At 42.8% G+C, this 144,179-nt stretch overlaps 1 protein-coding gene across 2 annotated transcripts; it reads left to right on the forward strand.

Annotated features, from left to right (window-relative positions):
- The first annotated feature begins 3,429 nt into the window (after positions 1-3,429).
- Positions 3,430-119,674, forward strand: DOT1L (DOT1 like histone lysine methyltransferase). Of its 2 annotated transcripts, XM_073686397.1 has the most exons (28): positions 3,430-3,965; positions 53,734-53,777; positions 55,359-55,433; positions 62,872-62,935; positions 66,907-67,135; positions 68,719-68,813; positions 71,085-71,147; positions 72,615-72,670; positions 76,670-76,749; positions 81,989-82,057; positions 84,155-84,261; positions 84,392-84,433; positions 84,932-85,015; positions 85,132-85,366; positions 87,502-87,615; positions 90,415-90,506; positions 90,726-90,827; positions 91,498-91,635; positions 93,972-94,097; positions 96,738-97,180; positions 97,333-97,465; positions 97,569-97,712; positions 101,576-101,687; positions 104,156-104,682; positions 106,649-106,854; positions 109,125-109,195; positions 109,318-109,941; positions 118,816-119,674. In XM_073686397.1, exons 1-28 carry the CDS (start codon positions 3,885-3,887, stop codon positions 118,821-118,823), a joined length of 4,164 nt encoding a protein of 1,387 aa, XP_073542498.1. In that variant the 5' UTR covers positions 3,430-3,884; the 3' UTR covers positions 118,824-119,674. The 2 variants fall into 2 exon arrangements, with proteins under 2 accessions (XP_073542498.1, XP_073542499.1); XM_073686398.1 differs by lacking the exon at positions 109,318-109,941 and having other exon boundaries at positions 3,438-3,965.
- Positions 119,675-144,179: the final 24,505 nt, after the last annotated feature.

Raw genomic sequence — 144,179 nt, forward strand, 5'->3', positions numbered from 1 at the left:
AGTAGAGTCAGAGTGTGTGTGATTAGATAAGGTCTAATGTATGTCCTTTTGTGTGGGTGGCTGACGAGGACGACGGAATATGTCCAAAAGATGAAGTAAGTGACAGGAGTTTGAAGGCTGCTGACTGGTGGGTGTCAATGGGGATGTTGAAGTCACCCATGATGATGGTAGGAATGTCAGCAGAGAGAAAGTGAAGAAGCCAGGTGGAGAATTGGTCAATAAATGCAGTGACCGGGCCCAGAGGTCGGTATATGATGGCAACTTGGAGGTTGGAGGGAGAGTAGATGTGGACAGAGTGGGCTTCAAAAGAAGGGAGAATAATGGAGGGTATAGGTGGGATTGGGTTAAAGGTGCAGTTGTTAGAAAGGAGAAAGACCCACTACTCCACCATGTCTGTTGCCAGGGCAAGGAGAGTGGGTGAAGTGAAAGCCACTGTAGCACAGCGCAGCAGGGGAGGCAGTGTCAGAGGGTGTCAGCCATGTTTTGGTGAGGCCCAGGAAGGAGAAATTGCAGGAGGTAAAGATGTCATGAATCGCATAGAGCTTATTACAGACAGAGCGGGCATTCCAGAGTGCTCCAGAGAAAGGGAGCAGGTGGTTGGGCATCGGGGGGCCAGGTTTTAGGTAGCAGAGGTTGCGGTAGGTAACTTTTAGTTTGGAGTGATAGGATGGAGAATAAGTGGGAAGCGGCAGCTGTGCGGGTCCAGGATTGGGAGATATGTCACCAGCAATGAGGAGAAGCAGAGAGAGGGAGAGGAGGTGAGAGAAGGCGAGTGACTGACTTGTTTTATGTTTTAGTAGGATAGATCTGAGGTTGAGGAGCAGATCAGCAGATGGGGTCAGGTGGGGAGGTAAGAGGGAAGGAGAGATGAATTTTTGTTTAGAGGGTGCTGGGGATAGCTAAGGAGAGTGAGGATTAGTGGACCAAAAGCTGTAACAGCATATGTAAGCATGGTGAAAGGATAGGAGTAGGATCAAAGAAAAGCTGGGAAATGTGATAAGCTGTGCTTACTGTTCCCTTCTGGTTTATTCCTGGTATATTCCTAAAATACACTTATTGCCGATACACTTGCTGCAGATACACAGACCACGGTCAGCAGACCTATTTGTGCTCATTTATACATCTATGATTAGACCAGGTGTGAGCAGAGGGGAAGAGCCAGAGATCCGAGAATCACAGCAGGGGTTAATTAAGACAGAGGAGCTAATATGGGAGTATTACTTGCTATACAACAAGGACTGCAGACAGGCCAAAATGGATAGACAGTGAGGTGTGAATGGGGATCAAAGGATTACAGGAAATTACAACTAGGAAAATATACTAGGAGACACAGATACACAGGTGTGAATTCAGTGCTATGATTATGAAGGATGTTACAAGAATTAGCAGACATACCCAGGACAGACAGATTGATAAAAGCAGGGATCAATGAATATGGCAGATATTGGAATCAGCAGACATACCTGTGGATGAAACAGATGAATTGTCAGATTAGAATTGGAGGTAATCGTGAATAGTATATACCATGGAATTACACTTCTGCCATTCCTGGTATATTCCTAAAAATATATTGCAGCGCAGGTAATCTGCCAGCTCCCTGCACTGCACTCCAATTTGTGGCCTGCAGCTGACCTCTTCGTGCCCACAACTGGGGGCAGTGACATCATGCGCGATGGTGGGGACACCGAAGTCAGCTGGCAGCTCCGGGTCAGCTTGGTCGCCATAAAAGGAGAGGGGGCCCAAACACATTTCTTGCACAGGGGCCCAAGCTGTCCGTGTCCACCCCTAGCTGTGAGACTATCAAACGTTTTGTTGTGGGGGCATCATACTACAGTGGTGTGAAAAAGTGTTTGCCCCCTTCCTGATTTCTTATTCTTTTGCATGTTTGTCACAATTAAATGTTTCAGATCACAAAACAAATTTAAATATTTTTAAATATTAGACAAGGATAACACAAGTAAACACAAAATGCAGTTTTTAAATGAAGGTCTTTATTAATAAAGGAAAAATAAATCCAAACCTACAGGGTCCTGTGTGAAAAAGTGATTGCCCCCTCAACCTAATAGCAGGTTGGGCCACCCGTAGCAGCAACAACAGCAATCAAGCGTTTGTGATAACTGGCAATGAGTCTTTTACAACGCTCTGGAGGAATTCTGTCCCACTCATCTTTGACAGATTGTTGTACATTGGAGGGTTTCCGAGCATGAACCTTTTTAAGGTCATACAACAGCATCTCAATCGGATTAAAGTAAGGACTTTGACTAGGCCACTCCAAAGTCTTAATTTTGTTTTTCTTAAGCCACTCAGTGGTGGACTTGCTGGTGTGTTTTGGATCATTATCCTGCTGCATAACCTAAGTGCGCTTCAGCTTGAGGTCACAAACAGATGGCAGGACATTCTCCTGCAGGATTTTTGAATAGACAGCAGAATTCATGGTTCCATTTACCACAGCAAGTCTTCCAAGTCCTGAAGTAGCAAAACAGCTCCAGACCATCACACTACCACCATATTTTACTGTTGGTATGATGTTCCTTTTCTGAAATCATCACTGGTGTCACCCTGACCTAATAGTGAGTAATGTGCAACACTTGCTGACAAGACAATTTCACCAGAGGTGGACATCTCCTTAATCCTGCAATTTATTACTCTGTGTTCTCTTATGAATCCCATGATGAATCAGTTTATTACATGACCAGATACAGTCAGTATCTTCTCTGCTTGCTAATAGAACACCATGATCATCCTTCCCCCTTTAATCCCCTAAACAAACGAATATAAGTATACAATCATGGATGTTATCTCCTACATTATAATTGTGTGACAGGAGCTGTGCATTCATCATCATAACCTGTGATACCATTTTTTCCCCTCCCCCCCTGGTAACTTAGATAGTGACCCCCTGAAGAGAACATAAAGCCATGTAAAGCCAGGGGGGAGCACCATGAGATCACATGACCTCATCAAAGCGGTTACCATAAGGCAGCACTCACACATCAATATGAAATGTCTGAGCAGATAGATTTATTATTTGGGCAGTGCACTGGGTAGGATGGATGTGCTCAGACTAGAATGGTGGATCCAAGAATGAGGTCTGTGAGACTCGGCGCATTTTCTTTAATAGGTTTGGTCTTCTCTGATGGCGTAAAGGGCTTTTTTGGGGCTCTTAGGCTCCAGGTGCCCCTTCGCCCACCATAGTTACGCCCTGACTGGTATTATGGCTCCACGTCCTGACAGATTCTGCTCACAAGGCATGAGATCCGTCAGCAGTGACCAGGGACTTGTGTGTGGCACAACAATGGCTGTGTCCGGATTGTTGGCAGCCAATATCCAGTGTAGCCAGGAGGCAGCCATTCATGTGCTGGGAGCCTGAGGGAGCGCTCCATCTCGCTCCACAGACGAGTACACCCCTGCTTGGCGACTTGGAGCAGTCCACAGGCAGCCAGCACGTAGGGTGACCCGTCAGCCAGAGGACTGACCAGGGCTGAGCGCTACACCCGCTGGGTGTGCTCATTAGCATGGAGCGAGCGGGGGCGCCCCGTCCTGCTGGAGTCAGGCTGGCCTAGCCCTTCCTTCCCGCCCGTCGCCCTCTCATTTGAGGCTAAGGGGCCATATGAGGACACCCCACCGGATTACTCCGTTCCCTATCGCTAGGCGTATACCGTGCACGCCCCCTCCCCCCGCCCAGCACACGGTGGTTTGGCCCGGCCTTCTGCTCATTGTTGCTTGGCGCCGGGTCCAAGATGGCGTTGTGAGGCCAGCGAGTGTGAAGAGAAGTGAGCCCTGGACCGGCGGGGAGAGAGCCTAGTGACCGTGCTGGGAGTGACCGTGCTGGCTGCCCCCTCCTGTCCACAGCCGGCGGATTGGGATTAGTATGCTCTCAGGACATGGGCGAGAAGCTGGAACTCAGGCTCAAGTCGCCGGTGGGAGCCGAGCCTGCCATCTATCCGTGGCCGCTGCCTGTTTACGTGAGTCCGGGGATTGTCCTGTGGGGAAGGCCGCGATGTAGGTGGCAGCCGGGAGCGTGTGTGCGTGGCTTTGTCCTCTAGCTGCAGGTCCACGTGTGTTTCCCCGGGCAGGACGCGTTATTCCGTGCGGGGCTGAGGCTTTCCCGTGTGACATGCATTGTGTGTGGTGTGGAAACCCCTACTAGCCTGAGCGGTGTGGGGCTGCAACCTGCGTGACCTTTGCTCTGTGTGATGAGTGTCAGCCGTGGCTGCAGCTGGTTGTGGATCCTGTGTGATGAGTGTCAGCCGTGGCTGCAGCTGGTTGTGGATCCTGTGTGATGAGTGTCAGCCGTGGCTGCAGCTGGTTGTGGATCCTGTGTGATGAGTGTCAGCCGTGGCTGCAGCTGGTTGTGGATCCTGTGTGATTAGTGTCAGCTGTGTGGCTGCTGGTTGTAGATCCTGTGTGATTAGTGTCAGCTGTGTGGCTGCTGGTTGTGGATCCTGTGTGATTAGTGTCAGCTGTGTGGCTGCTGGTTGTGGATCCTGTGTGATTAGTGTCAGCTGTGTGGCTGCTGGTTGTGGATCCTGTGACTGATGTGTGAGCACAGGTCACATGTATGGCCGCCCTGCCTATGGTTGCCTGCAGGGCGTCGATGCACCTATACACCTGTCACTGTGGCCTCCCCTGGCTCACGCTGTGTGGAGGGCCAGGTGAATGGGAAATATGTTGCTTTGTAAGTTTGACAAGTGCAGTCTCATTCTAGACATCATTTCTACGCCTCCTGTCACTGGTAACTCTGGGGCTTCCAAGAAGCCAGCTCTATTTTTATCCATTCCCGCCTCCGGCTGGCGAAGGGTTAATAATGGCATGGCTCCCTATTGGCTGGGGTGAAACCTAGCGTTTACCCGCTCGATAGCAACAGTTGCTCCCCCTTCTAATCCACAACCTTCCCACAGGCCCAGCGCGGTAATGTTTTAAAGGGCCAGTGAAGAAACTGCTGCAAACCAGGAATTTATCAATTTCAATTTGACATGTGGCATATTAATACAGATCCTTGCGCTGTCATAGCGTCAGGTAAAATGTCCTAGAAATGTCGCGTTTCTGTAACCGTCAGCTGTTTACTGTGCAGATTGTACACCTGAGGGTGTTATATGTTCACATCTGCACTGGAGACTCCGCGAAAAGCCTCTGTCAGAGATCCTGGCAAATTTGTCTGGAGTATTAGTGCAGCATGCAGTACTGTTTTTTTTTTTTTGTCTAAATGATTGACACTCTGACAGAATGATCATGTGACATCTGGTCTGATGCCGGCTGACTAGAGCCTAACACTATGGCTGTTGTGGCTCTAATGTTCTGGGTTCTGAGATGGTCTGGTCCATATCTTGTTGCAGTTTTTATCACATTTCTAGCCTTTTAACTGCCACACATTCTTTACATTGTGGCTGTTAAAGGGTTATTCTGAAGTTATCTCGATCAGCTCCGAACTCTGCAGTTTCTTTACTTTCGGGCTCTCCTCCTTGTGTGACAGCTCTTGTGAGTAGCAGAGGTATAGTATTAGAACTATAATGCTCACCACAAGTTCTTATAACACATTCAGCTTTTGTGGTTTCTTCTGGAGCGTACGTTGGTATCACTATACTTGCATATATGGATAACACTGCATAGACAGTGAGAGCTATGATGTCGGGTGAGGGGTGGTATTGTGATTACACAGCACTGATGAGAGGAGGATAGAGGGTGAACAGCTAACTGCTGTATAGAAATCGATAGACTGGAGTGAGGTGGCTGATATCTGAGAAGTTAAATAAGTTGTCCACTACTTTTACATTGATTTTCCATTCGTAGGATAGGGCATCAATGTCTGATCGGCCGGGGTCCTGCACTCAGCACGCCCACCGATCAGCTGTTATCATTGCCCATTGTCGGCGGACACCGGCCGGAAGTGCTTACTCGTGGAGCTTGGCCGTCTAGCTGTAGTGGCCGCTGCGGTTATCTGCACATCCACCTCCTGTTGATTTGAATAGGAGGCGGTTGTGCAGTACCCCGCAGTGGCCACTACAGCTAGACAGCCAAGCTCCATGAGTAAGCACTTCCGGCCCGTGGCCGGCACCGATAACAGCTGATCGGCGGGGGTTCTGGGTGCGGGACCCCGGCCTATCCCACTGATGGGTTATCAATGTAAAAGTAGTGGACAACTTCTTTAACTTTTCCCCTGGAATGTAGCTACTTTACACACTCAGCCAGGGTCTGCTGGTCGATCTTAGAAACAAGCTGAACACTATGTCAGATAAAAGCTCACTGCAGGAAAATGACAGTAAATAGAAAAAGTAAGTGAATTGCAAACCTGTTTATTTTTATGCTAACTAAAACAATTTTAATAACTTGAGAACACCCTGTTAATTTAATATGGTTTAATAGAGGCCCTTTTCTTTGCAGAATAACAGTTCTGCCGCATGTCCCTGACAGCTGGGCACCCATTGGAGCATTCAATGCAGTATATACATTAGAGTAAGCAACAATGTCTGATTATTGATCCCCGAGATCATGTGATTGCAGGGACACCTTCACTCTTGCTAAACTCCCAGCACCCTACCAATACTTTGGTATAAATTTTGGCAGCCGGATATAAGCACAGAGCTGCAATACGAAGTTCCAATCCGTTTGTATCGGCCGCTGCTAGATACTGCAGAACAGCTCTTATTCAAGAGACGAATACTCCATTTGATGTGTATACAACTGGCTACTGACAGAGCTTATGACAGCTCATTAATTGGGGTGCTGGGTGGAAGGAATTAGCGAAGTTGCTCCCTCCGGCCTCTCGGCTCATTCCCAGTTGCTGTGTCTGTGCTTGCAGCCGGGAGTGAGCAGGGTGAGAGGTAAGGAATTGAGAAGAGAACACGTTTATGTACTAAATGGAAAGTGGCAAGTTCCATGATGGGATGGGAAGAGGTTAAACAATTGCTCTAAAGTTCTGTCTTCATGAGCACATTGCTCTTGGCCCTCAGCCAGCCATGGTGTGCTCATGAAGATTGACAGTTTGGATCAGTGGCATGGTCGCACCTCTGGTTCAAATTTGTGTGCTTTCTCAAACTGTTAGCACAGGCAGCTTTGCCTCTACAGTCTGGGAGAAGCGCAGAGGGACTTAATCTAGTTGTATCTGGCTAGCTTCAGAGTGATGCGACCAAGCTCTAAAGAATAGAGCCTGCAAGTGGTGCAGGCTCCTTACTGGCGATCCCAGTCACTTCTACAGTAGTCAAATCAATCACTGATGTCACTGCTGTAGAAGACAACACTCTGTACACTGACAGGAGTGTAAAATCACTCCTGGCAGTGTACATTGCTGCTACAGGAGTGAGGTCACTTGGGTTCATCAGCCGAAGATCAGCTGATCAGCCCCGGTGACCTCATACCTCATCAGTGATGCGTGGAAACATTCTCAGTACCGGTGCCGTGAACTCAGTCCAGGTAGCAGCGATGTACACTGCCGGGAGCGAGCGCGCTCCTGTCAGTGTACCCCTGGCCGCCGGGCTGATCACATCGCCTGGGGACATCGCGAGGACGCAGGACAGGTGAGAATATATATATATTTTTTTTAAATCTCACAGGCGCCGGCTCAGCTGAGGAGACTACTTATCCCCTCAGGAGCGCCGATGTTGCTGTTATCAGCGGGACCGACGGTCAGATGATGGGAGAAGTAGTCTTCCCTAGCCGACCTGGGTACCATTCTATGTGTGTTTTTGCAGCGAATTTGACCCATTGACTAGTCAAATCCGCAGATATATTTATACCTGCGGATTTGCTGCAGTTCAATTAAAGTCAATGGGCGGAAAACGCTGCAGAAACGCTGCATAGAATGGCCGTTCTGCGTATTTAAACTCCAAGACAATGCTGAGCGGAAAACTCCACATCATGTGCATAGCACATCAGGATTGTCATTGCATTAGCTGGCACAAGGATTACATAACTTTTTTGATGCATTTCTGAGCGGAAAAAGCATCAAAAATGCTATATGTGCACTTTACCTGATTGTAACTAACACTTTTTTAGCTTCCACCTCACAGCCAGCCCGTGTGGGGAAAGTGAGTACAGCAAAACTTGAAGGTGTATCTCCTGTGCATTGGTAGTAGAGGTTTGTTTTCACTCCCACCACATAATGGCTTTATACAGACATAATACGTCGTTATACTGTATTTCTCTAATTGTTTGAGGAGTTATGATTTTTTTTTCTGTTTGATTCACTATGAATCTGACAGGGAGAACAAAGTTTTTTTTTTTTTTTCCCATCTCCTGCAGTAATATGGAGGTTTTTTCACATTGGGAGCATTACTTTGGCCTAATACAAAGGTAACTTGCATTAGTGAGAACAGGAGAAACTTCATAGAGCTGCTCTCAGATCTGGTTTGTAAAGGGGAATTTCTCTTCAAGGTGTGTATCCAATAAGTCATATGGACTGAAGTTGTCTTCAGGAGACGGCCCCTTTAAAAATCATCACATGGGGAACTTGGAGTCCCTCCCCATTTTCAATAAAAGGTTAAAGGGTTGTTCCACTACAATGCCATTAATGATCTGTCTTTTAGGATTATCGATTATCAATGTCAGAACTTTGGGGGGGTCCACCTTCTGGCATACCCACCGATCAGCTGTTCTCAGCACAGCCGTTGGCTGCCTCCAAGTAGTTGCGGAGCTGAATAGCATGGCTCCCTCAACTGTTTAGTGGCTGTAGCCATGTACTTTAGATCATCCCCCTATCTAATTGACTGGTCATCAGTATCATTGTAGTGGAACAACCCTTTACAGGGGGATCTGTTCTTTCCAGGCTTATGATATTAATGGTCTCTCCTTAGGCTAGGTCATCAATATCAGATTGTTGGGGTACCGGTATTCCCATGATCAGCATTTTAAAAGGACTCTGTTGGCACAGGATGAGATAACTGTTCAAACTAAATCCCACCACTCAGTGCTTCACGGCAGGCCAAATCATTCATATACATTTTCCCACCTGCTTGTTTTCCCTCTATTTTCTCTCCCCTACTTCTTTGACAGCTCTGGCCTCATAGAGCCAGACAAGGGCAGAGATAGATGGAAACCAAGCAGGTGGGAAGGTGTATTTACAGTATTGGCCCCACCGTGGATCAACTGTCGGTTGAACACAGTAAATTAGAGCATTTCACTACTCTGGTGGCCATTCTCAGGTACTGCAGCTCAGCTTCTGTTTGTACGTCCACTATGCAGTGAACGGAGCTGTGATTTTCTGGCTATGTATATTGGTTATGTTAGGTCTGCGCTGAAGCAGAAAAAAAGTTTATCTGTGGGGTGCTGAGTGTTAGAACCCCAGTGATCTGATATTGATGACCTATCCTAATGGTAGGTCATTAATACCATAAAGTTGGGAAATCCCTTTTGAATTTTGACTTCAAAAAATGTTCTTAGAACAGCGATTCCTGTCAAAGTGACTCAGAATCACGCATCAGGGAGAAGTGCTAACATGAGTAATACCGGCGTGTGGGTGCTTTCAACCAAAAGCTACTGCTAAGATAAAGTTCTTTATAACAGACACAACTTTTACTACTTCAGTTGTTGAGATGGAGGGGGTGGGGGCATAATTGCAAAGCCATCATGCCACCTTGCACACCCACATAAAACCACACCCTACTATGGTATCTTGCATAGAAAGCATTCACAAACTAAGCTTTAAAATCAAGCCGTCACAAACCTCATACTTCCTGTATCACAAAAACATTTTATTCAGCATAATGCTAAAACATTACTTTAATGGGAAACTCTTAACCAGCAGTTTTTCATTGTATAAAAAAGTAAAGATGCAATCTATTGTTCATTGGTTTTCCGTTCTTAACTATATTCATGGTCTGTCGGAGGGATAGCCAAGTATTAGCTTCATCTTTATTAAAGAAGTTGTCCACTACTTGGACAGCTCCTTCTCACAAAAGCTTATACTCCCCTCCCATGCTAACGCCTTTCCAGCGGTGTTGGCACTCGCTGTACTGGGGCTCCTGTGCGGTTGTAGTGACAAGTGAGCCTGGCGCCCAATCAGCGCTGGCATCACTGTCTTCGCCTTCTGTCGAATTGAACATGAATAGGACCCCCGAGATCAGCCGCAACCCGGACTTCCTCTTCATGTTCAATTCAACAGTAAGCTGGGACTGTGACGCCAGCGCTGATTGGGCGCCGGGCTCGCGTGTCCCAACAACCGCGTGAGAGCCCCGGACCGCTGGAATGGTGCTGGCACAGGAGGGCAGTATAAGGTGTTTTATTTTATCGGGGCCAAACATTTAGCTCAAGAAGGGGGTGTCCTAGTAGTGGACAAGCCCTTTAAAGTCTGCTTCACCCCCACCCCAAAATGCATATTTAACTAGCTGTGCCCCTGTAAAAAATCATACTAATACGGTATATTTTAGTGCTACTTTGCCAGAGAAAATTACTTATATTTTCAATTTTAATGAGGGGGGACCTTCAGTGCACCCAATTAGTGTTTTGGGATTCCACCTCTTTCTTCCTTCTGATTGATACCGAACGTTTGTCCATTCCGAGAGCTGCCTGCGCTCCCCTGCATGGGTGCATGCTGACACTGTACACATGGCCTGGCCCACTCTGTATAAGGGGATGGGGAAAGTGCACAATGTGGGGGCAGAACAGTGCACTGAAGCCACTTCATTAGCATCGGAAATAATTATCTCAGACCCTGAACCACTAGAATGTACAGTGCTACTATGATCCTCATTAGGGCTGAGCTTTACCAACATACAGCTAGTTTAATATGGATTTTTGGGGTGAGAATCCTTTTAATAGGGCTGTTCTTGGCGTGAGGTTAATTTTAGCATTTAGTAGATCACTGAGAGAAGCAGATGAGACTTTAGTTGGCACATGTCCACCAGTATGCCAATCGCATACTGTCCATCACTTGACTGCCTCAAAAAATTGGCAGCCAGTGTGCAAAATGCTGTGATGGGGTAGCAAATCTACAGTCAGTGAATGCACAAATTTACCCCAACCCAGAAAACTGCCTTTAATTTCAGTGACCATAATTATTCCCTGTATGTTTATATAGATGTAGGCTTCAATAAAATAAAGTTATGGAGAATCTGGCAACATGTTAGCCTACGGGGATGCCGACCAATCTCCTAGCATACCTTCCATGTTCAACATAGGGTAAAAACATGATAGAAATGGGTCATCTTCTGATAAACGCATACACGTGGACTTCTCCTAATGTGCATGTCCTATGAAAGCCTGTGATGCCATACAGTGCCTTCTGTCACCTAGAAGATGCTGCCAAAATGTACACTGCACCGTAAATATTTAGTATTACTGGAACTCATTGTATGGAGGAGTGCAGATTATTGCGCTGTTCTATACAGGAAAAACCAACCTTGAAGTCCTATATATCCCCCTGGTAAATGGGAGCCTGCGGACTCATCTGACGGGAGCTTACCTCAGGCATACAATGGTGCTTTGTCAAGGCATAGTAGGACAGTCTGATGCATATGTTGCTACAATATATTAGTGTCAGGTCTTGTCTGTTACTGATTTAGCTCAGTGGATTTTACCAATTTCTCTGCAGGGGAAATGTGCTGAATGGCGAAGTCCATATCTTACAAACATGGCTGTAGTCAGCAATTATTTTAGCTCTTGATGTTGCCCTCTACAATGCTTGTAAGCCATACAGTGGTTGTCTCTATGGGACAACCTTTTTAACGGAAACATGTCACTCAATTCATGATGTTTGAACCATGGGCATCATGAATCAGAGCCTAATTATGTGATTGCAGCCAGGTATGTGTTACTCAGAAACCCTGCTGTTTAGAGAGCCTAGTTTGAGAAGTCAGCTGGGCTCCACTATAGGGACAGACATGACTAATCTGGAGCCGACGCAGGCCAGCTTCTCCCCACAATGCTGTAAGTGATTGACAGGTCTCACCCTTGTGTGTACATACAAATCTGTCAGTCAACTGGGTCGGAGAGAAGCTGGCCAGGGGCTTTTCAAACTATATTTTCTCTTAAACATGGCAGCATTTCACAGTAGAACATGCCTAATTATGATTGTGCAGCCAGTGTCTGATGCATATTGCCCATAACAGCTTGAATCTGCTGACTGGTTCCCTTTTAGAAGGGATCTCCTCACCATTATTGTATCACAATCATTGGATAGGTCATAAAGAAGGAGTAAAGTACTCTAGTTGCATACTGTTAAAATAATCCAGTGAACAGTTCTGCCATTTCCTTATTCAGCATGGCCGCACCTTTCTTTTATAGTGTGTACCAATGTGCCTGTCCACATAATAAGCCGTAGGCTGCTGGTGACACTTGTTCCGTTCTCTACATAGTGTCCTACAGCACAGATTAGCAGCACCAACAAAGGGGACATGTGGAAGCAAACAGTTAAAAAATTGTATGTTTAAAACAGCGGTTACTAGACTTTTAGGGCTTAGTATGGACATGTCTCATGAGATAACCACTTCCTTGAAGTTTATAGAAATGCATAGCATAAAGTCAAGGTGAAAGGTGTTCCAAATTACCTATGTTTAGAACCCAGCCCTAGTTTTGTCTATATCCCCCTAAGCTGGGTTATCATGTGACCACAGCAATTTAACAAAACCATGGCATAAACCGCACCAAAGCTGCAACATGTGCATTCTTCAAGCTACATTCACATTTAAAAGAGAAATTGGTGACCTAACTCTAGGATCGGGTCATCATTATCAGATTGATGGTGGTCTGATATTCGCTATGGGACTGCTGGTGATAACAAAGTGTTGTACATTTCCTGGAAAAAAAAAAAGTTATTTCCGTACTTAATCAATGCATGCTTGTTTTCATCATAGTGAGTGCCATACTGCTGACCCCCAGAGAACATCCCAAAAATTGTGAAATAGGATGGGCACCTCCAAATAAAATCTTCAAGCTTAATTTAATTTACAAAAGAATAAAAATTCCACTTGATGGTAAAACGCACACTGGCGCGTTTCTGGCATCCTCTACGCCTTTGGTAATAGAGTTATACACTATGACCAAGGGCGCAGTTGACAAGAGAAACGCGCCAGTGTGTTTTCCCATCCAGTGGAATTTTTATCCTTTATTAAATTAAAGGGGTTGTCCACTACTCTCATATTGATGCCGCACCCAGCGCCACCCACCCCCGCTGAACAGCTGTTATTGGTGCCGCCGGCAGGAAGTGCTTACCTGCTCTGCTTGATCTATCTGTAGTGACCGGCGCTTGTTATTGTACATCCACCTCCTATTCAATTAAATCGGAGGTGGATGTGTAGGAACCCGCGGCAGCCACTACAGATGGACGACCAAGCACAGCAGGTAAGGACTTCCGGCTGGCACCGATAACAGCTGATCGGCGGTGCTGGGTTGGGTGCGGGACCCTGGCTGATCATATACAGTACAGTACAGACCAAAAGTTTGGACACACCTTCTCATTTAAAGATTTTTCTGTATTTTCATGACTATGAAAATTGTACATTCACACTGAAGGCATCAAAACTATGAATTAACACATGTGGAATTATATACTTAACAAAAAAGTGTGAAACAACTGAAAATATGTCTTATATTCTAGGTTCTTCAAAGTAGCCACCTTTTGCTTTGATGACTGCTTTGCACGCTGTTGGCAATCTCTTGATGAACTTCAAGAGGTAGTCACCGGAAATAGTTTTCACTTCACAGGTGTGCCCTGTCAGGGTTAATAAGTGGGATTTCTTGCCTTATAAATGGAGTTGGGACCATCAGTTGTGTTGTGCTGAAGTCTGGTGGATACACAGCTAATAGTCCTACTGAATAGACTGTTAGAATTTGTATTAAGGCAAGTAAAAAGCAGCTAAGTAAAGAAAAACGAGTGGCCATCATTACTTTAAGAAATGAAGGTCAGTCAGTCCGAAAAATTCGTAAACTTTGAAAGTGTCCCCAAGTGCAGTTGCAAAAACCATCAAGCGCTACAAAGAAACTGGCTCACATGAGGACCGCCCCAGGAAAGGAAGACCAAGAGTCACCTCTGCTTCTAAGGACAAGTTTATCCAAGTCACCAGCCTCAGAAATCGCAGGTTAACAGCAGCTCAGATTAGAGACCGGGTCAATGCCACACAGAGTTCTAGCAGCAGACACATCTCTACAACAACTGTTAAGAGGAGACTTTGTGCAGCAGGCCTTCATGGTAAAATAGCTGCTAGGAAACCACTCCTAAGGACAGGCAACAAGCAGAAGAGACTTGTTTGGGCTAAAGAACACAAGGAATGGACATTAGACCAGTGGAAATCTGTGCTTTGGTCTGATGAGTCCAAATTTGAGATCTTTGGTTTCAACTACCGTGTCTTTGTGAGACGCAGAAAAGGTGAACGGATGGACTCTACATGCCTGGTTCCCACCATGAAGCATGGAGGCGGAGGTGTGATGGTGTGGGGGTGCTTTGCTGGTGACTCTGTTTGGGATTTATTCAAAATTGAAGGCATGCTGAACCAGCATGGCTACCACAGCATCTTGCAGCGGCATGCTATTCCATCCGGTTTGCGTTTATTTGGACCATCATTTATTTTTCAACAGGACAATGACCTCAAACACACCTCCAGGCTGTGTAAGGGCTATTTGACCAAGGAGGAGAGTGATGGGGTGCTACGCCAGATGACCTGGCCTCCACAGTCACCAGACCTGAATGATATCGAGATGGTTTGGGGTGAGCTGGACCGCAGAGTGAAGGCAAAAGGGCCAACAAGTGCTAAGCATCTCTGGGAACTCCTTCAAGATTGTTGGAAGACCATTTCCGGTGACTACCTTTTGAAGCTCATCAAGAGAATGCCAAGAGTGTGCAAAGCAGTCATCAAAGCAAAAGGTGGCTACTTTGAAGAACCCAGAATATAAGACATATTTTCAGTTGTTTCACACTTTTTTGTTAAGTGTATAATTCCACATGTGTTAATTCATAGTTTTGATGCCTTCAGCGTGAATGTACAATCTTCATAGTCATGAAAATACAGAAAAATCTTTAAATGAGAAGGTGTGTCCAAACTTTTGGTCTGTACTGTACATTGATGCCCTATCCTAAGGATAGGGCATCAATGTGAAAGTAGTAGACAACTTCTTTAAGCTTGAAGATTTTATTTGGAGGTGCCCATTGTGTTTCACAACTTTTTTTGGATGTTGCACACTTCCCTGCTGATATGCTGAGGATCATTTCTGTCATTGGGGCTTAGCAGTGTACCTTACGAAATGCTGCACTACTTTCTCTATTTCAGGCCAGATTAGCGACTGGCTTTCAAGTCCCAAATGCAGATATGAACCCAGACAATGGAATGGGTAAAATAATGTAGTCACCTGCATGCAATATACCCAATATAAGAGCAAATTAGACTTGGCTTAGCATTGTGCATCAGTGATGAAGCACCCAATATGTGCGCTGGTAGCTAGATCCCTGCTGTATAATCTAGGCAAATGTCTGGCTTCAGTTTCTCGTTGGTGACCAGAGAATACTGTGAAACAGCAACAGATGTGACAAATTATAGGGGTCTCATCACTTTTACATGATCATTGCCTTGCTTGTACCAGTTCTACATTGAGGAACATAATGGAATTTTGGTGGTGGTAGCTTACCCGTTGTAGTGGTCCCTGGTGCCTCTCTTTGTGCCCATGCCGTTAAGGCTAGTGTTTTTTTTTTTTTTTACATTAATGTGGTAAATTTTCATTTAGAATCGACCGTCTCAGGATTCACTTGTACAACACGCTTTCCAATGAAATACAGTTATTGTGTTGGTTATTCTTGTAATTGCCTCCATGTTTCAGGTCTTTTCTTGTGGAATTACATGACTAACATTTTGTAGCTCTGGATACTAATGAAACATTGTTCTGCTTCACACAATATTGCTGATATGTTGATATTGTACATCCATATGATCTGAGCATGTACGGCAATAAAGATGATTTCTGGAACTCTTATATTGATGGCCTATTCTCTGATGATTAGTTTAATGTGGTTGGTGGTCCGACTTCGAGCTTCCCCCACCGATTAGCTGATTGAAGGGGTTGTAGTGAGCGTGGTCTCCATTATTTACCAGGCACGTCTCTGTACATTGGTAGAACCTTGCCGAGTAAACGATAAGAGCGGTGCGGTTTATTGGAGAGCTAGAGACGGACCCATCCCCAGCAATCTAATATTGATATCCCAGAGAACCGCTTAGGCCGTGTTGACATGTTCAGTATTTCACATCAGTATCTGTAAGCCAAAACCAGGAGTGGGTGATAAATACAGAAGTGGTGACGTGTTTCTATTATACTTTACATCTGATTGTTCCACTCCTGGTTTTGGCCAAAAAGTAACTCATTTAATGCCAGTATTAGACCAATGTATATTAAACTCATTGTGTGTGTACACTAGGGTTTTCCAGTGATCATGAATAGGTTAATGTGCTTACTATTGCGCCAGCATTCTTGGTAAACTTGTTTAGGCACTGCTGCTGCTTTAGTGTTGGCATAAGTTGGGCACACCCAGCTCAACTAATTTTACACATGACGCCCTGTACACTCACCCTGCACACTATCACTACCCTGTTGTGGGGTGCCCAGTTATTAGAGGGGGAAGTAAAGGAGCTGAGAAGGTATATTGATGGTGTCTGCGGGGCTGACAGATGACCTGCCTCCCTTAAAACGTTCCTTTTGTTTTATTACTGGAATCCCTTTCTAGTGGAAATGTATTAGAATATTAGTTACAATAGGAAAATCTTACATGTTTATATGACTTAAGATATAAATGACTTACATTTTCTGTTTCTGGCAGCTCACTGGGATCGCACCTCTTATTGCCTATTAATTTTACTGTAAAGTTTCTGAACTTCATTTTAGAAAAATAATTTTTAATAAAAGCTCAGACATTGTCTGTGATGCATGTACCCACTTGAATAAAACTAATTATTAAGGATAACATGATTACGTAGTAGGTTAGTCAGCCACATCATAAACGCCTCGTGAGTCATCTGTCATTGATACAGGGCTTCCAGCGTCACCTGCTGAGTGTGCCTGGCTGCTGTCAGCCGTGAGACATCTGCCTGCATTTGTTCCTTTCCACTCCTGTGGAAAACTCTTACTGGAACACGAAACTTGTCCAGTCTTGGGAGAACGTCTACTCTTGCTCTGGGACTTCTGAATTTTGACAATTAGTGCCAATTAGATTGATCTGTCTTCTCTCAATTCACTTCTATTGTGAGAATCCAAATGCAAATCCCATACATGCATTCATGTGACTGTCTGTTCTCACCAGCAATGATAAGGAATCATGACTTGATTGACTGCAGACTTTTGTCCCAAGGCTGAACCATTCCTTTAAGGCTATGTGCCCACGATCAGGAATACCTGCATTCTTTAAAACGCATATGTTATTAGGTAACCATGCGGGTTTACCCCATCTAATGACTGGCTATTTGGGAAATTACGCAGCGGAGACTAGCATGTCCACTGCAGACATTCACCTGCTGCAGCTCGTAAACCCGTGCCATCGGCGAGTTTATGCAGTTTTAAATAGAAGCACAGTGGGTATGGGATTCTATAAATCCACATGCTTGTAATGTAGAACGCAGCGTTTTGGACGCAGCGAAAATACGTTGTATCCAAAACGCTTCTATTCCTGATCATGGGCACACAACTTTAAGGCAATCGGTCAGTAAAATCAGTCATCCCCCTCATCTCAGTGTTCAGAGTTTTTTTTTTTTATGCTGAGGTTTTAAGCAGAATCTCTATATAAAAACAAAAACAAAAAAACACTGGTTTCTCCTGTAAAAATTCATCAAAAAAATTTGTTAACCGCCCCTTAGCTTTATTCTTAACTCATTATCTATGAGACAGCAGGTGCCAGGCAAGGAAATGGGGCATTGAGCTATCAATTAAAGGGATTGTTTGCTCTAAGGGCAGGTGCAGACGAGCATATATTCTCTTATTCAAAAGAATTTGGTCAATTATTCTGATCACACTCTGATCACACTCTGATCACACTCTGATCACACTCTGATCACACTCTGATCACACTCTGATCACACTCTGATCACACTCTGATCACACTCTGATCACACTCTGATCACACTCTGATCACACTCTGATCAGATTCTCTCGAATGAGGAGAAGATAGAGAAAAAGAATTTCTTCATCTTCTCCATTTTGACAGTCTGTGGAAATCGAACCGCACTCAGATGTCATCCAGATGCAGTCCGATGTTTTTCATTGACTTGCATGGCAGAGTGCGATCCGTCATCCATGTAGTGCTTGAAGTCTCGCGCCTGTGCTGTGGAATCTGAGAGCTTCGCAGGTGCGCTTCACTGTACCCTATTGAACAGCCAGTGATTCCACTTCACAGGCGCGAGACTTCGGGCACCACGTGGATGACAGACACGTCATTCACTTATATGCAGTTAAAGAGGTGGCGTTTAACCCCTTCCCGACAGGAGCAGTATATGTACAGTGCTGCGGGAGCTGCGTTCCCACAAACCGCCATACATATAATTCTTCATGATCGCGCGGGCTCACACTGAGCGTCGCTGCGATCGAGTGCGGGTGTCATCTCTATGTGAGAACTGACACAGCAGCAAGGCCCACGATCGGTGCCAGCACTGATCAAGATCGCTAAACCCCAATGATGCTGCTGTCAAGAGACAGCGACATCATGGAGCATCGCAGCGCCATCATCAGAACAAAGCGATGGCGATCACGTTGTGCTGATGGTCTCCATGGTGACCCCAGGCCGAAAGATGGCTGCGGGGTCTCCCAGGGGTGGTGGCCTGCAAGCTCCTGCTCAGAGCAGGAGCTGACACGCCTCGTCCTTGTGTGAGAGATGCTGATCTAATATCCTGCAATGCCGTAGCATTGCAGAGTATTACAGTAGATCAGTGATCAGTCCGTGTTGATGTCCCATAGTAGGACAAAATAAAAGTTGTTTAAAAATTGTAAAAAAAAACAAAAAAAATCAAATAATTACATTTATTAATGTAAAAAAATAAAAATCGTACATACAAATGCATCTCACTAAATTAGAATATCATGAAAAAGTTAATTTATTTCAGTTCAATTCAAAAAGTGAAACTCATATTATATAGTCATTACAAACAGTGATCTATTTCAAGTGTTTATTTCTGTTAATGTTGATGATTATGGCTTACAGCCAATGAAAACACAAAAGTCATTATCTCAGTAAGTTAAAATAATTAAAAAAAATACCTGCAATGGCTTCCTAAGCATTTAAAAAGGTCTCTTAGTCTGTTTCAGTAGGCTCCACAATCATGGGGAAGACTGCTGACCTGACAGATGTCCAGAAGGCAGTCATTGACACACTCCACAAGGTCCCAGAGTCTGGAGGAAGAGTGGAGAGGCCACAATCCAAGCTGCTTGAGAACTAGTGTGAAGTTTCCACAATCAGTGATGGTTTGGGGAGCCATGTCATCTGCTGGTGTAGGTCCACTGTGTTTTATCAAGACCAAAGTCAGCGCAGCCGTCTACCAGGACATTTTAGAGCACTTTATGCTTCCCTCTGCCGACAAGCTTTTTGGAGATGGAAATTTCATTCTCCAGCAGGACTTGGCACCTGTCCACACTGACAAAAGTACCAATACCTGGTTTACACACAACAGTATCACTGTGCTTGATTGGCCAGCAAACTCGCCTAACCTTAACCCTGTAGAGAATCTATGGGGTATTGTCGAGGAAGATGAGAGACACCAGACCCAACAATGCAGACGAGCTGAAGGCTGCCATCAAAGCAACCTGGTCTTCCATAACACCTCAGCAGTGCCACAGGCTGATCGCCTCCATGCCACGCCACATTGATGCAGTAATTGATGCAAAAGGAGCCCCGACCAACTATTGAGTGCATTTACTGAACATACATTTCAGTAGGGCAACATTTCGGATTTTAAAAACATTTTTCAAGCTGTTGTTATAAAGTATGCTAATTTACTGAGATAATGACTTTTGTGTTTTCATTGACTGTAAGCCATAATCATCAACATTAACAGAAATAAACACTTGAAATAGATCACTCTGTTTGTAATGACTCTATATAATGAGTTTCACTTTTTGTATTGAAGAACTGAAATAAATTAACTTTTTGATATTCTAATTTAGTAAGATGCACCTGTAGTTAGTATTGCCGCGTCCGTAACGACCTGACCTATAAAACTGTCCCGCTAATTAACCCCTTCAGTGAACACCGTAAAAAAAAGCAAAGCAAAAACCTATGCTTTATTATTATACCACCAAACAAAAAATGGAATAAAACTTGATCAAAAAGACAAATGTAAATAAAAATGGTATCACTGAAAACATTATCTTGTCCTTCAAAAAACAAGTCGTACAGCTCCATCAGCGGAAAAATAAAAAGATTATACCTCTCAGAATAAAGCAATGCAAAAATAATTATTTTTTTTCTATAAAATTATTTTTTGTGTAAAAGCACCAAAACACAAAGACTAAAATGTGGTATCGCTATAATTGTGCTTACCCGGAGAATGAAGCTGCCTTATTATCAATCACACGCCAAACGGCATAAAAAAAAACAATTCCTGAATTGCTCTTTTTTGTTTATTCTGCCTCCCAAAAATCAAAATAGAAAGCCATCAAAAATGTTATGTTCCTGAAAATCGAACCAATAAAAGTCAACTCTTTACGGAAAAACAAGCTCTCACGTGACGGTCAGCCGAAATCTGGAAAAATTATAGCTCTCAAAATACTGGGATGGAAAAACTTGTTTTTACAATAAAAAGTGTTTTTTAGTTTGTGATAGCAGCCAAACATAAAAACCCAATATTAATCTGGTATCACTGTAATCGCACCGACCCGAATAATAAAGTCGTCTAATCACTTATACCGCACGAGGAATGTTGTAAAAAATAAATACCAATTCTTAACCTGCTGTTAATTCTCAGGTATCCTGCGCTTTGCACTGAGCTGAAATTTTTGTTTCAGATGGAACCCCGACGGAAGATTCACTGTAATGAGGCCGGTGGAGGCTCTGTGGACGCCATCAGCCTGTGATCCGACGGTGTCAGAGGCCAGACTGGGTCCAGAGTAACACTGGTGCCTCTTTATAGTGAAAGGATCCCTCGGTGGTTTCATCCAAATTACATTCAGAGATTTTGATGGAAACCACGATATAAGTGCTCAGCGTAGAGCGCAGGATAAATGTGATCCAATTTATTATGTAAAATGTTCGCAATAAAAGCTTCAACTCAATCCACGAAAAAAGCAAGTCCCCACTCAGGTTCGTCATCTGTTAACTGAAGTATAGGGGGCTTCCACGTTACTGGTAGTACAAAGGCTCTGGAAAAGCGTGATGGCTCCTAGCCCCCCACAAGAAATCCAGCGAATTCTGCGCTCCCATATCCAAATACCCCCCTCCCTTCTGAGCCCCAGTGTGCCTAAATCACAGTTGGCGTCCACATGTTTGGCATTTCTGTAGCAATGAGAGCCTGCCTAATTTACGGGTTCATGTCGCCAGAAAGTACTGGTCACTACAACGGCGGTTTTCAATTTTCACTCGGCAACATCCACTGCTGCTTGTTTCAGGAAAATACTCATAGAGTTAAAATCGTCACTACACCTGTAAATAAATTCCCAAAGGGGTATAATTTCCAAAATGGGGTACCTTGAAGGGGTTATTCTGTTTTTCGAGCACTTGGGGGCTCTGTATATGGAGTCTGCATACTATTCTAGGAAAATCTGCGCTCCAGGAGGCAAATAGCTCTCCATCCCTCCCGAATATCGCCGTGTGGCTAAGTAGTACTGTACAGCCATATATGGGGTATTTCTACATTAAGCAGAAATTGTGCCAAATTTTGGTACCATTTTTACCCATTTCCCAGTGTGAAAATGTAAAATATGGGGCTAATACAAAATTTTGGTGGTAAAAATGTAATTTATTTTTTTTCTTCACTGCCCAATGGTATAAAATGCTGTGACATACCCGTGATGTCAATATGATCGCTGCACGCCTAGATGAATTCGTTGAGAGATGTAGTTTGTAAAATGAGGTCACTTATGGGGGTTCTGCTGTTCTTGCACCTCAGGGGCTCTGCCAATGTGACATGGCACACTAGTCCAGCAAAATCTGAATTCCCAATAGGGCATTTCTTCCCTTCTGCGCTTTGCACTCTGCCTCAAAAGTATTTTTCGACCACATATGGGGCATCGGCGTACTCAGGAGAAATTGCACAACAAATTTTGGGGTCCATTTTCTCCTGCTTCCTTGTGAAAATGAGAATTTGGGGCTAAAACAATATTTTTGTGGGAAAAATATTTTTTTTCCTTTTTCACAGATCAATTTAAAATTCTGTGCAGCACCTGTGGGATCAAAGTGCTCAACACACATCTAGATAAATTCCTTGAGGGGTCTAGTTTCCAAAATGGGGTCACTTGTGGGGTATTTCCACTGTTTAGGCACATCAGGGACTCTGCAAATGCGACATTATTCCAGGCAAATTTTGCATTCAAAAAGTTAAATGGTGCCCAAACAGTAGCTTTCCCCACATATGGAGTATCGGCGTGCTCAGGAGAAAATGCATAACTAATTTTGGGGTCCATTTTCTCCTGTTACCCTTGTGAAAATTAAAAAAATTGGATCCAAAGCAACATTTTTGTGAAAAAATTAAATGTTTTTTTTTTTTTCCTTCCACATTCCATTAATTCCTGTGTAGCCCCTGAAGGGTTAATAAACTTCTTGAATGTGGTTTTGAGCACCTTGAGGGGTGCAGTTTTTAGAATGGTGTCACTTTTGGGTATTTCTGTCATCTAGACCTCTCAAAATAACTTCAAATGTGATGTGGTCTAATAATAATAATAGTTTTGTGAAAATGATAATTCACTGGTCAACTTTTAACCCTTCTAACTTCCTAAGGAAAAAAATTGTTCTGATGTAAAGTAGACATGTGGGAAATGTTATTTATTAACTATTTTATGTGACATCTCTCTGATGAGATATATAACAAAGTTGCTTATTTTGATATGTACTATTGGTTTATAAAATGAAAATGACGTTTACTCTTTAACCCATTTCTGACGTGAGATGTATCCATACATCCCTATGCCCTAATACTTATTGACCAGGGACGTATGGACACGTCTCGGCGATTTTGCGGGCTCAGAGGCTGTGCGCGCGCAGTTGCCACCAGGTGTCAGCTGATTCTGACAGCTTACACCTGGCACTCAGTCCCGCACTGCTCCCTGCACTTAGCCCGCTAAATGCTGCGATCGCAGCATGTAGCGAGCGAGCAGAGGGACAGCCTCCGGGCCCTGCGACGTCATCGCGTAGTCCTGATCATTGGCATGGTGATCTGATGTCACCAGGCACTTGTAAGGTAGTTAGAGCATGCGCAGTGCATGATCTAACTAACTTGAGTCTGCAGCACTGACAGGTTATAAGGTGTAGGAGTGATCTTGCACTGCTATACCTTATAACTACAATCAGACTGCAGAAAGTGAAAGTCCCATAATGGGACAAAGTAAAAGAAAAAATTATAAAGTTTTAAAAAAATATATATATATACATAGTACCCATAAATAAATATTATAGAAAAAAAGTACACATTTGGTATGACCTGTGAACCCACGGTGTCCATCTTTTTATTAGGCGTGCATAAAAGTGCTGTCTGCCGCAGTTTTGTGAACCTCTGAATAAAAGGACACCACTTAACAGAGGCTAGATGGAGTCGAGAGTAACTCTGCTGCCTCATTATAGTGAATGGATTCCTCGGGGGTTTCATTTGAATTGTCACTCGGCGATTTTAAAGGGAAACCCCGATATCAGTGTTCAGTGTAGAGCACAGAATAAATGGCAACATTTTACATAACATTTTGGATCACAATAAAGGCTTCGACTCAATCCACAGAAAATCAAGTCCCCACTCAGGTCTGTCATCTGTTAACAGAAATAGAGAGCTTCCACATTACTAGTAGCACAAAGGCCTTGGAAAAGCGAGATGGCCCTTGCCCCCCACCCCCCACCCCCTCCCCACCTAAAAGAAATTCAGCAAATTCTGTGCTCCCAAATACAAATGCCCACCTCCCCTTTGAGCCCCACAGTGTACCTAAACCGCAGTTAGCATTCACATGTTTGGCATTTCTGTCGAGATGAGAGCCCGGGTGCATTTACGGGTGCATGTCACCAGAAGCATGAGTTGGGCATAACGTACTGATCACTACAACACAGTTTGCACTTTTCACTCTGCAACATCCACTGCTGCTTGTTTCTGGAAAACACCCATGGAGTCAAAATCGTCACTACACCTGTATAGAAATTCCCAAAAGGGTATAATTTCCAAAATGAGGTCACTTGAGGTGGGGATTCTGCTCTTTTAGCACTTAGGGGCTCTGTGTATGGAATCTGCATACTATTCTAGGAAAATCTGCGCTCCAGGAGGCAAATAGCGCTCTGTCCTTCCCGAGTGTCGCCGTGTGGCTAAGCAGTACTGTACAGCCATATTATGGGGTATTTCTACTTTCAGTAAAAATTGTGACGAATTTTGGTGCCATATTTACCCATTTCCCAGTGTGATGATGTAAAATCTAGGGCTAAAACTAAACTTTGGTGGTAAAAATTTAATTTATTCTTTGTTCATCACCCAATGGTGTAAAATTCTGTGAGGCACATGGCGTCGTCAAACCAGCGTAGCAAAATATGAACTCCAATATGGCGCTTCTTCCCTTCTGAGCTTTGCACTGTGCTCAGAAGTAGTTTTTGACCACATATGGGGGTATTGGCATACTCAGGAGAAATTGCACAACAAATTTTGGGGTCCATTTTCTCCTGTTATCCTTGTGAAAATGAAAATCTTGGGGGCTAAAACAAAATTTTTGTGGGGGAATATATATTTTTGCAATTTTATAGATCCACGTTGTAAAATTCAAGGTGTTCACCACACATCTAAATAAATTCCTTGAGGGGTCTAGTTTCCAAAATGGTGTCACTTGTGGGGGGTTTCCACTGTTTAGGCGCATCAGGGGCTCCTGAAACGCAACCTGGCGTCCTCTAATTATCAATCAAATTTTACATTCAGAAAGTCAAATGGCGCTCTGACCCTTCCGATCCCAGCAATGTGCCCAAACAGTGGTATTCCCCCCACATAGGGGGTATCGGCGTGCTTGGGAGAAATTGTACTTTAAATTTTGGGGTCATTTTTTTCTTTTACTCTTGGAAGAAAAAAAAAATTCAAAGTAAAATTAAGCACCTTGAGGGGTACAGTCTTTAGAATGGTGTCACTTTTTGGTATATTCTTTCATATGGACCCCTCAAAGTCACTTCAAATATGATGTGGTCCCTAAAAAATGGTTTTGTAAATTTTGTTGGAAAAATTAGAAATCGCTGGTCAACTTTTAACCCTTAACGTCCTAACCAAAAAAAATAGTTTAAAAAATTGTGCTGATGTAACGTAGAGATGTGGGAAATGTTATTTATTAACTATCTTGTGTGACATCTCTCTGATTTAAGGGCATAAGAATTAAAAATGGCAAAATTTTCAAGGTTTTTGCCAAATTTCCATTTTTTTCACAAGTAAACGCAAGTGATATCGAAGAAATTTTACCATTATCATGAATTACAATATGTCATGAAAAAACAATCTCAGAATCAGGGGGATCTGTCATCAAGTACATAATTGGCTCCATCCTTTAAGGCAGAGGTCCCCAACCTTTTTTGCACCAGGGACCAGCTTTAAGCAAGACCAGTTTTCCATGGCCCGGTGGGGGTGGGGGCGGGGCTTTGGTCATATGGGGGTGGGGTTATGGAGGGGTGGAGCTGTATGGGGAGGATGCTGGCGGGACCTCGGTGTACAGCGCTGCTAAATAGCAGCATTGTACATTGAGCGTCAGTGTATACAGCGCTGCTGCTTAGCAGCGCTACACACTGAACACCGGTACCGGGAGCCGCGTCACTGAAGCCAGTCTGCTGCCCCAGCACGCCCCACATAACATGTTCTGCCGGGGGCGTGTCAGTGAGGAGAGCCTGCCGCCCCACCCCGTCAGGAACACACCATGCTGTGCAGGAGGGCCGCGTCACTAAGACCCGCCCCGTGACGTACAACAGGTACCATGCTGTGCTGTGGAGGGCTGCGTCACTAAGACCCACCCGACGCCCCACCCCGTCCTGCATAATGTTCTCTGCCGGGAGCTGCGAGCTGTCACGGCTATGGCAGAAAACATTATAAATCCACACAGAGCGAGCTCTGACCAGGCGCAGGGCCGCGGAGCTAGCTGTCAGCGGCGGTTGGGGACCTCTGCTTTAAGGGGTTAAATCTCTCTCTCAATCCCTGCAAAGTTTCTTTTCTTCACTGGTGGGGCGAGACTAGTGGCAATCACTGGGAGCATATTGGCGTTAGTGGGATGTAGCTCTCCTAGGTTGGGAGACTATTGAGCATGTCTCCAATCTAAAGTAAACCGCTGTTTTTGTTTTTAATATGCTGTACTATCGGACTCGCTGTGGTTGGGTTTGACGAGAATAAACTTTACAAGTAGGTGGAGAGACTTCACCGTGAGTAAAAGAGTTCTATGAATAGAAATGTAATTACATGCTGCAGATTGAATCCATCTGCCTTACATGTGTGATAGTGGGCACCAGACAGAAACGGGGGAGTAGTCCTTCATGGTGATGACTAGTCCATTTTTTTTTTTTTTTTTTTTTTCCTTTATATCATGAAACAGCATTACGGTTTAACCCCTTCACTACTTATGACGTGTATATATACATCTTTCCTGGCAGATGATGGCTTATGTGCCTTCAGCATGTTGAACGTTGCTGTCTGTCTGACAGCGGCATTCAACACACTCCGGCAGTGGGGCGCATCATTCCACTCCATTCCATTGGCGCTCCCATGACTTAATTGCAGGGCGCCCATGGGTTGCCATAACAGCTGGAGGTCTGCTGAAGACCTCTGTTTGTCATGACGATTCTCCTGTGAAAGCTAGCCTGTACCTGGCCTGGCATTCATAGAAGAAAGTGATTTAATCTATACATAGCAGTGCCCAAGCCGTCAGGTGATTACAGCTACAAGTCCCTTAAGAGGAGTATTAAATACAGAAAAAAAAAAAGAGGGGAAAAGAAAAAAAAAGTTCAAATAACCTTTTTGTCCCATAAAAAAATAAAAATACACATTTGGTATTGCTACTTTTGGAAAAGTCCGATCTATCAAAATTAAGTAAATTAATCTGGTCGGTAAGCTGCGTAACAAGAAAAAAATTCAAACTCCTGAATTACACTTTTTTGGTCGCCTCAACATTGCAATAAAATACAAGGTGATCAAAACATCATATCTACCCTAAAATGATATCCGTAAAAACGTCAGCTGGGGGTGCAAAAAAAAAAGCCAACACACAGCACTATATACTGTAAATTTTAAAGCAATATGGGTCTCGAAAAATGTCACCAAAGGTAAACTTTTTAATTTCACCAGTTAAATAAAAGAAAAAACTGTTTTTGTATCTGCATACTCCCCTGGAGAATCATATTGCCAGGTCAGTTTTACCGTATAGTGACAATTATAATGTGAAATTGCACTTTTCTGCTATTTTAATGCACTTGAAATCCCCCTCCACCCCCCCGATTTTCCAGTGCATCATATGATAAAATGAATGATGTTATTCAAAAGTACAACTTGTCTCTCAAAAGCCATGCCCTCATACTGCTATGTGGACAGATGAGTACAAATAAGTTATGCCTCTTGGAAGAAGGGGAGGAAAAAACTAAAACAAAGTGACTGGAATATCGCCCAGGGATGAAAGGGTTAAAGGGTCCCATTTCCAGTAGGTAGTGGAAAACTATTTTACCTATAGTTATTATTTACTATTTGAAAGTAGTGTGCCATGTACATACAGTACAACAAAATTCTCTAGTGGTGTGAATTCTGTGGTAGCATATTCAGCATGAATTTCTACCATGTCCAGAACAAGAGCAAATGATCCTGCATCATGATCCACTGCTTAGTTACTGTTAAAGGGAATCTGTCATCCGGATTTCACCCTCCAAGCTTATACGTGCATGTAGCCTCTTCAAAAGATAAGTCCAGCAATATCTTTACATGGTCAGACAGTTCCTCTGTTAGTGATAAACCAGTGTTTGTATTGATATGTACATGACTATGGTAGATGTGAATCCTCTGTCACTCCAGCTCTGTTCCCTGCCCAGCACCACCACCTCCTGCTTGACTGACAGCTTTTATGAGGTGACTTCAGGCAAGGAAAGCAGGAATAGGCAGCGCTGGGAGGAGTATAGAGCTGGATTGACTGTGATCTTCCGCCTCATTAATATATCAATACAAACGCTGATTTCTCAGTAATGGAGGGACGACTGGCCATGTAAAGGTATTGCTGGATTTGTCTTTAAAAGACCTACTTGTGTATATATAATTAAATTTGGGGGTGAAATCCTGCTAACAGATAACTTTTAAAGGCTTTTGCTATGGAATCTGAGAGCTGCATGATGTAGGGGCAAAGACCCTGATTACAACGATGTCACTGGACTGCTTGGTGTAGTCTTGATAAAATCCCTGTTTTGTCAATACGCCTTCCACGACAGCTTTGGAGGATGTTGTCCACGCCCTATCGGGGTACAGGAACACAGAGAGGTTAAAAGCCCCTCCCCAACATCAATCCCCAGTGTTTTCCTGTCCCCCTTGGGGCATGGAGAGGTCCTGCAGTGCTGTCGGTCCAGCAGGCAGCATTGTATTGAATATACTTGCCGGGCAGTGGTCGGTTGGGGCGCTCCCTCCTCCCTCCATGCAGCTCCTATTGGGACCATCCTGGCTTCCTGCGCCCCGTAGAGGGTAAAGCAAGCCGGGTTGTTTTCATGCCGGGGGCCTGCTTCAGCTCCCCGGCATCTCCTCCTTCCTCCGGCGTTCTGGACGCGCGCACCGGAATTGACGTCATCGCAGGTCCTGTCTCTTCCGGCCTGTGCTTTCCACGCTGGGACGCACAGTATGGGCGCTCCCAGAGTCGCCAGGAGCGGTCTGGGCGCGCGCGCGCACCAGGGTGACGTCACCGCAGGTCCTGCTTCCAGCCTGTGTGCTCCACGCCGGGACGCTGGTGTTTGAGCGCGCCCAGGGCCGGCAAGGCCCATATCGATCCGGATTGGCCCTCAAGTGACTGGAAGGGGGCGGGAACTGAGGTTCCTTGCTGGGAGGCACGTTTTTTTTTTCTATAAAAACCCGCCTGAAGACTCAAAAGGTAAGGGCATCTCCAGAACCCAGCATGCCCTCTTCTACAGTGAGTAGTACCTGGGTGGTCACTAAGGGGTTATCTTAGCCTCTCTTTTAGATGACACTAGATCTCCCATCCTTCTAGTTACATGGGTCCCCTTCTCTTCCCCTTTCTTAGAAGTGGGGGCCTTGTCTTCCTAAGAAGGATAAAGACCAGCCCCGTAGATGTGGCATCTGTGCTAAAAAATTGTCCTCATCCTATAAAAAGTTGTGCCAACCCTGTACAGATAAAAAAGAAAACCCCTCTCTAATTTAGGAGCTTAGATCTCTTGTTAAACAGGAGGCCCAGGTAGTTAGACAGGAAGTCCAAGCTTCTTTTGCTGCGCTGCCTGTCTACTCCTCCTCCAGGCCCTCTCCTCCTAAGAAGAGGAAGATCCAAGAGTTAGACTCAGATGTGGTCTCTATTGACGTTAGTATCTCTGCCTCTGATGATCTGGATGAAATAGCATCCTTAGGGCCTGCCAAAAAAGTTGAAACCGGAAGATATTTTTTTTCCTCGGACAACTTAGAAGAATGACTGGACGCTGTTAGAGGCCCTATGGGGCTGGAGGAAGTCGAGGTCCCCTGTTCTGTTCAAGATGAAATGTTTAGGTGCCTTAGATCAAAAAACCAGACTGGGTTTCCTTTTCATGAGGTCATTACAGATCTCATCCGACAGGAATGGGAATCCCCTGAAAACCGTCTCACCACCCCTTCGGAATTAAAGCATAGATTCCCGTTGGAAGGTGAAGAATTTGAGTGGGACGTCCCTAAGGTGGACATCCAGGTGGCAAGGGTAGTGAGGAACACCTCACTTCCCTTTGAGGATTCATCCCAATTGAAGGATCCATTAGACGGCAAAATGGAAAGCGTCCTTAAAAAATAATGGGAAACCTCTTCTGCGCCTCTCAAAGCGAATATTTCATCGACTTGTGTGGCCAGATCCCTCTTCAAGTGGCTGGCCCAACTATAGGAACATCTGTCTCTGGGCACCTCCAGGGCAGACCTGCTAGACTCCATCCCTCTCCTTCAAAAAGCCACGGGCTTCTTAGCGGACGCCTCGGCTGAGTCAGTCCGGATCGCGGCTAGGGCAGCTGTACTATCCAATACTGCTCGCCGTGCACTGTGGCTCAAAACATGGAGTGGGGGTGTCACCTCTAAGGTTAAACTGTGTTCCATTCCATTTCAAGGGAATTATGTATTCGGGGCAGCACTGGATGATATCCTGGAGAAGGCCTCGGACAGGAAGAAAACCCTTCCTGAACAGAAACAAACTAAAAAAAACTCCCTTTCGACCTTCCCAGAGTCACCCCTCACAATATAGGGGAAAGGGAAAGTCTGGGCGCTGGAGCTATCCTAAGGGCAGCAAAGGTCGTAACATCCTTTGTTCCCCAGTAGCAACACCAGCAGCAGGACAAGTAATGACTTGGGCCGTATAGGGGTGCATCTCTCGGTTTTCTTTCCCCAGTGGCAGGCAATATCTTCCTGCCAGTGGATCCTCCATACCATCAAGAGGGGTCTCCTATTGGAATTCGAGAGTCGCCCCCCCTCCGGTCCTGGTGGTGACGTCCCTTCCCTTTCGGGGGGCTTGGGAACTTCTATTGGTTGGTCTACAAAACCTGCTGAAGTCTGGAGTGGTGTCTCCGGTCCCCCCTGGCCAGGAGGGTACGGGTCACTACTCAAAAATTTCCCTAAGATTGAAACCGTCAGGGACCCCACGCATCATAATCGACCTGAAATCCCTAAACCATCACATCCAATACAGTCGATTCAAGATGGAGTCCATAAGATCAACTATTCCCTTAATAGGGAATGATTACTTCATGGCAACCATAGACCTAAAAGATGCATACTACCACTTGCCGATTCATCCGACCCACAGGAAGTTCCTGCGCTTTGTGATTTTCAGGGACAACATAACAGAACACTAGCTGTACAACGTACTGTCCTTCGGCATCTCTTCAGCACCTCGGGTATTTATGAAGATTATGGCAGAAGTCATTGCACTTAACCAAAAACAAGGTGTCTGCATAATTCCATACCTGGACGACATGCTGATTGTTGCCCCTTCGGTGGGGACTCTCAATCTTCATGTTTCTATAACCTTAAAAACTCTTCGCTCGTTAGGTTGGATTCCGAACCTAAAAAAAGTCAGAACTCCTTCCTTCGTCTAGGAGGAAATTCCTTGGTGTCTTGCTGGACTCCCAACAGACAAATGTCCTTTCTTCCGTTGGAGCATCAAACAGCTCTCAGAACCAAGATCTCAAATTTCAGACACCAGGAGATTCCAACATTGAGAACGACAATGCCTGTATCCAGTCGGTATCATGGGCTCAGGCCCACTCAAGGTCCCTCCAGGATCATATCCTAAAATCATGGGACAGACAAAGGGACTCGCTAAACAAACGGACCAGGACCCCCGGTCAGGTAAAAGCTTCCCTTTCTTGGTGGCTAAGCATCCACAATTTTCGGAGGGGGATTTCTTGGACCCTGGACCCTCTAATTACAGTGACTACCGACGCCAGTATACGAGGCTGGGGAGCCATGGTGGCCCAGACTCATTTTCAAGGCAGATGGAGTCCTGAGATCAGTGGCAGATCCTCCAACTTCAGGGAGCTGAAGGCAGTAGAAAAAACGCTCAGGGCGGCAGTCAACCTAATCCAGGGTACTCACATCAAGATACTCTCGGGCAATGTGACTACAGTTGCCTTCCTTCGTCATCCTTCGTCATCAGGTAGACTGCCTGAAACAAATTGCAGCTCGAATATTTTCCTGGGCAGAACAACATCTCCTGTCACTTTCGGCAATTCACCTGAAAGGCTCAAACAACATTCAAGCTCACTTTCTAAGCAGGGAAGACATTCAGCCAGGATAATGGAGCCTGAATCCTCAAATATTCCAGTCACTGGTAGCAAAATGGGGTCTCCCCGAAGTAGATCCACTGATAGCAAGAACTATCCAGAAAGTCATGTTAGAGAGAGTGGCAACAATTCTAGTGGCCCCTCTGTGACCCAAAAGTCCTTGGTTCAGCGCCATCACAGAACTTTGCCTGGATGGTCCTGTGATACTTCCACCGGTCAACAACCTTCTCTCACAAGGTCCCCTATTTTACCCAAATCCTCAGTGGCTAAACCTTGCTGCCTGCTTACTAAAGCCGAGATCTTAAAATCCAAAGGTCTCTCTGAAGAAGTTATAAGAACTCTTCAACAAAGGAGGAAACCAGTAACCAATGCTATATATGGCAAAATATGGAAAAAATTCCCATCATGGTATGCCCCAGATATTCCTGACACCTCACACCCCAACATTGCTCGGATCCTTGTGTTTTTTTTTTTTTTTTTTTTTTTTTTTACAGAATGGATTGGAGTTGGGTCTCGACCAAGATTTGGCCTCTCACTGATGGATCAAAAGATTCATAACTTTGGCACTCAGACTTGACCCAAAAATTCAGTCTCATGTCCCATCCTGGGATCTTAACGTGGTGCTCCGAGGTCTAAGCCTCTCTCCTCCAGCACATTACAGACTCTCTCTCATAAGACTGCCTTTTTAGTAGCCATCACTTCAGCACGGAGAGTAGGAGAACTGCAGGCTCTCTCCATCAGAGAACTTTACATGACTGTGACTGAAGATAGAATTACTCTTCGTTTAGACCCTTCCTTTCTCCCAAAGGTGGTTACGGATTTCCATCGTTCCCAGGAAGTCATCCTTTCCTCCTTCTGCCAGAAACCTTCTAACTCCAAAGAAGCAGAGTTCCATCTCTTAGATGTCTACAGAGTTGTTCTTTATTATCTTCAACACACTGAGTCTTGGATATTGGATGAAAATCTATTCATACAACACTCAGGAAGGCAGCTAAATCCACTATAGCAAACTGGATTAAAAAGGCAATTGAGGAAGCCTACATCAACCAACAGATGGATCCACTGGTCACCTTAAAAGCTCACTCTACCAGATCCACATCAACTTCTTGGGCCAATAGAGCGGGCGCTCGTACGGAGCAGATTTGCAGGGCTGCTACTTGCTCTTCCCTTCATACATTTTCCAAACCTTATAGATTAGACACATCATCCATTAGGGATTTAGCCTTTGGTATGAAAGTCCTACAAGCTATTGTACCTCCCCAATAAAATAACGTAGTTATTCCTCCAATGCTGTCATGGAAGGCGTTTTGAGAAAATAGAATTAGTCCTTACCGGTAATTTGGTTTCTAGAAGCCTTCCACGACAGCACGAATTTCCCTCCCTATGGATTCCATATAACTGTCAGGTAACCATTTTTCCAGGTGATCTTGGCATATTTTAACCCCTTCACACCATGGGCTATTTTCCGGCTCCCTTTTCTCTACCCTTTTCTTCCAAGAGCCATAACTTTTTTTTTTTTTCCCCCATCAATATGGCCATGTGAGGTCTTATCTTTTGCGGGACGAGTTGTACTTTTGAATGACACCATTGATTTTTCCATATCGTGTACTGGAAAGCTGGTGAATTCCAGGTGCGGTGAAAGTGCAAAAACTGCGCAGTTCCACACGTTTGTATTTTTTGTTTACCTCGTACTGACCTGGGGAATCATATTGCCAGGTCAGTTTTACCATATAGTAATCAGATGCCAAACATGTATAGTTTATTTTTTATTTAAGTGGTGAAAAAAATTCCGAAATTTGTATGAAAAAGTTTTTGTTGTCGCCATTTTTCGAGAACCATAGGGTTTCCATTTTTCAGCATCTGGGGCTTTGTGAAGGCTTATTTTTAGTGCCTTGAGTTCACATTTTTCTAGATGCCATTTTGGGGTAGATACGATGTTGCGGCGGCCAAAAAAAAGTAATTTTGGCTTTTTTTTTTCTCGTTACGCCATTTACCAATTTGGATTAACTTATGTTATATTTTGAACGGGCATTTCTGTACATAGCGATACCAATAATATATTTTGTTTTAATTGTTTTCTTTTCAATGGAGTAAAAAGGGGGTCATTTGAACTATGTTTTTTTTATGTTTTAAAAACTTTCTTTCACTCTAACCCTCTCATGACATATGACGTCCTGAGCCCGCATGTTTCCAGGCATATGACAGCTGATCTGATGAGCTGTCATGTGCCCCTAACAGCCACGGGTGGAATCGCGATTCACCCGCTGCTGTTAACATGTTAAATGCCGCTGTCAATCTCCAACAGCGTTATCTAACATGGCCGTGCCGGAAGCACGTGATAAGTACCGCCCGTCACATGATCGTGGGGCGCCGATGGGTTGATCTGCAGGAGACCTCTGCGGTTGTTATAGGCCATCAGATGAGCATTTTTGTTACACATAGCTCTGATATTTGTAACACAAGCGATCAGAATATTGCAGCTTCAAATCTCATAAGGAGACTATTGCAGCAAGTAAAAAGTGTAAAAGAAAAAAAAATGCTATTTAAAAAATATAAGTTCAAGTTACGCCCCCTTTTGCCCCATTCCAAAAAAAAATAATAATAAATAAAAAGAACCCCATAAAACAAAGATACACATATTTGGTATCGCCAGGTTCATAATCGGCGGATCTATCAAAATATAAAAATTACTCCGATCTGTAAACGAGTTGACATTTTTATTTGTGCCATTTTCGGGAACATGACCTTTTTTGATCGCTGTCTATTCCTATTTTTGAGAGGCAGAAGAAACAAAAGCCAGCAATTCGGGAATTGCAGGAATTGGGTATGTGGTTGTTTTATTTTATATGCCGTTCACTGTATGGTAAAATTGATAAGCTGCTTTATTCTAAGGGTCAGTTCGATTACAGCGATACCACTTTTTTTTATTATTTTTTAACGCTTTTACACAATAAAAACCATTTTAAAGAAAACGTTTTTGTGTCTCTTTATTCTGAGAGCTATAACTTTTTTTTTTTTTGTGTGTTGATGAAGCTGTATGCCGGCTTATTTTTTTTGTGGGACAAGATGACGTTCTCAGCAGTACCATTTTTATTTACTTTATTTGATTGCATTTTTTGTTAGGCGGTATGATGAAAAAGCATTGTTTTTTTTGTTTGTTTTTTTTACGGTTTTCACTGAAGGGGTTAACTAATGGGGCTGTTTTAAGGGTCAGGTCGTTCCGGACACGGCAATACCAAATTTGCATACTTTTTGTTTAGTTTTGTTTTTACATAAATGTATTTCTTGCATTAATATATAAATTTTTCCCTTTTTGTTATGTAATATTTTTAATTTTTTTTTTTAATACACTTTTCCTGCCCTGATCGCTGATCTAACACTCTGGTGTGTCAGCTCCTGCTCTGTTACAGGCACATGACAGTTGCTTTAAATTGGCCATCAAGTGTGGGTTAAGATACGGGCTCAGCGTGTGAGCCCACATCAAAGGCAGGGACACAACATAAGACGTAAATATACATCATTTGCCGTGAAGGGGTTAAAGCCGTGTTCATTAGTGCAGGTGCCCTTTTTTTTGTCTGTTTTTTGATGTTTTTCACCTATTTTCTGAACACCTTTGTGACCGAGTTAATGTTGACCTTAACCCCTTGACAGCCTGTGCCGTATTAGTACCCACAGGCTGTAATCCCCCAGTTCAGTGAGGGCTCCGGCGCTGAGCCCGCACTGAACCGGGCACATGTCAGCTGATTATTACAGCTGACATGTGCCCGCAACAGCCGCGGGTGGAATCACGATCCACCCGCGGCTGTTAACATGTTAAATGCCGCTGTCAATCTCTGACAGCGGCATTTAACAGCGCCGCACCGGAAGCACGTCACTTACCCCACCCATCGGTGACTCCGCCTCGTGATCACGGGTCACCGATGGGTGGGCATGACAACCCTGGGTCTGCAGCAGGCTCCTGTGGTTGTCATGAGCTGGTCACTATGAGCGCCACCCAGTGGTCGGCGCTCATAGCACAGGACCATTTCTCCTACATAGAGGTGATCTGCTGATCATCTGTATGTAGCAGAGGCGATCAGACAAGTGCTGCTTCTAGTCTCCTATGAAGACTATAGAAGCAAGCAAAAAGTGAAAAAAAAGTTTTTAAAAATATTTAAAAAATATAAAAGTTTAAATCGCCCCATTCAAAATTAAAATACTTTTTAAAAAAACCACATACACATATTTGGTATCGCCGCGTTCAGAGTCGCCCAATCTATCAAAACAAAAAAAGAATTAATCCGATAGGTAAACGGCGTAACGAGAAAAAAAATTCTAAACACCAGAATTACGTTTTTTGGTTGCCGCAACATTGCAATAAAATGCAATAACGGGCGATCAAAGCATTGGATCTACCCCAAAATGAAGCTTCAGCTTGGCGCACAAAAAATAAGCCCTTACCCAGCCCCAGATTCCGAAAAATGGTGACGCTACGGGTCTTGGAAAATGGCGCCCTTTTTTTTTTTTTACTAAACTTTGGAATTTTTTTTCACCACTTAAATAAAAAAGAACCTATACATGTTTTGTGTCTACGAACTCGTAATGACCTGGAGAATAATAATGGCAGGTTAGTTTTAGCATTCAGTGAACGTGGTAAAAAAAAAAATTTTAAAAAATCTGTGGTATTGCACTTTTTTTTTGCAATTTCACTGCACTTGGAATTTTTTTCCCGTACACGATATGGTAAAATTAGTAACGGCGTTGAAAAGTACAACTTGTCCTGCAAAAAATAAGCCCTCACACGGCCATATTGTCCAAAAAATAAAAACGCTATGGCTCTGGGAACAAGGGGAGCAAAAAACGAAAATGCAAAAAATGAAAAACCCAGGATTGCGAAGGGGTTAATGATCAGGCCAAATTTTAGAAATCTGACAAATGTCACTTTGTAGTCATAACTCTGGAATGCTTCAACGGCGGGTGCCAGTGACCCTTCCGGTACTATATAGGAATTAATGCAAAATGGAATAAAGAAAAATAAATTAAAATTTGACTTCTAAAATCTTGCTAAGCTCCAATTTTTCTCTTTTGCAAGAGTTAACACCAAAAAGTGGACCCCAGAGTTTGTTACCCACTTTCTTACAAGTGCAGTGACACCCCACATGTAGTCAAAAAGTTCTGTTTGGACATACAGCAAAGCTAGGAGCGGAAGGAGTAATATTTGAATTTTGTAACACAAATTTGGCCGAGAGATTGCATGCGACCTGTCACATTAGTAGGGCCCCTAGAGTGCCTAAACAGCAGAAGTACCCCCACAACTGACCTCATTTTGGAAACTATACCCCTCAAGGATTTTATTCAGGGGTAGAGCAAGCATTTTGAACCCACAGGTACTACACAGAATTTTAAAAACATTAGGTCGTCATAATTAATGTCATTTTTAAAATTTTTTTTTTTTATAGCTTTTGAAAAAAATGCGAAGCCTAACCGCAGAGAATGAAAGTAATAATTTAAAAAAATTTAATCTAAGGAGATGAGATGGAGGATGGTCAAGGGGAGGCTCAGTTTAAGTGCTGTCCTAATTACTAATTATTGGGCTTTTGATCACTGTGATTGGGTCTATCACAGTGATCAAAAGTCAGGAACCAATTGGAAAACTCCCTGCTGCCGGGTGCCGGCAATCACGTGATCGAGGACTGGAAAAACGGGCCCTTATTGTGTTCTCCACGATCTCAGCTACCTCTTACCCCCGGTAGCTGAAACCCTGGAGATTTTCCGACTCCGGGAGCGCTATTACCTTATGAGGGAATGAAGTCTTTTAGCGGCTACCATTTTTATGCGTGTCAGCAGTCATTAAGGGGTTAATATGCCCCTTCTATTTTTGTTTACTACTAATTTGTGGCTGATTCATCAGTTGCAACTTTTGAAATTGTCACAATTTTTTGTGCAATATCAATTTTTTTGCACTATTTTAAAAAATTTGGCTTAAAAACCATCAACTAATACCACAAGACAGTGACTGAAACCCCGAAATGATGAGTCGGGCCCATAGAGCTTAAGGAGGCAAGCATACCTGTGCTCAGGACATGTCCTTTAGTAAGCACTTACTGCGGCCATCCATATGACACACTTTCTGGCTGCGAGGATGGCTTCTCCCTGCCCTGATCTGAACTTTTCCTCTGTCCAGAGATGAGCCTCACGGCTCTGCTATTCCAGCAATGTGTGACGCTCTGAGCTGTTTATACATTCTTGACTCAAGGGAGCCATGGTTCAAGAACACTGCACACGTAATAAATGTCACTGGCTGGCAGCCGCTTACTATTTCCTCTTCTGGAGTATTGTGGTTTTAAAAATAAACCTATGTTTCATGCCTTATAAGGGGCTTATGGCAACATTTGTGCTAGAAACATGTACTCTCTATTTTTTATCTAGGAAAAAATTACTAGCTATGCAGAACTATGAATAACTAAGAGCAGCTTTCATAGCGGGAAGAAGTACTGTCAATACTACGGACCCAGTTCATCATTTGCTGCTTCCTTTTAAGTCTTTTATCTTGTTAAATTTGTTTTTGTGCAAACTTCAGCAAACTGTCTCGCATGGGTTGAATGTTTTTTTCTCTCCTACCCTTTTGCACTATTTTGACCTTAACCACAGTTTTTCAAAATGGACGTGTCACTTGGAATGCTTCTACATATCCCAGTGATGTTTGGATTGTATTATATTTTTTCTTTGTTCTTGACACATTGTACTTTGTTAGTGGTACATTTAAGTCCAAATGCTGGTTGTGTTTATGAAAAAAAAAATCTGAATTTTGCCGAAAATTTGCAATTTTTTACCTTTTGCATTTTAATGCCCTACTTAAACCCAGGGTCGTGGAGTCGATATAAAATGGACCGACTCTTGCTCCTAAAATATATAATAAATTGGGTGCAGTAGTTCAATGTAGTTTGTGGGGAATATTTTTTCATAAGATCTTGGGAAAGTTATGAAATGTCCTATAAATGTCTGTCCTATTCCTGATCTAAGGGTCTATATAGACTTTTAGCTGAGATGAATCTGTGCTACAGTAAATTTATCACTTAAACATGAGCCATGTATGAGAGAGTCGGAGTCATGGAAATTGAGGAGTTTGAGTCGGTCCACAGCCCTGCTTAAACCAGATGGCCATACCAAACAAAAAAAGATTTCCATTTATCTAATTTAACATTTTTCAAATGTCCTTTGAACTTTTTTTAGGATGTTAGAAGGCTTTAAATGTTTAGCAGCAATTTTTATTTTCAAGGGAAATTCCAAAACCTATTCACTTTTTTTTTAATTTATTTATTTTTTATAGGGACCTATTTAGTGACTTTTTGGGGCGTAGAGTGCCAGACTTTATGCTATTTTCATATAGGGAATTTTGTAAGCTAAAACAACTGAAAAGGGGTGGTTCTTACTTTTCAGTGGCACTACAGGAGTTGGACTTTTAACGCTGCTCACTGTTGTACAACAGTGCCATACCACTGTATTTGTGTATTACAACTGTAAGTTTGAGGCTAAACACTGCGAAAACGCTTAATAGGTCTGCCATGCATAGCAATGCAAATCCGGATGTGCTGTGCACATGATGCAAAAATTTCCGCTCCGGATTTGCGTTGCGTTAAACGCAGCAGGACCATTGTTAGGCCGTTTCCGCCACGAATTCGCGCCCATTGACCTGAATTGAAACGCAGCAAAGCCGCAGGTAACCTGTGGATTTGCTGCGTTTCAATGAAGGGCAATGGACGCGAATTTGCGCCAGAAACGCGCTGCGGGTGGTACCTGGGTCGGGAGAGGAGGCTACTATTTCTCTCATCCGACCGTCGCTCCGGCTGATAATAGTGAAAGCCGTGTGGATGGGAGGAGCAGTAGTCTGCTGTGCCCGCAGTAGAAAAAAAGGGGGGAAAAAAAGCGAAAATAATAATAAAAATTCCTCCTACTCTCTTGTCCAGCTTCCCCCGGTGTCCTCCTGGTCCCCAGCCGGCAGTAAACTGAGCTGCCAGGACCTGCAGTCACGTGGGGGGGATCAGCTGATCAGTCATGTCACTTCACCGTGGGAACCTTCAGAAGAAGGTTCCCATGGTGGTGAGCTCTCTGGGACTGATCAGCTGATCTTCAGCTGATGAACCCCAGTGACCTCCTACCACATGTATACGGATAGGGGTGATTTTAAACCCCTGTCAGTATACAGTGCTGTATTTTACAGCTGTGACATCAGTTATTTCTGATGTCACAGCTGTAGAAGTGACCCATATCGTAGTGGGACTCTCGTTGGTGTTATGTGGACTGCGTCTTTGACGGCTGATACGTGAGGAATATGGTTGGTTGTTTTACGGGGTTTTTTTCAGGAGATCGAGGGCTTGGCGGAGGCGTGCAATAACATTTTTTTTTTTTAAAAAAAAGTGTTTTATTTCATTTTAATAAAAACACGGCCAGAATAAAGTTTTTTAAAGGCGGCGACCATTTTACTATGCGGTTAGTAATGGGGGCGTCTTCCATTACTAACCTAGGCGTCGCGTCACCCGCCAATACAAGGCTGACGTGAACCCCACCTCCCACCGCTACAGGGCAGTGGGAAGAGCGAGGCTAAGCACCAGATCTGGCACATCTTATGGCTGCGCCATTTCGAAGACTGCTGAGGGGTGATATTAATAGCCGCGGAGGGAGCTAGTATCCATGGCCCTTTCCCTGGCTATTAATATCAGCCCGCAGTGATCTAGTTTAGCCTTTGCTGGTTAGATTTTATAGGGGGACCCCATCTCAATTTTTTTTCTGGGGTCCCCCTGTAATCTAGCCAGTAAAGGCTAAACAAACAGCTGTGGGCTGATATTAATAGCCAGGGAATATTGTTGGCTAATGGCCCCTTCCGTGGCTACTAATATCAGCCCCCAGCGGTCGGTTTTCCCTCTACTGGTTATAAAAATGACGTGGGAGCGCCTTTTTTTTTTTTTTTTTTTTTTTTTTTTTTTTTTTTTAAGTCTTTGTGCCCATAATTCAGACGTAGCAGCGCTTTGGACGCGATTTTTTTTTTCTGGGTCCTAAACATTGCATTCTATTAAGCGCAGTCAATGCTTTCTAGTGGTCAAATTTTTGTTGCTGTTGTCCTGCAAGACGCACCGCATGTCAGTGTCCATGGGTGGTTCGCAACCTCAGATGAACGCATAGTGGATGTGGGATTTCTAGATATCCCATCCACTATGCTGTACCATCTTGACGCTGCTGGTTTGACGCTGTATATCGTGGCCACATACCCAAACTCGCCCGCTGCATGTCAATTTCTGTAGCGGACACGCCAGTCTCCGCTGCAGATTTTGACCGATTGAAGTGTCATTATATGCAGTGGATTCACATTTACCGACCACAAAAGTGCGGCATTAGAACACCGCGTTTTGGACGCAGCAAAAATATGTTGTCCAAAGCGCTGCTGAGTCTGGGGGGACATAGCTGCTAAAGAACCAGCTGTGAGATGTTAATTATGGCCGGGGATAATATTTGCATAATGACACCTTCCCAGGCTAAAAATAGCTGCTCACAGCAGTTGCATAAATTACATGAATAGAAATGCTAATGAGATTGGGTGAATGGGATTAGCTGACACCTAGCTCTTTTACTTGGTGATAACAAGGTGTCAATCAGACCTTTTCATGACCATACTTAATTAAAGTAAAGTAAAGCGTTGAGTAAACACAAGGACACAGAGTAAACGCTTTATTTGAAATACAACAGACACATTACACTATGTGCAGAATTATTAGACAAGTTGTACTATAGAGGATATTTTTTATTATTGATCAACAACTATGTTCTCAATCAACCCTAAAGACTCATAAATATCCAAGCTTAATATTTTTGGAAGTTGGAGTTGGGTTTTTTTAGATTTGGCTCTTAGGAGGATATCTGTTTGTGCAGGTAACTATTACTGTGCAGAATTATTAGGCAACTTAATAAAAACCAAATATAATCCGATCTCACTTGTTTATTTTCACCAGGTAAACCAATATCAGTGCACAAAATTTAGAAATAAACATTTCTGACATACAAAAAACAAAGAGTGCTCAATATAGCCACCTTTTTTTATGATGACACTCAACAGCCTTCCATCCATAGATTCTGTCAGTTGCTTGATCTGTTTTCAATCAACATTGCGTGCAGCAGCAACCACAGCCTCCCAGACACTGTTCCGAGAGGTGTACTGTTTTCCCTCCCTGTAGATCTCACATTTTATGATGGACCACAGGTTCTCTATGGGGTTCAGATCAGGTGAACAAGGGGGCCATGTCATTATTTTTTCTTCTTTTAGACCTTTACTGGCCAGCCACGCTGTGGAGTAGTTGGATGCATGTCATGGATTGTCCTGCATGAAAATCATGTTTTTCTTGAATGATTCCAACTTCTTCCTGTACCACTGCTTGAAGAAGTTGTCTTCCAGAAACTGGCAGTAGGTCTGGGAGTTGAGCTCCACTCCATCCTCAACCCGAAAAAGTCCTACAAGTTCATCTTTGATTAAACCAGCCCATACCAGTACCCCACCTCCACCTTGCTGTCGTCTGAGTCGGAGTGGAGCTCTCTGCCCTTTACTAATCCAACCTCTGGCCCATCCATCTGGCCCATCAAGAGTCAATCTCATTTCATCAGTCCATAAAACCTTTGAAAAATCAGTCTTAAGATATTTCTTGGCCCATTCTTGACGTTTTATCTTATGTTTCTTGTTCATAGGTGGTTGTTTTTCAGCCTTCCTTACCTTGGACATGTCCCTGAGTATCGCACACCTTGTGCTTTTTGATACTCCAGTAACGTTGCAGCTCTGAAATATGGCAAAACTGGTGGCGAATGGCATCTTGGCAGCTTCACGCTTGATTTTCCTCAATTCATGGGCAGTTATTTTGCGCCTTTTTTGGCCAACATGCTTCTTGCGACCCGATTGGCTATTTGCCATGAAACGCTTGATTGTTCGGTGATCACGCTTCAAAAGTTTGGAAATTTCAAGACTGCTGCATCCCTCTGCAAGACATCTCACAATTGTGGACTTTTCAGAGCCCGTCAAATCTCTCTTCTGACCCATTTTGCCAAAGGAAAGGAAGTTGCCTAATAAATAAGCACACCTTATATAGGGTGTTGATGTCATTAGTCAACACCCCTCCTCATTACAGAGATGCACATCACCAGATTTACTTAATTGGTAGTTGGCTTTCAAGCCTATGCAGCTTGGAGTAGGACAACATGTATAAAAAGTATCATGTGAGCAAAATACTCATTTGCCTAATAATTCTGCACACAGTGTATTTAATCATTTAAATGAACCAATATACTCACCTCAGTTCTGATGGTAATCCAAGGTTTAAGCAATGTCCCACCAAATAACTTAATTTACCTCCCAAAAGCGTTCATTGATGTACAAAAACGCATGTAAAATCCGCTTCGTTTTTTCTGCCAAGGAGATGCAGAAATGCTCAGGAAATTTCTGCTACAAATACGCATCATACGCACATAGCCTAAAGGGAATCTATTGTGTAAAAAAAAATGTTATTAAAGAAACAGTCCCACTAACTTTTTGATTAATTTAAATGTGTTTACATACATGAATGTTATGTAGCGTATGTATAGAGAGGGAGTGAGTGAGTGTATGTATATATTATACTCTCCTAGCGCTGCTTTCTCTGGTGTCCATCACAGTTTCTCTGCTTCTCTGATGTCACCGCTCTGCAGACTGGCCAGATCGTGCTGTGCTCTGAGTTAACTCTTAAGTACCTTTTACAATATTAGCCTATTGAGCATCAGTACCAAACTCAATAGGCTTTCATTGTAAAAGACTTGCATGTACACACACATTTAATGAAAAATAAAGTTAGAAGTGCTTCTTTAACCTCTTTCCGACGTGCCGTACTCATGTCGGAAAGAGGTTAAAGAAGCACTCCACACATCGTATCTACCCCAAAATGGTATCAATAAAAACTTCAGCCCAGTGTGCAAAAAAATAAGCCCTCACCCAGCCCCGAAAAATGGAGACTACGGGTCTCAAAATATGGCAACTTTTTTTTTTTTTTTTTTTTTTTTAACTCGTGTGTTTTTTTTCACCACTTATATAAAAAAGAACATATACATGGTTGGTATCTACGAACTCGTAATGACCTGGAGAATAAGAATGGCAGTTTTACCATATATTGTACATGGTAAAAAAATAACAAACAAAAAAACCCCCCCAAAAACCAACTGGATTTGCACTTTTTTTGCAGGTTCACTGCACTTGGATTTTTTTTTCCCGTTTTCCAGTAAACAGTATGGTAAAACCAATGGTGTCGTTCAAAAGTAAAACTTGTCCCGCAAAAAAAAAGCCCTCACTTGGCCATATTGCCTGGAAAATAAGAAAAAGTTATGGCTCTGGGAACAAGCGGAGTAAAAAATAAAAACTGAAAATGGCCCGAGGGTTAACCTGCAGGTTAGTAGTGTTTTGAAGCGTGTGTTTGCTACACAAAAAGCCCAGCTGCTGGGAGGAAATTAACTTAATTTCTCCCGGCAGATTTGGACCTTCAGTCAGAGGTGCTGTTTCAGTTACTGCTCAGTACATGGTGAGCTACAGCTGTATCTACCTCCGGCACTGACTGACAGCTGGCTCAGCACTAATGTACCTCATATGTGTAGGTTAATAGCATTCTGATCCTGCACTGTGCCTGCACTGAATGCCTGGCTGCTTGGAGGGAATTAACTTTATTCCTCCCAGTAGCCTCCGGCTTTCAGTCAGGGTTTTAGAGGTGCTGCTGGCGCAGGTTCAGTCAACACTCAGTATATAGCAAGTGGCAGCTATAATCACACCCTGGCACTGACTGACAGCCAGCTCTGCAGTGTGTGAGCACAGAGCCCACTGTCAGGCGCATTTCAGACATCAGTGTTTTGAGTACATGTGGTGTCCGTTTCCACACATAAAAGAGACACTGACACACGTAGACCTATTCAAATGAATGTGTCTGTGCATATGTCAGTGTGTTTCCACGGACTATGTGTCCGTGGGCAAAACACGTTGACATGTCTATATTTTTTTTTCTCGCAGCACTAGCCGCAAAACGTCACGCACACGTGCACAGTGATGACTCACTTATGTGTGGGAGTAAGTGTACAGTTAGCACTGTTGCCAAGCGCCGGGTGCTGAAAGCTGCCCTCATCGCTGTCCCCTGCCGGCGCTACGATCAGCTCCAGCAAGGGACAATGATGAGAGTAGTAGTCTTCTCCCTCTGTTTCCTGGTGTAAAAATAAGAATAAAATAAAAAAATCTTTATGCTCACCTGTCCCCAAGTTGTTCCCCGCTGTAATCTACCAGACTGCTCACGCCAGGGAGAATGACTTGCCTCCAGAGAGCTGTCCCCGGAGCTGTTCTCATTGAGTGTCCGGACACTGCTCACTGAGCTCAACAGAGGTCAGAGGCCCGCTTGCTGGAGCAAGTCATTCTCCCTGGCTCCTCGGTGTGATCAGTCATGTGGATTACAGTGGGGGCCAGTTGAGTTTAAGGATTTTTTTTTTTTATTCTTATTTTTACACCAGGATACAGCTGGAGCTGAATACTACTCTCATCATTGTCCCTTGCTAGTGCTTATCACAGCCGGTAGGGAACAATGATGAAAGCAATGTTCAGCACCCGGCGCTTGAAAACAACTCTAACTGTACTACTGATTCCCAGGCGCCAGAACGTGTGATATTACTGATGTGGCATATGGTTGCCACATGTATCACACACATGGACACTGATATCTTGGGTACTGGTTTAAATGACCGTTTCCCCCCACTGATACGCAAGCTATTAGACCTTGCTGGTAGCACAGGGTCTATGAAATTAGATGGTAGACCCCGAAGGTAATTGTTTGACCTATAGCTGCCATGGCAACAATCAGCACCCTATGATCTTGTTGCAGGGGTGCTGTTTTGTCCCCCCTCACTGTTAACTATCTAGATACAGTTGTCAAAGGCATAAGAGGTTAAATGACCTTGAACAGTGTTCCCACAGATTTATCTTGGCTGCCACAGCAGTGTGTCAGCTGTAATAGACATCTGACATCTGCTGCACGGTTTCTGCTCTCACTGACACAAGCTGGAGGGGAGCGAGTGCCGGGAATCTGCGAGTGCCATGGTTGGTTCTGGTCCCTGTACACAAGCAGCTTGAGTCAGGTCCTGGAGACACTGTAGTGGACCAGACCGCTGGTGAAACACCCACTGAAAATGTACTGTAACATCTGGGCAGCCAAAACGACGCCTATAGAATAAAATAGCTGGAGCTGAAGGGGTTGTCCAGATTTTATACAAAAGTCTGCAGTCAGTCTGTGCTATACAACGCAATAAAAGTGAATCAAGCGAGGCAGTGTACGTCTAGTCGGAATGTGGCCAGGAGTGTGCATATCGCCACTGGCCCCGGAGAATCCTCACTGTGCGCACTCTCAAACCTGCAGTCTGTGTTTGCAGACTGGTGATAAACCTGGACAACCCCTTTACATAATAAGGAGCAACTAAAGTCACTATTTGTGCCTTTTTCTGGAGAAAAATGGTTCTTAATGAATTGGTGCCTTTATGTTTGAGCATGTGAGATTGTGAGTCATTTCTGTTGTTCTACGAGACTTCACACGCTTAGGACTTTCTTGTGTATTATGTAAGGTCTACCTTGCTAACCATCACTGAAGATTTCTACTTAATGGAGATCTGTGCACTCTCCTGAAATGTCTGCTTTAGTTGAAGCCCTCCATCTTTGGCTTTCTTCTGAATTCCCTGCTTTGATTTATGTAATGGATACTATTTGCAGCCCTGTCTCTTTGCAGGGAAAATGCATGTGTTTTTGATGCGCCTTTTCTTTTTAAGTTTTTTTTTTTTCCCCCTTTCATCAGAAAATGTGAAAAATGCTGCAAAAACACTGAAGGAATTGATGCGCTGCAGTTTTGAAACTGCTTCAAATCCACAAGGATAAAATAAGCACGTGAATGAGACTTGAGAAATATCATTCACTTTACTGATACAGGTAAACGTTGCATTTTTTAGTGATATAAATTCAACGTGTGAACAAGCCCTAGTGCAGCAAATAAAATGCAAATATGAAATGGATAGGTGTCGTTTTTTTCTCAGACAGAATAACGTAGTGAACTATGACTATTCACTATTTTGCCATAAAAAAGCTGGACACTGATGGCAAGAGGGCCAAAGTTTCAGATTTTAGACTATTTGCTTCCTTGACGTCAATGGCTCTGTCGGAGAATCTCATAATTTTTAGGTATTTGGCCCTTAAAGGAGTATTGAATGGGGCCAAGGCGTGGTTTACCTGCCATACATTCTTGGAATCTCTGTGAACTTAAAAAAACAAAACAAAAGAAAAACCTAATTTTTAGAACTTTGTGGCCTTTCAGCAGACAGATGGCAAGTATTTCTTTTTATGTGATCTCTGCGGCTGGCATATGTTTGTGTGTATCTGACTGCGTTCCCCCATGGAGATGCATCCTGCAAACACCCTACACCACCGAGGCTCTCACGCCGTGTGCACTAGCTGATTGGCCCGGTTAGCCCATTGTCCTTGTATCCATATGTTTCCCATAGATAGAAGTGGAATGGCTTTATGTAGAATTGTTACCTGCTCCAGCAATATCACGTTTTTATATAAAAGATGTCTTGAAAGCTAATGCTTCTTTAAAGGGACAGCACAGAAGCTCTTACACGTTAAAATCCAATGTGGAAGGAAGCAACAGATCTGTTGGTTTTTTTTTTTTTTTCCCCATGTGCTATGGTCTTTTTTTCCCCCAAACATCCAAGCTCCTTAAACCCCTTATGCCTCCTGGCATAACTTTACACCTGTTTTGAGTAACTCTGTACACCTCAGCGTTAATTTACGGCACTGCTTCCAGCAGTCACAACAGATGTCTGGGATAGGTAATCTTGTCACAATGAGATTTTTTTAGTGACATGTGAGGGGCAAATAGCAGTGCCCCTTATGCTGTTCGATGTGTTTAGTAAATCTGGAAAGACTTCATTGATTTTTTAATATAAATCCAAATACAAGCCCAATCTTTTTCAAATTGATGCCTACTATACCCCTGTGGGCCTGAATGTACATGTAAATGTATTTTTTGTTGTTTAACTGCTTACAAAGTAAAAGCAACAAAATAACTTTCTCTGTCATATTTCCCTCCTAAGGCTGTGTGCCCACGATGCGTTTTTTAAGCTTTTCCGCAGCGGCAATTCCACTGCAGAAACGCTTAAACACATGGTAGAAGGCATGCCATGTTCCCCAATGATAATCCGCATGTGCTGTGCACATGCTGTGGAAATTTCCGCTGCGGATTATCATTGCGGAAAAAAACGCAGCACTACCAATTATTTAGCGGAAGTGCTGCGTTTTCGCCGCCATTGACTTGCATTGGAATGCTTGGATTACGCATCCCGGCATCTGTACATGCGGAATCCATGCTTTTCAATGTGCGGATGGTACACGGGTGTGGAGGACAAGAGACTCTCCTCCGGACCTGGGTACCATAGAACCTGTAAAAAAAAGAATAAAATAAATATTTACCTTCTGATGGCCCCCGGTCTCCTTGTCTTCCCTTGCTGGCAGATCGCAATGGACTGAAGGGACCTGCGCTGATGTCATTTAGTCATGTGACTGCAGGTCCTTTAGTCTACCGCGAGCTGCCGGCAAGCCAGGACGGATCGAATAAAGACTCCGGGGGCCATCGGAAGGTAAGTATATATTTATTTTTTACCATTCTTTCGGTCACACTATATAAATCCATGCCGGTTGCATGGATTTTTATAGTGTGACCAAGTTGTCAAGCACTTTCCAAGTGATGCTAAAATCACTTGGAAAGTGCTTGTCAACCCGCATGCGGAAATGCATGTGAAGAACGCTCCATTTCCGCATGTCCCTGGCAGGAAAAACACATGTACAATCCGCATGTACAATCCGCATGCGTTTTTTTCTGCCAGGGAGATGCAGAAATGCTCAGGAAAAATCCGGAGCATTTCTGCATCGTGGGCACATAGCCTTAAGCTCTGTTCCCATGTTGCGTTTTGGCTGTGTATTTTTAATCCAAATTTTAAGCTGTGTTTTGCAGTACCAGCAAAGTCTAAGATTTCAGAAATCTCATGCACACACAATGGGGTTTTTACCTGACTGATTTGGAAAACTGCTGCAGTTTTACAAACTGCATCATGTCACTTCTTTGTTTTTTCACCCATAGAAAGCAGTGGTTAAGGGTATGTTCACACGTTGCGTTTTTGCTTCGTTTTTTTTTTCTGCAGACAAAACTTGCTCTCTTGGCGATAAAAAAAGCTTACAAAAAGTGGGTTTTAATAACATATGTACTCAAATAGAAATCTCAATGAATTGTAGGGTCCTAAACTCAAACTCTATATCAATATCAACAAACGGGCCTGAAAAAAAGCACAGACAACCAGAGTATTTTTCGACCAGAATATTTTATTATACACATATAATAAAACCATTTTAAAACAACATAGTGCTCCTATAAAGAGGATAAGCACTCCACATGATAGTCCAATAATTATTAACTACCACTCTATTGCCTAAATATGATTACATAATCATTCAATGAATGTTAATTACCAGTATATTGTCCTGAATACCCTTTGTCAGGGGGCTTCCATACTTTAGGTATTTACATGGATATATTGAGTAGTATACACCTACATAACTCCTTACCTTGCACGTGTCACTTTATAAACAGTCTGGTCTCAAAATCAATTTGGAGTATTCTAATCTAAATCTTTCTAATTTAAGTTACTTGTACTTTATTTATTCTTGTTTGCAAATTCAAGACAATATACTGGTAATTAACATTCATTGAGTTATTGTGTAATCATGTTTAGGCAATAGTGGTAGTTAATAATTATTGGACTAACATGTGGAGTGCTTATCCTCTTTATAGGATTTCTATATTGTTTTATATATGTCTATAATAACATATTCTGGTTGAAAAATACTCTGATCCTTCAGGCCCGTTTGTTGATATTGATAAAAAGCAGGTTTTGCTGTTTTTTTTTATTGTGCTGCATATTTCAGGATCCCAAAGTTCAGCTTTGCTCCCACCACAAAAGCATGAACACAGGTTACCAATGCAAGACATGTGTTCATGAAAAAATACACATTACAAATGTAAAACAGTGGGAATTGGGCAGAAATAGTTTGCCTAAGACTGTGGCAGAGCATTGAGTTTGTAGGACACTGTTCACTTTCACACTTTGGTGGGCCATTGAGTAGCTCAGGCAATTGTTCAATTGCACACCTTGGTCCACCAATGTTTACTTTGTACGCATCACTAATTTAATTAAACTGTACTAATCCTAACTGCAGTCTTAAGTGACAATACCCAGACATTATGGTTTAAACTTGGGAAAATCACTAAAATAAATGGGTTTCATAAACTGCTGTCCATGCGTTTTTCACTATATAAACTCAACAAAACCTGTTACCTGCATTTTTGCACTTAGTGCTTTTTATGATTTGAAAAAACCGCTGAAAGAAGTGACATGCTGCAGTTTGCAAAAACGCAGAAGTTTAACAAATCAGTCAGGAAATAAACCAATGTGTGTGCATAAGATTTCCGAAATCTCATAGCTTTTGCTGGTACTGTAAAAGCAGCTTTTTAATTTACATAATTTGCATTAAAAAAGCAGCAATAAAATGCAGCGTGTGAACATACCTGCGTTTTTTGCGCTTAGGCTATCAGTCTTTTTTTGTCCAGGATTCTTTCAGCCTGGCTTTAGGATCTTTTCATAGCTTGGTATCCCATTAAATCTTGACGTTAGACTCTCCAATACCATTTAGGGGAGTTAACTACATTTTGTGGGTTCTGTCTGCTATACCTCATATATTTTGTATGTTGCTTGTATTTGTGAGCAGTTTATGTAGTGACACCCTTTGGTATCTCTTTTTATGCATTTGCACTTTTTTGCTTTCTTTGCATATGCTCAAGCTACCGGGTTCTTAGGGCTGGCCACCTAATTGTCCAGCTGGATGTGGGTTTATACAATGTTGTGTTACATTACTTGTGGGCTCCTTGCTTTCTAGCATTGTTCTCATTACTGCATCTACATGGTGGAGGAGTGAATCTTTGCCTATACTTTGGGCAGTTTCCAATGCACTTTGTGAGGGGGGGCAGGGGTTATTTGTTTTTAAATGTTTGTGCTTTTTGTCTTAATCATGTGTCAATAAAATATTAGTATTTTGCTGTGAGACTGCTGTTTTGTTGCATAGCTTTCTCTTGTTGTTCATAGTGTTTTTCATGCAGTGGGTTGATCTCCGGACAATATTGAGTGGTGCCCACTTTTACTTATTGTTGTAGGCTATCAGGTTTTGCTGTGTTTTTAGTGATAAACTGTGAGTGTGAAACACATTTATTTTTGTGATTTCTTTTTTTTTTTTTCTCCAGCCACCCTCCCAAGTTTAAACCATAATGTCTAGGTGTTCATTGCAGTTAGGCTGTGTGCCCATGATGTGTTTTTTAAGCGTTTCTGCAGCGGCAATTCCGCTGCAGAAACGCTTAAAAAACGCTTGGTAGAAGGCCTGCCATGTTCCCCAATGATAATCCGCATGTGCTGTGCACATGCTGCAGAAATTTCCGCTGCCGATTATCATTGCTGAAAAAAACGCAGCACTAGCAATTATTTTGCGGAAGTGCAGCGTTTTCGCCGCCATTGACTTGCATTGGAACGCATGGATTCCGCATCACTGTATATGTAGATGCGCATTCCATGCGTTCCAATGTACGGATGGTACCCAGGTCTAGAGAAGAGGAGACTCTCCTCCGAATCCGGGTACCATAGAACCTGTAAAAAAAAAAAAAAAAAAAAAAAAATTTTATATTTACCTTCTGGCGGCCCCCGGTGCGCTCGTCCTCCCATGCCGGCAGATCGCAATGGACTGAAGGACCTGCGCTGACGTCATAGTCATGTGACGGGTCACGCGATGCTGACTTTGGCAGGTCCTTAAGTGTACCGCGATCTGCCAGCAGCCAGGACGGAGTGAAGCAAGACTGCGGGGGCCATCGGAAGGTAAGTATAGATTTATTTTTTTATTTTGTTTACATTCTTTTACGGTCACACTATATAAATCCATGCCGGTTGCATGGATTTATATAGTGTGACCAAGTTAACAAGCACTTTCCAAGTGATGCTAAAATCGCTTGGAAATTTCTTGTCAACCCGCATGCGGAAATGCATGTGAAGAACGCTTCACATCCGCATGTCCCTGGCAGGAAAAACGCATGTACAATCCGCATGCGTTTTTTTCTGCCAGGGGAGATGCAGAAACGCTCAGGAAAAATCCAGAGCATTTCTGCATCGTGGGCACATAGCCTTAGAATTAGTACACTTAATTAGTGATGTATGCAAAAGTAAACATTGGCTTACGAAGATGTGAAATTGAAGAATACGTTCACACATTGGTGGGCGACAGGCAAACAGTGTCCTACAAACTCAATTCTCTGTCAATGTCTTAGGTAAACTATTCCCGACCAATTCACTTACCCCCACAGTTACATTAATTACATTAATTGTGTATTTTTTCCATGAACTGATAAACTTTTTTGTTCAGAATAGTCACTATTTTTTTCAGACATTTCCACTGTCTGAAAAAGTGGATTATTTCCATTAAATACTTTGATTAAATTGCTCTTTTCCAAAAATGTTTTTATGGTTTCACATATGTCTTGCATTGGTAACCCGTGTTAATGCTTCTGCAGTGGAAGCAAAGCTGAACTTTGGGATCCTGAAATATGCAGCAAAAACCGCAGCAAATCTTTCCTGCCAAGAGAGCAGGTTTTGCCTTCAGAAAAAAAAACAGCAAAAAATGCAATGTGTGAACATGGCATTATAGTCGCACAGAAGTGTTTCCTTTAATGTGATGAAACACAATGAGTATTGACACCTGGGGATATTGCTGAATGTTTATATTCAATGTCATGTGTATGATTTCACACCTTCCAATACCCACAGTCCCAAGGCAATACTAATCTGCTGATAGCGCTGCACTTATGACTTCCATTTTCTGTATACAAAGTAGCCTGTACATGTCTAACTGGCCTGTGGACGGGTTTATCTTTACCCCCACACCAGAAACACCACCCCTATGTAGGGCTCATTATTCTGTGGGGAGGACTGTGTGGGGGCCCATACATTATTCTGTATGGAGGACTGTGTGGGGGCCCATACATTATTCTGTATGGAGGCCCATTCATTATTCTGTGGGGAGGACTGTGTGTGGGCCCATTCATTATTCTGTGGGGAGGACTGTGTGGGGGGCCATTCATTATTCTGTATGGAGGACTGTGTGGGGGCCCATTCATTATTCTGTATGGATTACTGTGTGGGGGCCCATTCATTATTCAGTGTGTGGGCCCATTCATTATTCAGTGTGTGTGGGCCCATTCATTATTCAGTGTGTGTGGGCCCATTCGTTATTCTGTGTGGGGGCCCATTCGTTATTCTGTGTGGGGGCCCATTCGTTATTCTGTGTGGGGGCCCATTCGTTATTCTGTGTGGGGGCCCATTCGTTATTCTGTGTGGGGGCCCATTCGTTATTCTGTGTGGGGGCCCATTCGTTATTCTGTATACTGGTTGGCCCACCACTTTGTCCTAGTTTTTCATTTTGGTCCTCTGTGTGTTTGAGTTTGACATCGCTGATGTAGCCTGTCAGTGTGACAACCACCAAAAATTGCATAGCTGATGGTTCTTTTTTTTTTTTGTTTCTTCAGGATAAGCATCATGATGCGGCACATGAAATTATTGAGACCATCCGGTAAGTTGTTTAAATACTTTATATTGAAAAACCTGTTTATGTAGCTATCCAGATTAAACTTGTCAATTTTAGTAAGACTATTTACTTTCAAAAAGATGTTATAGGTTAGGTCTACATGGCAATAGTGACTTTGGCTGTGACAGTCATAGCATGACTGCAGTTCACTCAGTGCCGTTGCTACATTGCAGTGCTATACAAGTGAATGACATCTAAATGAGTATATTTTTCGCACCTTGATGGCCAATCACTCAGTTGGATATTGTCACAGTAGTGTAGGTATCACAATGCGGTACCAAGGGAATGTCGGTCCCACAGTGCCTGTCATGGCCAAAGTCGCCGTGTAGCCCAAGCCTTAAGCTGGTCTTACATTGTAGAAAATTTTTTATGATGATGTCACTTACTGGACTGCCGCTGTCATTTCAGTAAAATCACAATTGTATCTTCTGCAGATGTAGTAGTTCTCTGAATGCTGAGCTCTGTATAACCACACTCCACTGATTGGCAGATGTCTGTCTGAACTTTACATGTGCAGAAGACTGCCAGTCAGTGGTGAGGTGAGTATTCGGAGCTCCTGAATATGGAGGACTACATGGCAGTAAGTTTACTATTCTTCTAGTGATAATACCACAGATTTATCAGCAGGAGATTATCAAAACCACAGCAAGCAGCCCAGTAAGTGACATATCGGTGGAATCAGAGTCTCTGTCTCTACATTATGCTGCTCTCAGATTAGGTGTAAAAACCTGGTAACATATTCCCTTTAAAGCCATTTCCGGCATAGTCATTGAAGGCTACAGTCACTTTAGACGTGGACATTTTCCATATTTAGTGGTTACCTGCACTAAGTTTCTGTCTGCAATCTTCATTCCTTCATTATTATTTTTTTAAATCACCTGATATACAATTTTCAGCCTGAAACAAGTTTCTGATTTTTCTCTTGTGGGAGTATCTCTTCCAGTAATATAGGCTGGATGTGAGGTCTTTGTGTATCTAGGGTACTGAGGTTTTCAATAGCCAATATATCATCACTGCTTCTACCCTGAAATTTCCTCTTGGTGCTTTCCTCCTTGTCTACAAGCTTTTAAACCTCCATGAGGCACTTTTCCATCAGTTCATATTGTAGAGCTTTGTGTACAAGCCCTTCCCCATCCCAATTAATGTCTCAGGATTTGTACCATTTTTCAGCATGCTAAATAAAAAAACTTAGTAACACTTCAGCAGCAAAACGGTAGAAAACTTTTAATGAAAACGAGTTAGAAAACTGCGTTGTTTTACATTAATGTCCAAAATAAAAGGATAAAAATCTTTAAAAGGCTGCGCTGATGGAGAAAGAAACATTTCTGCAAAAATGGACGATGGAGGTTCAGTGCCGGACAGGTGTCTTTATCAAGTCAAAAAAACCACAGCCGATCATGTGTTGGTCACTTCCATAGAGTACTGGAATTTCCTGTGTTTCCAAATTAATGGAAGGTTGCAGAACTGCTAATTTTCCATATTCATGGTGTTTTTTTTCCCTAGGCTCTGCTTACAAATTAAAATGTTCCTATAATTCACCTTGTTCTTTTTGTATTCCTCTGCTAGGTGGGTATGTGAGGAGATCCCCGATCTGAAGTTGGCAATGGAGAACTATGTTCTTATTGACTATGACACAAAAAGGTCAGCTTTTCTACTATATATACATATATATGTTCTGTGATTTAAAGCAGAACTGTTTTAATTTTTGACTAATAATAATAATGTAGATCAAGCAATTTGAATAAACTTTAAAATATACCTTATAAATAAAAAACTTCTAGAAGATGTCCTCTATGCGGTTTCTGAACCAGACAATTTGCTCATTGTCAGGGTAAATCCGCATTCAGTTCAACAGATACTGAATGACTTATCTATCTAATACCACTAACAGGGTATTCTGGCATTGACAGACCTGCCTATCCTTGCATTAACTGGTGGCCCGTTCATTTTAATGCCTGGCATAACACTACCCTTCCTGTGCAGCATTGACTTTCCCGGGCAAGGTATCTCTTTTGCCACAGATTTTTGAAGCCAGATTCATGGCAACCAGCTAAATTACAAGGATGTGAAGCCCTTCGGGGGCAATTTTATGTTAAATTTTAACTAAAGCGAACCTGGCACCTCCAGATAAGCTATTATAGGGGTAATCTGCAGGTAATTGGCATTTAATTCATGCCTGGTTGGCTTACTGGAATACTGGCTACAGGGAGAAAATGAAGTGATCTTTCCATGTAGTTGTTTGCTTCCAGGCATTGAGGCGGTGCAATGGGCTGTGAAAGTCACTGGCTACTATACAGTGGGTGCACTGTGATCACACCCCACACACTGCCAGTGCTCTGCATTGTGTCTGTGCAGTGCTGTCTGCCATTCAGTGTGCCAGGGAGCTGCACCACCACAATGAGTGGAAACAAGCGGCCACAGGCAAAATGTACCTTCTTTATCTCCCTGTAGCTGCTGCTCCAATAAGGCAGCCAGGTATGGTTTTAAATGCAATTTACCTGCAGATTAACCCAATACGTGCAGGTAATTAATGTTTTTGGAGGTGTTAGTTTTTGGATTTTTATCACGTGCATTTATGTTTTGATTGAGTGAGTTATCTGACAATCAGTGAGTTTGTTCTGGCTTGAGAGTTTAAATCTCTTATCTTCCTTCTTATTACAGCTAAATTATGACCAAAACGTTAATCTGAACATTCATGGGGTCATAAATCAGCAGAGAGGAGCTCTGAAGAAGGGCGTTACAAACTTTCATCAGAACGAGTTCATTGACAAATTTCTCAGTTAACTGCTTTTGCAACAACAAAAGACTGTGCTTCACAGAGGCTACAGAAAGTAAAGCATGCAACATTTGGATTGAAACCCAATTGTAAGACTAAAAGGGGTTGTGCCATGAACAAAAGTACATTTTAGTCAACAGATCTGGGAATAAAAATAAACTCCACACTTTGATGTGTTTTAAAAAAAAAATGTTCCTGTCCCGAGATAATCTTAGAAATGTGTCCCTGTCTAATGGCCGTGTCCTACCCTGCCAAGGAGATGTGGTATGATCAGACCGTGTCCCTGCACGGTCAGACACAGCCATCTATAAGATTATTTCAGCACAGGGACATTTTATCTAAACACATCCAATTGTGGAGTTTATTTTTATTCCAAGATCTATTGATTAAAATATGCTTTTGTTTGTGGCACAACCCCTTTAATTTTATCTGAAAATACATGAATTTAAGCATTACATAATCAAAATCAAATGATTAGCCCTTCATAAAAATGTTAGTCCTAATTTGAGTTGTATGTAGACCTTCATGACAAAGTACCAGAAATGTTAGGCAATATCCCTGGAGTTTTACAATAGTTCAGGGGCTATTTGCTTTTAGTCCCTTATCCCCTTTATCAATATAAATCATGAGAAATACTGAATATTAGTTTCTCAAAAACGAATACAGAAATGTGCTTTGTAAAAAAACAAAAATTTGCATAGCAACATTTCATGTTAGTTATAAAAAAATTTTTTTATGGAGGCCCTTACCAAATTTTTCATGTTGAACTGGACACACAATGTGGGTGTCATCAAACCGTTTTCACTGGGGCTGTGTAAGTCTTCTTTGTCTCATGCTAACCAATAATAAGCAGGTAGCAACACACCGGAGAAGGAAGAACACACCCCACAATAACTTAGAGCAGGTTTCTCAGTGTGTGAGACAGCCATGATCCTCAGTATGACAGTCATCTATGCTTTGTAATCATGCAGAAGGTTGGACCAGGAGACCAGGTAGCTCAGTGGTTAGCACTGAAGCTTTACAGTACTGGGTTCCTGGGTTCAAATCCCACCAAGGACAACATCTGCAAGGAGTTTGTATGTTCTCCCTGTGTTTGTGTGGGTTTCCTCCCTGTACCGTGGTCTGCTCCCACACTCCAAAGACATAGATAGGGAATTTAGATTGTGAGCTCCAATGGCGACTGTGATGACCATGTCTGTAAAGCGCTGTGAAATATGATGGCACTATATAAGTAAACATAACAAAGTAGTAACCCTTCTATCTGCACTCCTAGCACAGTCATCTCTGCTGTACTGCCCCTCCCCCACATTTACCTGTCCAGAGATGTATCAGTAATTACACACATTTACTCTACAGTGATATCTTGCTCACTTTCTGACTTCGAACCAGTCAAGGAAGATTAAGTGACCATGCTCCTTGCATCTTCTCGCCCTACTACCTGCACCAGTGACCCTATTCCCTCACATCTCCTTCAGTCCCTTTCTCCAGCTGTCACCACTCGCCTAACTAAAATTTTCAACCTCTCCCTCTCATCTGGTATCTTTCCCTCTTCTTTTAAACACGCCAGCATACATCCATTACTTAAAAAAACATCCCTTGACCAGAACTGCAGACCTGTTTCCAATCTTCTATTTATCTATAAACTCCTGGAACGCCTGGTCCCTTTCCGTCTAATCCGCTGTCTCTCAGACAACGCTCTTCTTAACCCTCTACAATCTGGTTTCCGCTCTTTACATTCTACTGAAACTGCCCTCACTAAAGTCTCTAATGATCTACTAACAGCTAAATCTAATGGTCACTACTCCCTGCTGATTCTCCTGGATCTCTCTGCAGCATTCGATACTGTGGATCATCAGCTCCTCCTCATGATGCTCTGCTCTATTGGGCTCAAGGACACTGTTCTCTCTTGGTTCTCCTCCTATCTCTCTGACTGCTCCTTCTCTGTGTCTTTTGCCGGCTCCTCCTCCTCTCTCCTTCACCTTACTGTCGGGGTTCTTCAAGGATCAGTCCTAGGCCCCCTTCTTTTCTCCTTATACACCGCTCCTATTGGACAAACAATCAGCAGATTTGGTTTTCAGTACCATCTCTATGTTGATGACACCCAATTATACACCTCTGCTCCGGACATCACCCCTGCATTACTACAAGACCAGTGATTGTCTTTCTGCTGTGTCTAACATTGTCCTCCCTCTGCCTAAAACAATCTGTCAAAAACTGAACTACTCGTATTTCCTCCCTCCGCTAACCTACCTGTGGCCGATATTGCCATTTCCGTTTGTGGCTCAACAATCACTCCCCAGCAATAAGCCCGCTGTCTTGGGGTCATTTTTGATTCAGATCTTTCCTTCACTCCTCACATCAAATCACTCGCTCGTTCATGTCATCTACACCTCAAAAACATCTCAAGAATCAGGAAATTTCTCCCCTTTGTCTCGGCAAAAACTCTTACTGTAGCTCTTATTCATTCTCGTCTCGACTATTACAACTCTCTACTAATCGGTCTCCCTCTTACTAAACTCTCCCCTCTCCAATCCGTCCTTAACGCAGCAGCAAGGATCATATTCCTCGCCAACCGCTACACCGATGCCTCTTCCCTGTGCCAGTCATTGCATTGGTTACCCATCCAATATAGAGTTCAATTTAAACTTATTACGCTTACCCACAAAGCACTCCATGCTTCAGTACCCCCCTACATCTCCTCCCTTGTCTCAGTCTACCACCCTACATGTACCCTCCGTTCTGCCAATGACTTAAAACTAAAATCCTCCATAATCTGAACTTCCCACTCCCTTCTCCAAGATTTCTTGCGTGCTGCGCCAATTCTTTGGAATGCACTACCCAGGACAGTTTGATTAATTCCCAATACCCACAGTTTCAAGTGGACTCTAAAAACCCATTTCTTTAGACTGGCGTATCGCCTCCACACACTATCTGTCCGTCCCAGTTTTCCCTCATATTAAAATCTTCTTCAATCTCAGGTTCCTACCATCCATGTACTTAATAGCCTCGGTCAGGACTGTACACATACTGGCTGGCGACCAGTCGATGTATTATTATTTATCCTATTTAGTATATCAAGGCTGCATTATACAATATATGTTCATTCTACCTTTTGTGTCTCCCCCATTTCCTCATAGACTGTAAGCTTGCGAGCAGGGCCCTCACTCCTTACGATATGAAATATCCTTATTCTGTATTGTCTGTATAAGTCCCCCCTAAAATTGTAAAGTGCTGTGCAATATGTTGGCGCAATATAATAATAATAATTTTTATTTTTATCATAGCAGGCTCATTACATCTCACACAAAAGTAGTCCAGAAGGTGGTTACTCCTGTCATGTTTGCTCAGCAGTGACATTGGGCTTTCATTATAACTGTGATTGACACTATCAGGAGAGCTAATAGAAGGGTTTGGAATGTGACAAAGTTAAACTCATGTAGGAGGTTAGACCAGGAGATCAGAGCTCTATCATTACATCTCCCACTGAGAACCTTGCTCTAAGCCAGGGGTCTAAACCATGCATCCCAGGGGCCGCATGTGACCCCTGAGGCTCTGTTGTGCAGCCCTTGGTCCCCTGAGACAATCACGTCCAGTGATTGTAACTGAATGTGTGTCCACAGGCGCACATTAAATTGAAATGTATTGCGGCCCAGAGATCGACTCTCTGCACTGCCTTAACAATTCCAGCCACTGGCCAGGCAGAGGCCAGCAGCTGATGACTGTGTCCCGGCAAGGCCGAACATGACGTCATTGCTAAGCGAGGGAGCGAGATCAGGTGAGAAGAATTGTTTTTATGTGTATGTGAAGTGCAGCAGAATGGGAAACATTGTTAAAAGAAGGGGACAATTTCTAGAAGATAGGACATTACTATAAGATGGGATCAGGATGGGGACATTACTACTGGACGAAGGACATAATTACAGGCTTGAAGATGTTTTTATAGGAGAAGGGACCTTATTACAGGGGGACAAGCTTGGGGACATTATTACAAGATAAGGTACCATTGTTACAGGTTGAGCGACATTATAGGAGAAGCGACATTATTACAAACTTGGGGATATTACACTGTGGGAGCCAGAATTACAATAAGGGCTAATTGTAAAACTATATGACTTTATGGGGCGGATTGGGGGGGGGGGGTCAGAAAAAAAAGAAGATATATAGATATATATATATAAATATAGATATATATATATATAGGAATAATATTTGGCCAGTAAAAATGTTTTATGTAAAAATTGAAGTAAAAGAGAAGTCCTGCACAATAACCCATATGATAAACACCATTAATAAGAATAAAAAACATGCGCGCCCCCCCCCTCCTCCACCCTCCTTCCCAAAAAAAAGATCAAAAAGTCATATTTAAAAAATATATATATATATCACTGAAACTGTAATCTTCTCCCGCAAAAAACACGGCCCTTTATGTTCCAATTTTGTTCATGTGCGGCCCCCTTAAGCTATGGTGGGGGGGTGTTTTTTCCTTTGAGTGTAAATGCCTGCTTATTATTGGAAAAAGTATATGCCCCCAATGAGAACGGTCTGATAACATTTACTTGCACTTAACTTTTTTTTTTTTTTTTTTTTTAACTCCTTAGGAAAAAAACTAAAATATAAAGTGATGTGCATGTTAAGCTTTTTTTGCAGAAATTTCTGCACCATTTCTGCATCTCATGCCAGGAAAAACGCATAAAATGCGTGCGTTCTTGTCAGGTTGTTTACATGCGCTTTTGTTGCGGATTTTTTCCCCACTGATTAGTATGGGTGAAATCTGCAGCAAAATGTTGAAAGAATTGACATGCTGCAGAGTTACATCTGCAAGGAAAAAAATAAGCAACGTGTGCATGAGACCTAAAAGGAATCTGTCACTACATTTGACTTATCTAAACTATTAATATGGGCATACAGGTTATAGACTGCTGAGCAGAGTGATCCCTGTATGCTTCATATCAGATGCCTTGTTGATAAATAATCTTTTATCACTTTATATAAATGACCTCTTCCAGGCTCCGGGGAGGATGTTGTTTGGGAGATAACTCTGCCTCCAGAGATGATTATATATGAAGGGGACGTTACCAGTGTGAGACATGTAATGACTGACAGTCTGCTCTCCTGATCTCACTACAGAGCGGTGTGCGATTATACCTGACACATCTGCAGGTTCCTCTCCGCTTCCATCTCACAGGCCGACAAAGCTGTAATGTTACAATACCGCATAGCTCAGAGAAGCAAAAAATGTGTTTAAGAAGACAAAGGTCATTTCTCCTGTTCTGTGTTAGTTTTATGTCTCACTCTGGTAACTTCACCTTCTATATAATAAGCTCTGAAGGGCAGAGTTATCTTCCAGGCTATGGGGAGGACGCTTCCTGTAAGAGCGCATTTATATAAAGTGATTAAAGATAATTTCTCAACAACAAGGCATCTGATATGAGGCATACAGGCATCTATCATTCTTCTCAGCAGTCTATAACCTGTATGCCCATATTAATAGTTTAGATACGTCACATGTGGTGAGAGATTCCCTTTAAGGACTCTCATTCACTTTGCTAGGACAGATAAAACACGACAAACGCAATGTATGCACAGACCCCGACATCGTGTGTCCAGTTCACCATGAACAATTTTGTGAAAGGTCTTATTTAAAGGGGTATTTCAAACTTTGGAAGTTATCGCCTGTGAAATGCCCTGTTGGAATGGAGCAGCAGCCGAGCATGGGAGCCACCATTCTGTTAGTTGTCTTTGGCATTCTAACAATGACACCTGTTTTGGATAGTATTCTCGTGTTTCTTACCACATTCAGGTATGTTCTCGCCGTGTTTGTGTTGATTTTCCTCCGGGTTCTCCGATTTCCTCACACACTCAAAAGACATACTGATAGGGAAACTAGATTGAGATCCCCAATGGGAACAGTGCTGATAATGTATGTAAAGCGCTGTGGAACTAATGGTGCTATATAAGTGAGTATACTAAAAAAATAATACTTAAGTTATCTGTCAGACGCAATGATCAATCTGACCGGAAAGAAACAAGCCGAGCACCCCCAGTTTGTGTACTGCATTGTCAATCATTGCTGGAGGGTAAGAGGTTATACAGCCATGTTCATCCTTTTACCAGACCCTAGCCATTAGTGTTTTTTTTTTCCTGTGAAGTACAGAATACCCTTTACTTTTCTTTGAGCTGTTTTATGACAACCATGCAATAAAAGGTGATATCAGGGAGGCAATTGCTGCCATCACATTGTTTCATTTTGCTACTTTACATATCCTTACTGCTGGAGTATAACCAGTCTTTTCCTTGCTTCAGTTTTGAGAGCATGCAGCGACTGTGTGAGAAGTATAACCGAGCCATAGACAGCATCCATCAGCTGGTAAGATTGCACACTGTGTCCATATTACATTCATTGTCTGTTCCCATGGGGCTTCCTGTGCCTCCGCCAGGATTTGGTTTCTGTGAAGTTAATAGCATCTGCTCCTATTATGTCTTGTGAAGTCGTTGCATGTATATTAACTTTGTTTTGTGCTATTATATGTGCAGTGTAATAACATGTCAAATCCCTCTCTGGTCAATTGCTGCTGTGTTATTTTGTACTGGTTGTCAGGCACTGGGGAACATCTATGGAAAGTGTCTGTTTTGAAGTGCAGCCATGCAGCAGATTCATGGTGACCTGTTTTGAAAATGCCATACTCCATGTTTCTTTAGAGGACCTATCTGCTTAGGAGTCTACAGTTTTGGGTCTTATTTTATTACCACTACTCCCCTGAGTATTGTTGGTTGTTTTTTTTTCCTTTTAAATTTGCTATGTGGTTACAACGACCTGGGCATCTTTATTTATTGCAAATTTTTATGGCTTTTAGCAGGGTGGACATGTTTTTAGGTTGCTTTGCATTATGGACTTGTGTATCTCGCCCTCTTGGTAAAACCATAAAAATAGCTCTAAATGGGGTTCATACTGCAAATTATAAAACAAACAAGTCAGGAGCAGTGGAAATAAGATCAAACCAAAAACTGGCCACCTTTACCTGGTGACAGGACCTTTTTAAGTCTAGATCTGCATTGCGATTTGGACTGTATGACATTAATATCTTAGCTTTCAATTGTGGGAATACCACTCTTATCGCGTAGTCATAGAATGAGGCATAAGTTAATGTTCACTGTGTGAGCCCCAGCCTTTCTAAGAATTGGGCTATGCTGAGCCCCATGTGGATGGAGCAGAGGTGCACAAGCAGAGTACAGCGCCCAGGCATTTCCAAAGATATTGAGTGACACAAGTCGAACATGTAGTCTGTTGCGCCATTCACGTGCCCCATTATGGCGATTTTAGCTAACGGACCCCCATTTACTGTTTAGGTTGTATGATCAGGTTGCCAGAATACACCATTCATTTTTGAAGAATCTATTTCAATGCCAAGTTTGCTGCAGATCTCTTCTCTAAGTTGTTATTCTGCCAGGTATCAGAAGGAACTACAGTAGGTGTTGGTGGCAGCACATCCACCTACTTAGCGAGCGTGACAGAACCTGTGGCCATAGTTTGTGTTCTGAGTGAAGCTTCGGGGCATGCAAGTACTGCTGTACTTCAAATTAATAAATATATATATATATATATATATATGTGTGTGTCTTCTCACTTAAAGATTTTTCTGTATTTTCATGACTATGAAAATTGTACATTCACACTGAAGGCATCAAAACTATGAATTAACACATGTGGAATTATACACTTAACAAAAAAGTGTGAAGCAACTGAAAATATGTCTTATATTCTAGGTTCTTCAAAGTAGCCACCTTTGGCTTTGATGACTGCTTTGCACACTCTTGGCATTCTCTTGATGAGCTTCAAGAGGTTCTAGCAGCAGACACATCTCTACAACAACTGTTAAGAGGAGACTTTGTTCAGCAGGCCTTCATGGTAAAATAGCTGATAGGAAACCACTGCTAAGGACAGGCAACAAGCAGAAGAGACTTGTTTGGGCTAAAGAACACAAGGAATGGACATTAGACCAGTGGAAATCTGTGCTTTGGTCTGATGAGTCCAAATTTGAGATCTTTGGTTCCAACCACCGTGTCTTTGTGCGACGCAGAAAAGGTGAACGGATGGACTCTACATGCCTGGTTCCCACCGTGAAGCATGGTGGAGGAGGTGTGATGGTGTGGGGGTGCTTTGCTGGTGACACTGTTGGGGATTTATTCAAAATTGAAGGTATACTGAACCAGCATGCCTACCACAGCATCTTGCAGCGGCATGCTATTCCATCCGGTTTGCGTTTAGTTGGACCATCATTTATTTTTCAACAGAACAATGACCCCAAACACACCTCCAGGCTGTGTAAGGGCTATTTGACCAAGAAGGAGAGTGATGGGGTGCTACGCCAGATGACCTGGCCTCCACAGTCACCAGACCTGAACCCAATCGAGATGGTTTGAGGTGAGCTGGACCGCAGAGTGAAGGCAAAAGGGCCCACAAGTGCTAAGCTTCTCTGGGAACTCCTTCAAGATTGTTGGAAGACCATTTCCGGTAACTACCTCTTGAAGCTCATCAAGAGAATGCCAAGAGTGTGCAAAGCAGTCATCAAAGCAAAAGGTGGCTACTTTGAAGAACCTAGAATATAAGACATATTTTCAGTTTTTTCACACTTTTTTGTGAAGTATATAATTCCACATGTGTTAATTCATAGTTTTGATGCCTTCAGTGTGAATGTACAATTTTCATAGTCATGAAAATACAGAAAAATCTTTAAATGAGAAGGTGTGTCCACTGCCAGAGCCCTGCAAAATGACCTCCAGCAGGCCACAAATGTGCATGTGTCTGCACAAACTGTTAGAAACAGACTCCATGAGGGTCGTATTAGGGCCCGACGTCCACAGATGGGGGTTGTGTTCACAGCTCAACACCGTGCAAGACGCTTCGCATTTGCCACAGAACACCAGGATTGGCAAAGTCGCCACTGGCGCCCTGTGCTCTTCACAGATGAAAGCAGGTTCACACTGAGCACATGTGACAGACGTGACAGAGTCTGGAGACACCGTGGAGAGCGATCTGCTGCCTGCAACATCCTTCAGCATGACCAGTTTGGCAGTGGGTCAGTAATGGTGTGGGGTGGCATTTCTTTGCAGGGCCGCACAGCCCTCCATGTGCTCGCCAGAGGTAGCCTGACTGCCATTAGGTACCGAGATGAGATCCTCAGACCCTTGTGAGACAATATGCTGGTGCGGTTGGCCCTGGGTTCCTCCTAATGCCGGACAATGCCAGACCTCATGTGGCTGTAGTGTGTCAGCAGTTCCTGCAAGATGAAGGCATTGAAGCTATGGACGGGCCCGCCCGTTCCCCAGACCTGAATCCAATTGAGCACATCTGGGACATCATGTCTCGCTCCATCCACCAACGTCACGCTGCACCACAGACTGTCCAGGAGTTGGCGGATGCTTTAGTCCAGGTCTGGGAGGAGATCCCACAGGAGACCATCTGCAACCTCATCAGGAGCATGCCCAGGCATTGTAGGGAGGTCATACAGGCACGTGGAGGCCACACACAATACTGAGCCTCATTTTGACTTGTTTTAAGGACATTACATCAAAGTTGGATCAGCCTGTAGTGTGTTTTTCCACTTTAATTTTGGGGGTGACTCCAAATCCAGGCCTCCATTGGTTAATAAATTTGATTTTCATTGATGATTTTTGTGTGATTTTGTTGTCAGCACATTCAACTTTGTACAGAACAAAGTATTCAATGAGAATATTTCATTCATTCAGATCTAGGATGTGTTATTTGAGTGTTCCCTTTATTTTTTGAGCTATGTATGTATGTGTGTGTATATGTATATATATATATATGTGTATATATATGTATGTATGTATATATATATATATATATATATATATAATATGTATATATGTGTGTATGTATGTATGTATATATATATATATTATTATTTTTTTTTCAATAAGTTTGACGTGTCACATGACCAATTGAAAAAAAAATAAAGTTGGATCCAAAATGGCCGACTTCAAAATGGCCGCCATGGTCCCCACCCATCTATGAAAGTTTTCCCCCTCCCATATACTAATGTGCCACAAGCAGGAAGTTGATATCACAAACCATTCCCATTTTATTTAGGTGTATCCATATAAATGGCCCACCCTATGTATATATATATATATTATATTATATTTTTTCCCCATATGTTGCTGGGGACTAGTGAACCATTCTTTATAACTTTAAGGTCTTGTAAGAACCTAGCGCCTTTCTCCATCTTGTTTTCTGTATGTTACTGTGGCAGGGTTTTATTTCTATAAAGCAGAAAGCTAATGGTAATGTACTCTTTATTTCTATTTCTCTGAAAGTGGAAAGGTACCACTCAGCCTATGAAGTTGAACACTCGCCCGTCCACAGGTCTCCTTCGCCACCTATTACAGCAAGTCTACAACCACTCCGTAACTGATCCAGAGAAGCTGAATAACTATGAGCCTTTCTCCCCGGAAGTGTATGGTGAAACATCGTTTGACCTGGTGGCCCAAATGATTGATGAAATCAAAATGACTGAGGATGACCTGTTTGTGGACCTTGGCAGTGGTGAGTAACTGTTAAATATATGATGCCCTTTAAGACTACCTGGATAACTCTGAGCTTGTTTCCACCAATCTAACTTTCTCCCCTCCCACCAACCTCTTTGTTGGTGTGGTAGTGACACACCGGAGGGAAACTGATGCAGAAACTGATCCCAATGCTTGCTTTAGAATTATTTACATGACCATGCACATATATTGTTGCACTGGAGCCAAATTAAAAACTGCTGCATGTTGTCTTTTTTGATCTGGCCACATGTGTTTGCTGTAGTGACTGGTGAAAAAGCTGATGGCAACTGTTGCATGTCTGTATTAAATTTACATCCTAGTGATCACTTCAAGCTCAAGAAAACCAATTTTTCTACAACTGATCAATGGGAACCCAGTTTTTTTTTTTTTTGTTAAAAGGGTTTTTATGCTCTATTCCTGCACTCATACATTATAAAGATGAGATGATCAGTGCACGTTAATGATCTTTTATAACTCTCTTGTAATTCCGTGTGACAGGAGCTGCTCCTCACTGCAAGGAACAGCCAGTTGCCTGACAATAGCTGGAGGCGTGGCCGGTGGCAGGCTGTTCGTATCTGCCCTTCCAATGATATGTCTCTATTTAGTCCAACAGGGGGCGGGCTCCTTCTAGTAGCAGTCAACAAGAAGATGAAAATATATGCTGTGATCCAGTGCTGTACAACCCATGACAGTGCATAATGTATATTGCAGAAAGTGACTCTGTGCACCCTTTGTGTGGCCAAGTGTCTCTGTGCACTTTTTCGCCCACTACTTGTAAATTCCCTCTCACAGGTAATTAATACCACGTGCACATGTTGATTGTTTAGTGAGCTTTTTACCTCAGTATGTGTAAGCCAAAACCAGGAGTGGGTGATAAATACAGAAGTGGTGACGTGTTTCTATTATACTTTTCCGCTTACTGTTTCTCTCCTGGTTTTGGCTTACAAATACTGATGTAAAAAACTCACCAAATGTGTGCACGTGGCCTAATAGTTTTCTCTGCAGACACTGCTTGCTCCAGGCATGGTAGCGCTGTCAGTCACCAATGTGATGCTGAGCCTCTTGGCCACACCAAGGGTGCACTTAGCTTGAAGGGGAAGTTTTTCCACATATGCTATGTGCCTAGTTTTTATACTGTCAGTTTGGGCTGACACTCATTCAGTAGTCAAAGATGTGTTATTTCAGGTCACTATTACGAAATCTTCTTTTTTTTTTTTGGCTGCTCTTGTCATGATCCAGCCTGAGCTCGAGCAGGTTGTAGTGGCAGCGCCGTGCACATACATTTTATGTAATCATGTTAATTTGCCTCTAGAGATTCATTTGGATGGAGTGTTAGGCTCACGCAATCTCTGATCACACTGAACCTGTTAGTAGTTCATCATGTTAGACAAGTTATTCATGAAAATGGCCAGTGAAAGCTGCAGATAGTTCTCCTTATCTTGTCTGTCTTAATCTGTCATTCTTCTATTATATATAAAGATGAATGTGTACATGGCATAAGTGTTAATATGCAAGTATTCAGACTAAAAAAAGCATACTAGTACTGTTGTAACCTGGGCTTTGTATATCTTCACCTTTCAGGTGTCGGGCAGGTTGTTTTACAAGTGGCTGCAGCTACGGGCTGTAAACACCATTATGGGGTGGAGAAGGCTGACATCCCCGCCAAGTATGCTGAGGTAAGTGTTCTCTCAGCTGGTGCAAAGTGCTATATGACCATGATCTCCACCGGACACCCAATTATGGCATATCGCAGCTACAAATGCACATTGGCTTCTGTCAGGCTTTTGTGATGTGATTTGCAGGCTACTGATGGGTTACCATGGCAGATAAGGACCTGTGGAAAGCTCTCATGTCTCTATCTTTGGTACTCCTGCGCAGTCAAACTACAGGCTGAGCTTCATAGGAGACTGTGATGTGGTATTGCAGTATATAGATGAAGCTATCAAACATTTACAGGTTCAAGTGCCCTAAGGGAACTAAAACATTAAAGTAAAAAGTTTGGGTTTTTCAAAATATATATAAAAATTCCAATCTCCACCTGTTTCTCATATTAAAAATAAAGTAATCTAAACCTAATTGGTGTTGTCACATCTATAAAAGTCTACTTTTTAAAATATGAAATTAACCCATACGTCAATGTCATAAAGAAAAAAATGCCAGAATTGCAGTTTTTCTGTCACCACACCTCCCTAAAAAAAAATGCAATAAAAATCAAAATATCATATGTATCCTATAATGGTATGCATAAAATATGATGCATAGAACAATCCCTTACCCAGCGGTCAACAGAAAAAAAGTCTCAAAGAAAAGTTTGACGTGGCCTCGCTGCATACAATTGAATGGAGAGAGGCGGTGCTAAATGGCCGGGGATATGTATAACGTATACATAGAATCCGGTCCTGGGTCTCATACCGGCGAATCCCCGCAGCATACATTGTCTGCGCTTGGGAGGATTCATAAGTCTGCAGTGCATAAGTCTGCATTTTTGACTGGACAACCCCTTTAAGCAAGAGGCACCACTAACCAAACAAAACCATGAAGACCAAGGAGAGCTTCTAACAAGTCAGGGACAAAGTTGTTGAGAAGAAAAAGTCAAAGTTGGGTTATAAAAAATCCCAATGTCTTTTGATCTTCCCCCGGAGAACCATCAAATGGAAAGAACATGGTACCACAACAATCCTGCCAAGAGAGGGCCACCCACCAAAACTCTCAGCCCGGGTAAGGAGGGCATTAATTAGAGAGGCAGCACAGAGACCAAAGGTAACTCTGAAGGAGATGCAGCGTTCCCAAGCAGAGACTGGAGTATCTGTCCATAGGACCACAATAAGATAAACACTCCACAGAGGTGGCCTTTATGGAAGAGTGGGCAGAAAAAAGACTTAACAAAATGAAAGGCTCATTTGGAGTTTGCCAAATGTCATGTGGGAGGCTCCCTAAATGTATGGAGGATGGTGCTGTGGTCAGATGAGACCAAAACTGAACTTTTTGGCCACTAAGCTAAACGCCACGTCTGTTCCCAAAGCAACACAGCTCATCACCCCAAGAACACCATCACCACAGTGAAATATAGTAGGGGCAGCATCGTGCTGTGGGGTTTGTGTTTTGGTAGCAGGGACAGGGAAAATGGTCCAAGCTGAGGGAGGGGGAGATGGATGGTGTGAAATACAGGGATATTCTTGAGCAGAACCTGTTTCAGTCTGTCAATGATTTGGACTGGGACGGAGGTTCACCTTACAACAAGACAAAGCATACTGCTAAAGCAACATTCGAGTGGTTTAAGGGGAAACGTGTAAATGTTTTGGAGTGGCCTAGTCAAAGCCAAGACCTTAATCCAATTGAGAATCTGTGATCAGACTTGAAGATTGCTGTTCACCAGTGGAAACCATCTAACTTGAAGAAGCTGGAGCAGTTTTGCATTGAGGAATTGGCAAAAATCCCAGTGACAAGATGTGGAAATCTCATAGAGACTTATCCAAAGTGACTTGCAGCTGTAATTGACGCAAAAGGAGGCTCTACAAAGTACTGACTTTAGGGGGTGAATAGTTACGCACACTCAAGTTTACAGTTATTTTGTCTTATTTGTTGTTTTCTTCACAATAAAAAGAAAACAAAATGTTTACAGTTGTAGGCATGTTCTTTACTGATGCAAACCCTAAAAGAAAACAAAAAACAAACGTGAAATTCCAGTTTGTGTGGTAGCAAAACATAAAAAATGCCAGGGGGTCAATACTTTCGCAAGCCACTGTATGTTGATAGAAAAATGGTTATGCCTCTTGAAAGAAGGCAAGAAAAAAACCAAAAGATAAAGAATGTAAAATTGCCAGGGAGTGAAGGAGTGAAAACCACATTATATAAAGTCTGACATTGTTATACTTATTTAGGATTGTAAGGCACATTGTTTTTGCAATTTCCCTATTTTTTATTTTTTTTTCATTCTAACTCTGTAGACAATGGATAAAGAGTTCCGAAAATGGATGAAGTGGTATGGGAAAAAGCATGCAGAGTACACAGTAAGTTGTAAGCTTGGGAAGAGCAATGTCCTCCTTGTATTTTAATAATAGTTTACACTTGAATAATCTTGATTCCACTGTAATGATCATTCTGCAGCTATGAACATGCTGTAAACTGTAATGAGAAGCACCTCGTTATACATTGTGACGAGGCATAAAAATTTACTTGCCCACCTTTAGATGGCTCTGGGCTGAAAACTACACACATTCCTAACTAAAAACTTCTGCCTCACATTTTTCATGAGATTTCATAATTTTAGTCAGTGTTAGTTTAAACGGAGCTAATTAATTGATATATGGTTGTATAAATGTAAGGCAGCAGGTGGGCTACTTGGTAAATCTATCACAAAATACCCCAATGCCATCAAAGGAGCCTTCCAGCATTAAAATATTGATAGGCCATGGTTAGATCATCAGATCAGTGGTGGTCTGACTGACTTTCGGCTCCTGCATTGCTCATTTGTATAAAGAGGCTACGTCAGTGGGCCAATGCTGCCATTGCTAAGTAGCCAAAATGCAAGAAGGCGCAATATAAACATTGAAAGGGCCATGGCATGTCCGAACACTCCATCCTCTTCGAGCAGCTGATTGTTGCGTAGCCGTGGAAAATAACTTTTGGTCATGTTTCCACATAGCCAGCATTTTTTTATGGGCAGAAAATCTACCGATTTCAACAGGTCAAGCAAAGTTGATGTGTTTTTCATGAAAACTCATATCCATTGTGCAAATTAAAGTGAATTTGTCAGGAAGTTTTTGTTATTTACTCTGAGAGCACTATGATGTAGGAGAAGAGACCCTGATTACAGTGATGTGGTTTATGGGGTGTGTTGCTGTTTTATCAGCAGATTATCACTAGAGGACAACTTCCCTTGTGCCTCCTAGTCCAGCTACCCCTGCCCCCTTCCCAATACTGGTTAGCCGCTCTGTCACAGTACTGTGTGCACAGTAAGTTGTGGCGTGGGCAGGTTATACACATCTCAATATGTGCTCTGCTAGTTCTGCTGCATCATAAAGGAAGTGATGTCACTGGAGTCAGGATCTCTGCCCCTACCTCATGCTACTGTCTTTTACGTAGCCAAATCTGCTGACATATTCTCTTTTTAAAGACGCAGAAGAACTACATTTTTGTGCTTTTTTTTTTTTTTTTTCTCCATAACTGCTTCGATGCACTGTTATGCGATTGCGTTTTTATGTTCAAACTCTTAGCCTCCTGCACTAAAAAAATAAAATAAAAAAGATGTCCAATCTGCTCCCAAAATGCATCAGAAAAGGAAAAAATGTCAATAATCATAACAGATTGCGATTGTGTGATTTAGTGCTGACAACTGCAACCAAAACAAGCCGAACAAATGCGGCATACATGAGCAGAATCTGTGTCTAGGACCTCAGATGATTTCCCAGGAAATAAAAATTAAAGTTCAGATTATTTTACCTGATGTAATTTGTATTTCTTTTCTTTCTGTTTAGCTGGAACGTGGAGACTTCCTCTCGGAGGAATGGAGGGAAAGAATTGCCAACACGAGGTGTTTTATCTGCTATATATATTAGCCTGAGTGACTTGCTCCCACTATTATAAACCAATGTGGTTAATGCAGTCTTCAACATTTAAAATTGTGTCACCAAGTAGTAAAAGTTGTGGTATTCTGGAAATCACAGGATGGATAGACATGTTACTGATATGCAAATGATGGAAAAATAGAAGCAACATTTTCCAAAAATCTATTTATTCAGTATCAAGAACTAGCGCCATTTGCAGAAATGCTTGTGCTTACACTACATAGCTGCTATGTATAAGGTTACGAATAGTTATCTGAGGAATGTTCTGTCATGCTGAATACACTTGGGCAAATCATCAAGATTAGCTGCTGGCAGCTCCTTTTGCACAATGACGTCTTAGATGTGCTCGATGGGAGACATGTACTGAGGTTCTGCAGGTCAGAGTCGTAAGTTTAGGCTACTGTGGCTGCTCACTGTTGAACGAGCAATATGCGGATTGGTGTTTTTGTGTTGCAAAATAGTTCTTAAGACACTTTGGAAAAATGGCTGTACCACTGGTTCCACCTCCAAATGAAACGCTGAGTTGTTAGTGTACCTGGAATGAAGATTAGAGGGACCTAGCTACTAGACATTGCCACCCCACACTATATTCCTGATCTTAGGACAGGTGTTACATTACTTGTGAAGAACTTTTTTTTTTATTTTTTTATTTATATAAAGCGTTGCCCGTGGGAGACTGTAATAGACTTGAAAAATGGCGCCTAATGGAGTTCCCTTGGCAATTTCCGGCCAGTGTGATCTCAGATGTGCTCGATGAAAGACATGTCTGTAGACACTGCAGATCCTAGTAACACGTTTAGACCACACAGGCTATTTAAAGTACCACAAGCAAAATGTGGCCTGGCTTTGTCATGTTGAGAACTGCTCCTGGGACACTCGTGAAGACCTTTTCATGGCGATACCCACGCGGTCTCCAGACCAATCTCAGACTGTTACTGCATCCAAGAGAAAAGCAGGACTTATCGTTGAAGAGGACAGACCTCCATTGCTGATGTGATTCCTCAGACAACCATTAATAACCTCATTGATATCAGCCAAGGCTGTAAGTGCATTGATTTCTTTGGCTGATGGTCTTATTTTGATACTGAATAAATCTAGATGTTTTGAAAACTGTTTCCATTTTTTCATCATTTGACCATCAGAAACTTGTCTATCCATCCCGTGATATCCAGAATTACACAATATTTCCTTCTTGGTGTTGCAGTTTCAATTGTTGAGAGTATAATTTGAAGTACTTCTGAGTTTTTTTTCTTGGTTGTCATTGTCCCACCACTACAGCCTTGTTTAAACATCATACCACCTTATGATGCTGTTAATATTTGGAGAAATTATCAGTCTTAAAGAGGTTGTCCACTACTAAGACAACACCCCTTCTTGATCAAAATATTTGTCCCCGATTAAATAAAAAAGCCTATACAATCCTCCTGTGCCGGCGCCATTCTAGCGGTGTCGGCACTCACGGTCTTGAGGCTCCCATGCGGTGGAATGACACGTGAGGCCGGCACCCAATCATCGCTGGCGTCACTGTCTCAGTTTTCGGACGAAATTGAACTTGAAGAGGTAGTCAGAGATCAGCTGCAGTCCTGACTACTGCTGATTGGGCGCCTGGCTCAAGTGTCACAACAACCGCACTAAATCCTCGGGACAGCAAGTGCTGACACCGCTGGAACAGCGCTGGCACACGGGGAGAGTATAGATTTTTCATTTTATCTGGGCCAAACATTTTGATCAAGAAGGGGTTGTCCTAGTAGTGGACAACTCCTTTAAATATTGGTGATGGTAATGGTCCCTCATATAAGGTCGATAAAAGGAATCTGTCAAGATAATGTTATTGTACAGGTGCCTGACCGTCGTACTGTAAGTGCGGCTACTACCGCTTTTGGTCATACATGTGTTCCAGAGCGGTTAGTCGCCGCTGACAGCGCTGCGAGCCGCAGCTGTAAACACTCCTCTTTGACAGCTTGCTTTTGAAGTATTTTTAAAGTGCCGGGGTGTGCTTACAGTTGCTGCACACAGTGCTTTAAATGGTGACTAACCGCATCTGCTTGCCTATATGGCTGAAAGCTAGCGGCCCCCAGATGAAATAAAGATAAGTTTCTCCTGGAAGCCGCACCTTAAATACAGTGGCCTTTCACCTCCATAATGCTATTAACCTACTGATCAACAATATACATGTGCAGGATAATGGCATTATCCGTCTTTCCAGGTTCCCTCTATTAGGGATTTGTTTGGAAACTGATCCCACTGTTCAATTGTATCAAACTTTTCCATGATCATTCAGCTTCATGTCCTGTCCAAATTTGAGTACATTTGCTTGAAAACAGGTGTTAATATATATATATTTTTTTGTTTAAATCTATATTTTGAACGGCACTTGTTAAACACTTATGTGCAAGAAACCGCGCATTTCCACCACTTCCTTGGTCTGGGTGAAATCCACAACAGTTGGCGCTTACTTCTAAGATAATCTTCTGTATTTCTAGAATCCACTGCAGATTTTAACGCTGTAAGCGAATAGGGTTTGGAAAACCCCCCATTTACTTACGTTTGATTGTTGTATTCCACATCCAATGTGTAGTGGGAGAACCTGGTCTAAAAAGGTTGTGTAGAATAAAGCGGTCCCAAGAAAACACTTCTATTTTCTGTACGCAGGTGCCTGCATACAGGATATCCCAAGGAGACTTATTTACTGCAGGTGTCTGGAAGAACTTTATCCACTTGTCATTTTACATACTTATAAGTAGAGGCTTGTCTTTATGATTCATGTATGCATATATTGAATACATGAATTTTTTGCCATTTAAAGCATAACTAATGGAGAAGTATTTCACTTTTTTTTTTATATACATTTCGTTTCACTATACAACATTTTTGATTTTTTTAAAGGACTTGTTTCTTTCTCAAAACTTTAACTTAAATACATTGTAAAAAGTCACGTTCTCACCAGATTCTGGTGCACTTATTTATTTTGTGCTGCATCGTTCATGTGAAATCTCTGCTTGCACTGGGCATTTAATTTTTTTCTCGGCATGTGCTTTCACCTCTCCCTCACAAGCGGTGGCTGTCACCGCTTGCCGGCGTCTGAGACTGCTAGATCAGCTGCTGAGCTGAGAATGGCAGCATCTGAAACGAAGGGGAGAAAGTGTACACTTCCAGAGAGCTCTCAAGAAATGCCCAGTTGATCTGCAAGCAGAGATATCACATACTGCTCTCCAAAACGAACAAATGTGAATTTCTCTGCAATGTCGTGTCGAGTGGATTATCCACTCCAAAATGATCTTTTAGAATGTGTTTAGAAATATAAATACATACAACTTGGCAATATACACTTGTATTTATAAAGTCATCACTTGGATATAGACGCTGCTCCTGGCAGTGAAACTTTGTTCTTGTGCTTGACAGCAAGTTCTGGAAGTCATGGGTAACGTCTGTTATGTGGGCCAGCCTCCCACTGTTAGGACCCATGCATAGATTGGGAAGGGGGTTGTCTGATCTATTGCAATTAGCCAGTCAGCAAGCTTTATCTCTTAAGATAGATGCATAGACAATGAAGGCGTCTGGCTGCATATGTATTTACAGGGTTAATACCTGCTAAAGATGGTTTTGGAATGAATCCTTTAAAGTTCCTTTTCAATTTTGAGTTCCAGGATATTCACTTATGAAAAAACCTTTTTCCAGCAAGTGTACCCTAATTTGTGTTCATCTAGCCAAGGACCATTAGGCCATGCACATTTTCCCAATGATTTCTGTTTCTGTGACTGAGTGCTGCAGGACTTTGTTTTTTTCGTGGTGGTATACTGCTATGAAATGAATTTGTAGTTTCCTAATAATTCAGGCTGTTTGCTTCATATAATAAGCATGAGAATAACTTTTGTGCTTCTGGCTTGAAGACTTATCTTGCCGAACAGAGTGGCAAAAAGAAGTTTTGTTAAAGTTCTGGGATTAACATTGCTATTATCTTGCAGTGTTATTTTTGTGAATAATTTTGCCTTTGGTCCTGAGGTCGATCACCAGCTTAAGGAGAGATTTGCCAACATGAAGGAAGGTAATGTATTGACCACTCTTATTTATCGTTGGGAGTTATGTCTCTTAGTCTCTGGGCTTTAATCAACTGTTAGTGTGGGTAGGGATGCTATTAAAGCCCACGTACACATTAGACTTAGAGGGGTATTCCCATCTCCAAAATCCTATCCCAATATGTAGTAGGTGTAATAATAGTAGAAATGTAGTATAGTTTTTCTGATTTGCTATGTCTTATGTGCAGACATTGCAGGACCTTGGCTAGATGGTGTTATAGCAAAATATTAGTTTATTTCCCTGCCTGTTTTATTACATGAGCGAGTATTTCTGCTCAGTCTCCAGTCCCCCAAGTTAATCATAATTCAAGTCAGGGATGTAGGGGCTCCTGCTGCGTTCATATGTCACTGACTTGATTTATGATGAGCTCAGAGGACTGGAGACAAAGCAGAAATACTCGCTCATGTGATAAAACAGGCAGGGTAATGTTTTACCTCACACACAGAATCATTTTTGATCTCGTTCTATAATGTTTGTATACTCTTTTGCGTCCTCCCCTGCCCAGGAGATGTATGATTAGACCGTGTCCCTGTACGGTCATACACAGCTATTACACAATACACAGCAGGGGCCCATTTATAAGATTATCTCAGCACAGAAACATTTTATTTAAACACATCTGTAAGAAAGTCCTTAAGGCCCCGTCACACTTAGCGACGCTACAGCGATCCCGACAACGATACAACCTGTCAGGGATTTTTGCTGAGTCGCTAAGTGATCGCTGGTGAGCTGTCAAACAGGCAGGCTCACCAGCGATCAGGGGAGCAGCGACATAGTGGAAAGAATCTTTCCACGACGTCCTGGTTACCAGCCTGCTTCTTGGTAACCATGATAAACAGCGGGTTACTAGGGGCACACGCGCACTTAGTAACCCGCTGTTTATCATGGTTACCACTCTGCTACGGTGAGCGTAACCTCCCGCTCACCGTTGCAGAGTGGTAACCATGATAAACCATGGGTTACTAGGTGCGCGTGTGCCCCTAGTAACCCGCTGTTTATCATGGTTACCAGCCTGATCGCTGGTCACACACAGCGATGTGTGCTGACCAGCGGGAGGGCAAAGACCAAAAAATGGTCCAGGACATTCTGCAGCGATCAGCGACCTCACAGCAGGGGCCTGATAGCTGCAAAGTGTCACATAGCGACATCGCTGGTGAGGTCGCTGTTGCGTCACCAAAACCGTGACACAGCAGCGATCTCGCTATGTGAGACGGGGGCTTTACTGATAGCTGGGATAGCTGGGAAAACACTGTAGACCATTCTTCTTAAAAGCAAAGTGTGAAGTTTATTCAGAGATACACAGCAGAACAGTTCAGAATGCAGGCAGGGAAAATACACTGACACACGCAGGTGTCCAGATCAGCAAAACAACATTGGGATATCTGGTGATGGACTGGACTGGCCGTGGTGTGGTGATGGTCTGGCCCCGGACAACAGTATCAGAGGCTTTTTTTTTTTTTTTTTTTTTTTTTTTTTTATACATGGTTTAGACAAAAAGAAACTACAGACTGCGGTAAAGAGCATATACGTGATAACCTCATACTTCGGAGGAAAAACGTGCATTTTAGAACAAAGCATACAATGACACAATATAACAACATTAATGAACATTTCCCCAAACTACATTTAAAACCGTAAATCTCCATGTTCCTCTTGGCTAATGTCGTTAATGATATCACTGCTTTTAGCCAACTAGCATACACGGACCGCTCCTGATTCTGGTTTCTACCTTAATTCAACATATACACCACTCACTGCCATATAATGCCACTTATTAACTATCACAGTGCCCTGCAGCTGTTCCAGTTAATCTCCCTGGACTCCATCCATACTTACTAGTGGCACTGAGGTCATTTTATACCTCTAGTCTGGGGACCGCCTCAGTTCTTTTAGCAAAGTTAGTTGATTGTCTAAGTTGGCTGCTAGGTCTAACACGGTGGTCCAGAATATTAGGACTTATCATTCTTTTACAACATAACTGTGGAACGTAGTATTATTCAAAGATCTGTTGATTAAAATGTACTTTGTTCGTTGGAAAACCCCTTTTACATTTATGATTTTCTAGTTTGCTTACTTTGATCCACAAGATTTCATCCATTTTTGGTGCTCTTGATCGCTATTGAGGTCATGCTCTTTCTTCATTCGCTTTCTGATATGCCTCGCCACCTCATGAACATGTCTGAAATGTATATTTTTCTCCTTAAAGAGAACCGGACAGCTGATACATTGCTACCCATGGATTGGGAACCATACATCCGGCACTGAGTGTATGGACTCAACCAGATACTTTTGACTCTTAAACACTGCGACGTTTAGACAAAAACATACTTGCAAAGCCAATTCACCCTAGCCACTTCCCTGGATTGTCAGGTCTCTGCCTACATGCGCTTATAGGGAGAGACCTGTCACTCCAGGGCAAACCTACTTGGCTGAGTTCATACTGCCAGTGCCTGATCAATGCTGCCCGTGGATTTGGAAGCATGTAAGCTGTCAGGTTCTTTTTAAGGAAAGCACCAAAATTGTTTAGGGAGACATATAGCCGTGCGATCCTAGGAAATAATGCATGTATTGGTAGCAAACCTACAAGTCAGTTTTGACCCTTTATCTCCTTCCCGACATCTGCCGTAAACACATACACAAAAATAGTTTTAAAAAAAAAAAAAAAAGTCAAGTTTGGTAATGGCATATATACTCGTACTGACCTGGAAAATCATGTCAAGTCATTTTTACTGAACAATGAACACTGTAACAAAAAAAAACAAAACAAAAACAATGACTAAGGGGTGTGTGTTTGTTTTTTATATAGAACACTTGCTGTTTTTATATTTCTTCTGATAAAGAGAAAATAAAATAATAAAAGTTAAAAATTAGGTTCTGTATGTGCCCAAAATGGTGCTTAGGACTAATACAACTCCCAAGAAAAAAACAGCCCTTATACAGCTTCGGTGACCAAAAAAACAGCAAATCCTTTTTCAATTTAACAAAAAAAAAAAAATTGTCCTCATTAGGATAAGGTTGTGTGCCCACGATGCGTTTTTTTTTAAGCGTTTCCACAGCGGCAAAAACGCTGCAGAAACGCTTAAAAAATGCATGGTAGAAGGCCTGCCATGTCCCCCAATGATTATCCGCACGCAGCATTACTAATTATTTTGCGGAAGTGCTGCTTTTTCGCCGCCATTGACTTGCATTAGAACGTGCCAATTCCGCAAGACTGCATCTGTACTTGCGTAATTGGTGCGTTCTAATGTGCGGATGGTACCCGGGTGTGGAGGACAGGAGACTCTCCTCCACACCCAGGTACCCTAAAAGCTGTAAAAAAATAAATAAATAAATAAAGATTATATTCACCTTCCGACGGCCCCCGGACTCCTTCCCTGTGCTTGCCTACAGATCTCGCAGGACTGAAGGACCTGCGGTGACGTCACAGTCATGTGACGGCAGGTCCTTCAGTACAGCGTACCACGATCTGCCGGCAGCCAGCACAGGAGCGCAGCAAGACTGCAGGGGCCATCGGAAGGTAAGTATAGGTTTATTTTTTGACATTCTCTCGGGTCACACTAAATAAATCCATGCTGTTTGCATGGATTTATATAGTGTGACCTAGTTGTCAAGCACTTTCCAAGTGATGCTAAAATCGCTTGGAAAGCGCTTGTCAACCCGCATGCGGAAATGCATGTGAAGAACGCTTCATTTCCGCATGTCCTTGGCAGGAAAAACGCATGTACAATCCACATGTACAATCCGCATGCATTTTTTTTCTGCCAGGGAGATGCAGAAACGCTCAGGAAAAAATCCTGAGCATTTCTGCATCGTGGGCACATAGCCTAAAGGATTGATATTGACTTCTAGGATTGCTACTTTCAATAGCTGGCACTAGTTCTTGCTCATTTCCACTGTAGAAAGGGCATTTTTGCATAGAAAGTATTTAGGAAAGTGTCAAAAGTACACCTAACTTTAGTGTAAAAAATAAATATAGAAGATGCTTACATATAAATAAATATATACGTCATGTGTATTTGCCTATTTATATATGGATAACCAATCCTTAGAATAGGCCATCAAATTAAGATCAGCAGGGTCCCGGCACCCCCACCAATTGTTTATTACCTGCTTTGGTGGTCGGATGTAAACCGTAGTATACAGAGCTGAAGAGCACAGCTCCGGCACACTATTTAGTGGCTGCTGCCAGATTTCAGCTCCTGTTGTATAGAAGAGGAGCTGATCCCGGAGTACTTGGTAGCATTATACAGAGCTATAGTGTTCTCCTCCATACACTTTTTACATTCGCTCACACTGAATTTTTTTGGCCCCTACAAAGATATCATGCTATTATTTCCATCTAATAACCTTACACTTTTGCAAATATAGAGATTTAGAATTGAGTGACAGAAATTAAAGGGGTATTCCCATCTACAAGATCATATCTCAATATGTATTAGGTGTAATAATAATCATAATAGCAAATACCTCCAATTAAAAATGTAGCATAGTTTTTCTGATTTGCCATGTCTTTCCTCATGTGCAGGTATTGCAGGACCCTAGGTATCCATGGTTACGACCACGGATAGTGACAGCTAGTTCCTAGTGGCCGTAACCATGGATTCCTAAGGTCCTGCAATGCCTGCATATGAGGAAAGTGACATAGCGAATCAGAAAAACTATAATACATTTCTAATTGGAGGTATTTGCTAATATTATTATTACTATTATTGCACCTACTACATATTGGGATAGTATCTTGGAGATGGGAATACCCCTTTAAGTGTTTGATTAGATATTGGCTCCGTAGCCCTAGTAGTCAGTGTATGTGGTCATGTTAGGCGAAAAAAAAAATTGTTCAAAAGGGTCCAGAGAAATTTAGATGTGGTTGTCTGATGCTTGCAAATGAACTTGCTTCTCTTCCTTAGGCTTGTCTTAATCTACAAAAGCATGAATAAAGTAAACTCTGACAGTATTTTTCACAGTTACTTTTGCACAGAGCAGTGCTAAGATAACATAGTACTGGTCATTTCTACTGTTTTATGCTTTGATTTGTTCTTCTTTCCAATGGCTTGGATTGAAGTACTTCGGTTTATGATGGCGTTGTGAAAGAAGTCAGTGAACTGTGCTTTAGCCATTCACTTAGACATGCAGCATTGTGAGTCTCTGCTTAGGAGACCACAAATAGAAGCAGTTACTTATTTTTTTTCTACTTAACCACTTCACAGGTGGCAGAATTGTCTCCTCCAAACCATTTGCACCTCTCAACTTCCGAATTAACAGCAGAAACCTGAGTGGTGAGTTTTTTCCTAGTTTTGTTTTGGTAGGCTTTCTCCTTTTTGCTAAAAATATTTAGTTATAAGCACATGGGAGTAAATGAAAGAGTAGAAATCCAATTACAGGAACCCTAATTTCTGTTTTGATGTTGATTATCTTAAAGGGAACCTGTCTCCCGATTCATGCGTGAATAGAAGCAGTGCTGTCTCTCTCTGCTTTTATACCCGCAAACGCATTTTCTAACTGAAACAAGACGCCGTCAGGAGATAGAAGTAATGAGCGACACCAGCACCCACCCACAGCTTCTAGTACCGCCGTCAAACGACATGACATCGGGGGGCGGTGATGGAAGCAGCAAGTGACACCAGTGCTGCCCCTGATGACTGTTTGTGGGCAGTTCCAGAAGCGGTGTCACACTTTTTATAACAAACTGCCCGGAGACCAGAATTTATTGAAAGGGGACAAACCCTTTAACCTCTTCACGACATATGATGTACATTTATGTCATATGTCTTGTCACTGCATTTGATGTGGGCTCACATGCCGAACCCACATCTATCCCCGCACATAATGGCTGATTTAATCAGCCATCATGTGCCTTTAAGAGGCCTGGGTGGTGCGGTGCTCCACCCTCGGCTCGTAACCTGTTAAAATCTGCTGTCAGTCTCTGACCGCGGCATTTAACACGTGCTGACAGAGGCACTCGTCATTCCACGCTGCCATGGACGAGCCTGTGACATGATCGCAGGGTGCCGATGGGTTATGATAGCTGAGGGTCTGCTGTGGCTGACTTTCATTGTAGATCATGGTTTTAGCTATACATAGCAGTGTTTATGCTGCATCAAGTCCCCTAAGGGGTCTATTAAATCAGGTAAAAAGTGAAATTAAAAAAAATGAAACAATGAATACAAGTTCTAATCAACCCACTTGTCCCATTGAAAATAAAACAAAATAAATAAAAAATACTCATTTGATATTGCTGCATTCTGAAATGGCCAATCCATCAAAAAATAAAAGAAATAAATCCGATCAGTAAACAGCGTTTCTAGAAAAAAAATTCACAATGCCAGAATTTGTTTATTTTGGCTGCAACAACATTGAAATAAGAGACAATCACAACTTCATATCTACCCTGAAATCGTATCAATAAAACCATCTGCTCAGGGCACGAAAAATAAGCCATCACCCGGCCCCAGATCCTGAAAAATGAAAACGTTGTGTCTCGGAAAATGGTGACAAAAGCAAAAAAAATGATTTTCTTACAAATTTCCGTTTTTTTTTTTGTTTTTTTCCCACCACTTAAATAAGAAAAAAACAAACTATATATGTTTGGCATCTGCTTACTCTTACTGACCTGGGGAGTCCTAATGCCAGGTCAGTTTTACCATATAGTGAACATGGTAAACAACCCCAATTTTTTTTTTTTTTTTTGCATTTTCACTGCTTTTCGAATTGTGTTCCCATTTTCTAGTGCACTAAGCAGTGAAATGAATGGGGTCATTCAAAAGTGCAACTTGTGCCGCAAAAAATAAGTCCTCACACGGCTATATATATATGGACAAATAGTTATGGCTCGTGGAAGAAACGGTGGAAAAAAACGGAAAATGGCCCTGGGGATGAAGGGGTTAAGAACAGATGGATGTACACAGCCAGGCCCATAAGCTTTATCTATTTTCTTCCACATTCATTGTTCAGCCAGCCAGGACAAATGGTTAGTGTTGGTGAACATGTCCCTAGTAGTCTGCTCCTTTGTGTACACTGCTGAGCTCGGTCTGGTCATTGTCTTCTGACCGCTTCCCTCTGGATTGCATGTCCTCAGTTGGTGTGGATTTTACACGATTTGGGTTTCCAATGCATTTCTGTATGGTCACCCAGTGGTGTGACCACAATGAGCACGTGTGGTTCTGTAGGTCATGTCTAGCTCCAGTTGCTACAAATGCTGTTGGTCTTGTCCTGCAGAGTCGTACCTACACTACCTCTTCATATGTTTTGTCTATTTGGTTCTGATTAGGTTCACTGCTTTTGTAGATTTTGGACAAAGGACTTGTCTTTTTAGGGATTTTTCACAGTATACCCCTCTTATAGTTTTACTATAACATTTTTTCTTTTTCTCTTAGATATTGGCACAATAATGAGAGTTGTTGAGCTGTCGCCCCTTAAAGGCTCTGTTTCTTGGACCGGCAAGCCAGTTTCTTACTATCTGCACACCATTGATCGGACTTTAGTAAGGATTTTTCTGTCTTTATTCTCACAATATTGAATTACAATTTTTTTTTTTCCAACACGTTTGTATAGCTTTTAATTTTTTTTAGACTGCTGAACTTTTTTTTTTCTTTCCCACAATTGTCTTGCAGCTTGAAAATTATTTTTCCAGCCTGAAAAATCCAAAACTCAGGGTGAGTATTACAAGCTGAGAAAAATAATGTACTGAGTCACAGGCAAAAATAAACTGCAGCCAGGTGCCTTAGTTTTTTACAAAGGATCTGTAGTATGAAACCTTGGTTTTCCAGTGACCCTGATAAGTTGTATCCACCGGTTATTGTCCAAACCGTAATCTGTATAATATTTATTAATCCCGCACTGCTTACATCCTGTTAATTTTAAATTAAGGAGGGAATTTTACTCCACTGAGAAACTTTGAGTCTGTTACCTTTAGTAAAGTCTCTTAAGGTGTTGGGGTACGCCATCCTGTTATGAACTGTGAAGTGCGGTGTTCACTTGTAAGTGTTCTGTCACCCATCCGTGCAGTGATAAAACGTAGTGTCAGCAGTGATCAATCTGTCCGAGATTTTTTTTTTTTTTTTTCATTGTGAAAAAATCTTGTGTAGTGGACAGGTGTTATACTAGATAACTTCATTTTTAGTGAAATATTTTAAAACAACTTTGTCTGTTAGGAGGAGCAAGAAACAACAAGACGGAAGAATCATCGTGAAGGAAAGAGCAATACCACCACCCCTACAAAAATTCAGGAGACCAAGGTAGGACCTGTTTATAGCCAATATATAATAAAGGACAACAACCATATTTGGGCTGAAAAGCTTTAAAGATAAAAGGGAAGTAATGAACTCATCACCTGCTTATTTTTATTTTTTAGGACTCAGAAGCTGAGGAAGAGAAGCCAGCTTCTGTGAAAAAGACTTCGCCAGCCAAAGCTCGAAGAAGACTCAGTAAAAAGGGTAGGAAAATGGCTGGTCGAAAACGTGGACGCCCTAAGAAACTGCTTGCACCCTCAAGTGAACGAAAACCCTCCAAATCCCCAACTGCACTGGAAAATGTCCATTCACAGAATATCCCTCCCCCACAGTCCCCGACACAGGCAAATCCTCAGGGTAAGCATATATTTGGCTACATGTCCTGTGGTGTGCACATTGTCACATTGATGCTAGTTTTGTTAAGGTTTTCCTCTGAGAGATCACTTAACCTTCTTGATAAAGAGGACCTTTCACCAGTTTGAGCGTGTTAAACTGGCCACATCGTGGAATAATGGCTAATATCTTTGCAACGCACAGGAGAAATTACAAAATAAATTCTACTCTTTACTCAACTCTCAGCCGCTATTCCATCATGTGGCAAGGCTAACATGCTCAAACTGGTGGCAGGTCCTCTTCAACTTCATACCTCCTTGTGGACCATCACTAGGTTACACAGTATAATCTAATGTGTCTAGCTGTGTGATCATATAAAGTGCCCCCCCAAAGAAATCTATTCTAATCAGCAGTAGTTTACATTTCTGATATCACCACCCCCGAGCTTAGATGTGAATTTGTGTAAGAGATGTACAAAGGAATCATCAGGCGTCATCAGAAATGTAATAACCATGCTGATTTTCATAGATTTATGGCACCGCACATATGTCTTGCCTGGAGATTCAGGAGATTCCCCCGAGGCACAAATACTAAGCGGATTTGAGCCAACCAATTAAAAATAAAAAAAAATTGAGCCACAAGTTGTTACTGTACTTAACGGGGTTGTGGGAAAACTCTTGTTCGAGGTCTGTACAGGAAGAAAAGTTGTCTGTGTAAAGTGATTTTACACTGGCCGATGATTGGGGACAAGCTTTTTTTTATTTTAGGAATCCTCGTTAACCGATATTCAGCCAGATTAAATGAGCTGCCAATTGGCCAAAACAACGGGCAAAACTCATTCACCTGGTAACATAATTTCTAAGCTTTCTTAAAAATCATCGTTTTTGGCTACACTTCGTCCTGTGTAAACCTGTGTTGCCGAGAACAAGGCTATTTTATGGACACAGAACTATTGTGCTAATGACAGTGCTGTGCACATGAAAGTGTGGTCAATCTCTCTAGATTAATTAATGACCGCTGATCGTCCTGAAGCAAATCGATAGTCCTTTAACAGCTGCAGGCTGCCCAGTTTTTTTTTTGTTTAAGGAACTTGAGTGATGTCTGGGTGGCCTTTGTATTTTATAACTGATGATCTCCGGACCCATTGAGATAATGATCATGACATAGATCTAAATTACGTGAGATACATACTTTAGTCTTTAATATCCATTTCAGAATCATGCACTGTAACCATATTTACTGTTATAATTGGTTATTATTATAAAGCTGTACATGTATGAAATTTACAATATATGTTATTCATGTATCTCTCTCTTTAAAATATATGAACCCTAATTTTGTATCTTGTTCAATTTTGATAATATAATCATGGTGCCAAAGAATACTTTCATCTAGAACCACACTGCCCTAGTCTTTTTAATGGGTCTTTTTTTTTAGGGGCAATTTTTATAAAAGGGTTTTGTCTAACTGTGTAATTTTGTATTTCTTGATGTAATAAACTTTCTAATTTTGGTAACATATGAATTATTACTTTTTTGATTTATTATAATGAGGTATGAGAATTAATGTATTTAATATTGGGTATCCTCATTATTTTTTCGAATAGAATATTATATTAGAAATGAGTCTAATTATCCGTTTATGCGTATTTATACTTTCTGCGCCTTGTCTGACCAGGGCTGTGGCTTTGTTTAAAAAGTTTGCCACTTTGTGGAAAATGCCTTATGTGCAACACTGTGCACCAAAAATTGGCTCCCATTTTGGCACAAAGAAAGCCAAGTAATAGACTTGTCAAGACAGGAGGTCCTGCTGATGCATTTGGTGCTATATACACTATGATAAATCTGGAGCATTCGAAGACTGTGTAGTCTAGGAATTGGCGGTATTAATCTGCCCCACTGCCTATCCGGTACCACAATCAGGGCCTTTCAGTAACAAGTCTGTGAAAGTTTTATACAAGTTTATTATCAATATTGGTAAAGGGCTTAGATGCAGCCCTTCATTTTATTTAGTTTATTTTTAATCATTTGTGTTTTTTATTGTGTAGTTGTCAGTGAACTACAGAATGAATTGCTGCATTTTGTTGCAGTCCTTGCCTTTGTTTTTTGTTGACAATTAAATATATTTTTTTAATTTTCTATTTTGTATATTGTATTTAGATGCATACAAGTCACCTCAGAGTCCCTACTTTCAGCTACCTCCCAAAGTGCAGCGACAACCTTCCAACCAGCTGTTGTCTTCACCTACACCTCCAGCACTGCAGAAGCTGCTTGGTAAGACTCCTACATGGGGTGGTATGAATAGAAGAATTCTTAGGTTCTACAGAAGAAAATGACCTCTTCAAGGAGCAGTCATTTAAGGATTCTGTCCATCTTTAATGGTAGTGAGTTGGACTATGACCTTTATTTTGACATGATTGGCCCAACATGGATCTTCGTGAATCATCTGAAATTCTGGTGTTAGTTGAAAAAACGACCTGAATGTTGAGCCAAGATAACAATTTGTGATATTTTTTCTTTCACAAATGGAAGCTATGATCTGACAATGACCTATTGTTTAAATCCAGTGTTTCTAATGTATTTAACATTTTTTGGCATTTTTTTTATTGCATATCGGTCTGCATTAAAAATAAATGGAAATCTTGCAATCTTCACACTGGGACTTTTTTACAATCCAAGTTCCTATTTTGGGAAATGGCACATGTCCTTATAGCTTCAATGGTCAGGTCCAGGCCATATTTTCTGTTTTTGAAGTGTTGAATGAGCCGGTGTACGGGTCATTGTGAAGGGAAGAGAGGAGCAGGGTCCGCTGTGACATTGCCTACTGTGATAGGTGGGTCCTGTGTTATCAGCGGTGTAGAGCGGTCACTGTACTCCTGCCTCTTATGAGAAAAAGCCGTGCTGAAAACTCTTCCTGAAAGGACAAAGTTGGAATCTAAAAAAGCCCCGGTAGCTGAGATTACGTTTTTATTTTTTTTTTTTAAAGATTGTAATGTAAAAAATAAAATTGGCAATTTTTTTTATACAATACGTGTAACTCAATCTTAATTTTAAACAATAGGTCCTTTTCTGATGATGGCTTCTTTTTTAAGGGGGTGTTCCACAAACCAAGAACATTTTATTCAATAGATGTTGGAATACTAAGTTTCACAATTGTATGGGTTTAAAAAAAAAAAAAAAAAAATCATCAAAGAATCACACATGACCTGAAAAATATACTATAATTACACCAAAAAGTGGCAAAAATGAAGTGCAACTTATAGTGCCGTTGACTGACATAGATTTTCTGGCACATGTGCAGCAAAAAATGCTCCTAATTTACGAAGGTGCTCATGCCTCCTAATAAAATAAACACATTTTACTCCAACATGCTTTTTATTAAAGGCAATCTGTTGCCAGTTTGTCCCTACATCATGGTGCTTTTAGATGAAGTAGCAAGAGACCCTGACTCCAGGGATGGATCACTTTCTTGTCTGCTTGCTGCAGTTTTATCTGCTGCAGATCCACCAGGTATCTGAATGCTGGGCTCTGTATAATTATCACAGCAAAAAAGGGCAACAGTAATTGCCTGCCCAGGTCACAGAACGAATATACTATCAGGATGCAAACCCATATAATAAAGATGGAGGCGACGTGGTGCAAAATACTTATGACAACCACTCACAGCCTACAAATTAATGGAGGGGGGTGATTGCTTAGTATTAGGATTGCACACAAAAAAGGCTTGTAAAGGGCGCTGGTCACACACAGGTAGTGCACAGTGTCTTTGCTGTAATAATTCTTGAATTTTGGGGGGAATTTAAATCCCCTTTTAATGGCTTCACTATTAATTTTATTTGAGCTCTGTATAACACCACCCACATCACTGAGGGGCAGCATTCTGTGTACACTGTGCATAGGCAGAAAGCTGCCAATTGGTCGTGGGGGTGGGGTTATACAAAGCTCTTTAATATTGATGACTACCTGACAACAAGTGTACTAATCCTGTATTGATGATCATCTGCTGATTAAAACAGACTTTACAGTAAGTGACACATCACTGGAATCAGAGTGTCTGTTTCTACAATATGCTGCTCTCAGATTAGGTGGCAAAAACTTGGTGACAGATTCCTTTTAAGACTGGCGTCAAGACTGCCCTTCTTAATAAATTGCCTCCGGGGACTTTTACAGAGTGACAAATGTACTTGTAGCCAAAACGGCCATATTAATCTGAGACATGTGCATAATGTCTGACCTATATTAATGTCTGACACTCTGCCTTTCTCTAGCTGCTCTCACCTCCCCGTATAGCAGCTGCTTTCCGCAGTGGAGCCTCTCGGCTGATCGTGGTTAGCCTCCTTTTCCCAGGCCGGAGCGTAGGCTCTCTGCCATGAAGCTGCCCATGTGTCTGCTGCTTTCTCTTCGTCACTCTTAGTCTTATTTTCCACTACATGTTGTGTTTGTATGTCCTGCTTATGATGCATGCATCATTACTTTATATTATCCTGCAGGTGTATGTTTCTTCATTCATTTCAGTTTTGTTTTATTTTCAATCTGTACTTGTTGCCCATATGTCCTTCCCTTTTTTCCTTTCCTCATACTATTTCACACTTTTCTCTTCTGCTTTTCTTTCTTCTACCGTTTGTTTTTGGTTACGTTTGCTTTGTGTCTTCTGTCTATTCTGTACCTTTTCCCCTTTTCCTTCGGATGGAATTCAGGTTGGTTATGTCTTCCTGCAATCCGAAAATTAGCTATTGTTTTGAAGGGACACTAGGATATCTTATCACAACGCAAGGTTATTTTTCCCACTTTAATGGTACATTTCATCTTTATTCTCTTATTTTTGCTACTTTATTTACTTTGACTATTTTACTGATTTCTTGTCCCTGTTTAGACTTAATCATGATTATCTATTTCACCTTTCTCCTGCCTGTATTTTTTTCTTTTCTAGTACGTCTATTATATTCGTAAGAGTATGTTGTACCTCTAGGGCTGGGTTATCTGTAAGCACACATACTCCTTCATTGCTATCAGGCTCTTAATCGTTTGCCGCTTATTTTCTGTACATCTTACGATCACATTCTCTGTAAACAGATTCCTTTAGGATACAGTACTTGCAGCTTATGTCTTACATGAAGACTCCTCAGTACAAAGCTGGGCTTCAGCAACTGTTAGAAAAGGAAAAGGTGGGTGTTTTTTAATTTTTTTTTTTTTCACCTAAAATGATTTTAGCTCTCAGATTTCTAATTGACAGATGCGAAGAACTGTAAACTTTAGGTTGTAGCTTCTTGATTCCGGCTTCTGGGATTCGGAAATGTACATATGGCTTTTCTTTTTTCATGTGTGATGAGGATGTTTTCAGTCTTGCTTCTTTTTAGCGTATAAATCTTAAATATCTTTCTTAGGAGAAAAATTCGAATCTACATGGTGCTGCTCAACAGCTTCTCACCCACTGCCAAGCGCAAAAAGAGGAGATCAAGAAACTGTTTCAGCAAAAGCTAGATGAGGTACAGTCCCTGACCTGAGCATGGTAACCTGCTTGGGATGTCGTTTTCAGTGTACCATACATGTGTGTTCAATGATGCTGAGGGCTCAGCAGCTGAGCGAGGGTCTTCTGTAACCTACGTCTGCCATTTCGCTGTAACAACTGGAAACCAATTGGCTTTGATCCCTGCTCTTTACCAACTTGGTGATTTACACACAGAACAGTTTTCTGGCGCGGTTTAAATGCTGCTGTCTGCATTTTAACACCAGCTTTTAATGGGTTAACCACATCAGTCAAAACTCTTTACACTCGCTGCTGTTACCGAATGTTGGCTGTGTAACATAGTCGACAGATGACTAGTAGGGAGCGGGCTCAGCTCTTGAGCTCGCTTCATACATCCACACCGATGCAATAGTATGTTATGGGTGGGGAAGGGTTAGCATTAAAACTTTTATTGAAAATAGTAAGCCATTTTTTGTTGACACATTCCCCATTACGGCTTCTAGAAAAAAAATAGGCATGCCATTTACTGTATACTAAAGCTCAGATATTGTAATCTTTGTTTTTCTTAGTTCATTGTTCTTAAAATGAATCATCTGGTAGTTTTTGTGTAAGGCTGATGGAGAAAGTTATGATTTGTATAAAAATTCAGTGTCATGAAGTTTTTTTATTATTATTATTGATCTCCATAGTTGGGAGTCAAGGCCCTGACATTCAGTGACCTAATTCAGGCCCAGAAGGAGATTTTTGCTCACAATCTTCAACTAAAAGAACAAAGTCGGCAACTGGAGCAGGAAAATGGTGAACTGAGGAACCGAAGTCTGGTCCTGGTAAGCTAGGAAATTGTGTGTCTAGTAGAAACACCCACATCATATGCCTATATGCAGAAGAAGCATTTGTGACAAGGCCATGCAGCTTAGGCAGTAAGGATTTAACCAATGGATAAAAAAAAAGCTTGTATTTTTGTATCTGGTGACTTCCCTTGTCCTCCTTATGGCTGACATATTTCTACTTGGTTTAGATGGATGTAAAAGAAATCATGGAATCTTTAGTGTCAATGGCTTACTAGATGCTCTGGAATATTGCGAGCAGGAGAATCCACAGATGTTCAACCTGTTTTTCCTTCATATTAAATACACATATCACAGCTATGTAAAAAACAGGACCTTTTTCTCATTATTTGAGCTGTGTAGTTTCATGAAACCAGTTAAGGGGAAAATGATGGAGTAACAGGATGTGTTCTTGACTCATCTGCATAATGCTTCCTTCTTAAGATTGGACTACCCATGCAGGGGTAAAAGTACACGCCCCCAGAGAAGAATGTCTGGAAATGCCCACTACCACAGCTGTAACAAATGCTAACCTAAACTTAACAAGCTAATATCCCCACAACACAGAGGAGAAATTAAGTAATAAAAACTACATTTGCCTCATCTCTGCAGCCACTATTATATGATGTGGCCAGTTGAGCATGCTAAAACTGGTGAACGGTCCTCTTAATATAGTAGAGCTATTTGAGACTACGTTTCTGCCATCTATGGTATTAATGCTGTGCACATTCGTCTGTGAAACGTTCATGCAATTCATTTTGCAGGTGAATAATATGGCATTCAATTTTAACTTTTGCATGGCGGTGCTTATTCAAAGAGTGATTTTACTTGTTTGTGATAGAAAACCTTGTTAATAAAGTGTGAAAAAAGTGCTGCAAAGTATAAATGCTTTCAGGAATAGAAGTGTTAACATTTTAATTATATGGAAAGTGAACAATCAAAATAAAAATCTAAATCAAATCAATATTTGGGGTAAACACCCTTTTCCTTAAAAAACACTTCAATTCTTCTAGGTGCACTTGCAGAAAGTTAGATTTGTATGATTATAGTCAGTCAGCGTATGAGTAACAATTGTACCACGCAAACGATAATGATCATCATTTTCATATGCAAGTTGAGATAGTCAGAAACAAAAAGCATTCTTTCCTTACAGCAGTTTTTCCACAACTGCCTAAAACTTTTGCATAGTGCTGTACATTAAGGTACTTTGGGCTTATTGCATTGTGAAAGATGACTTTAAGCATTGGGCTACATTGTGTCCCCTCTAGCGTCACCTCCTAAATATTCGGTTTATAGTCAGTGTAATTGGAGCCAGGCCTGACGTATCCAGTCGCAAAGTCTTCATGATTTTCTTCACATGCTTTAACATATGTCATTTTCAAGTGCAATCCACCTGTTAGCTGAGAAAAAAAGATTTAGTGCTGGACCTTAGGGCTGTTAATGAAGGGTTGTCCAGTAGTGGACAATCCCTTTATCGGACGCAAGTATACAAGTTTGTTTGGTATTTTAATACTGCACCCTGGGTTTTTAATGAGAGGCTGTTTAGTAGTGGACAATCCCTTTAATAGCCATGAAACTTTACTTGTAAAACTTCTTTTCACTATCATGTTAGAAGTGGCACACAAATCTGCCAGTGTGCTCATATAGCTACTAAATAGATTACACAGGACTGTTTTCTTGGCTTGATGAAAATCTAACCAGCCAGTGCTGTGCCATCTATTTAGTAGCCATATGAGCACAAATGCAGGTTTCCTTTTTTGTACCACTGGTAAAATCCTGGTGTAAAAGGGATTGTCCACTACTAGACAACCCTTTATCGATGGCACATAGTGTTCCCTTGCCATTACACATAATGTCACGTGATCACTGCAGCCAGTGGTAGCTGCAGCCTTCGTTCTTCCAGCAGAGAAGAACTTAATTGTGAAGTGCTGCAGAATATGTTGTAGCAATATAAATAAAATTATTATTAACTGTTAAGGCTGCAGCTATCAGCAGCTGTTAATCAAATGCAGTCATCAGCCAAATTACTGGCAGGAGACACACTGCGAATATCAGAGAAACCCTGCTGACATTGAAGGTATGGTAAGTATACAGGTGTCTGCTGTACTATAGACATTTTTAATATGGGGTTGTCCAGTAATGAACAACCCACTATTAAGCAAGTTTAATGCCCCCTTTTTTTGTAGGGAAAAATTCAGTTTACCTGAATTTCCTGGCGTGGTCTGCATCTGCTGTTAGTTTGGACCACACCTTCATACAGATGAAGGAAAAATGACCACTTCTACACACCTACTACACCAGAAATAATGTAGCTTTTGTTCTCTTTTCATGAACAGCTGAAGGCTCGTTGTGAAGAGTTAAAATTGGACTGGAATACACTGTCCCTGGAGAATCTGATGAAAGAGAAATCTGCACTGAAAAATCAGATTTCAGAAAAGCAAAAGCATTGTTTGGAGTTACAGGTCAGTGATATTTTACAGTATTGGTTGTATTTCTTAAAGGGTTTGTTACCTACTGGACAACCCCCAGACTGGTGTTGCTCCTGTGATGTCAGCGCAGTTATTCCCTGTAGTTGCGTTACATTAAACGTTAGGTTGTCCATTGCTAGACAATTCCTTCTTACTATCCTTTTAAGATGCACTAGTGTTTAAAATAATTTTTGGCTATAATGAGAAAAATGGCTATAAAGATGATAAAGCAGAGAAATGGATCAACTTTCCTTCTTATATATGCAACCATTGTTTGCAAATACAGGCAACTGTGTATGATGCCTTGTGTTTGAGGCAGCATGCATAGCTTTTCTGGAACATGCGTAATGCTTTTTACAAACCCTTTACACAAATTCACAACTTTTATTTCATATTATATGCTTACCCAGTATATGTAATTCATCTATTTAGTTCCTTTATATTGGAAAATCCATGGGTCCGTTCTTTTCAGTTCAGTCATATTCATATGATCTCCTGGTGATCCCCCCCCCCCCCTCTCCCTGGGAATTACATGTCTTTATATTCTCTGAAGAGGGTCACTATATTAGTCATCAGAACACGTTGTATGATATTGCAAGGACTGTACCCCTGAAGTTCTCTAAAAAGGAGTTGAAGTTCCTATCACAGTTAGTGATGACTACTAGACAGCTCGTGTCATACATTAATAATGTAACAGATGACAGTTCAGTCTTTTGACTTTGTACTTATAATATATTTGCTTACTTTGTACATTTAGTATATTTGCCCATATGATGCTGGGATTAAAAGGAGTATAAAGGAATAAAATGCAGGGTGTAATCTGGAATTCAAGATGGAGGCTGAAGAGTAGGCTGAACTGCAGGGAAGTACAGCTTGTACAACCCCTGGCAAAAATTATGGAATCACTGGGCTCAGAGGATGTTCATTCAGTTGTTTATTGTTGTTGAAAAAAAAGCAGATCACAGACATGGCACAAAACTAAATTAATTTCAAATGGCAACTTTAGGGCTTTAAGAAACACTAAAAGAAATCAAGATTAAAAATGTGGTACTCAGTAAGGGAAACCATTATGGAATTAATCAATTCTGAGGAAAAAAATATGGCATCATGAAAAACAAACACACAAAAGAACACTCCAGTACAACACTAGTATTTTGTTGCACCACCTCTGGCTTTAATAACAGCTTGCAGTCTCTGAGGCATGGACTTAATGAGTGACAAACAGTGCTCTTCATCAACCTGGCCCAACTTTCTGTGATTGCTGTTGCCAGATCAGCTTTGCAGGTTGGAGCCTTGTCATGGACCATTTTCTTCAACTTCCACCAAAGATTGTCAATTGGATTAAGATCCGGACTATTTGCAGGCCATGACATTGATCTTATGTGTCTTCTTTCAAGGAATGTTTTCACAGTTTTTGCTCTATGGCAGGATGCATTATCATCTTGAAAAATTATGTCATCATCCCCAAACATCCTTTCAATTGATGGGATAAGAAAACTGTCCAAAATATCAATGTAAATTTGGGCATTTATTGAAGATGTAATGACAGCCATCTCCCCAGTGCCTTTACCTGACATGCAGCCCCATATCATTAATGACTGTGGAAATTTGCATGTTCTCTTCATGCAGTCATCTTTATAAATCTCATTGGAACGGCACCAAACAAAAGTTCCAGCATCATCACCTGGCCCAATGCAGATTCGCGATTCATCACTGAATATGACTTTCATCCAGTCATCTACAGTCCATGATTGCTTTTCCTCAGCCCATTGTAACCTTGTTTTTTTCTGTTTAGGTGTTAATGATGGCTTTTGTTTAGCTTTTCTGTATGGAAATCCCATTTCCTTTAGGCGGTTTCTTACAGTTCGGTCACAGACATGGACTCAAGTTTCCTCCCATTCGTTCCTCATTTGTTTTGTTGTACATTTCCTGTTTTGGAGACCTATTGCTTTAAGTTTCCGGTCTTGATGCTTTGATGTCTTCCTTGGTCTACCAGTCTGTTTGCCTTTAACAACCTTCCCATGTTTGTATTTGGTCCAGAATTTAGACACAGCTGACTGTGAACAACAACATCTTTTGAAACATTGCGTGATGATTTACCTTCTTTTAAGAGTTTGATAATCCTCTCCTTTGTTTCAATTGACATCTCTCCTGTTGGAGCCATGATTCATGTCTGTCCACTTGGTGCAACAGCTCTCCAAGGTGTGATCACTCCTTTTTAGATGCAGACTAACAAGCAGATCTAATTTGATGCAGGTGTTGGTTTTGGAAATGAAAATTTACAGGGTGATTCCATCATTTTTTCCCTCTGCTTGGTCTGAAAAAAATTACCCTTACTGAGTACCACATTTTTAATCTTGATTTCTTTTAGTGTTTCTTAAAGCCCTAAAGTTGTCATTTGAAATGACTTTAGTTTTGTGCCATGTCTGTGATCTACTTTTTTTCAACAACATTAAACAACTGAATGAACATCCTCCGACCCCTGTGATTCCATAATTTTTGCCAGGGGTTGTATTAGTGCAGAGTGTGAAAACAATCAGGTGGGAGGTGGGGTGCAGGGATGGAGAACAAGTACTTGAAAAGCTGACATCCACTATTTACATGCTTAACCCTTTGCTCATTCTTTATTTTCAGATCAGTATAGTAGAGCTTGAGAAATTTCAGAGGCAACAGGAGTTGCTTCAGCTGAAATCTACCACATTATCAGAGGATCCACCACCAAGTAACAGTCGCTCTAAGGGTAGTTTCGCTGCTCGCTACCCACCAGAGGGATCACAAACTCGTCTGCTCCCTGCTCAGTCATCCAGCATCAATGGCATGAGCCCTGAATCCTTAATTAATGGTCATGCTTCTCACTATGAATTGTACAACTCATGTCGTGGTGGAGGGAGTAGGCCTTGCTCTAAAGAAAGCACACCATCTCGTGTAGATCACAATGATCTAAATGCATCACGGCACAAAGGAGAAAAAAATGGCCAGTCTCAACCAGATTACACACGCTACTCTCCTGCCAAAATTGCTATGAGGCGTCATCTTAATCAAGATCCTAATTCCAAAGGCCCAGACATTGCTCATAGGTACGAGAAAGTTGTTTCCTTGAGGTTCTTGCTCGCCTTAAAACATAATTTACAAACCTCTCCAGTCGTACATTTATGGGGCACCATGTAAAAATATTTTTTGAATTTGCATTATTGGCATTAATACACTTAATTTTGTTTGTTGTATCTAGAAGTGAAATGGTGAGAGAAAGTAGTTTTTTGTTGAGTCCTGCAATTTTAAATGGTATCCAGCTAAGTCCTCAGGAGTCACATCCTTCATCTCCTGAGGCTGGACAGACTGCAATGGAAAGAGGATCTGATAAGGTGGGCTAATGCTGTAGATTATTGTACGGATTTTAATAAAAAAAAATTAGTTACACTTTGCAGTTAGTTTTTTTAGGTCTTCATTGTTTATATTTTCTTTCAGACATCCAGAGATTTTTCTTCTGCTCTTAACCCTGAGACCATCACCAGTTTGCCTATTAGTATCCCACTTAGCACAGTCCAACCTAACAAGCTGCCAGTCAGCATACCTCTGGCCAGTGTTGTCTTGCCAAGTCGTGTGGAAAAGGTAGGATAATGATCTGTTGTTCCTTGTACCTAACTTATAGGCCAGGTTTATGAACATAAAATTTTGTTCTGCTGTCTGCCATACTGCATTGTATACCCCATTGGGGCAACCTTTTAATTGTCAGAAGAAATGTATTACATGTTGCCTATTCATATCCATGTATTGCATGTCTTGAGTAAAATAAAGACTCTGCAACATATTCTACTTATATCATTGATATTGGGCATATGAGCTTAAATCGTCTAGTACATACAGTGAAGGAAAAAATTATTTGATCCCTTGCTGTTTTTGGAAGTTTGCCCACTGACAAAGACATGAACAGTCTATAAATTTTAAGGGTAGGTTAATTTTAACATTGAGAGATAGAATATCCAAAAAAAAAAAAGTCACGAAAATCATATTGTATAAATTAGATAAATTTATTTGCATTTTGCAGTGAGAAATACGTATTTGATCCCCTACAAACCATAATGAGTTCTGGCTCCTGCAGACCAGTTAGACGCTCCTAATCAACTCGTTACCTGCATTAAAGACAGCTGTCTTACATAGTCACCTGTATAAAAGACTCCTGTACACAGACTCAATTCATTAGTCAGACTCTAACCTCTACAACATGGGCAAGACCAAAGAGCTTTCTAAAGATGTCAGGGACAAGATCATAGACCTGCAGAAAGCTGGAATGGGCTACAAAACCATAAGTAAGACGCTGGGTGAGAAGGAGACAAGTGTTGGTGCAATAGTAAGAAAATGGAAGAAATACAAAATGACTGTCAATCGACATCGATCTGGGGCACCATGCAAAATCTCACCTCGTTGGGGTATCCTTGATCATGAGGAAGGTGAGAGATCAGCCTAAAACTACACGGGGGGAACTTGTTAATGATCTCAAGGCAGCTGGGACCACAGTCACCAATAAAACCATTGGTAACACATTACGCCTTAAAGGTCTAAAATCCTGCAGTGCTGCAAGGTCCCCCTGCTCAAGAAGGCACATGTGCAGGCCCGTCTGAAGTTTGCCAATGAACACCTGGATGATTGTGTGAGTTATTGGGAGAAGGTGCTGTGGTCAGATGAGACAAAAATTGAGCTCTTTGGCATTAACTCATCTCGCCGTATTTGGAGGAAGAGAAATGCTGCCTATGATCCAAAGAACACCATTCCCACTGTCAAGCATGGAGGTGGAAACATTATGTTTTGGGGGTGTTGCTCTGCTAAGGGCACAGGACTACTTCACCGCATCAATGGGAGAATGGATGGAGCCATGTACCGTAAAATCCTGAGTGACAATCTCCTTCCCTCCGCCAGGACATTAAAAATGTGTCGTGGTTGGGTCTTCCAGCAAGACAATAACCCAAAACATACAGCCAAGTCAACAAAGGAGTGGCTCAAAAAGAAGCTCATTAAGGTCATGGAGTGGCCTAGCCAGTCTCCAGACCTTAATCCCATAGAAAACTTATGGAGGGAGTTGAAGCTCCGAGTTGCCAAGTGGCAGCCTCAAAATCTGAATGATTTAGAGATGATCTGCAAAGAGGAGTGGAACAAAACTACTCCTGACATGTGCCCAACCCTCATCATCAACTACAAAAAACCTCTGACTGCTGTGCTTGCCAACAAGGGTTTTGCCACCAAAGTATTAAGTGTTGTTTGCCAGAGGGATCAAATACTTATTTCTCACTGCAAAATGTATAAAAAATTATCTAATTTATACAATGTGATTTTCTTGATATTTTTTTTTGGATATTCTATCTCTCAATGTTAAAATTAACCTACCCTTAAAATTTATAGACTGTTCATGTCTTGGTCAGTGGGCAAACTTCCAAAAACAGCAAGGGATCAAATAATTATTTCCTTCACTGTGTTTGTGGTGCTCCACTTTAGTTTTACAAATTATTTATGTTCGCTAAAGGGGTATTGCCACAAAAAAAAACATTTATCACCTATCCACAGGATAAATGATAAATGTCTGAATGCTGAGGGCCTGACATCTGGGACCCCACTGGACACAAGAAAAGTTGCCCCAATCTCTGTACCTCTCCCATTGTGGTTAGGATTAAAGGGTCTGTTTTGTCCAATAACTCTCTTATACTGCACATATGCGGCTAATCTGCAGGTTAATAGTGTTATAGAAGTGCTCAGCTGCTGTACTAAGTGTTGCACCCAGAAGAAAATGAATGTGATTTCTCCAGGGAGCTGCCAGCTTTGTCACATAGGCGTGTCAGCATGGCTAGTCACTGCTAAGTATACTGTAAGCTGCAACTGTAGGCACACACTGGAACTTTGACAGCTTACTCTGGAGTACCTCAGTGCAGAGCCGGCTGTCATTCAAAGTGCTGGGGTGTGCTTACAATCTACTGAGTGGTGACTAGCAGCACAGACATGACTGAAAGCCGGCAGCTCCTGGGAGAAATAAAGTTCATTTTCTCCTGGGTACCACACAAATTACAGCAACCAGGCACCATTTTATAATGCTATTAACTTGCAGATTAACCCCACATCTACAGGTTTATAGCTTTGTCAGACCTGACAGGTTCCCTTTAAATGGAGCTACTTAGTTGAACATCACTGCTGCTGCTCCACTCACGTCAGATACTGATGGAAATAGCCGAGCACAGCGCTTATAAGAGAGAAAAATACCAATACCACCTCTATTGTTTAAGGTTTGTTTCTGCTGTGTTCTACTTTGTGGGATAAAAAGATTTTCACTTTTATTTTCTGGATCATTCTGGTTATGGCTGTACAGATAATGTGGTGTTTTTTGTTTAACCTTATTTCCCCAAACTTTGTTATTCAGTTTTCAAGACTCATAACATTATTTTTTAATGGATGATGAAAAGGCAACTTCTACCGTTCACTATCATCATTTTCAGAGATGCTGGATTTTTTATTACTCTTTTATTAAAGGGTTATTCTCATGAATAATAAAAATTGCTAACCATTTGTAAAAACGAGTAACTTTGCACTTGTTAAAAATTCCATGTTTTCACAAGAATTGAGGGATTTTTAACTTTATTCTCTACTGCTTGATTCCTAAGTTACTGATCACTGCTGCAGTTCACCAGCTGTGGCCAGTCTCCTAGGCTAGTAGCACCGTGCTTACAAGTGTTTTTGAATAGAGCTTGTAAGTGCTGTTCTGATCACTGGATCTGGTCTGCTTTACTTTCACTATATTCCTCCGATGCTGCAGAGGTACAGCTGTCTCTACTTGCAGAATCAGTGTGCACAATTCAGGCCAGTGAGATGTTGCTACTGTTCCAAACGATCATTCAAGCACAGAGGCAGGAGAGCTGTGTGCTCCTGCAGAAGAGGTTGAGAAAAATCCCGTTCATGGTTTTGCAATGAGCCATAAACCGCCATATACTAGAATAGTTTTTTTTGTTTTCTTCCTAGAACGGAGTTCACCTTACGGTATAAATAATGGTCGCATTTTATAGTGCCACTCTTTATAAATCCAGTGATGCCAATTATGTATATTTTTATTCTTTTCAATTGTAGAAGGCGGTTTTATTTTTTCTAAACACTAGTTGAATGTACTTTAATGCACTGCAACACTTTTGTACTGCAGTGTATTATATCAATCACTGTTTTACTGATGTGATTACCCTTCAGCACCCCGTTATTGCAACAAGCCCCATCACTCATTAAAATAACTTGGGTTCCGCTCTTTATATTGTACATAATGTAATAAATGGGATTTTACAAAATCTCATTCAGCTAGTACAGTTTTCTGCCATGCTTGACAATTCGCTGTCAAAGCTGACTTTGTGGACACAAGTTCCTTTTTGTTTTTTGCTCTTATACCATTAATGTTTGCCATGACCTCTTAAAATATTTTAACCTGATTGACTTCTTACCTCTTGTTCCAGAGAAACAGTCCCAGTCCTGGTTGTCATAGCCGAGACAGCTCATGTATTGATCAATATGGTGCTACTACAAACCTCAATTATGCTGCTGTCTCCAAGTCACTGGCTACCTCAGGTAACATGGTTTTATATCTACTTACTCGGAGCAATATATAGGCAAGTGTCTATCTGTGCAGTTTGATTTCCATATTTCAAGAACCGACTAAAGGCCAATTTCATAACAATGAGACTAAAATTGTTTGTAATTTTTTTTTTTTTTTTATGATAAACACTGGGCCGTGCATTATATCTGTATTGTAAAGCTGTAGTGTTAATCCTTTGCCCATTATGCTGCCTAAACATAGGCTGCTTCCTATTACGTTCCTTTCCCTTAAACAAGTTTTTATGTAGTCCCACCTTTTTTAGGATGTGCTAATACTTTGGATATGTTAAATTACTTCCTTTATTGTTAGGGATACTAAGATCTCATAACTCTTTATCCTTTTTGTTCGCCTTTGCCAGTGAATCTGGCGTGGTAGTGTTCAAGCATTTGACTTTCTTATTGATAGTTTTTTTTTTTTTTGTTTTTTGTTTTTTTTTGTTATTCAGACCTTTACCTAAAAGACCCAGCCCTTGCTCCAGCCACCCTCCTGGTCTGAGGGCATGCATTTATGCAGCCAAGTACAGCTTTTATCATACAAGTATAGCACTTTCTTAGTAGGTGTATGCTGTTGCTCCATTACGATGGTTGACTAGTTTTTTTCTGGTTTTGTAGCTAACCAGTTAGCTGCCATACGTCTGTGAGTCTTTTATATTTTCTGTGCAGCCAGTTTGCCAGTAATTTTTAGTTATATAGAGCTATCTTATTTTGCAGCACTTTACAATTTTGTTTACGGAAGATATGAAATCCAGCAAGTCTGTCAGGGTTGGCAAAGTAGCTTAAAAGAAACTAAAGACATAAGGTGGAACACAAAGGACATCTTACATCTAAGCACATACCTATTTACTACAAAATACACTCTGAATCATAAGCGATTGGTGTGTACAAAATTGAATCTGATTTTAAAGAGGTTGTCTGGTCTTAAGCCACAAGTCAGTTTTCTGTGACTGCAGACTTGTGAAACCTTCCATTGCTTTTATTGCAAGTTGTGAGGACTCTTTGGTGCCGGGAGCATCGGACGTGTGACCACAAGTATGATTTTCATACATGCAGTCACATGCCGACTAAATGGGCACAGCCTCACTTAATGCAAGTGTATTGAGTGAAGCTGGACACAGTATAGTTTTAAGGACATACTGAAGGATGTTGCAGGCAGCAGATCGCTTTCCACGGCGTCTCCAGACTCTGTCACGTCTGTCACATGTGCTCAGTGTGAACCTGCTTTCATCTGTGAAGAGCACCAATCCTGGTGTTCTGTGGCATTTCTTTGCCACGTTGCACCACAGACGGTTTGTTTTTTTCCCACTTTAATTCTGGGGGGGGGGGGGTGGACGGGACTCCAAATCCAGGCCTCTATTGGTTAATAAATTTCCATTGATGATGTTTGTGTGATTTTGTTGTCAGCACATTCAACTTTGTACAGAACAAAGTATTCAATGAGAATATTTCATTCATTCAGATCTAGGATGTGTTATTTGAGTGTCCCCTTAATTTTTTTGAGCAGTGTATTTGTGTGTGTATATAGCGGTCTCTTCCTCCCTTCCCCCTCCCTTTCTCCCTTCCCCCTCCCTTTCTCCCTTCCCCCTCCCTTTCTCCCTTCCCCCTCCCTTTCTCCCTTCCCCCTCCCTTTCTCCCTTCCCCCTCCCTTTCTCCCTTCCCCCTCCCTTTCTCCCTTCCCCCTCCCTTTCTCCCTTCCCCCTCCCTTTCTCCCTTCCCCCCTCCCTTTCTCCCTTCCCCCTCCCTTTCTCCCTTCCCCCCTCCCTTTCTCCCTTCCCCCCTCCCTTTCTCCCTTCCCCCCTCCCTTTCTCCCTTCCCCCCTCCCTTTCTCCCTTCCCCCCTCCCTTTCTCCCTTCCCCCCTCCCTTTCTCCCTTCCCCCCTCCCTTTCTCCCTTCCCCCCTCCCTTTCTCCCTTCCCCCCTCCCTTTCTCCCTTCCCCCCTCCCTTTCTCCCTTCCCCCCTCCCTTTCTCCCTTCCCCCCTCCCTTTCTCCCTTCCCCCCTCCCTTTCTCCCTTCCCCCCTCCCTTTCTCCCTTCCCCCCTCCCTTTCTCCCTTCCCCCCTCCCTTTCTCCCTTCCCCCCTCCCTTTCTCCCTTCCCCCCTCCCTTTCTCCCTTCCCCCCTCCCTTTCTCCCTTCCCCCCTCCCTTTCTCCCTTCCCCCCTCCCTTTCTCCCTTCCCCCCTCCCTTTCTCCCTTCCCCCCTCCCTTTCTCCCTTCCCCCCTCCCTTTCTCCCTTCCCCCCTCCCTTTCTCCCTTCCCCCCTCCCTTTCTCCCTTCCCCCCTCCCTTTCTCCCTTCCCCCCTCCCTTTCTCCCTTCCCCCCTCCCTTTCTCCCTTCCCCCCTCCCTTTCTCCCTTCCCCCCTCCCTTTCTCATCTCTTCATAAGTATAAATAGATTACATATATTTTTATATAGTATACACTTCTTATATGTTACTCTATTTTTCAGGATTCTTTTACCCAACCTGGTCATCTTTGAATGGACCAGTTTTGAACAGCCATGGATCAGAGACGGACTGCATGGATGACTCCTCAAATTCAGGCACACTTTCAAACTCTGGAGGATCTCGCAGTTCCACTCCTTCCCATCACCAGCAAATCTCTCAGCGGTCACCTGCTCACTATGCCATATCGAATAGTCCACGTACTCTTCAAGACCCTAGCAAGCTTTCTGGCGATGGAGAAATAGACACAAGTGACGCTGAAGTTGAAGCCAAGAGGCGAATAATCTTTACTATAACCAGTGGAGGCGGAGGTTCCTCAGGGAGGTCACCATCAAGCAAACATAGTCCTCTGACTGCCACTATCCGCATGGAATGTGGCACAGGGCAAGATGGTAGGAAACGTGGAAACAGAAGGAAAAGATCCTCAACAAGCAGTCACTCATTGATGGTTTCTCCCAAGCGCCGATCGCTTTCAACATCTCTTGGGCTGAGCGGATTTGCATCAGGGTCTCCACTGAATATCAGCTCTATGGTACACAGTGTTGCTAAGTATTCTTTACCACACTAGGCTTCCATGGGTATTATGCTTTTAAATCCCTAAATGCTGCTGTCAATCTCTGACAGCGCCACTTACTGCACACAGCCTGGGGGTGCACCATACCACACACTCATCAGTCGTCCCCCCCCCAAAGCTCGATTGCGTGGTGCCAAAGATCTACTATTGCAGTAGGGGGTCTACTAAGAAGACTATCAAAGTAAAGGTTAACTTAAAAAAAGAAGTTTTTACTAATATTTCAAAAAAGGAAAAAAAATATATCTATATATAGAGATATAGATAGAAAAGAAATCAAGTTAAAAAAATAAACCTATATGGTATATTCACATCAGTAAAAGTCTATTATGCCAAAATATAAAGTTAATTAACCCAATTGGTAAACTGCATAACAAGAAGAAAAAATCAAAATGACAAAATTGTTGGGGTTTTTTCCGCAACACTAAAAAATTTTTAAAAAAAAAATGTAGTAAGAAGTAGTCAAAATGTATCTGCTGCAAAATGGTATCAATAAAAATGTCATTTTAGGTCTCAAAAAATAAGCCCTCACACCGCTCCATTGACTGAAAAATGGAAACATTATGGGTCTCAGAAAATGGTGACCCAAGCAAACATTTTTTCGTAATTTACATAAAATGTGGCATCATAGTATTCGCGCTGACCTGGTGAATTGTGTTGCCCGATCATTTTTATCACGTAGCGGCAACCTTAAAAACAAAAGCCCAAAAACAATGTCAGAATTGTGTTGGGATTTTTTTTCCGCCATTTCACAGCATTTATAAAAAAAAATAAAAAAATCCCATTTTCCAGTACATCATACTGGGTAGAGTAAAAAAAAAGCCAAAAAAATAGAAAAAAAAATGTCGTCATGATGCACTGTTAAGGGGAAGGGGGTCTGCTGCTGACACTGTTATATGGGTAATGTCCCCCAATTATGTTAATATCCTCCATCCTAGTATATATGGCCTTTTCTTTCCTGTAATATGTGGCCCTCATCCCCATCCTGATATGCATGACACCCCAATCCACCATCCTGGTATGCATGGCCCCCCTCACCCACATCCTGGTATGTATGGCCCCCTTCATCCCTGTATGCATGGCCCCCCTGATCCCTGTCATGCTGCACACAAAAAAAAGTAAACACTCATACTCCCCTCCTCTCTCCTCCAGCACTGCATCCTGCTCTGCTGCCGACAGAGTTCTCACCGTGTGTAAATAACGGGCACACTTGACCGCAGAGTGGCAGCAGGAGCCGTGCTGCGGCTACATTGTGCGCGCTATTAGGGAGAATGAATGGTCACTGCTCCCCACGCACACAGTCCCGGCGTGGGGAGCAGTGACTATTCCAGCACAGCAGGTCACGGTGTTAGGGCGCATTGCAGGGACGCCACGCGCGGCTCACACACTGAGAACCCTGTCGGCAGCAGAGCGGGACGCAGCGCTGGAAGAGAGAGGAGGGGAGTATGATTGATTGTTTTATTTATTTATTTTTTGTGCAACATGACAGGGATCAGGGGGATGGCAAGCATACCAGGATAAGGGGGGGCCATACATACAGAGATGAAGGATGCCAAGCATACCAGGATGAGGGGAGGCCATACTTACCAGGAGCTGCGCTGCAGGCACAGTGTGCCGGCTATAAAGGAAAATGAATATTCACTGCTCCACACGCCCATGGGCATGGGGAGCAGTGAATATTCATTTTCTTTAGTAGCGGGCACAGTGTAGGCTGCAGCAGGCGGCTGCAGCCTCCAGTGCCCCGCTACTCTGCTGCTGTCACTCCCCCTACCACTCATAGCCACAGTATTTATGTATAACAGACTATAAGATGCACCCCCCACTTTCCTCCAAAATTTTGGAGGAAAAAAGTGCATCTTATTGTCTGAAAAATGCGGTATGTATATTACTTGTAAATGTAACTCTAGTTTAACTTTATCTTTTCTAGGTTAATAACATTAACCAACCTTTGGAAATAACTGCTATTTCCTCCCCGGAAAACTCTCTGAAAAGCTCCCCTGCACCCTACCAGGATCATGATTTGCCCCCGGTGCTGAAAAAAGAAAAACCCATTTCCACCTCTAATGGGGTTCATTATTCTCCCCTCACAACAGAGGATGAAGCGGAATCTGAAGTTGAAATCCACAATGCAAGGTGAATTAAAAGCTGTGAGCTTAAAATGTGCTTATCCTATTACAGCTGTCTGTTCAGGACTTGTCTAGCCTCTGTACACAGTAGATCTTGTCTTTTACATAGCTGGCTGATCCTCGTGTGATAGAGGCTCACTGCAGAAGAACGTTGTTCCCCAAAATTGCATTTGCAAATGGGTGGGTATATTCTAAAAAAGCGAAAGCGGCACCAATCCAACATTACCAGTGCAGTCCTCAAAGTCATTGCCATAAAATGGAGGCAGCAGGTCCTTCAATGAAATCTTTGAAAATATTTATTCCAGGCATAAGACTATTCTGCTGTTACACTGTCCATTCCTAATATACGTGTATGTGTACATGTGTGTGCGCATAATATATAATATACAGTACAGACCAAAAGTTTGGACACCCCTTCTCATTTAAAGATTTTTCTTTATTTTCAGGACTATGAAAATTGTACATTCACACTGAAGGCATAAAAACTATGAATTGACACATGTGGGAATTCTTGATGATCTTCAAGAGGTAGTCACCGGAAATGGTCTTCCAACAATCTTGAAGGAGTTCCCAGAGATGATTAGCACTTGTTGGTCCTTCACTCTTCGGTCCAGCTCACCCCAAACCATCTCGATTGGGTTCAGGTCTGGTGACTGTGGAGGCCTGGTCATCTAGCGTAGCACCCCATCACTATCCTTCTTGGTCAAATAGCCCTTACACAGCCTGGAGGTGTGTTTGGGGTCATTGTCCTGTTGAAAAATAAATGATGGTCCAACTAAACGCAAACCGGATGGAATAGCATGCCGCTGCAAGATGCTGTGGTAGCCATGCTGGTTCAGTATGCCTTCAATTTTGAATAAATCCCCAACAATGTCACCAGCAAAGCACCCCCACACCATCACACCACCTCCTCCATGCTTCACGGTGGGAACCAGGCATGTAGAGTCCATCCGTTCACCTTTTCTGCGTCGCACAAAGACACGGTGGTTGGAACCAAAGATCTCAAATTTGGACTCATCAGACCAAAGCACAGATTTACACTGGCCTAATGTCCATTCCTTGTGTTCTTTAGCCCAAACAAGTCTCTTCTGCTTGTTGCCTGTCCTTAGCAGTGGTTTCCTATCAGCTATTTTACCATGAAGGCCTGCTGCACAAAGTCTCCTCTTAACAGTTGTTGTAGAGATGTGTCTGCTGCTAGAACTCTGTGTGGCATTGACCTGGTCTCTAATCTGAGCTGCTGTTAACCTGCGATTTCTGAGGCTGGTGACTCGGATAAACTTATCCTCAGAAGCAGAGGTGACTCTTGATCTTCCTTTCCTGGGGCGGTCCTCATGTGAGCCAGCTTCTTTGTAACGCTTGATGGTTTTTGCAACTGCACTTGGGGACACTTTTAAAGTTTGCCCAATTTTTCGGACTGACTGACCTTCATTGCTTAAAGTAATGATGGCCACTCATTTTTCTTTACTTAGCTGCTTTTTTCTTGCCATAATACAAATTCTAACAGTCTATTCAGTAGGACTATCAGCTTTGTATCCACCTGACTTCTGCACAACACAACTGATGGTCCCAACCCCATTTATAAGGCAAGAAATCCCACTTATTAAACCTGACAGGGCACACCTGTGAAGTGAAAACCATTTCCGGTGACTACCTCTTGAAGCTCATCAAGAGAATGCCAAGAGTGTGCAATGCAGTCATCAAAGCAAAAGGTGGCTACTTTGACGAACCTAGAATATGACATATTTTCAGTTTCACACTTTTTTGTTAAGTATATAATTCCAAATGTGTTAATTCATAGTTTTGATGCCTTCAGTGTGAATGTACAATTTTCAAAGTCATGAAAATACAGAAATTTCTTTAAATGAGAAGGTGTGTCCAAACTTTTGGTCGGTACTGTATATGTACGTACACGCACTGTACGCACACGCACGCGCTGTGTATTCACGCTCATTAGTGTGTATGTTATGTCGTCTTTTCTGTAGTCCGGTCAGATTTGAGGACACATCAGTGGCACTCTGTCGACCTTATTGTGCTGTGCTCGCTTCCCCTGGATCGCAAATTAGACTCAATCTAGTGTGTTTTTATGTGAACATCCTGCATTATTGAAAGCACAGCAGATGGGCTCCATAGCACACTGTGGATATGGAAATGTATAACTCCAATCAGGAGGTGTACCTAATGCCACACAGATACCATGTCTGAACATGGCCTACATTGCTCAGATCTGGATTTTCTGTTCTGCAACAAATTGACTCCTCTCCGCTTCCCTCCACGCAGGACAGAAAGGAAGAACTCCACTCTGAGTTTTGACAATAAAGATTCTCCACAGAAGAGTGAAGGGGAGAGAGGTTAGTGTTCACATGACTTGACTGTTTTCATCAATGGCGCTCTGTCTGTTCCAAACAATTACTAAGACACATTTACCTCTTCCTCACATTATTCATCCTTCCTTTCACCTCCCCCACTTTAGGTCCACCGTATCCCAGCAGAAAATCCTCTTGTGAGAGTATAGGCAAATGGAAGTCTACCTTCTCCCCGATCTCTGATGTTGCTCCCAGCCGCACCCCTGACAGCTCTGCTTCACCCCCACGCTACAACACCCATTATCCCTCTGGAGATGGGGTCCGTCGAGGTTCCGGGGGTTCAAGCCCTGTGTCAGCTAGCAGTCTGGAAATGGGCAAAACACCAGATGGAAATTTGTTCCTGAATAAAAAGTGCTCATCCGATGGTGGAAAGAGAGAGGAAAGGGGTCCATCTACAAGAGTCGATCGCTGCAGAGGTCCACGCAGTCGGGAAAGGGATGGGGAGGACCGAGCAGGGAACAACCTATTTATGTCACAGGCAGCCGGTGTGCTACTGAATGGCAAGGGACCTGGCCCTAACCCTCTTCAGACACACCAGTTCTTGAGCAGCCTAACAGCCGGCTCCCAGCTTACACTGCAGAGTAGTCTCAATTCAGTGGCCAGCAGTTCGGTGCTGCAGTCTCTCTTCAATTCCGTGCCTGTACATGTGTCTGGCCCAGCCAGCCGTTTAGCTAACTCCCATGGCATGGGCAGTTTTACATCTCCTGGAGTCACTGGCGGTACAGTAGGAGGTGAGTTACCCACTCCTCCCATCTGCAAATGAATATGAAAGTAGTGATTTTTCTTTAGCATGACGAGATTTACACTAACTTCTTTGGCATGTAAAAATGTAACATAATGATGCTACCTGTATTCTGCAAGTGGGCTGCAATTTGTGAATGCCTGTAAAGCAGCTATAGCTACCAACCACCCTAAAACCTCGTTCAGTAAACGAACATAACCAACATAATGACAAACTCTCACTTTTTTTTTTCTGTGCAATATATCAGACCTACCAAAATACTTTACCCTAAAGTATACAAGAAATATCTTCCACATGTGGCTGTTGTAGTAGAAACTGAGCCCAATTTAGCCGGTGGCCCAAAACCCACAGAGAACCCAGCATGCCATATTTTTATTTCTTTGGAGATCATAAGGCATTTTGCATCCCATGGATTTTGAATGGCTATTGTGCATATTAACCCTTTAAGGATGTGGCCTATTGTATTTGGGGCATACCAAAATCTTTATACCATAAGTTAATGATTTTTTTTTATGGGTTTTATGGGGTTGTTTTTTTTTAATGTTGAATATCTATGTTTTACTGACCGGTACCTTATTGGGCACTACCATACAAGAGGCAAAGCCGTGGTAGATGCTGGAAGTCATGGTAGACCTATGTTTGGTCTTTGACTACCATGACAACCCATTGGCATCCTGTGTTCAGAATACTATTGACTGCGGCATTTAAGGGATTAAAGTGGTTGTCCTATCTCTAAGACATTTGTGACATATTGACATATTTAGGACCATACCTATCTCGAGAATGGGTCACCCTTCAGATTCTGTGAGGAATAGAGCGGTGCCTATACATGTGCGACTCTCCGGTAATTTTTATGTGAGCCTTGATAGTTGTAGAGCACGTGTGTCCATCAGTTGTGGGGCTCCTATAGGAATTAATGATGAGAGCTGTGCATGTGAACCCACGTCTTTAAACATGTCTGCTCGCAATGGGGGCCATTCTCAATAAAGAGGATATTGGACATTTCTAGCATATCCCATGGTAAGAGTCCATAAATTAGAATACCTTGTTACATGCGTAGGATTGGAATTCTGTCTAATTCCATTCATTGCAGCAGGATTTCTGTCTGTAACAGTCGGCACCGATTAATAATTCTATGAGCAGCTCCTGTGCCCTCGTACTCCTGATGTAATCGTGTGACTGCTCTCATTGCCATCACATCATTACCTAATGGGCAAGAAGGTGTTTAATCAGTACCTGCATTTTTAGATTTTAACGTGTGACTATAAAATGCTAACAATACTGTGTTGCAATTGGCACAATTACCATGAAGAGAATTCTAGGTGTTGTACATAATTCCTAATGTTTCCAGCCTGTTGACTATGCTTTGTACACTTAATACTTAAGCAGCAGCGTGTACAATGTAGGAGTCTGGACGCCAGGCTGTTAAGCTCCGAGAACATTAGCTAGGTAAAATATATCTCGAAGATCAGGGTTAGGCAGGTGAAGGATTGAGAATAACCACTTAAACTTTAAAATGCAGAAACCACACAGGAAAAGCCATACAGAAATAAGCACAGCAACAGGGATCCGGAACTGGAGTGACTAGCTGAGGAACAGTGTTTCTTAAAGGAATATTCCGACTCCACTCATTTCTGCATTGAGAGATGAGCGGGTCAGTGACGTCATGTTTGTTCACATGTACTGTCTGGTATCTGTAGACTTGATGTCACCAGCCATGCTATCACCCAAATGTGGAAGCGAGCACAGTCAGAAGCTCCTTATGCAGAGCCTGAAGATCTCTTTTAAATAGGTATATACAGCTCTATATTATTCTAGCATAACTTCATTATATTTTGAAAGCTGCCTTCTCCCATTCATAATGTAGTACACTGCCCAAAAAAATAAAGGGAACACTCAAATAACACATCCTAGTTCTGAATGAATGAAATATTCTCATTGAATACTTTGTTCTGTACAAAGCTGAATGTGCTGACAACAAAATCACACAAAAATCATCAATGGAAATCAAATTTATTAACCAATGGAGGCCTGGATTTGGAGTCACCCGCAAAATTAAAGTGGAAAAACACACTACAGGCTGATCCAACTTTGATGTAATGTCCTTAAAACAAGTCAAAATGATGCTCAGTATTGTGTGTGGCCTCCACGTGCCTGTATGACCTCCTTACAACGCCTGGGCATGCTCCTGATGAGGTTGCGGATGGTCTCCTGTGGGATCTCCTCCCAGACCTGGACTAAAGCATCCGCCAACTCCTGGACAGTCTGTGGTGCAGCGTGACGTTGGTGGATGGAGCGAGACATGATGTCCCAGATGTGCTCAATCGGATTCAGGTCTGGGGAACTGACGGGCCAGTCCATAGCTTCAATGCCTTCATCTTGCAGGAACTGCGGACACACTCCAGCCACATGAGGTCTGGCATTGTCCTGCATTAGGAGGAACCCAGGGCCAACCGCACCGGCATATGGTCTCACAAGGGGTCTGAGGATCTCATCTCGGTACCTAATGGCAGTCAGGCTACCTCTGGTGAGCACATGGAGGGCTGTGCGGCCCTCCAAAGAAATGCCACCCCACACCATTACTGACCCACTGCCAAACTGGTCATGCTGAAGGATGTTGCAGGCAGCAGATCGCTCTCCACGGCGTCTCCAGACTGTCACGTCTGTCACATGTGCTCAGTGTGAACTTGCTTTCATCTGTGAAGAGCACAGGGCGCCAGTGGCGACTTTGCCAATCCTGGTGTTCTGTGGCAAATGCCAAGCGTCCTGCACCGTGTTGGGCTGTGAGCACAACCCCCATCTGTGGACCTCGGGCCCTCATACCACCCCCATGGAGTCTGTTTCTAACCGTTTGTGCAGACACATGCACATTTGTGGCCTGCTGGAGGTTATTTTGCAGGGCTCTGGCCAGGGTGGATTTGATTTAAATCTAACTGATTTAAATCACGATTTAAATCACTAGTCAGTAAGGCTTGATTTAAATCAGTGATTTAAATCAAAGTTTCTACCTAAACTAGTTCTTGCTACTTTAACATGCAAGTAGATGAAGATTTTTAGAATCACTTTTTATATTACTTTTTTCTCCCCAGTTTAATGGGTTAATCATTCATATTTGGACACCACTGTTCTGTTGTACTTAGGAAGGAGAAAAATAATCCTGACCTTAATAACAATTTAAATAGATTTATTCAACTGAAACAATAACAACATTACAGCATAAGTTATTTGCTTAAACAAACATCCATGTTTGTTAACTAATTTGGCTAAACAAAATATATATATATTTTAAGAAACTTAGACTGTCAGCCCAGCCGACACATGAAAAACTTAAATACTACTGTCCCTGCTGTCCGCTGTAGCTCACTCGTCGTCATCTTCATCATCATCATCTTCTTTGTTCCTATTCATAATCTGGAAAAGAAAAACAAGCTTTCCTGCTTTATTGGGTCCCAACCGATTTCTCAATTTAGAATGAATGAGTCCAAAGGAAGAGAATATTCTTTCAACGCCTGCAGAAGAAGCTACTGCTGTTAAAAGTGAAATCATTACTTGAACAGTCTCTAAATCCAAGCGCTTAAGTGACTTCCACCAGTTTACTGGTGTGACCTTCCTTAAAATATCTTCAGCAAACATATATTTCTTGAATGGTTCCCCCTTAGCTCTGAAGTTTATTATAGTTGGCATTAAAGATGGATGATTGCTGGATACCCATGTCATAGCTAACTCCTCTTCCTCAGCACTTAGGTTTTGACCCTGATATTGGATATTGACAATATTTGCCAAAAAATGAGCTGGAGTCAGTGCTTGTCCCATTCGTTTGTTTACTGCTTGTAATTTAATTCTGTCCATGTGTAGTTCTGTTTTTAAGTGTTCACTCAGTTCCTTCCAAATTTCAACAGCATCCGCAATAAAACAGCTATTTTTCTGTATTTTGTTTAAAGCTTGAGAGATGGGTTTCAGGAAGCTCAGCATATGTTCAACATTTCTCTTAAGCCCAATGTTGAGGATTTTGGCCGTGACAGTGCCATCTATTTTATCTCGATTTTCTTCACAAAGTGTCATCAGAATAGGCCAGTTTTTGATATACTGCTCAAAACAGTCCACCACAGAGTTCCATCTAACATCTTGTGGGAGCGTTAGCTTGGTTCCACCCATCCTTTTCAGAGCTGCTGCAGCAAAATGATTATTACGGAAGTATTTAGCAATTTCAACAACATTAGCCTTTATTTCTGGAACACTTAAGTCTTTGGCTAAGAGGTGCAGCAAATGAGCACTGCAACCATATGTTATTAGCAGCTTTGTATTCCCTCCCTGCTCTTCTAAATTTCTTCTCATCTTGGATACGTTTGCAGCATTGTCAGTGACCAAACTGCGTACTAGACATTTGAATTTTTGTTCACATGTTGTTATAGCTTTTACTGCCACTTCTTGTAAGTATTCTGCTGTGTGTGCATTTCCTGACATATCAGTTGTTTGTGCAAGGAAGACTTTACCTTCTTCTGTTGTTATACAAGCACATACAATAGGATCATTGTGGACATTACTCCACCCATCAATACTTAGGTTAACAATTTTACCCTCCAGAGCTGTTGCACATTGCTCCATTTCTCTGTCATACACTTGATCCAGCAGTTTCCCTGCAACATCAGCTCTGCTGGGTGGACTGTATCCTGGTCTCAGTGACTGAACCTTATTAATGAAATGTGGGTTCTCAGTCAGACGGAAAGAAGAGTTCGTTGCATAAATAAACTGGGCAATTTTTTCATCAATCAACTCTTTTTCTAATCTGCTAGTTCTTATCACAAACCTATATATGGTGGTTCCAGGAGGTAAAGGTTATTTCTTCCTTTTGGGTGATGGTGATATGTGGCTGTGGGTGTCTGATGATGCTGCTGCTAATGAAGCACTATCCTGGATGGATAACTCTGAAACTGTAGAACAGAATGATGGTGATCTTGGAGGTGGATAGTTTCCAGAATCCATGAATTCCCCTAAACGAAAAAAGTCAATGCTGTTATTTTATTGTTTCTACAATTTCTGCTTATTGTACACAACACATCACTGCCCCTGCCCCAAAAGGAATATTTGTTTTTCTTCATAACTGTACCAAATGACAGTAACATGCAGTAATAATAAGAAATATAATTTTTCTCACACATGACAGTTACCAACAGATCCTGCCTGTTCAGAAGTGTTTCTTTGGTCATCTTTATCACCGCACTTCTCATGATGTTGCCTCATTTGCGCCACCAGGCCTTGCATCTCTTTGTTGCATCGTTTGCATTTTGCACGCATGCCTGCCTTACCGATAGGCGAAGGAGCTTTATTAAAATATTCCCAAACTGGGTCTCTCTTACGGCCTGCTGCCATTATAAGGAAAGAATGTAATAAACCTCAGATCGTACACACAAACAGATCCAGACTTGTCTGTCTGTGGCTATGCTGCAGTATTGTGCTCAAAGTTTCACTTTCATTTTCTTGTCTGCTTGCCCTTCCTCCTCCTCACACTTAGATTCACATTCTTCTTGTGTTGTGCAGATCTATTCCACTCCAAACAATCAGAAACATATTGTCTAACTTCTTGGACTTGGCACTGAAGGGGTTGATTCTGTATTCATAGGTTTGTAGAACAATAGGATTAAGGTCTTTTTCTCAACTCTGTTCATGTTGTAACATTTTTGCCATGAAGAAGAGGCTGGGACCTCTGCGGAGTCAAATTCAGTTTTGAGAACTGCGCAAGTAAAGCGAGCGTCTGTGATAATATAGGAGAGAAACTGCCCACTAATCCTACAGAAACCTCTGGAAGAGCATGGCATTGTGAATGTTACACATATACAGCCTTTATTCTACTGAGTTAAACAACTCCGCTTTATCTCATGATGGAAGAACCTTTGGATGGTAAAATATTTTCCTCAAAAAGCAGTTTATTGAAAAAAATCCAATTTAAATAAAAAAAATCCGATTTTTTGTTGATTTTTTTTTAAAAAAAACATTGATTTTTATCCACCCTGGCTCTGGCAGTGCTCCTCCTGTTCCTCCTTGCACAAAGGCGGAGGTAGCGGTACTGCTGCTGGGTTGTTGCCCTCCTACGGCCCCCTCCACTTCTCCTGGTGTATTGGCCTGTCTCCTGGTAGCGCCTCCAGCCTCTGGATACTACGCTGACAGACGCAGCAAACCTTCTTGCCACAGCTCGCATTGATGTGCCATACTGGATGAGCTGCACTACCTGAGCAACTTCTGTGGGTTGTAGAGTCCGTCTCATGCTACCACGAGTGTGAAAGCACAACCAACATTCAAAAAGTGACCAAAACATCAGCCAGAAAACATTGGTACTGAGATGTGGTCTGTGGTCCCCACCTGCAGAACCACTCCTTTATTGAGGGTGTCTTGATAATTGCTAATAATTTCCATCTCTTGTCTATTCCATTTGCACAGCAGCATGTGAAATTGATTGTCAATCAGTGTTGCTTCCTAAGTGGACAGTTTGATTTACTTGTGTTATATTCTGTTTAAGTGTTCCCTTTATTTTTTTGAGCAGTGTATATTTCAATTATGTTTTAATATAAATTGTACTAAATATATGCCGCAAAGGCTCCAGATGCTAAAACTGATTATATATTTCAGAGACAATAATTTCAGCTTGTATCCATTCAACTATTTAGGTTGCTAGATTCTCCAGAGGATAAGAGGCTTAAAGGCTCCAATGTAACTAACATTTTTGCGATTGAGTTTCTATAAAAACTGTTGCACTATTTTCCTTCTATTGCTGGCTGCAAAATGCATTAACTGAGAATCCATCAGTGAGGCCATTCTTCATGGGCGAGTTTGTTCTTCTGAGCTCCTCTCAGCCAATTTTCGACCACACCAAAGCTAAGCTAAACTTTGTAGGTCATAAATCAATGAGATGAGCTCAGAACGAGGATTTGATCTATATAAACTGTCAGACCGAGCTCACTGACTTATTCTTTGCTACTACATTTTGCACCCAGCAATAGAGTCTATAGAGCGCAAACAGCATTTTAATGAGAACCTACTTTCAACAACAACAAAAAATCCCCCCCCCCCCCAGGTGTCCAAAACCTTTGTCTACATCAGAAATGGGTATTTAACCACTGTAGAGAATTACATCCCAAGGAGACCTTTACGGATTATTGCCTATTAGCTTGAGCTCAATAGACCTTCCAAAACCCAACTTTGTAAATGAGTCAGGGAAGACACATAGGATTTACATTTTATCATCCTCTCCCTTCTTTCCTGTGCAAGAAAAGTTTACCCTTCATACAATCCCTTCATTGTTTCTGCAATCTGACACATTTCCAGCACAGAACTGCTAGTTGTGATATTTTACAGGTAGATGGTGGTAGATGTTTTGTATAGTTTCTTAACCTATATAAGTAAATCCAGTAATCTAGGATATTTGATAATACTCCTCTCGGGCCCTTTTGCTGCTGGACTACATTTTGTTCTCTTATTTTTAAATGTAGTAAATTACAAAATGTATTAAACATTATTCATTCATTGGGTATAACATTCAGAAAGGATGCTGGATTTCTTTAACCTCTTAGAATATATCACTCTACAGAAGCTGCAGACTTTCGAGCATCAGAAGGTCTTGGTATCATAAGAGGTTAAAGAATACTAATAAAAATGTATATGTTATATACAATGTAAATGGTTTCGTATTTTTTCTCTTGCGGCACAGATGTGTTTTTATGGTTTTAAAGGGGTTTGCAAACTTTGAAATGTACCTTTTTTTTTATTAATAATAATCTCCGGACTCAAGAACATAGGGTTTTTTATTTCTGTAGTTTACTGCTTGTTGCCTATGTTACCGACCACCTCTGCAGTCTATCAGTTGGCTGATTTCCTAGACATTGAGTGTACACTTTCAAGCTATTTGCTATAGGGCTTGCAGCCGCAGCACTGAAGTTGGCCATATTGCTGGATTTGGCCAACATCAGTGTCCCTTGTTATGCTTCAGAGGCAAAGGTACCTATGCTAGTAGTTTGGATTAGTGGCTCAACCATGCTGCTGGTCTGAACTGCTAGGCTATGTTCACACTTTCAGTATTTGGCCAGTATTTTACATCAGTATTTGTAAGCCAAAACCAGGAGTGGGAAAAGGATCATAGAAACACGTCACCACTTCACCCACTTCTGGTTTTGGCTTACATATACTGATGTTGAGTAATATTTGGTCAGTATTTTACATGTGCAAATGACCAAAATCTTCAGGAGCGCACTACCCCCAGGAAGCTAGGAGGCAGGGGAGCTATGCACTCCTGAAGACCAGATGAAAATATCCCTTTAATAGCACACAAAAACAGAGCTAAAGAATTGTAACTTTTAAAGTGGGGGAGTGGGTTGGCCGGGAATGGTGTTCCAAAAACAACTTGGACGGTCTTAAAAACTGCAAAAGAGCATTTTTGTTCCTAAATCCGAATCAGATTGTCCGAGTAAAGCAGGCCTTCATGGATTCAATCTTCTCCTTAGCAGTCTGAATAGAACCTCTTTTGTACTTCTTGATATTAGGGCAAGGTTAAGTTCACATGTCCAGTGGTCATCAAGCAAAAAACCCAAAAAAACAACATCCATTTTAATTGGAATTAAAAAATAGATGGCTATTTATCCTTTTTCACAGATTTAAATGTAAAAAAAACTGATCCAGTTACAATCTGTGTTTTTCCCATTGGAAAAAAGGTTGTCTGCACAAATCTATTTTTTATCCTACTAAGGTAACCAGTTGCTGCTGGATCCATTGAAGAACCATCAGTATACATGTGAACCTAGCCTTACTCTGCACATGTTGGTGATATGGAGTATGGCAATGTTAAGTTGTAATGTTTTGCCTCTGTCTTCCACAGGTATTTAAACGTCTACCTCAGTTGAATTCACCTATGCAAATACAGACCTGCTATATATTTTTTTCTTTTTATCCTTAAAATAAAAAGGTGCTCATCAAAGTTTTATGTGGGAGATATTTCCCCCCTTATTCTTTCCTTTGTAGCTACCACTGGTTAAACTTACAAAATCACTTCATTCTTTACTGAGCTCAGTGCCAGGACACACATCATTGTTCCACTGTGAATGAAAACTCAACTGCAACATCCGGGGAAAATGACAATTGTACTTTATTTATATTAAATATATGTTTTTTTTTCTTTTTGTTACTTTATTTTTGTGCGTTATGTTTTGGAGGACGTAGCTCAAGAAATGAGCAGAAAAATGAAATGGCACATGGATTTTGGATGAACATGAGGGATATGGCAGGGTGTCTGTCTTCCCTTGCAGATTCAACTGGTGCTACCCATAAAAGATTGTGCCTCAGTTATCTGGTGCTGATAAGTTGCGGTGCTCTTTGAACAGTACACACTGGGACTCGAGATCCAATGTGTCAGTATAATGTGTGCTTAATTTATTATTAATGTCGAAATCTGTATAACCAAAGTACATTCTGTTCTTTTCCTAGTTTGATGACCTATTCTTCTAATCTGCTCAGAGAAATGAGCTCTACTCCATTATTATTTTTTTTTGTGGGTCCACCCTTGCCCTTCCTCCTATAAAATGATATGGCAGCTAATTGTGTGACTGTAAAATAGGAACTATTTATCACAGGTTATTAAGGCACAGTAGTGATGCTGTATTTTAAAATCTCCAACTGACCCTACTATTTAAGTCTAAAGCAAGATTTTAGATTTTTGAAGATACTTGATTTTTTTTTTTCCTCCAACATATAACTTAAGCTATAATTGCATATATTGTAAATGTGTGTATATTACATTTGTGTATAAGTACATATTTATATGTATATAGTCTTGCACATATACCAGATATCTTTATACGGTCCTAAATCTAGTACCCTTCCTAGAAGGACATGTATTTGAGGCCAAACCTAGTGTCTCTCCAGGAATTTTTAGAGGGTTGAGCAGACAAGAACTTGCAGTATTTACCCCATCACATTGTTGTAATAAACTGACCTTAAGATCCAGCATTACATCTTATTGTATCTCATAAGGGGCAGGAGTTATTAATCCAGTATGTACAGTACAGACCAAAAGTTTGGACACACCTCATTTAAAGATTTTTCTGTATTTTCATGACTGTGAAAATTGTACATTCACACTGAAGGCATCAAAACTATGAATTAACACATGTGGAATTATATACTTAACAAAAAAGTGTGAAACAACTGAAAATATGTCTTATATTCTAGGTTCTTCAAAGTAGCCACCTTTAGCTTTCATGACTGCTTTGCACACTCTTGGCATTCTCTTGAGCTTCAAGAGGTAGTCACCGGAAATGGTTTTCACTTCACAGGTGTGCCCTGTCAGGTTTAATAAGTGGGATTTCTTGCCTTATAAATGGGGTTGGGACCATCAGTTGTGTTGTGTAGAAGTCAGGTGGATACACAGCTGATAGTCCTACTGAATAGACTGTTAGCTGCTTTTTTCTTGCCATAATACAAATTCTAAGTAAAGAAAAACGAGTGGCCATCATTACTTTAAGAAATGAAGGTCAGTCAGTGCGAAAAAATTGGGAAAACTTTGAAAGTGTCCCCAAGTGCAGTTGCAAAAACCATCAAGCGCTACAAAGAAACCTGCTCACATGAGGACCGCCCCAGGAAAGGAAGACCAAGAGTCACCTCTACTTCTGAGGATAAGTTTATCCGAGTCACCAGCCTCAGAAATTGCAGATTAACAGAAGCTCAGAATAGAGACCAGGTCAATGCCACACAGAGTTCTAGCAGCGGACACATCTCTACAACAACTGTTAAGAGGAGACTTTGTGCAGCAGGCCTTCATGGTAAAATAGCTGCTAGGAAACCACTGCTAAGGACAGGCAACAAGGAGAAGAGACTTGTTTGGGCTAAAGAACACAAGGAATGTACATTAGACCAGTGGAAATCTGTGCTTTGGTCTGATGAGTCCAAATTTGAGATCTTTGGTTCCAACCACTGTCTTTGTGTGACGCAGAGAAGGTGAATGGATGGACTCTACATGCCTGGTTCCCACCGTGAAGCATGGAGGAGGAGGTGTGATTGTGTGGGGGTGCTTTGCTGGTGACACTGTTGGGGATTTGTTCAAAATGGAATTGCATGCTGCTGCAAGATGCTGTGGTAGCCATGCTGGTTCAGTATGCCTTCAATTTTGAATAAATCCCTAACCGTGTCACCAGCAAAGCACCCACACACCATGACACCTCCTCCTCCATGCTTCACGGTGGGAACCAGGCATGTAGAGTCCATCCGCTCACCTTTTCTGCGTCGCACAAAGACAATGTGGTGGGAACCAAAGATCTCAAATTTGGACTTATCAGACCAAAGCACAGATTTCCACTGGTCTAATGTCCATTCCTTGTGTTCTTTAGCCCAAACAAGTCTCTTCTGCTTGTTGCCTGTCCTTAGCAGTGGTTTCCTAGCAGCTATTTTACCATGAAGGCCTGCTGCACAAAGTCTCCTCTTAACAGTTGTTGAAGAGATGTGTCTGCTGCTAGAACTCTGTGGGGCATTGACCTGGTCTCTAATCTGAGCTGCTGTTAACCTGCAATTTCTGAGGCTGGTGACTCTGATAAACTTATCCTCAGAAGTAGAGGTGACTCTTGGTCTTCCTTTCCTGGGGCGGTCCTCATGTGAGCCAGTTTCTTTGTAGCGCTTGATGGGTTTTTGCAACTGCACTTGGGGACACTTTTAAAGTTTGCCCAATTTTTCGCAAATGACTGACCTTGATTTCTTAAAGTAATGATGGCCACTCGTTTTTCTTTACTTAGCTGCTTTTTTCTTGCCATAATACAAATTCTAACAGTCTATTCAGTAGGACTATCAGCTGTGTATCCACCTGACTTCTGCACAACACAACTGATGGTCCCAACCCCATTTATAAGGCAAGAAATTCCACTTATTAAACCTGACAAGGGCACACCTGTGAAGTGAAAACCATTTCCGGTGACTACCTCTTGAAGCTCATCAAGAGATTGCCAAGAGTGTGCAAAGCAGTCATCAAAGCAAAAGGTGGCTACTTTGAAGAACCTAGAATATAAGACATATTTTCAGTTGTTTCACACTTTTTTGTTAAGTATATAATTCCACATGTGTTAATTCATAATTTTGATGCCTTCAGTGTGAATGTACAATTTTCATAGTCATGAAAATACAGAAATTTCTTTAAATGAGAAGGTGTGTCCAAACTTTTGGTCTGTACTGTATTTCCTAGGGAAGCAAAGGCTAAATTGTCTAGGTTGTTGGCCTCCAGACTATTTAAGTATCTACAGGAAAATACAATGTTCCAGATGACAAGGTAGGAACTGCATCTGCCTAGTCGCGATGTCCTATGGTGCTATGTCATGTCATGTGCAACAAGAAATGTACTCCCTGACCAATCAAACGATGCTGCTGCGTTACAACATTGTTCTTGCAGTCTGATTTGTGTATTAAATCAAATTGTGGCCTCTAGAGAGTTTTATATAGAGGTTAGATTTTAAGCTATTTTTTGTTACCATAAAATGGCCTGTGTATCAATTGGTATTCAGAGCCTTCCATTCGAAACTTGGATCTGCTGAGGAATATATAGTTTTTACTTGCCTTAATAACCTACTCCAAGCAACATTCTACAATTGTTCCTTGACTGAGTGTGATATAACTATAAATGTATACATATTATATATATATATAATAAGGGTGCTTGGCAGTTTGTATAATAGATTTCAATTTGGTCTATTTTTTGTCTTGCATTAGAAGGATGTTAGACTTAACCAGATCTTTGTAAAGAAACTCTTTGAAATTCCTTCTTGGTTAGTAATTATTTTGATACTTGCCCGTATGCCTTGTAAAATGTTTTCCCATCTTTTTTTCGAAATTGTTTATCTTCCTTTTTGTAGATTGTTGCTTTTGACATTTTGAAAAGTGATATAAAAAAAAAATGAAGAAAAAAAAAATCTTCCACCACAAATGTATTTTTATCTGTTTTGTGTCTTTAGAAAAAGATGTACATGACTTTCATCCAGAATATGACCGATTTTTAATTTATGAAAGTGTATATAAATAAAACATGATATAAATTTCCGTTTTGGCTTTTGCGTTAGAAATTGATGTGATTTTTGTCCTGCTCTAAAATTTAAAAACGGGTCACAGAAAAGGACATAAATTCAAAAAAACATCACAGAAAAGAATCCAGCCTTACCAACACGAGGTCAGATTACCAATGCACTGGCAGGATGCAGCAGACCCCAATGATAAAGGTGGGGGCAAGCACAGGTTCAAACGTCTAATGCGACAGCCACTCACAAACGTGCCAATTCATGAAGGGGGTGGCTGTGTAGTATTACAAATACTTGTGCACGGTGTCTGGCTTACAGCCTATTGAGGACGCCCAGAATTTTAAATCAAGCAGGCTGCCCAGCACTATATACGTGCACCCCACATATATAGGCGTTGGTGTTGAGCGAGTATGTTCTATTAACCCTTTTGCCGAGTATGCTCGGGCCGAGCTCCGAGTAGTTACAGCTGCTCGGTGATATGGTTGAATCGCTCCCGTGTGCATGATTTGCAACTGTTTGACAGCTTTATTACATGTGAAGAATGTGTAAGAAGTAGACATTCCTCACATGTAATAAAGTTGTCAAACAGTTGCAAATCATGCACACGGGAGCGATTCAACCATATCACCGAGCAGCTGTAAATACTCGGAGCTCGGCCCGAGCATACTCGGACAGAACATACTCGCTCAACCCTACTCATTACTATCTCATGAAACATCTGAAGGTGCTTTTTCCACTGACTCTATACCTTAATTCCTTTGCCTGTAGCATGTTTTATAATGTACCGTCTATTTTTTTTTAATCAATAGTATAATTAATCTCCTATATAATATCTAAAAGTGCAATTTAAGGGGTGGAGGGATACCGAAATCATTACAACCTTTAGGAAATTATTTTATGCCAATAGGGATGATTATGTACCGAAGACTGTTTCTAAATGTCCAGTAGTGTATCCTGTCAGCTGTTTCACGCATACGTTTTAGGTTGTATGTATGGGTGCTGATGTACTCCACACAGTTCCACAAGGCACTTTGGTATCTTTCCCACCAATTATTGATGCTTGTGTAAAAGTATTGTTCTCTCATTCATCCATATACAATTTAGTATGTTTCATACAGTCAATGCATTTTTAGCTTAAAAAAAAAATTCTATAGCATGAAATCCTCTACTAGGGGATCTGCAAACACTCATGCATCATTGGGATCTTGACATTTCGTAAAAAGGCAAAACAGCTAATTCAATAAGAATTAAAGAAGTTGTCCATTACTTTATTCCCCCACCCCAATGTATTCCTCCAGGGCTCCTAAGACTTATTGTAATTACCTTCTGTTGCTGATACTGCCTGTGAGCGGCGCTATCGGTGGGTGTTCACAGGCACCCGTGTTGGCTGCTGGGTTGTGGGTGGAGTTACCCACCCTTCCTGCGTTACACCCAGAGACAGAGCGTGCGGTGGATGCCGGGTGTGATGCGGGGAGGAGGGGGGGGTAACCAACCCCGCCCACAGCCTGGCATCCACCGTGGAACCAGGAAGAGCATGACCCCCCGGCTGCTGCCAGCACTTGTCGTGACATCAGCGGATGTCAAAGCTGGCTGCAGCCGGGGATCACGTGATGCCTGTGAGCTTCCAGTGATGGCGCCGCTCACAGGCATTATCAGCAACAGAAGGTATTTACAAGAAGTCTTAGTGGCCCCGGGGGGGATACATGGGGAGGGGGCGTATAAAGTAGTGGACATCCCCTTTAATAAAAGGAATTAGACCTACCCGTCATTCGATTTCCTTGTAGTCCCTCAGGACAGCACCAGTAGTCCTTCCTTGACCTATAGCGAGCAGGACAGAATCGCAGAGAGGTTAAAAGGCCCTCTCACCTCCACCCTCCAGTGTTTTTCAAAGTACCACAGCAGGATGGATGCAAATCGTCTGTACGAGCTACTTTAACTTATATGTAAAAAAAAACCTTTGTCGGTTTCAGCTCGTTCTCGAGGCATGGCGACTTGATGGATGAATGATCTGTACGAAGATTGATCTTGTGTGAGCCTAAAGGTAAACATAAGGGTGCTGTCCTGAGAGACTATCCAGAAATTTAATTACCGGTAGGTCGAATTCCTTTTTTCCAATACGTCTCTTCAGACAGCACGAATGGAGTAGTACAAAAGTAATACCACCATGAATCATGAACTGATTTGTTATATCCACGGCCAGCTCCCAACACCGGAGCTTGGTAAAACTCAGAGGGGCTGGTTAGTCTCACAAAAGACACTCCCCCTGAAACTGCCTCTGAGTCAGTTATCAAACTTGGGCTCAGTCTGTAGAAAATGAAGGCCTAAAGGCGATCCTACTACCGTGTGGGAATAAGCTAGGGAAAAAACAAAATCTCTGATATTTGTACACCTGGACTGAGATGATGACAGAGATCCTCCTCTATAGCTAGAGAACAGAAAGTTTCTTCCAATCACAGAGAGAGATTATCTACTGTGAGGCAGTGAGAAAATAGGTTCTCAACTGTAAGAGCTCCAGAAACAATTCCTTATTGTAGGAGTCCTGACTGATGTAAGAGTAGTGGGATCCTCTGCACATGATGATGTACTGTTGATTCACGACAGTGTATAAAGAGGGCCGTGATACCTTCCCTGATGAACATACGATAACAGATTATGGGACTAGAATCTGTTAATAGGATGCTGATTAAGGAAATCGATTGCCGTATGTGGAGTTGTGAAGGATTCTTTCCCACAACATGATTAGCATCTATCTCAGGACTGTTACGGGAGTCAAAAATCCCATATGTCATGTTATAGGATGACCTCTATAGATATGTTTCCCTACAACCATAACTTATAAAAGAGTCCCCAATTTTGCACTTAAGGGTAGTAGCTGAATTGAGACTGCTGTTCCAAACGGAAGAAATACTAAAATACTAGGCCAATCCGAGCATGGTTGTTACTTTGACTAAGCCAAGATGCAAAGAATGAGGCAAAGGAAGCTTGATCTGGGTCCAGGACTTTATAACGGCCACCTTGAGTAGTACCACTTGTCAGACTATCCCCTCCTCTCTGTTCCTATCCTCACAGGGACTGGAAAAACATTGGAGGTGGGAGGGGCCTTTTAACCTCTCTTTGATCCTGTGCCGCTATAGGTCAAGGAAGTACTACCTCCATTGGTGCTGACTGGAGGGATGTATTGGAAATTTGTGTTTTAAAACCTAATAATTGTGTTTGAATAATTGTTTGTGAAAGAGTCAGTGTGTAAATAGTGATAGTGAGTGGTGCTGGGTATATAGTATGCATGTGTGCATAGAAGCGCAAACTGCAATAATAAGGCATGTAGGGTGGGGGCTCCTAAGTATACACTGCCTCAATCTGCAATAAAACGAGACCTGTGTTTATGAAGCAATCCTAGAACACCAGATTGATTCCACTCTGTTTGCCAGCTTCATCAGTTTCAATCTCTTCTACCCCGCATGAGTGGAGGTCTTGAAGAACCCTGTTACTCCTACATAAGATATTGCTGCTCACAAGAAGCCTTTATTATTTATACAAAACTGTTGTAGTTTGTCATGGTAAAACAGAGGGGGAGGTAGTTTCCATTCAGGAACCTGACCAAGGAACTCGTCAAAGTCTCTGCATTTACATGGACCTCCGTTTATTTGACAGGCCACTGGTTCAGCTTATTTTGTAGAATATATACACTGAAGGCCCGATTCATTAAAGCTTTTACGCCAGTATTCTGCTGTAAAAACCTTTTGAAAGGTCAAATAATTTGGGCATAACTAAAATTATTAGACTTCTGCCATTCTCATATCATTTTCGCCCAGTGCCGACAAAATGGGCCGAACTGTGTTAGGACATGGGCATGGCGACCGCCACTCGTCAAATTCATGATGTGGTAGTGTTCACTACACCACAAATCGTACTCCAGCAGGGACACAGAGTTGCATGCCACTTGTCCAGAACTGAATAATGAAGAGGCCCATGCCTTACTGTCGCTTGGCCTTATTACCATTCTTGGTTTTCATGAAGATTGTGAAGAAGCTCTCCTGCTGCACTTTCGTACAGCGGATTCCACCTCTCCCATACCCTTCCCACCGGCAAGCACGGTGGAGGAATAGGTTTCCTCCTCTGAGATAACTGCTCCTTCACCCATATCCCACTGCCGCCCTCAATTACTCTCGCCTCTTTTGAAGTGCACTGCATGCGCATCTACTCCCCCTCCAACTGGCTGTCATTTACTACCCCCCAGGATCAACCACCACTTTCTTTGACCTCTTCACCACTTGGCTACTTCATTTCCTCTCCGTTGACATCCCCACTATCCTCATGGGCGACCTTAACATCCCCATTGACACTTCTCTCTCAGCTGCCTCTAAGCTTCTATCCCTCACTTCCTCCTTCAGTCTTACTCAGTGGTCTTCCACACCCACCCACAAAGATGGCCACACACTGGACCTCATCTTCACCCGCCTCTGTTCACTATCTAACCTCTCTAACTCACCTCTCCCTCTCTCTGACCACAACCTACTTATATTCTCTACCCTCTCCTCTCCAGGGCAACAATCCCCACTCCACAAACTTGCATACCCTCGCAGAAATCTCAAACACCTTGACTTACACTCACTCTCTGAATCCCTTCTCCCTCTTACAGACATTAGTTCCTTACATGATGCAGATGTTGCTGCCACTTTACAACACCACAACAGCTGCAGCTCTCGATGCGGTCGCCCCCCTCACACATACCAAAGCTCGCACGATCAACAGACAACCCTAGCACACCAGCCTAACTAAAGAACTGCGATGGGCCTCCAGGGTTGCTGAGCGTAGATGGAAAAGGTCCCACTCCAATGAGCACCTCATCGCATTCAAACAGTCCCTTACTACCTTCAAGTCCACACTCACTGCAGCAAAACAAACATACTTTGCATCTCTCATCTCCTCCCTGTCTCACAAACAACCCAAAACAACTATTCAACACCTTCAATTCTCTCCTCCGTCCCCCAGTGCCTCCTCCCTCTCCTCTTATTTCAGCCGAAGACTTTGCCTCATTCTTCAAGCAGAAGATTGACACCATCAGACAAAAGCTTTTGCCTAAAGCCCCCACAGCCCCTCCCCACACCTACTCAACCTTCCTCCAAAACCACCTTCACCATTACGGTAGATCACACCTCACCACCTGTAAACTTGACCCAATCCCGTCCCACCTCATCCCAAACCTTACCACTATCTTCATCCCAGCCCTAGCCCACCTCTTCAACCTGTCACTAACAACTGGTGTCTTCCCCTCATGCTTCAAACATGCCTCAATCACACCCATCCTCAAAAAGCCCTCCCTTGACCCATCCTCTCTGACTAGCTTCCCCCTATCACTTCTCCCCTCTGCCTTAAAACTACTGGAACAACACGTCCATTCTGAGCTGTCCTCCTACCTCTCCTCCTGCTCCCTCTTCGACCACCTACAATCTGGTTTCCAACCGCACCATTCTACTGAAACTGCACTGACTAAAGTCACCAACGACCTACTAACCGCCAAATCTAAGCAACACTGCTCTGTCCTCCTCCTCCTAGACCTGTCATCTGCCTTCGACACAGTGGACCATTCCCTCTTACTACAAACTCATCTCTCGGCATCACAGACTTGGCCCTTTCTTGGATCTCCTCATACCTAACAGACAGGACATTCAGTGTCTCACACTCCACCTCCTCATCTCGCCCCCTATCTGTCGGTGTCCCCCAAGGTTCATTTCTAGGACCCCTGCTCTTCTCCATCTACACCTTCGGCCTGGGACAGCTCATAATCTCATGGCTTTCATTATCACCTCTATGCTGATGACACACAGATCTACCTCTCTGGACCCGATATCACCACCTTACTAACCAAAATCCCACAATGTCTGTCTGCTATTTCATCCTTCTTCTCTGCTAGATTTCTAAAACTTAACATGGACAAAACAGAATTCATCATCTTTCCGCCATCTCATCCACCCCCCCCCCCCCCAATTGACCTATCTATCAACATCAATGGCTGTCCACTCTCCCCAGTCCATCAAGCTCGCTGCCTTGGGGTAACCCTGGACTCTGATCTCTCCTTCAAACCACATATCCAAGTCCTTTCCACTTCCTGCCGACTCCAACTGAAAAATATCTACCGGATCCGCACATTCCTCAACCATGAATCTGCAAAAACACTAGTGCACTCCCTCATCTCCCGCCTTGACTACTGCAACCTCCTGCTCTGTGGCATCCCTTCCAACACTCTTGCACCCCTCCAATCCATCCTAAACTCTGCTGCCCGACTAATCCACCTGTCCCCCCGCTATTCCCCGGCCTCTCCTCTGTCAAACTCTTCACTGGCTCCCCATTGCTCAGAGACTCCAGTTCAAAACCCTAACCATGACATACAAAGCCATTCACAACCTATCTCCTCCATATATCTCTGACCTAGTCTCCCGTTACATAGCCGCACGCAACCTCCGATCCTCACAAGATCTCCTTCTCTACTCCCCTCTTATCTCCTCCTCCCACAATCGCATACAAGATTTCTCCCGTGTTCCCCCCCCTACTCTGGAACGCTCTACCCCAAAACGTCAGACTCTCACCTACTGTGGAAATCTTCAAAAGGAGCCTGAAGATCCACCTCTTCCGACAAGCCTACAACCTGCAGTAACCACTGATACACCACACCGCTGCATGACTAGCTCTACCCTCACCTACTGTACCCTCACCTACTGTATCCTCACCCATCCCTTGTAGATTGTGAGCCCTCGCGCCTCCTGTACCAGTCGCTGTCACATTGTGTTCAAGATTATTGTAATTGTTCTTGTATGTATACCCCTTTTTCACATGTAAAGTGCCATGGAACAAATTGCGCTATAATAAATAAAAATAATAAGCTGAAATACATCTGCTGACAATAGGATATGCTCTGAGTCTCCTGGAATGGAGAGACAGGAATCTGTTTGTTTTTTTAAAACTTGTGTGTGTAGCTCAATGAAACTGGGTCAGTGCACTTTCTGAGAAAAAAAAAATGGACATGTCACACAGATGTATTATAGGTTCTCAGGACATGTATAAAAAATTGGTACAATGAAAAAGAGAAGTTGATAACTATTAGACCACAGCCCCACTATCAGTATTCTGTCAGTAATTTTTTTCTCAGGAGTGGGAGACAAAACCAGGTGAGGAGCAATCCTAGAAAAGGTATAATAGAAACAAGTGCACCAATTTTGCGTTTATCACCCACTCCTGGTTTTGACTCCCACTCCTGAGAAAGAATACTGACCAAATACTGATAGTGGGGCCGTGGCCTTAGGCTGAAATAAGCGTTTCTCCTTTACACCAGCTTTGATTAGAACTCTTAAAGCGAACCTCTCAGCAGGATTACACTAAGTAAACTACAGGCAGTGTCATGTTGGGGCTGTTACACTGATTAAAATGGTACCTGGGGTGAAGAAAACCATCTTGTGGTTCTTGTGTAATCAGTGTTTGCAGTTTTGAGTTTATGAAAGTCTCGTGCTTCAGGGTAGGACTGTAGGCAGAGTGTTATCCTGGCCCTCTAAGCCAGATGAGCAAGAAAAGACCTGCCCACAGGCCGCCCCAAAAAACAAATGTGTTCCTCATCATAGAGACATACTGTCTTTCTCTTATACATCAACCACTTGTACCTACACAGCCCCCTCCAGAGACCATGCTACACCATCACAGAAAATGTGCTGCATGCACGCCGCCTAAGTTCAGATAGGGGCGAGACTGGTTACATGAATTTGTTGGAATCCTGGGGGAACTGTTACTCAGGGCGACCATAGGCTGCAGCTTCTCTCAGGCACAGGATAGATTCAATTGCTGACCAGACACATCTGACAGGACCTTAGGTATCCATGTATCAGTGGATGTAACCATGGATAACTAAGGTCCTCCAATACCTGCACATGAGGAAAGCGACATAGCGAATCAAAAATTCTATACTACATTTCTAATTGGAGGTATTTGCTAATATTATTATTACACCTACTACATATTGGGATAGGATCTTGGAGATGGGAATACCCCTTTAAATATAGTTGGGACATAGCATGCAACATTTTCTGTAAGGGTAGGTGCAGACGAGAGTATTTTGTTCTGAGTGCGATGCGACAAAACATTGGATCGCACCCAAACCAATGTTAGTCTATAGGTCCGTGCTCAAGTCACTCGCCGTTCACTCGCTACATGCCCGAGTGGATCGATATTAGGATCTCACACGGCCATGCAATTCAATGTGTGTGTGGAAACCATCAGGACTGCACTAGGATGACATGAGTGGAGCCAGATTTCTGTGCACTGACAGAATGGAGAAGAAATTTTTTTTTTCTCAATCTTCTCATTCGAGAGAATCGGCTTACGTTATGATCACACTGTGATCAGAGTATTATTTGCATAAGTGATCATATTCTCTTGGATGAGAGAATACACGGTCTTCTTCACTTGCCCTTAGGGCTCTTTCACACGTCAGCATCTCCGGTACGAGTGGTGACAGTTTCCACACGTACCGGAGACCCTGACACACGCAGACCCATTCAAATGAATGGGTCTGTGCACATTATTATTATTATAGCGCCGTTTATTCCATGACTCTTTACATGTGAAAAGGGGGTATACATAGCAAAAACAATTACTATAATCTTGAACAATACAAGTCAGCGACTAGTACAGGAGAAGAGAGGACCCTGCCTGCGAGGGCTCACAATCTACAAGGGATGGGTGAGGATACAGTAGGTCGGGGTAGAGCTGGTCGTGCAGCGGTATGGTGGAGCGGTGGTTACTGCAGGTTGTAGTCTTATCGGAAGAGGTAGGTCTTCAGGTTCCTTTTGAGGGTTTCACCGGTAGGCGAGAGTCTGATGTGTTTGGGTAGAGAGTTCCAGAGTAGGGGGGATGCGCGGGAGAAATTTTGTATGCGATTGTGGGAAGAGGAGATAAGAGGGGAGTAGAGAAGGAGATCTTTTGAAGATCGTAGGTTGCGTGTAGATAACTATCAGGAGACTAGGTCACAGTTGTATGGGTGGCTTTGTATGCCAGGGTTAGGGTCTTGAGTTTAGGATAGATTGGAGGGGCGCGAGAGTGTTAGAAGGGAGGCCGCAGAGCAGGAAGTTGCAGTAGTCGAGGCAGGAGATAATGAGGGCATGCACTAGTGTTTTTGCAGAGTCTTTGCTGAGGAATGAGCGGATCCGGGAGATATTTTTCAGTTGGAGTTGGTAGGAAGTGGGGAGGGTTTAGATATGAGGTTTGAAGGAGAGATCAGAGTCAAGGGTTACCCCAAGGCAGTGAGCTTGTGGGACTGGGGAGAGTGGGCAGCCATTAACTTTGATGGATAGGTCAGATGGGGTGGTTGAGTGAGTTGGGGGAAAGATGATGAATTCAGTTTTATCCATGTTAAGTTTTACAAATCTAGCAGAGAAGAAGGATGAAATAGAGGACAGACATTGTGGGATTCTTGTTAGTAAGGAGTTATCGGGTCCAGAGAGATAGATCTGTATGTCATCAGTATAAAGGTGATACTGAAAGCTGTGAGACTATGAGCTGTCCCAGGCCAAAGGTGTAGATGGAGAAGAGCAGGGGCCCTAGAACTGAGCCTTGTGGGACACCGACAGGGGGCGAGATGAAGAGGTGGTGTGTGAGTGGGAGATACTGAACGTCCGTTCTGTTAAGTATGAAGAGATGCAAGATAGGGCCAAGTCTGTGATGCCAAGAGATGAGAGAATCTGTAGTAAGAGGGAATGGTCCACTGTGTCAAAGGCAGATGACAGGTCCAGGAGTAGGAGTACGGAGTAGTGTCGCTTGGATTTGGCGGTTAGTAGGTCATTGTGACTTTAGTCAGGGCAGTTTCAGTGGAGTGATGCGGTCAGAAGCCAGATTGTAAGCGGTCGAAGAGAGAGCATGAGGAGAGGTGGGAGGACAGTTCAAGGTGGACCTGTTGTTCCAGTAGTTTTGAGGCATAGGGGAGAAGTGATATGGGGCGATAGCTAGGCTTTTTGAGGATGGGTGTGATCGAGGCATGTTTGAAGCATGAGGGAAAGACACCGGTTGTTAGTGACTGGTTGAAGAGGTGGGTTAGGGTTGGGATGAAAACTGCGGTAAGGTTTGGGATGAGGTGGGACGGGATTGGGTCAAGTTCGCAGGTGGTGAGGTGTGACTTGGAGAGTAAAGAGGAAACTTGATCTTCTGTAATGGTGGAGAAGTTGATTTTGGAGGAGAAGGGTTGAGTAGATATGAGGAGGGGCTGAGGGGACTTTAGGCAAAGGCTTTGCTTGATGTTGTCGATCTTCTGCTTGAAGAATGAGGCAAAGTCTTCAGCTGAGCTGAGATGAGAGGAGAGGGAGGAGGCGCTGGGAGATGGAGGAGAGAATTGAAAGTGTTTAATAGCTGTTTGGGGTTGTAGGACAGGGAGGATATGAGAGATGAGAAGTAGGTTTGTTTTGCTGCAGTGAGTGCGGATTTGAAAATAATGAGGGATTGTTTGAATACGATGAAGTGCTCATTGGAGTGAGATCTTTTCCATCTCCGCTCAGCAACCCTGGAGGTCCGTCGCAGTTCTTTAGTCAAGTTGGTGTGCCAGGGTTGACTATTTAATGTGTGAGAGGGGCGACCAAATCGAGAGCTGCAGCTGTTGTGGCGTTATATAAAGCAGCAGCAACATCTGCGTCGTGTAAGGAATTTATGTCTGTAAGAGGGAGGAGGGAATCAGAGAGTGAGTGTAGGTCAAGGTGTTTGAGATTTCTGCGAGGGAGTGCAAGTTTGTGGAGTGGGGATTGTGGACCTGGAGAGGAGAGGGCAGAGAATGTAAGTCGGTTGTGGTCAGAAAGAGGGAGAGCAGAGTTAGGCTGCGTGCCCACTGCGCGTTTTTCAAGCGTTTTGCCGCGGAATTTCCGCAGTGAAAACACTTAAAAAATGCTTGGTAATATGTGCCCCATGGTCCACAATGATGATCCACATGTGCTGTGCTGTCCATTAATTTTGCGGACACGCAGCGTAATTGCCGCCGTTGACTTGCATTGAAACGCTCAATATCCATGCCAGCACATTTGCACACAGGGATATTAAGCGATTCAATGTGCGGATGGTACCCGGGTTTGGAGAAGAGGAGACTCTCCTCCAGACTCGGGTACCATAGAACCTGTTAAAAAAAAAAGAATTTAAAATAAAACAAAGATTATACTTACCTTCTGATGGCCCCCGGTATCCTCAGCGATGCGTCCGGTCTGTTGTATGGGTCGTGGTGGTGTGAGGACCTGCCATGACGCCATTGAGTCATGTGACAGGTCACGTTACTGCTGATGTCGGCGGTCGCGTGACCTGTCACATGAGTCAGTGACGTCATAGCCGGTCCTTCACATCACCACGACCCATACAACAGACCTGACGGAGCGGACAAAATACTGGGGGACATCGGAAGGTAAGTATAATCTGTATTTTTTACCATTCTTATTCTTTTCTTTTAACTATTACTTGGTCACACTATATAAATCCATGCCGGTTGCATGGATTTATATATAGTGTGACCAAGTAGTCAAGCACTTTCCAAGTGATGCTAAAATCGCTTGGAAAAGCGCTTGATAAACCGCATGCAGAAATGCATGCAAAAACGCTTGACAAACGCTTCTACCTGACAGGAAAAACGCATGTAAAATTCGCATGCGTTTTTCCTGCCAAGGAGAAGCGGAAAAAATATGCAGCATTTCTGCATCGTGGGCACATAGCTTAAGAGAGGTTAGATAAGGAACAGAGGCCGGTTAGATGAGGTCTAGTGTTTGGTCATCTTTGTGAGTGGTCGCAGCAGACCATTGAGCAAGGCCGAAGGAGGAAGTGACAGAGCTTAGAGACAGATGAGTGGAAAGTGTCAATAGGGTTGTTGAAGTCACCCATGATGATAGTGGGGATGTCATTGGAAAGGAAGTGAAGCAGCCAGGTGGTAAAGTGGTCGAAGAAAGTGGTGGCTGGCCCTGGGGGGCAGTAGATGACAGCCAGTTGGAGGTTAGAGGGGGAGTAGATGCACACACAGTGCACCTCAAAAGAAGGGAGAGTAACGGAGGGCGGTAGTGGCATTTGGGTGAAGGCGCAGATATCTGACAGGAGAAAACCTACGCCTCCACCATGTTTGCCTCTGGGGCGGGGTGTGCGAGAAAGGTGGAATCCACCATACGAAAGTGCGGCTGGAGAGTCCGTGTCAGGGGGGTGAGCCAGGTTTCGGTGATGGCGAGGAAGGAAAGTTTGTTAGTAATGAAAAGATCATGAATGTAAGAAAGTTTGTTGCAGATGGAGCGAGTGTTCCATAGAGCTCCTGTTAGGGCAACTGGGGAAGAGGGGGCTGGGTGGATGAGTATAAGGTAAGAGAGGTTGCGAGAGTTTGTGGTAGATCGTGGATAGGAGGTAGAAGTGACTGTGGGGATGTGGTGAGGAGGACCAGGATTTGGAGAGATGTCGCCAGCAGTGAGGAGCAGAGAAAGTGTTAGTAGGTGGGAGTAGGAGAGGGCATGAGGTGGCTGTCTGTGTTTGGAGGCACAGAATTGAATGTTGAGGAATAGTTCTAAGGAGGAGGTGAGATGGATGTGGAGAGTTCATTACTAGGTGTAAGAATTAAGGGGGTTAGTAGAAACTGGAGGACTATAGGGGAAAGAGTGGAAACTAACAAAACCATAATTAAGAGAGTAAGCATTCAAAGTGTGGGTTACCTGACTCCAGCCCTGACTAACTGCCACTTATCACCGAAGACATTTTGTGCAAGAAGACGCGTGCAACTACCCCACACGCGCGCACCCGTTAGGCAGCTTCTGATTTTATAGGGCAGACTATAGCATTAGGAGAGGGGCATTGTGGGAGCTGCTTGTGGCTAAATTAGCAGCTGATCAGCACACCAGGAGATGGTTCCATGATCAAAGACAGAGCAAAGACCATGTAGACTACACAGAATAACACCTTCTGCCATCAGATAATGTCTGCAGTAAGGGAGGGACAGCAGCAAGCAGAGATTGTACCATTAAGTTGTTTCAGGGAAGCAGAGCAATAGATGACATATACTGCAGTGTGTACGTGTGCTCCACACGGAGACAAGTCCGTTTTTTTGCGGATACACGGTCCGCAAAACATACCACACAGATGACAGCCGTGTGACACAGATGGCGCCTGGGAATTAGTGCTACAGTTAGTGCTATCCCCGAGCGCCGGGTGCAGAACACTGCCCTCATCATGGTTCCCTGCTGGCGCTGCCATCAGCACCAGCAGGGACCATGATAAGGGTAGTGGTGGTCTGCTCCCGCAGTGTCCACCTCTAAAAATAAGAATAAAATAATAAAATCTATGTACTCACCTCTCCAAGGTGTCCCCTGCTGTAATCCATGCGACCGCTGCTGCCGAGGAGCAAGGGCGAATGAGCCGCTCCGGAGCTGCAGCTCAGGAGCGGTGTCCTGTCACTCACTGAGCGCAGCTCTGGAGCGGCTCATTCTCCCTGGCTCCTCGACATCAACGTTCGTATGGATTACAGTGGGGGACACCTAAGATAGGTGAGTACATGGATTTTATTATTTTATTCTTTTTTTTTTACAGGTGGACACTGCGGGAGCAGTCTACCACTACCCTCATCACTGTCCCTGCTGGTGCTGATCGCAGCGCTGGCAGCGAACCATGATGAGGGCAGTGTTCAGCACCCGGTGGTTGGGAACAGCGCTAACTGTAGCGCTGATTCCCAGGCTCTGTCCGTGTCATCCTAATGTGACACACGGTTGACACACTCGGACACACGGAACACGGATATCTCCGGTACCGGTTTTTCCGGTACTGGAGATATGCGGACGTGTGAAACCGGCCTTAAAGTGAGAGTCAGGAGTGCGAACTGCCACACACTCGTAGTTTTCACTCTAACCCGTGATTTTTAGGACTTGGTAATAACTACAGTGGCAATTCTGGTCTCATATTAAAGGACTGTCTCACATTTGTGATACATGAATCGTTCTCGCATGGAAGACCTGTCCTGACTTTAGAGTTGCCCAAATGTAACTAACTGCTTCATATACAACTATGAAGCAGTTAGCTCAGGCTAGGTCTACTGAGGGTCTAATGTTCCACAGGGGTATGAAACCAGCCTAAAACTTAAGAACCTTAGCAAGTCTAGCTGATATCCTGGCTGAGATATGACCATTAAGAACTAGTGTTGAGCCACCCCCCTAGTGTTCGAGTTCGGTTCGGTTCGTCGAACACCCGTGTGTTCACCGAACTGTTCGTCAAACTGTTCGTCGAACACCTTCGAACACCGTTAAAACCAATGGCAGGCAAACAAAAACACATAGAAACACATAGAAAACACCTTCAAAGGTGTCCAAAAGCTGACAAACTGCTCAGAAGACACAACTAACACATGGAAAAGTGACAAGTACATATAGTCATGCGAAAAGAAAAGAGGTGGAGGAGTAAAAGGAGGGGGAGACACAGATATAGGCATGTCATGCCCTTCTAAAATCCAAAAAGTGAGAAGCCGACACGGCCAGTCCGCTCCTGCCCGTGCCACCTCTGTGTCGCCGGGTTTGTGCCAGAGCCGCGGTGAACCCTGACGGCCAGCCCCCCTCTCCCAATACTGGTGCCTGTCCGCTGGTGGGTCGAGCGAGCCCCCCTGTGGTGGAGGCAGCTCTAAGCTTTTTAATTTAAATTGTCTCTCTAATTTGAATGAATACACTTTAAATCCATTTACAAGGATCTATTGGAGGGCAAATCTCATGCCAGCAGCCGCGTAATTCCAGCTCCAGTAGCATCCACTAAAGCTGCTGCAGTTAAAAAGCTTTTATAAGGATCGAGCTCGGCTGTCCACCGCAAGGCATCCTACTGCCAGTCCCAGCCCCTATGCCTTGGGGTGCCTCCTGATGCTCTTCACTGAGTATCCCATGGTCCCGAAGCATTTCCTTTGAAAAAATTAAGTGTCCAAACTACAGGTGGTGTAGCTTGCTTAACAGCCGGGATAATCCGCTGACTAGCAGACACTGCTACTAGGCACAAAGCATTTCCTGGGCTAGATGCAGTTAAAAATTTGTAATTAGATACTCTCGTTGGATGCTGAGAAAGCATTCCATAGAGTCTCCTGGCACGCCATATATGATTCTCTTAAAAAGCTTGGGGTAGGGGTCTAGGGGAACCTTATATAGCCAAAATCACGGCCCTGTATCGCAATACGTCACCTAGGCTGAAGATAAATGGAACTGTAGCACCCTGAGGGCTCGGTTGCTACAGAGGTATTGCACCTCACCCAGAGGTGTGATATCTCACTCTCAGGTAAGGATGGAGTGTGGATCAGGACCCGACACCTGCATGCATTACACCACATTGCCGTGGGGCAGGGCGACCAATATGCCCCTGAGATGGGCACGACAGTCCCTGTCCCTGGCTGGAGTGGGGGGAGGGAACACTGAGGAAGGGGAACCCTGTAGTGCAGGAGCAGGGAGGAAGCAGTTCCTGGGTGCATTGAGAAGGGAGTATAAAAGGTGGGCACCATCTTAGTTCAGTGCAGAGAAGTCTGAGCAGAAGTGACAGGGAGCAGGTGCTCTGCATGAGCTCTGCTCCGGAGGCGGGCCTAGTAACAGAGGCCCAGGCCTGGAAGAGGGAGAAGGAAGGAAGAGGAGCAGAGAAGGCTCCAGGAACGAGGAACGAAGGGATCCCAGGGGTGCGGACGGGCGAGTCGCCACCGCACGCCCGAATCCACCTGCATGGAGGTGTCAGGCCAAAGGGGGAGACCGGTCCCCGAAACTAGTGGAGGCAGGAAACGACCCTCAGCTAGAAACCGGAGGCTGTGACATTTTATGTGGCGCAGCCCCTCGCTACACCCGCTAGGAAGGCACCACATAGGGTCAGGGAAACTGGCGCCAAGTTTACCAAGAGGAGGCCCGAGGCAGCCGGACAGAAGGGTTGGTAAGAAAGGCCAGACAAAGGACACACAAAGGGGGTCCTGTGAAGCGCTCCAAAGTTATCTGGGAGTTGTCTGAGCCCCTCACCTGGTGAGCACAGTACGACGTGGGCAGCCGTTACCTGCAGACGTGGTCTGGATAATAAGAACTGTGAGTAAAGGCCCTGGACTGCATCACTGACTCCGTGTCGTTACTGCTGCTGCCCTGCACCATCACCCCCATCCTCCGCATACACTGCCCTGAGGCTATACTCCTCTCGTGGGGAGTTATGCTACGCTCTGCTGCACCCACAACACCAGCCTCAGCGGTCTGCCCTGCAGCGGCGGTTCACTCTGACCGCAATCCACGGGTGGCGTAGTCGGACATTTAAACATCAAAATCACATAAATAGTTCCGCCACTGGTTTGACCGCCCTGAGCCACGGAACCGGGTCGCCGCCACGGAGACTACAACCACCAGCATCCACCAAAAAGGGTCCGGCTCCGGGTGTCCCAAGGCCCAGGGGGTGCATCAGAACATTTTCATCACCTTTCACAATCACCAATGGGACAAGGCAGGGATGTCCTCTGTCCCCTCTCTTATACATCCTAGTGACGGAGCACCTGCTCTCATCAATTCGCCATAACCCCAATATTAGGTGGATTGAGGTGGGAGGCACCGAGTACAAGTGCTCTCTATTTGCTGATGATGTCCTAGTATATATCACTCAATCACATATATCCATCCATGCTGTTATGGCTGAAATAGATCACTTTGTTACATGGTCAAATTTTAAAATCAATGCAGCGAAGTCTGAGGCCCTCGATGTCTCCCTCCCCAAATCCATACAGGATTCCATCCAGTCCAACTTTCCCTTTGCCTGGCCCTCACAGGGTATCAAATTCTTAGGAATTCCTATTCATAGAGACCTCTCCCGTCTATGTTATCTTAATTTTGGGCCCTTTATTGACCAACTCCATACAGACCACGGTTGGCAAGTTAGAACTGTAAGATTCACTACGTGAACCACTGGTGTTTTGTGGAAAAGCACATGTACACTGTGTTCCAAATTATTATGCAAAAAGTGTTTAGGAGTGATAAGGGAAGAATTTGTTTGTTTGTCAGTTAAACTCATTGATGGTGATGTGTGTCAGGGCTCTTTATATCACTGTAAGCAATTGCAGACACCTGTGCTAATTAGTTTGGCAGGTGTGTCCAATGAAAAGCAAGACTACTTAAGAAGGCTGTCCCACATTATTAAGCAGCCTACATTTTCTGCCAAAATGGGAAAGAAAAAGGATGTGTCGGCTGCTGAGAAGCAACAAATTGTGGAGTGTTTAGGTCAAGGCATGACTACAATCAACATTGTGCGATGATCAGGATGAAGTGTCTTGGCAATCAAGAAGTATGTAGCTGATTCACAGCACACACGTGTGCGTGCTGATAAGGGCAAATTGAGGACTCTTTCCTACAGGCAATTACGTCAGGTTAAAAGAGCAGCGGCAAAAAAGCCTTGTCATAGCAGCAGACAAGTTTTTGAAGCTGCTGGTGCCTCCAACGTCCCCCGAACAACAAGATGCAGGGTCCTTCAGAGGTTTGCAGCTGTGCATACGCCATCCTGTCGACCTCCTCTATCCACTTCACACAAGCAGAAACGGCTCCAGTGGGCCAAACATTACATGAAGACTGATTTCAAAACTGTTTTGTTCACGGATGAGTGCCGTGCAACGCTCGATGGTCCAGATGGATGGAGTGGAGGATGGCTGGTTGATGGACACCCCACGCAAACACGGCTACAGCGCCAACAAGGAGGAGGTGGAGTAAAGTTTTGGGCTGGAATCATGGGGAGAGAGATTGTCGGCCCCTTTAGGATCCCTGAAGGGGTAAAGATGAACTCCATAATGTATGTGGAGTTTCTCAAACAGCACTTCCTGCCATGGTTCAAGAAGAAGAACCGTGTATTCCACAGCAAGATCATTTTTATGCATGATAATGCACCATCTCATGCTGCACATAAAACATCTGCATCTCTGGCTGATATGGGCATAAAAGGGGACAAACTTATGGTGTGACCCCCATGCTCCCCTGACCTCTACCCCATTCAGAACCTCTGGAGCATCATCAAAAGGAGTGTCTATGATGGCGGGAGGCAGTTCACATCTAAGCAACAGCTCTGGGAGGGTATTCTGTCCTCATGCAAAACAATTGAAGCAGAAACCATCCAAAACCTGACAAATTCAATGGACGAGAGAGTTCAGAAGCTCCTTTCGAACAAGGGGTCCTATGTGAAAATGTAACATCACCTAGAATAAAGTTTTGAGTTGAAAACTGTTTGATTTCAGTTTCTAATAACCTGCTAATGCTTATAATTTCAAAAATGACCATTTTTTTGGTCTTTATTAAAATGAAAAGGTTGATCGAAAAGTTTGGGGGATCTAAGAGTGTGGCAACCCAGTAGTCAGGATTACTTCAAATTCTGACAATATGAGGGTCATGTTGCAGGTAGTGCAGCAAGAAGGCACTTATGTGTCTTGCGCATCTCGGAGCCCCAAAATTATTTTCCGGGCTAGATGCAGCTAAAAATTATTATTAATTTTAAATCTGGTGGAGCTTAGTATAGATGGCCTAATAGAATCAGTACTGCACACTGCTACAAAGCCCAAATTATTTTCCAGCCAAGGTACAGATAAACATGATTAGTAATTTTAAATCTGGTGGAGCTTATTATAGATGGCCTAATAGAATCAGTGCTGCACACTGCTACAAAGCCCAAATTATTTACCAGCCAAGATACAGATAAACATGATTAGTAATTTGAAAGCTTAAAACGGTTGGTGAGGTGATTTTAACCAATCATCAAGCTTTTACTCTCCCCAGGATGACACAGGGGTAGAAAAGTCATTTCGGATCCATGATTTGTTCATCTTTATGAACGTGAGTCTGTCTACATTATCAGTGGAGAGCCGCGTGCGCTTAAATGTCAGCACACCACCAGCAGCGCTGAACACACGTTCAGACAGAACGCTGGCTGCGGGGCCTGACAAGATCTCCAAGGCATAAGTGGCTAGCTCCGGCCATTTATCCAGATTGGAAGCCCAAAAAGAGCAAGGGTCCAGTGACACAGTCATGGCTTCAATGTTTACTTGGAGATACTCCTGTACCATCGTCTCTAGGCGTTGACTATGTGTCTGACTTCTTGTCTCCTGTGGCCTTGCAAAGGATGGGCTAAAAAAGTGGTGAAATGATTCCGCAAAATTGATGTTACCAGCAGATACTGTGGTTCTGTTACGGTTTGAGTGCTGAACACTCGACGGTCCCACGGTTGGCAAGTTGGAACTGTGAGATTCACTACGTGCACCACTGGTGTTTTGTGGAAAAGCACATGTAAGATTCTGCAACAGTCTCTGCTGATACTCCTGCATGCGTGCATCCCTTTCTATGGCAGGAATAATTTCTGCAAATTTACTTTTGTACCGGGGATCTAACAGTGTGGCAACCCAGTAGTCAGGATTATTTCTAATTCTCACAATTCGAGGGTCATGTTGCAGGTAGTGCAGCAAGAAGGCACTCATGTGTGTTGCGCATCCAGGAGCACCAAGTCCCTGTTGTGTTGGTGGCGAGGTAACAATCATGCTTCCTTCCTCTGTCCTCTCCCCCCAACCTCGCACAACAGAAATGTGATCAAGGTCTCCCTCATCTGATGAGTCTTCCATCAGTTTGTCCTCCACTTCTTCCTGGGCTCCTGCACCTTCCTCACTAGTTTGGCTGCTACCATGCGCCCTGGTAAAACCATCTCCCCCACCCTCACATGCCTGCTGCCTTGGTGCTGCCGACCTTCTGGACCTTGCAGATGTTAGCCCTTCCGCATACAACTCCTCCTCCTCTACTTCCTCCACCTCCTCTTGTGCCACCATCTGACTCCGAATTCTGTTTAACATGTGCTCCAGCATGTAAATCACCGGAAAAGTCATGCTGATAATGACATCGTCAGCACTAAACATCTTCGTCGCCATTTCAAAACTGTGGAGAAGGGTGCATAGGTCCCTGATCTGAGACCACTCCTCCAGCGTGATTTGCCCCACCTCTGGATCTCGTTGGCCCAGGCTATATGTCAGAACGTATTGCACCAGGGCTTGTCGGTGCTGCCACAGTCGCTGCAACATGTGCAGAGTTGAATTCCACCGGGTAGGCACATCGCATTTTAGCCGGTGAAGTGGCAGGCCCAACGACTTCTGTAGAGATGTAAGTCGCTGAGCTGCGGGATGCGAACGGCGGAAGTGAGCACACAGCGACCATGCCCTCTGCAGAAGGCCATCTAGTCCGGGATAGTGGGCTAAAAATTGCTGGACAACCAGGTTCAGGCACGTGTGTGACATTGCCCCGGCGAAGGGCCGCACCCAGGTTTGCAGCATTGTCGCACACGGCCTTCCCTGGTTTCAGGTCCAGTGGAGACAACCATTCATGAAATTGGTTCTCCAGAGCTGACCACAACTCCTCAGCTGTGTGACTCACATTTCCCAGACATTTCAAAGTAAAAACCGCCTGATGACGTTGAGCCCTACTGCCAGCATAGTAAGGAGGTGTGCAGGATCCCTTCTGCGCAGTTAGAAAGCTTGTGGCATGACCAGACAGGCTTTGGGTGCAGGTGGAGGACCGAGAGGAGGTTGAGGAGGCAGAAGCAGTGGAGGAACTTTGAGATAAAGAGGATTGACGCACAACTCGTGGGGACGGCAAGACTTGGACAGCAGCCCCTTGTCCTGCTGTCAACATAGTTACCCAGTGCCCAGTCAGCGACATGTAACGCCCCTGTCCATGCCTACTCGTCCAAGTGTCTGTGGTGAAATGCACCCTGTCACACACAGAGTTTCTCAAAGAAGCGGTGATGTTGTGTGCAACATGCTGGTGGAGCGCAGGCACACCTTTCTTTGAGAAGTAGTGCCGACTGGGCATCTGGTACTGGGGCACTGCGACGGACATAAGGTCTCGAAAATCCTCTGTGTCCACCAGGCGGAAAGGCAGCATTTCTGTAGCCAAGAGCTTGCAGATGGTGAAGTTCAACCTCTTAGCTTTCTCATGGCTAGGAGGAAATGGTCTTTTACTTGTCCACATCTGAGGGACCGAGGGCTGGCTATTGTGATTAGACGGGGTTGATAAGGGTGTCCCCGGCAAACTGCCGGTCTGTGAGGTAGATGCAGGCGGACATGTTAGGTTGCCTTGATCCAAAGGTGGTGCTATCGATGTCGGACAGCGCTCAACACCAGCTGGTGTTACCACCTCCAAAGAAAATGATGACCTGCCAATCACGCTGGCTG

This window comes from Phyllobates terribilis, unplaced genomic scaffold (genome assembly GCF_046119375.1).
Source record: "Phyllobates terribilis strain yellow unplaced genomic scaffold, ASM4611937v1 Scaffold_1__5_contigs__length_1240528914, whole genome shotgun sequence".
NCBI lineage: Eukaryota > Metazoa > Chordata > Amphibia > Anura > Dendrobatidae > Phyllobates > Phyllobates terribilis.

Excerpts from the sequence above, each read along its gene's own strand:
- DOT1L (XM_073686397.1), top strand. The coding sequence starts at position 3,885 with ATGGGCGAGAAGCTGGAACTCAGGCTCAAGTCGCCGGTGGGAGCCGAG. Across the intron at positions 53,778-55,358 it reads GAAATTATTGAGACCATCCG|GTGGGTATGTGAGGAGATCC; the intron begins GTAAGTTGTTTA and ends TTCCTCTGCTAG. Across the intron at positions 84,434-84,931 it reads TGAAAAATCCAAAACTCAGG|GAGGAGCAAGAAACAACAAG; the intron begins GTGAGTATTACA and ends TTTGTCTGTTAG.